Source organism: Mytilus galloprovincialis, chromosome 13 (assembly GCF_965363235.1).
Source record: "Mytilus galloprovincialis chromosome 13, xbMytGall1.hap1.1, whole genome shotgun sequence".
Classification (NCBI taxonomy): Eukaryota; Metazoa; Mollusca; class Bivalvia; order Mytilida; family Mytilidae; genus Mytilus; species Mytilus galloprovincialis.
Window position 1 is genome coordinate 57,036,946 of NC_134850.1, and position 144,179 is coordinate 57,181,124.

Here is a 144,179-nt window from a genome sequence, read left to right on the forward strand (position 1 = left end):
TTCTATTCGATATTGTTGTTTATTTTCGATATTGTTTATTATTGTATCAAATAATGAGAGTATCCGATCATATTGTGACGTCTTCTAAATGATAAACATTTTTTTTTGTTCCACGAACCACTGAATATTTTAATTTTAAGTTTAACAAATAACAATTTTAGACCACTTGATGTATATTGGGGTTTTTTTTAAATATTTTTCTTTTGGTTGTTTGTATATATTTAACTCATTATAAAGCTAATAATATAAGCAACACGACGGGTGCCACAGGTGGGACAGGATCTGCTTACCCTTCTGGAGCACCTAAGTTTTTGTTGGGTGTTGCTTAGTCTTTAGTTTTCTATGATGTGTCATGTGAACTTTTATTTATCTTTTTAGACATGGCGTTGTTATAAATAATTAGATAATTTTGCACCGGGCTTGTTAAACTGATCAGCAAGTTTCAATGCGTTTTAGTATATATTATTATGAATGACGGCATGATAATCAATTAAAATGAGGAATGGAGATGATGACATCTACCTACTACTAGTAATGAAACAAGTCCACAAAAAAATGTTTTTTTATAGTGACAAACGTTTTAGAAAAATAACAAATCATAAGGTAACTATTATAAATTGACACGTCTTGAGACCTATGAAGGTTAAAAGGAATGTATTATTTAATACGCGTAGTCTTTGATCTTTTTTATTTCGAGAATCAAAAGTAAAATCACAAAAATAACAAACGTCACGAAGATGACAAACGGAAAGTCCCTAATCAAATGAAAAAATCCAAAGCTCAAACATATCAGATATGGATAGCAACTTTCATATTCCTGACTTGATACAGGTATTTTCTTATGTAAAAAATGGTAGATCTGGTATTATAGCTAGCTGAATCTCGCACTTGTATCACAGTCGCATTAAATTTCATCATATTGACAACGATATGTGAACAAAACTAACATACATTAAAGGTAAACATGTCAAAATTCGAATAAAGCATTCAAAATTGTGTAATTAACTTTATTACTATAAAAACAAACAAATATGTAACAAAAACATAAAAAAAGGCATTCAGACAAAGCACATTATTTAAAATGAAAGACAAGAAAACTAGCGTCACAAATGAGTGGTTAGTAGATGAATCGTGCGTTTGAGGCTGGAATCTAATATGAATTTAATTGCATACTATGATCAGAAAAAAGGTATTATGATTGCTATTTCTATCATACAGTATTTTGTTAAGATGTCTCCATTACCATGATTACTGATTGGTTGCGATTTTCGATAGTGTTCTTTAACCTGAGATTTTTTATCTCGCTTATTTTTTCACGTGCCTCCATATAAAAAATGGTTTTGAAATGACCACAGATTTAACAATTTCCACGAAATATGGATTCATTTTGAAGATTGATTCGCGCATTGTTTTACAGTTTGGTTTTGTTTTTTTGTTTTTTTGTTTTTTTTTTGCTTGTGTGAGTGCTATGTCACTTGTGAGGAGTAGTCTCATTGACAATTACAACACATTTTGTCTTCTTTCCTATATGTTTTAGCTCAATACATGGAATTGATAGACGAAGTTGTCTTTCAAGAGTAAACCAAAACAAACTGCATTGTTTTAAAGTACAATAAGGGCATGGAAGAATCTTTTTTTAATATTGATTTGCAATTTATTTCCCAGTGTATTTCAAAAAGACTAAGTCTTGACAAACTTGATTTCTTTTAAATTAGATTTTGAAAATCTACAGTTAGCTTTCAGACATATATATCTTAGTTTGAAACCATAATTTATTTGTCTCGATATAATTCAAGACATAAATGAAGTTGTTTAACATGTAGAAAATTTGATTAAAATTTGATTTTGATCAAATTGAAATTTTTGAATTCCTTTAATCGTTAATATGAAATAATTTGAGTATTTAATTTAAGTTAACCTTTTAGTCTTTATTAAATTGAAAATGTGTATACGCCAAGAATCTAGCTCATGTAATATGTATGTCAAAAACCACTTTTCTTTCAATGATGAAGTTATGTACTACATAATGTACGTTGATACTATTGAAATACGATGTAACAATAAAACAAAATCATATGAAGCTTGTTCTCGTTAGATTTATAAGGTGATGGTCTTATTGTTTTATTAAAGAGTTGGATTTTTATATTAATTCATTGAATAGTTGTAGTTTTGGTTCTGGTGCCTTAGTGTTTAAAAGAGTTGTGTTGTTTGCGAATATATGTTTTAAATGTCTCAACTGACGATAGTCTTGTTTACCATTTCAAATTTGAGTTCGAGGGCAATTGTTCACTATAATATTGTATGTCCTAAGGCATTTCGATTTTTATATGCTTTCCTGGTATTACATTTTGTATATTTTTTATTATAATCATTCGTTTTAATTATTACATTAAAGGCATTATTTATGTGGAATGTTTTATTGTCAAATTTAAGGTATTGTGGTAATTAACTCGATTAGAAACAAATGCTGTTTTTCTCATTGCTTCGAATTCTGAATGTTTTATCTATATCAATTCTTACACTTGTGGATTTTGACTTGACGATAATTTTAGAGGCAAGTGATAGAATATGAGAATTTTTTGTCTTACATAAATTAAACACTGGAAATTGATCATAAGTGCTAGACAAAATGTCTTTCTTACAATATGTATTGCTATTCTTCCGAATTAAATACGAGTGGGACGTTAGTTTGTTTCCGGTAGTATTTGCCAAAAGATGTAATTTCATATCATTGGTAATCTGACGAATATATTTATAAAAAGAATGTCCTTATGAATTTTGTTTGACCATCAATTTCACATACGGAAAGAAACCGAATACAATGTTTCGTGTTACATACACTACATACGATACATACTTACGATACACCCATAAAACATCAATACATGATTATAGAAAATAACACAAAATAAAAGCTCCGTTTCTTTAAATGCAAAAAAAAATCACATTGATTAATCAGAAACAAAAAGTTGATCTACCGTGCATGGGTATTCAAATATTCTCCTTATGCATTCTTTGGAGAAAAAGCAGCAGGTTTTTTTGTTGTTTTCGAGAGGGCATATAAGTTATGGGTGCGGTTTTTTTTTTTTTTTTTTTACATTAGTGCAACGGAATAGATGTTTTTAGAATAAGCAAATTTTATTTTCAATTATTCCATGAAGAAATTACTACGGTAAAATTCAGATTTGCATAAAAAAAAAGAAAGATACTAAGGACATGAAAACTTAAAATCGAAAAAGGAAACTGACATAATTTTAACAAACAAAAATAGCAGACAAACAATAACACACGAAACACGGCATAGAAAATTGAACAAAAAGAACCCAACAAAAACCTATGGTGATATCATGTGCTCCGGAAAGGTAAGTAGACACTGATCCTTATGTGGTACCCGTCGTGTTGCTTTGTAATAAGTCTTATTTGGAAGGCCACATTCGGCAGAAAAGGTACGGATTGTAGTTACATTAGGAACATATTCGTTATCACCCTCGAAACGGATATTCGATAACACTCATACAACTCGTAATGGTGTCTGTAAAACTTACGAAAGAATGATTTTAAATTCACATCTTGGACTTGGTTTAATAGCTTCCTTGTAAGCCTTAAACTTCTATCTAGGAAATCAAGATAGGAAATACAAGCTTTAAAATACGATACCAACATGGAGACATATAATTTTTATACCTTAATACATAGAAATGTAAAACTCACAATTGGAAAGCTAAACACATCTCTTTTGTCGTCTTGTTTTGTTTTCAACCGACCCTCAATGTCCATTTTTAGATTTAAAGAGAATATGCGTCAAAATGGACTGGACCTTTAGTATCCTTTATCTCAAATTTGGACGGAGAGATGCGTTCAACATAGTCACTGATTTGTTTTAATTATTTAGTGATAGATCTTTATGTACACCTATATCATATCATAATAAGTTACAAACTTGTAGGTGCTAGACATAATGACATCACAACATTTACAAAATTATTTGGATTTTATGATTCTCCTCATGGTTCAATTTTAGTTATTTGATTGTACGGGACATGTTTATTGTGAACCTTTAATAGTTGGTTACATTCACATCATTCTGTTTCTGAATGAAAGTAATCTAATTGGCAATCATATCACGTCTGTTTATTTCTAAATAAGTAAAATGATTTCTTTTCATATCAATGTTTATATGATGTACGCAGTAATAAATATAATGTGATAATTCACTTTATTCTACCACCAATGTAACCGAAAAAGTAGGGTCAACCACTATAATTAAGAGTATTGGGCGCCCGTTTAAATGTTTATTCACCACATTATGTTTTTCATATCCAACGTCAGAAGCCGGTAATTACGCGGCTTTAGCTAGTACCTGGATCAAGCCACCATTTTCTACATTTACAAATGCCTGTACCAAGTCAGATATATGACAGTTGTTGTCCATTTGTTTGATGTGTTTTATCATTTGATTTTGCCATTTGATTCAAGACTTTCCGTTTTGAATTTTCCGCGGAGTTCAGTATTTATGTGATTTTAATTTTTTGTATGTTGCTAAATATTATATTGTTTTGTACATTTATATGGCCTTTTATTTCCTATCAATTGTTTTTCCTTTGTCTTGTCGGACCATTTCCTAGCTCACTATGCGGTTCCGATTTTGCTCACTTTAGGGGATATAGTTGCTGTTTTAATGTTATTTGTGTCTCTTTGCATTCATCCCACATCTTAAATAACTGTAAACGATTAAATTCAGTAACTACGATGCTGTAATTTCCTCAGAAGAAAATGATATCTCGTTGAATTTCTTCTAAATTGTGTATCTGTTTTTGCCTTAGCCATATATATAATCTAGAATATTCTAGAGGCCCGTAATGTGCTCACTGATAAACGTCTGTATAAGATAATATTGGAACATTTAGTCTTTTGTCAAAAAATGATTAAAGATACCAGGAGGGACACAAGTCGGAAAATAAACTGACAACGCCATGGCTATTTGAATAAATTCCAATTCAGGAGCCTGTAATAAAGCAACTTTTGTTTATTGCTTAATACTGTGTTCGTTATTTGTTATTTGTTTTGTACACCAATATGGCCTTTAATTTTCTATTTATTGTTTGTTCTTTGTCATGTCGGACCCTTTACTAGCTCACTATGTGGTATGGATTTTGCTATTTTTAAACAAAATTAAGAAGATAAAAAGTAGAATAAAACATGTTCAGTTTCAAGACTGTTTTAAGTATGTTTGCACTATTTTTTTTTAAACTAATACATACATCAAATTAACATTGTTAAAAACCTGACTACATTTCATCATTTTCTATTTTATGTCTCGCCCTTGCGATTGAAAATCAAGAAAAAAAACGCAGAACAATTTTGGGACATAGTTATTGAGCCTTTCATGCATTTGACACATATTTCCAACGACACAAGAAACGCAAGGAGAAGATATCGTCTGGCATTTCTTTCCAGATATGTATATTAAAGATTTTACTACTTTATGTAACAAATCATTTGCATCTACTATTCCGTAGGATGCATCTGATGTGACGTTTATTTCTAGCTAGGTCCTTATGTGGCGCATTACTTTGTAATTCTCTGTTTACACATAATTAAACAGACAGTTTTACAAAACACTTGAGAATTAAGACTTGATGCTTGTCGTAGACTCTCTTCCTCGATTGACCGTCACAAATATTAATCAGGTATTTAATTCCCAATTTTCTCCAAGAAATATTGTATTTTAAGCTTCTTCTATTATCCAGTTCAATCCCAAGATACTTCAATCATTAATCAAAATAGTGAAGCATGTGGACAGCATAAACGTCTTGTTATGAACGCTTTAACAGATAAAATTAAATCTCTTGATACTGCTTACATTAAACAAAAAGGAGTAAATTACATAGTAATAAATGTATTAGATTTGTAAAATGATCAATGATGCTGAATTTTCTTTCTGCCTGACTACATTATCAATCATATCTTTCCAATTATCAATTGACCCTGGTCTAAGGTGTTGTCGATAATCTTACAAGCGGACATGTATGAGATAATCAACATACGTAACGTTTACAGGTGATTTCAGCTAATTAGGTCCTGTAATAAGAAAATAAATGAGAATAAGTCACGTGGTTATTTTCAATATGAAAGCTGGAATTGAAACTGTGCTTTCATTTGGTGAGGACATCTGATCTGCAGACACTCTAAGTAAGTCATATCTTTATTTCTTTTACTATTATTACAATATTTGTATTTATCTTTCAATCCTTATTCAAAAGACAAAAACTATTTCTTATTCATTCAATTTAAAAGTTAAAAGTTGTTCCTCAATTAATCCTCTTAGTAACCTAAGTGATATCTTAATTTTACTTAAAATTCTAACAATACTTTTATTTATGTTTCAATCCTTATTTAAAAGGCAAAAATATACATTTCATTCAATTATAAAGTTTAAAGTTTTTACTTTATTTATCCTCCCAAAACCTTTTTAATAATAATATTTAATTAAGAGATGAAATCCGTTGATTTATATATTATTCAACATGTTTGCATATAGAAATTGTTAGTTGAATGAGCCTTAAGGCAGACAAACATATTAAATTATGCAAGATGATACAATATTTAGTTCACATTTCAATAAAAAAAAAACAGTAATGTTTAAAGCGTTTTTTATTGAAACTTTGCGTTTAAACAGAACATTGGCAGCAATGTCCACATTTTTGTTCCATAAGATAATTTAACTGTCCGAGAAATAAGTTTGCTCGTTAAATTTACTGACATACATTTGCTTAAAAAAAGACTTAATCAGTGAAAAGTGTAAGAATTGGGTAGTAGGGATTAGCCCTCAAATCTGTACATACAATTTAAGGGATATGCATTTGCGACCTTAAACACTGTTTTCAAACTATAATCCGTAAACATAGAAGAACAAAGATAATAAAACTAACATCTGAATTGGTGTGTATTATTAATTTTTAATAAATTTATAATCTTCTATCGAAGCAGCAACGTAAGCAATATTTTGAAATATATAACATTCAATATAACAATGGCAGTCACTCGTAAATATGTTTCAATGATGCCATTTTCTCAAATGCTAATACTGATTTACAAATGACATTGATTTCTGTGATACTCCTTAAATTTGTCACACTGCTGTTCTATATAATCTTGACTATAGTTTACAAAGAACTATATAGATATAGGAAGATGAAGTGTAACCAATTTCAACAGAAGTGGTTGTTGGTACATATTTTAGTTTCTGTAGCAGTAAACAACCAGAATGAAGCCCCCTTAATTGAAATGCTTCAAACTTTCGACTGTAATGTACGCATGCATTAGGTTACACCTCTTTTTGAACAAAGTAAAATCTGGTATTAATATCATATTACGATACAAGTCTACATTGGTATACAATAATATCAAAGGATATCACCAACCCAGTAGTCAGTACTTCATTGATATGGCCATAATTATAAATTATCTGTTTACAAACCTTGGATTTACGAAATAGTAAGGCTTTTTACCTCAGGAATACATTAACATACCTGTATTTTGCAAAACTTTTTTTTTTGTCCTCAAGGCTCTTGAACATCGTATCTTATTTCGCCTTTTAACTAATTTAAATTCGAGCGTCATTGGTGAGTCTTTTGTTGACAGAACGCGCGTCAGGCGCAAATACAAATATCAATCCTGGTATACATGATGAGTTTATTTACCGTATCTACAATTACTACAATTAAAGAACAATGACTTGGGCAGTGACAGTTTGATAGTCGTTGATGATAATAAATTGTTCTCGTTAACGCATTTAATTTGCACAATTTCCCGATATGATATGATGTGTTTGACACTTTTGATGAATGGGTTCAATATTTCGGTGATCGCATTGCTTATTAAAATTTCATATCTGCACTTTTCAAAAAGAGATATCCACAGTTTTATAAAAATGCTTATTTACGTCAATTAATTTTTTTAGATTACCGCTTTCGCAATCTTATATAAGTGACATCCATTCAAAACAAAGTCATTGTTTAACACATTGGTGCGTTTTACATGTATTGCACATCATGCTTCAGTTTAAAAGTTCAATTTTGTTTAAATGGAAACACGAAGGAACTTTATTATGAGACTACAAAAACAATCAAGAATAAAAAAAAACAATATGCTATAGGACGATCCAGTATCAATCTTGATTAAATTTATTTTAACTTCCAATGGATGAAACAAGGGGATATAAGATTGATAATTAATCTTCTGCAAAAAAAAGCAAGCTGATACAAATCTTCAAATTTAAAATAGTTTTACATGAAACGAGATGCATTCAATTATGTGAGGTAGTATAATCTATACAGCCACTTACGATTATGATAAACTACTGGGTCACACAATTGTAAATTAAATATAATGCACTATGTTTAGTAATATAGTATTGTAGTATTTGATGTATAAGGTAGCGAATGTTTTATCAATACCTGACACTGTTGTTCGGTTGATTTGTTATTTTACTTTATATAAGTTATAAATTGATAATTAAAGGTGTTTTATTGCTTCTCTAAAATATTTCTTTATTTAAGCTCATCATTATAAATCAAGGTAAATAGTGGGAGATATTATGAAAATAATTCTGCAAATCGTGAAACAAGCATAAAATTTGAATTAAAGGTTGTCTAAACTATAATTAAAAAATCAGCTGTTAGCCATAAAAAAAATCATTTTTTCAAGATGGCCACCGCTTATTTTGCAAATGGCATTATATCAAATTAGCTACATTTCTTAAATCCTTTGACAGCTATGTTATAGGTACATTCCAAAGTTAGTTTTGATAAAAGGTAAATTAAAGTTCCTAAAGTACGATAAAATAATACAAAAATGACGAAAAAGTTACTTCCGGTTCCAAAATGGCGGCACAAACGTTGAAAATGTTTACAAATTGTAAATCATTTGAAACAGTGTTTTAGGTATAATCCATAGTAAGTTTTGATAAAATGTAATTAACAGTTCCGAAAGTACGATGAAATAATACATAAATGACGAAAAAGTTACTTCAGGTTCCAAAATGGAGGCAAAACGTTGAAAATGGCTACATTTCGTAAATCCTTTGAAAGCTGTGTTGTAGGTATAATCCATTGTAAGTTTTCATGAAACGTATATAACTGTTTCGAAAGTACGATGACACAATACATACAATACGAAAAAGTTACTTCCGGTTCCAAAATGGCAGCAAAAATGTTGAAAACGTCATATTTTTGTCATTTGTTACGGTGAAATATCCAGTTTGGTTAGAAAAGACGGGTTGAACTTCTTATTATTATCTAACAGTTGGCAATACACAAATCCTTACATAGAAGATCAGAACGGTAGCGTTTACAGTTTACAGTTATAAATACCGCTGGTTTTTTTTTTCCATCAGCATTTCAAAAGTTCCTGCTATGAGGGTGCAACGGCAGCAAAAGAAGTTCATTAGGTTTTCAACTGTCATTGTACGCATTGTTCATGACTTCGTACGTGTAACTGTCGAATGCATACATCCGGTTGAATACATCTTGATATGCTTCTATTTTGATGTGCTCCAGAAGAGAACCTCTGGTAGGCGGAATATCATCATAAGTGAGTTGCTTCTCCTGAAAAATGATTCAAATCGTGCCTTGTCAACAGCAAATGTTGATGTTGCCGTACATAATGCAAGCAAATGCTTCTATGATGTTCATGGGTATGTCTTAATTAAAAATCAAAACGAATACCATCCGCTACATCTGGAAATACTTTCCATGACTGACAAGCTCACCTATTCATTTTCCCATCAAATGCTGACACATTGTCACATTCACAGAAGGCATGAAAGGAAAGAATAGCACGAGGACAAACACATTTGATATGTCATAAACATGAAGCCATCGAAAGTCTTTATTCCTTCAAAAACCTATCCACAATTTGTCAACACCTAATACTGCGAGAGCAGCAATCCCTAATACTACTAAGTATGTGTCAGTACTACTTAAAATTACTTTTATTAACCATTTTCAGCAGCAACTTTGTCATGGACAAACATACGTGTATCTGATTGTTCGTGGTTATAAAGGGATAGCTGGGAAGTATCCGTATTTACATTGCGAAGAATATCTCACCTTCAGTAACATAAGCATTTTATAAGTCTTTAACGAAGCAATTATGTAGGAAAGAAACTTGACCCAATCTGTTTTTTTTTGTCATCTTCACGGAGACTATTTCCACCGCTTAGCGTTCTACCAGAACCCATACATTTCCGTCTAGCATCAGTACCTTGCCTTTTCTCGGTCCAGCCCTTAAATCATACATTTAGAAAACATCACATACAATGTCTACTCTTATATACTTATTGGTGCAAGATTTTATGAAAGGAAGTATGACCCTTTTTTCTATAAATCATCAAACATATTTGCACATGTTGGCCTTGAATTAACCATTGCTGCCCCACCAACGATTAATGCGTTAGAATTTGGATCAGTTGATGGCAAATCGCACAGTGTTCAAGTATACCAATTTGCTGCGAACTAGTAGTTACATTCTTAGACAAAGACAGCGGAGTAATTTGGTTTTCGTGGATAGAGAAGTCTTTCAAGTAAAACTGACAAGAAATGAAAAGTATAAAATAAAGATCACAATCACTTTTCATGTTCTTCAGCTTTTTTTCCCAGTTTCATTTTACGGCTATATATTATAATAGGAAATAGTTCTGTTTTATCTGATTATAAAAATCAGATTCTCCATCGTTTTGCATTTGCTTTAAAAGATCTTTGTATTGTTTGGACCCAATGTCTTGGAGTTTATATACATATCTCACCTGCCTCGGAGTCAACAATTTCATTAAGAGTCAATTTTGTATAAATCTGACCACTGTTCTAGAAAAAAAAATGGATTTCCAAACTCCTTCATCACTTTAGAAAGCCTTTGATACTTTCAAAAGAGATCCTTTTGTGTTTCGTAGTCTTCATGATGTCGTTCATCGGTTTTAGAATGACTCAAACTACTAGATCTTTCAAATTCATCTACCAGTCTACTGACTTTCATCCATCGCCTCAAAGAGATTTCGGTGGCACCAACATCGCCCTTCACAACTTCGTTATTCTGTTTTTGTGCCTGATCATTTGTGATGTAAGAAAACAACGTGTTGGTATTACGTACAGTGCAATTACCATTTGCAAATTCCATTGCCAACTTGTGAAGGTAAGCCATATCTCGGACATGGACCAGAAACCATCGAGCATAATAAATATGATCTGGAAAAAAAAATTTACGGTGATGACTTAATCATGACTTATATTTTCTGCGTTTAGACTTTTGGATTGATCCAAGCAAAACAGACGCAATTATCTGATGCGCATTTCTAGTCCTAGGTACATTTGAATATACATGAAAATAATATGACGTTCTATTTGTTGCTATATCGGCTTCAGTGAGGGCTCAAGTCCATCCACTTTCATGCAATATATCACCAAAAATATTGAAACAAGCCATTTCAATGTATCCACCAAACATAACGATAAGCTTATGTTCCCCGTACAAATTTAGCCATTCCTACTGAATATGCTTAGCCAAAACCATAAGTGGTTCATCTGCAGCTACAATTGTATTTGTCCGGGCTTTAAACTTTACGACATTTTTCGCCTTATCCATTGAATGCTTGATCAATTCAACTGAATGGGCGTGTTTTCAAACAGTGGCATCAGAAAAGTAACACTTACTTCGATAGAAGAGCATAGGTTTTAGAGGAATTAAATGACGACAAAGATATGTTTACGAAATTCAAATTCTTGATAGATGAACTACGATTTACATCATTACATTTTGCCAAGGTAGTAGATACAAATCACTCTGTATGTCTATGAATAGTTTGCGCATGCGTAAAGTTGATAAACGCATTAGTTTCATTACTTTAAAAAATGTTATCAAACCAATTCATACTATCATTAAAAATCAAAAAGCACTAAGAAAATAGTAAATAGTTCAAATGTTTATGCGTGAATTTTGTTACATTTACGCGCATGCGCAAACCCTGATAAGTCAAATATTTATTTCTATCAAATACGCCAAAAGCAAGGAATGTTGCCACTAAACCTGATAATATTTTTTTACTAAAAGAAGGCCAAAGAAAAAGTTTTCTAGCAAAATAAGTATTTTCAAACTGGAAAACTCAGTCATTTTTGAAAAAAGTATATAATAATGATGCTTCGTGCTAATTTTCATGCTTGTATCATCATTTGCATGATTCTCTTGATTTTGCTAGCTAATATCTTTCACTATATTAGTAGTTCACCGATGTTCAGTTCTCAAATATCGATAAAAAAAAAACCAAGAACAAAAAAAATAAAGATTAAAAAAACGAAACACGGTGCAACACGGTGAAAACGCGTGCGTCGACAAGGCAGGTATGTCCTGTCATGTGTAAATCAACTTTCAAGTGATTCCCCACTAAGTCAATATCATGGTCGGGAATACGCAACAATATGGGTAATATTTACTTTATTTTTTCAAATTGTCGAAGAGGTTTAAATGCCTCAACTCTGTCCTAGATCTGACCTTCAAACTGTTACAATTGGAATGTAAATTTTCACTAATATAAAATAGCTTTTAAACATTAATGGATTAAAGAATTGAGAAGATGCAGTATGTCGCTGGTATGTTTTTTGGCGTGTTTCCTTCAGTTTTGGATTTTGATCCGGGTTTGTTTCAGTTAAATCGATTTATGACTTTTGAAAAGCGGTATATCATTATGTTATCTCAATAATAAAAGTATTATTTTGATATTAACGATTTCATTTTCACGTATGTTAAAATAATTAATTGTTCATGTATACACTATTCATGCAATTTGAATAGTTATAGTCTTAACGATATTTGTGTTAGTTTTATTTTGTAATGATACTCATTGACAGTCTGCATATAATGTGTCTCTCTTTGTGTCATCCAATACACGCAATTGCCTCCGAGAAAGCGGAGAAAATGTAATGGCAAAAATGTAGTCAAAACAACGTCTAGAGAATAGAACAAACAATACATCATTTATGAAAGAAATAAAAAAAAATGTTTAAGAAAACGCTAAATCATTAACCAAGAATCATCACATTATCAATATTTGCTAATAAATTGTTAATCAGAATTTTTGTAGAATAATGCAAAATTTGAGAGAAAGAATACAAAAAGAAAAGAAAAACATATAAGATTACAATAATATTAACTGTTTTCATAACAGTTACTAAAACAACTCTTTTGTTATATAAAGATAACAGAAAATTGAACAAAGCTGTGTTCTTGGATATATAATTGTTATAAAATTATTTGTCAAATAGATCAATTGTTTAAACCGTTCATCACATGAAAGGCTTTCACAAAAATGTACTTCTAAAGTTCAAAATAAACTGGGCACTTCTGTGTGAAACTTACACTGAAACTAAAGAAAAGAAGTGATTGGTTGTAAAGATTTAAGTGTTTCCGTGAACACACATGTTTGAAAAAAATTAAATTACAAATTGTAACTGATAGTCTTTCACAGACATTTAGTCATATCCAATGTAGTATTTTTAGCTATATAATGCATCGGACATGATTAGTTATTTCAATGTTAACAACACGAATCAAACATTAAATGTACGGATTTTTATCTTTTTGTTCCATACATGGTACATGAAAATTTATAATGTAATGAAGGATAAAAAACATTACAAAAAGTGTTAATCAATTTACTTTGATTTGAAATAGTCTACTTTTTCACATTAAACTTTATCTCTGTTAAATCTTCCGTTCATTTATCCTTTGTTATTGTAAGCTTGCTTTGTTTACGTTGTAATAGGTATGCCATCAAAAGTCCAATACTAAAAACATGTCAATGACGAAGGGAAGCGATAGAGGAAACGATGTATCTTCCGTTGTGACATTTCATCGTTGGTCGTTTTCTATTATATATTTCAGTCAGAACAGAAAAAAATAATCTATAAAAAGAGCGTAATACAATAAACACAGTATATATTTTAAATTTATATATTTGTTTTTGTGATAAGGGCAATATTGGAATGATTTTTAAAAATAAAATTGAAATATATATGAATATAATATATAGTCTTAAATGCTAAAAGCGAGCCGTTAAGTGATTCTTGTGATTTAGATATGTAAACCTAAATAAATGTGTAACGATAATTATATATGATGAAGACAAATAACACCAAAGTTTCTAAATAACATCAATCGGTCAATGTGACATTGAATGAAACGTTTCATTCAAGTTTAATCAGTTTTTAAGACGAACTTGTAATATACATACACCCACGAAATTAATAAACTTTGGGGAAATAAAGCAAGTCAAACCTTCTTCTAAGTTTCCATGCATAGTTTTCTTCTACTGTAATCGTCTCGTTACTATTTTAGCCGTCTGTAATATTTAGTTTCATTAAGGGGACGTTATTTTGAATGCTTTACTAAATCAAACATCTGTCAAGTAAAATTGAATGTCAACATTTTGCAAGAAAAATATAGATGAAAATGAATCTTGTAAATTACACAAGATAACATTGAGGTTTGATAAATCTTGTCCTAATGAAAACATAATGTCCCGGATTGACGGAACTACGCTTCATTTGTTTTCATTTTAATTCCACTAACAAATGCGAACCAGGAAAGTTGTTATGTTAACAATTGCGATATCTGTTGATTGTTTTTACTTTTCAATAATTTTACATTATTAATCCATTATTTATATAATATTTATTTCTACATGGATGAACATTATGATTGAAAATTTAATTTCTTTACATTTTGTTTTGAACATTTTTACTATTCTAGGGGTCACATTTTTTAATGCAATTCCGATTTTAATATCCTTTTGATGTAGATTTTCATTTGAGATTATGTCAATGATTCTGGCCAAATTTTCTTTAAATTACACAATTGTTTAACCTAGGCACACTCTAATCGCCTTACCTTAATGCTATTAGTATTGTTCATTTCAACAATTTACGTTGCTTGAAATAAAACGTCATTAATACAACTATGGATAACGCCATTCTGCTCTGACTTTTCAGAAGCACATAAGAAACATTGATGTATGCATTGTTTTAAACATGTTCAACCCCGATGAAACAGGTGACAAACAGTAAACATCTGGAATGCCTCACCTATATGAGTTAGCATCTCAAAGATAGTTATAAAACACCATCAATTATATTTCTTACGTGAAATTCATAATAGGATTAGCTTGACATTAGTTTTAATAATAATTAAATTTCATAAGAAATATCGGCGCTGAAAATCTATTTTCACTTAATTCTGTTATTATCGTTATAGGACGTAAATGACGTGTGTGTATTGTCAAAATTAATCAAAGTATTTCTTAATTAAATTATTTGTTGTCACATATTGTCATCATACTCAATTGATGTCGATACTTTTGTAATAATAGATCAAATGTTTTACACATTGACGCATGTATATCATGAGACATTGACTGTTCTCGCTCTTTCCAGACTTCCTCTGATTCCCTCAATTTTGTTTTGTTTTTTTTTTTAAATTTACTTCTGTTTTTGAAGCAATAAGTATTACGAAACATAAAGTTTTCCGCCCCCTGTGTATCTATGATTAGAACTAGATTTTCTAAATTTCTTGTATTTTGTTCCTCACATGGTATGTATTTACATAATTGAGTTGGTCTTCAAAAGTTTTGATTGGAGCACCACTGATGAGTCTTGTGTAGACCAAACTTGCGTAATTAATTATAAGTCTTCTGTTATAAATTTTGGTAGAGATATCATCCTCGATGGTATGACAAGCAAAACATTCACCACTCCATGAAATATCATTGAACATCATTGTATTTAAATGAAACTTTTAAATGGTTCGGAACACCAAGTTTTTTTTCAAGACATGATAAGAAAAACTGTTATCAGATTTTGCAATTATTTATAGTGTTTATTCATGGTCCTTAAATAAAGGCAACAGTAGTATACCGCTGTTCAAACTCATAAATCCATGGACAAAAAACAAAATCGGGGTAACAAACTAAAACTGACGGAAACGCATAAATATAAGAGGAGAACAACGACACAACACTACAATGTAACAAACACACACAGAAACGGACCAAGCATCAGACAAAATCCCACGAAAATAACAAATATAACATCAAAACCAAATACATGAATTTGGGATAGACAAGTACCGTGGCACGTCTTATCGCAATGTCAATTTACACTCAAAAATAAGAGAAAACAAACGACGCAACGTTAAACTGTAACAAACACAGAAACGAACTATAATATAACAATGGCCATATTTCTGACTTGGTACAGGACATTTTTAAAAAGGAAAAAATGGTGGGTTGAACCTGGTGGTAACTTTGTAATTGAAAACGCTTTCAAAATGCTTTGATTTGAGCGCCATTGGTGAGTCTTAAACAGCTTAAACGTACGTCTGTCGTATTATATCATTAGCCTTGTATCTGAGATGTTTTCATAAACCACTGCAATGTGAATCCCGATGATATAACGGCTTATTAGTCATGGCGTTCTATTTTATCATCCTTTTGTTATCTGATTTACTTGTTTCCTTTATTAAGATTACCTTGATATTTTAAAACAAATGATGAACTTGCCGTTTCTTGATTATTTAATATGTTATTCTAAGAGTCAAAGGTGTTTTCATCTCTAACATATCTAGACGATTGAAGTTATGCTAATTTTTACCGAGAGACACAATGGTGCACTCACAGTTATCGAATTATATCATCTGACCATACTTATAGACAAAGGCTGTTCATTAATTAGCAAGTAAACAACTGTCACTGACAACGTTGACCTTCAGTTGCGCCACACAGCAAAACTTTTACATTTTTGACGCCAGACAGTAACCTTACAGTACGAAACACAAAAGATATATGATGTTTAAGTCTGAGTTAAATGCTGTGCAATAAAGTTTACATAACACGACAACCTGAATCTGGTAGCACACACAAGAGGAATATACGACTTTTCTGAAATCTTCAAATATTGGCAACTAATGCGTATGTGTGCAAAGTTTTAAGTTGTAAACTTATAATTGAAAAATAGCGCTGTGATTATTCTGGTCCAAATTGTGATTTTCCTTTTGAATATGTTTACATGACATGTAGTAAACATATATCTATGATATACGGAATAAAGGAATACAACAATGCAACGAGAGTAATCAGTACATGTTTTCTATATGTTCTTTCAGTCAACGATGCAAATTTAGAAATTTGTTATTTAATTGACACCCTTCCGAATCTGCAGGTGTCTTGGATTATATTGATTCAAACATTGAAAAGTGTACATTGTTTAAGTTAGCATACATTACCTAATAAAACTATGACTTCCTACTTGAATGACCCTGTCTGGCTACAAAGATTTCTGTCATTGTGTTAATAATGAACTCAATGGCATTATTGTTGCCAGGGATATTTTAAAAGTGATGCGCCTTAAGTTGGATCACAAACAAATTGTGATGCATTCTCAAACTTGAATGAAAAATGACATCTACTACAAGGTTCTTGTCGTGTTTTATTTCGTGTCATATTTTATAAATACAGTACACGAACATTCACTGATTCTTAATTAATCATCGTGCTGAGCGATATATAGTTGAACTTGGAATGCACTTTAGTTTGAACAATACTCCTAAGTTATCCCTAGCTCACATTAGTATTCTGTAAGCAAGATAATCAGTCAGATTCCTCTAAAGTTTGTGAGAATGTCGTGCGTTACATTGTTGAATTGTCTGGCCAGTTCTTCTGTATTGCTAGTTGATTAGGTATAAACATTATTGTTTCAGACTTAATCAGCATTTTTATTTGATTTTAAAACGTGAATGTCCTTTTCTTATGTTACCTACTTTTGCCATTTACGTCACTTTAGAATAATTATCGTAATAGTATGTAAGTTTGAAATTTCATTAGAATATACTTTCTAAAGACAAACTCTCGGTAGTGAAAAAATTAAACACGTAAAAGTTTTAGTACTCTTTACTAAGTCTGTATTGTCAGTTCAAAACAATGCATGCAGTGACTAAGCTAAAATAATGTCAGATTAACATGAAAAAATCAAATACCAATAAAGTGCTCATTTAGTTAATATTACCATATTTAGATATAATTCGCTTAAGTGAAAGGGTACTTTTTGCAATATTAATAGTTCATGCGCACTTGAACTTGTAAATCAGCGGAAACATCTTTGGTTAGAAGGATCAATGAGGGACTCGTTATGTCTTATAAGAAAGTAAATAAGATCTGTCATCTGTTCGTTTTATACTAATTATAATTAACTAGACCATGCAGTGGTAACGAATTACTTTTGAAGAATTGCATGCTACCTGGATATATTTGTAATAAAATCATGTGTATACTTGTTGATATTACTATCCAATCTTATGAAAATTACATCTTTCCCTTGAAGCAAGTTTCCTTACCAATTCATCAAACCTTGAAAGCGCGTAATAAACTCAATAACATGGCTGAAAGGTATCAGAACAGAGCACGTCCTTTCTTGTGGCTTTTGGAAATCAAACATTAGAACGGATTGAAATTAGAATAACATATTCGATCATGTTATATTCAAAGGTGCGGCTCCAATGAACAACAATATATTACACCGTGGGCAACGATAGAAAATGGGTATTAGTACACTGTGTTAAATGAAATTAATTGGCTTTACATTTAGTATCAACAAAATCCATTATTGATGTACGTGTTTGAATGTGCAAACTACATGACAGAAGTTAGAACGGTTGCAGTTAATGGTACTATATTACTAAATGTGGTTGACCTTTTTGATTTCTGTTCAGGTGTCAACACATTGCTTGTTTTTAAAATTACTTTTCATTAAATTTGATTTTTGTGTCTCTAGTATTAAAACATTTTTAACATTGGATGTTGAAGCAGAGGAAGCATTTGACATAACTATAAGTTAATTGCTATGATTACTATACAACATAAGTGAAAGTAGCATTTTTAAACGAAAGGTTGCGTTAAAAAAGCGCATGACTTAAATGGGAATGATAGAGAAGTGTTAGGTGACATTATAGCGTAATCATTATATCTCATTTTTAGAGCGCCAAATAAATCTGTTCATTTGTATTTTCGAAACAACCGATCAAGAGATCATTTGAGCATTGAGAACTATGCAATATTTAAAGTTTGTAAGAGAACTATGATCCCTTTCTTCTTGGTAAGGAATCGCAATCATGAAGAAAGGAATTATTATCACTTTCATTATTAAGTGTATTCAAAACAAAAGAGTTATAAAAGTGCCGTGTTACTATCTTTTACATTTTCTTTCAACTACAAAAAATAAAATGTAATAAAACATGAATCTGCACCTAAATTTAAACACGGAAAAGAAAATGAAAATAATTATTGGCAGTTAAGTTTATAAACAGTACTGTACAATAGATGATAAAAAACGTAAACAGTTGCTGCATTTTACTGAACATGCATTTAGGTCGCTTTGGATAAATTTCACTTTTTGTCAAACTCCACTCCTTCGTATGTTAATTTGTCTTTTTTAGTTTGATCTTTTATTTCAATTTTAGCGAATATTTATTTTTACTACGAAATAATACATACTAACTTTTTAACTACTTTCAATGATTAATAAATTGGTCGAAATTCGATTGTACATGGAAAATCTTTAAAACCATATTACAACCCACGTACACATTGAATGATGGTCAAAATTTTTATTTACGCATAGTTTCTCATGAGTATCGTTAACATAGAAGGTTGTCTCCAATCTTGCTTTCAAGAAGATCTATTTACATATTTATTGTATAAGTCTGTCTTGTAACACAAGTTTTATTTCATTAAGTGTAAAGAAACCAGTAAAATAGTTGTAAATATGAATTATAAAATCGTTCATGAGACTCTAATTATATTTCTTAGATATATTTCAATATGAAATCATCCATTATTTATATTCTTGCATTATGTTTCACGTAAAACACCTTTAAACAAGATTGGTACGTCAAATACGTTGGTGGTGTCCACATATTTTCCCTTATCGATTGATTATTTAGAAGTTAAAGAACTACAAAATAAATGTAACCATTTGGAAATCCATAAAACAAAAGTTGTAATAAGATCTTCAAGACAGTGTCAAATAAAGGTTGTTACATCTGACTGACCCCTTGATGCCTTCTGTATTTACTGTATGGAGTCGGTATCTTAATAAAGTAAACCCCTCATTGACTGGTATTGGTTTAACATTATAAACCGTATTAGTTAAAATATATATACACTGTTTATTTTTGGTATCAGCTGTGTCTCTTTTGTTGATTATCACATACAAGTATTTAACAAAGTCTAATGACTTCTCCTTTCATAAATTCTGATTTTATATTTCAACTAATAGATTAGACCAGATTTATCATCTTATAAAAATAATTAACCTTTTGTCATTTATTTAGATATAGGAGGATGTGGTGTGAGTGCCAATGAGACAACTCTCCATCCAAATAACAATTTAAAAAAGTAAAATATTAAAGGTCAATGTACGGCCTTCAACACGGAGCCTTGGCGCACAACGAACAACAAGCTATAAAGGGCCCCAAAATTACTAGTGTAAAAAAGCCAGAAACGAGAAACACGTATAAATTACATAAACAAACTACAACTACTGTACATCAGATTCCTTTTTTTACTTTCCATGTATACAGAGTATATTTCTTTTGAGTTTTTTGGTAAATAAGATTATTTTCATGACATTAAACATCATTTTTTGTCAAAAATTTAAAATATAATGGAAATCAGGTTACTCGCATTAACTAGTAAATGACGTCACAAAACCGTCTGTAATAGTTTTCGGCGACAAATCCGTTGGACTTGTAACGGTAACAAGAATCATTGCTACTGATACAAGAACTTAAGCATGTGACTGTACTGAATATATGGAAACTATTTATGAATTATTATCATAAGAGATATTAAGCGTAAATTCAGTCCTGGTCTGTTCTATTTGTCATACAAATTAATATCAATCATCAGTGGTTGCCTAATGTCATGGCTTGTTTTGTTGTGGGGTTTTTCCTCAAGAATCAGGGAAATCTTTGATTGATTCTTTTTTTTTTTAATAATTTTTTTTTCACAACCGCTTGGGACAATTTAAAGCTTACACAATTAAAATCCTTTATGAGTTTTGACATATTGTATGATATACCAGTATTTTGAAGAAATTTGCCCTGTGGGAAAAATGAAAAATAGTAAAAGAAAGTAATACAACATATCTCCATACTACATCAAAAAAGATGTCATAGTTAAAACCTTGTAAGATGACCATAATCAATCTTAATGATGGGTGAAGGATATATATGCCACATGATAATTTAGGCGGGAATCTAAAGAGTCATATGATGAAAAAATACTTGATTGCTCGCTTTTTTAATTATGAGACTCATTTACCTGATATTGACCAAAATAATAGTGTATGGAATATATAGTCTTGTCATAAATTAGGCAGGAATATAAAGCGTCATATTATGAAAAAATTCACGATTTCTCGCATTAATATGAGACTAATTTACCTGATATTGACCAAAGAACAATGTATGGATAAATAGTTTTTAGTTTTGTCATATTTAGTTAAAAGAAGACTGCTGTATTTAGCAAACTTTAGTGTTTGGCAATGATCAGTCCTATTAAGTTTGTACATGGAGTTGCGAACGTAGGTCATTTTATTGGAAATCTCTATCACATGTCATTATAGAAGTTCAATAAATCAACAAATACTTTACAAAATTACAATTTAAAAATTATTCGATATCTTTTACTTAAACGATTTTACTGTCTTATAACGTACTATTTTGAAATACTAAAAACAGGTCAATGAATTACAAATGCTGTAAGTAAATGCCTACAGAAGTCAAATTAACAGCCTTTTACGTAACGTAGAATTGTTGCATAACTGAGATGCGGTAATATTCATTATATTATATATATCAGCCATATTTGGCACAACTTTTTGGAATTTTGGATCCTCAATGCTCTTCAACTTTGTACTTGTTTGGCTTTATAACTATTTTGATATGAGCGTCACTGATGAGTCTTATGTAGACGAAACGCGCGTCTGGCGTACTAAATTATAATCCTGGTACTTTTGATAACTATTTACACCACTGGTGTCATTGCTGGTGGATATTTCGTCCCCGAGGGTATCACCAGCCCAGTAGTCAGCACTTCGGTGTTGACATGAATATCAATTATGTGGTCATTTTTATAAATTTCCTGATACAAAACTTTGAATTTTTCGTAAAACTAAGGATTTTCTTGTCCTAGGAATAGATTACCTTATCCGTATTTGGCACAACTTTTTGGAATTTTGGATCCTCAATGCTCTTCAACTGTGTACTTGTTTGGCTTTATAACTATTTTGATATGAGCGTCACTGATGAGTCTTATGTAGACGAAACGCGCGTCTGGCGTACTAAATTATAGTCCTGGTACTTTTATAACTATATGACCTGTATGTTACTGAAACAAGTTATCAAATTTTATATCTTAGATAAACGTTGAAATTAACATTAATTAACGTCACGAAAACAGATTTTCCAAAATTGACTATTTGCTTTTTATTCCATTAATCTATTATTTATCTGACAGAAAGGAAGACCAATTACATTTGTACCGTCAAAACCAATTTCATACCTTTCAAAGAACATTTGATGTATATAATATTGATAGTGTCTCAGACAAATGCAGGGCTAATGTCATTTTATCGACATGCAAATGCAGCATTCTTTATTATCTTATATGACAAACAGAGGCAACACATAGGTCAGGGTCCTGAGTAATACATCTTTACTCAATACAAGAAATTCAATTATAAATATTCGAAAACCAAAAGATCAGATTTGCTGCACTTTAATTATTGTGTTGCTCATGTCATTGCAAACACGTAGTCTAAATAGTCTAATTCGATAGGTCACATTCGTTAAAAGCGGACGGGATAGTAGTGACGACATAAGGAACATATCAGATCTTATCTGTGAAACGGTATTCATTAATGGTCAACCGACTCGTGATGGCGTCCGTAAAATTTAGGAACAGATGTTTTTAACTTATTATTGCATGTTATAGATATTTTGCACGAACCATTCAAACTATATGATACTAACATTCATACCATTAAAGAGTGATGTGATTAATAGTAGTTACAGTCTAGGGGTCAATATTATATGTATATTCAAGAGGAAAAAGATATGTGATTAAATGCTGAGAAGACTTTGACAGAAAACAGGAGGTAAATGTCTTTAAAAAGGAGGCAAAAGAACCAAAGGGACATTCAAACTCATAGGTCGAAAATAAATAAAAAACGTTATGTCTAAAAAGTCGAAAAAAGACAAACATACAAACAGACAATAACTCACAACACTCAGAATTGAAAACTTAAGATATAATAAGATTCTTTGAATTGTCCATTTCTACAGACGATGTAACAAAATAAGAACATAATATCTCTTTTTTTATGTTCGTGTTGTCCAAATGATCCTTTGGTTCTGAGAGAATAAACACAAGATCAGACTCCTAAGCCTTCCATCTTAATTTTATCCATAAAATAGATGGCCTCTAACTATATAAATCAATTTGATCATAAAAGTCGGTTGAAAGCAAAACGTTACGATATAACAGATGATTTCAGCTTTCTCAATTGAAAATTTTCCGTTTCTATGTAGGAACATTTCAGAAGCTCCTGCATAGGGCACACATATATATATCCCTCGTAATGCGATATTCAAGGGCTTGCATTTTCTATCATGATTTATTTGAGTTATCAGATAAAGAATTCCATGTGATGACGTTGAATAGTATCTCTTCGTAAATTTCACTGCCATAAGGAGTTAGTTGACAGTTATAGATTATCTGTTTCACAGATGAAGAAGATTATTTTAAACCACATTCCCGTTCCCTTTCCATCGAATGGGACCTACCGAATTAGGCTTTTCACCAAATTTAAGTTGGGGTTCTTGCTTCTTAGTCTTTTGTTTTTTCTGTAATTTATTTGTGTGTAATGTTGTTCGTTTTTCTGTGTGTTTATTTTCCACTTATAAGTTTGAATGTTCTTATGGATTGTATTTCGCTATGCTCTAGGGAAAACTGCGTCCGTATAAAGCTGTATAAGTTGTGTTATTAATATTAATAACATAACAACATTATTACAACCAGAGTTTAACTCCTATTTCACCCATGTTTAAAACATGCTGGGAACAGAATCGTATACATCTCGAAAACAATGAAAAATTGATAGTCATTGTTGATCTATATAACCTCCACTCTGGTTATGGTAAAACAATTTATAAACACTGCTTTTCTTAAAATAGGGGCAACAATAGATTATTCGCCATGGGTATACTTTCTTAGATCGTATTCAATAAACTTGTCTTTTCTCAAAGTCTTGTTTTTCTTGTAAGTATGAATATCTACTTAACACACCCATTATGAAGATATAACTATATTAGTATGCTTTCAATAACTGCCTTTGAAATTCTATGAAAGAGTACTCCTTCGGTTGCTTACACAAACTTATCAGACAATAAAAGATAAAACGACAAATCAATTGTTTTAAACGATCATACGGTCCTACCTAATCTGTTTTTCTTTCTTTCTTGTTTTGTTTTTTGATCAAATACAATTTCCTAACCTTATACCGCCTATGGCTTTAAACGAAAATAATATCAAACTTGATAAATCACTTATTCATAACTAAAAGGAACAATTATTTTACATTTTGTGTACATGGACATATAACTAAAAAAGCTAAAGCTCAAGAGCAATGCGGTTTCGTGTTTACATTCAATAGTTTACAATGTGTTTCTGTCTAAGTAATGAATTTTTTCTGTGGTTGTTTTATGCATAACATTAATATATTTTTGTCTTCAAGAAATTCTGAACCTATTTAAAGATTAACATATCTTTTAAAATGACACCTATCACATGCACAAGACTGTGTCTTGACATATTTTTCATTTATTGTTTTCTGCTATTTCCTAGTTGGTGTTTTATTTAAGTTAACCTCTTTCATTCATATTAAAAAAAAATATTTAGAATTGACGTTGGTACTGCCTAATAATTCGTCAAAATCAATTCAAGTGTAGCAAGAGAGAATTCAATGATTTAGCAAATTGTAGGTAATTGAATAAATGTCAACAACTCTATGTTTAGGTCTACCAAATTCTTACAATGTAATCAATCACGTAATCATGATTGTTAAATACAAATCGTAAATTATCTCAATAACGGTTGCACCATTGGCGGAAATGGACACATTTTTTGGCGCAATACTAAATCCTAACTTAATTTCCATTTTACAAAGGATGGCATTAGGAATTTGCAATAAAATAAACCCATTTTGATAGTATCGTTTATGATTTATCAGTATTCTTTGTGTACAAATTAATTAAAACTATTATGGCTTTGATCCATTGTAATTAGGCTACTGTGTCATGATTATTATGTTAAAAGAACGAAGCAACAAACGTTCAGTTTTTATTTTAACATCATCATTCACAAGTAAAAGTAAATCAAACATTAGAACAGAAAATTGCTAACGAGACAACTTTCGGGTAATGATTGGATCGTCAGAAATTAAACAAAGTATACGTGAAAGCCTTATAGTGGGTTTCTACGATATGCAAATGTTGCTTCTTTTTGGTGAAATATACCATAAAATCATAGAGTTAATAAGTATACATGAAAGGTATAATAGCTAATGACCCATAACAATGATTGCAATTTACTTGACGACTATTATTTTTAAAGCATTATTTTGTCCTCTCTGATAACTATGAGTTATATACAAGATGCTGGTTAAATCCTCTAAAAAAAAGACTTCAGTTTGTAGTTGTTTAATTGTTTATTTATGATCAATTGTGAAATGAATGTATTTATTGACCCTCTAAGCAATGTAAAGATGAATAAGAGTTTATAAAGAAAAAAAATAGCAGCTAACTCATAATAGCTCAACTCTTCATCAGTCTTTTTTGTGGGTTGTCTTCCATTTATAGATATATAAGATGATTACTTATACTTAAAGCAAACTGCTAGTTTTGTCTACTCACGAGACTCTATGTACAAAAAAAGTAAGACTGTTAAATAAGAAAACATAAGTCTCTCTTACAATGGATTGCATGTTTCTAGTCTACTAATATCTTCTGTCAGTACAATGATAATTACAGACTTTTCAGACTATAATAATACTATCCCCAGACAATTATTAACTTTCAGTGTTAGTAATTATAGAATATAGAATGACAGTATGTACAATTAGCAGGTCGCTAAACATCTAAAGTTCTTAAGTAATTACGTAAGTCAATGTCTGCGACAAATTGATGTTGTGAAATAATCAACCAATCGGCAATCATCGGGTGAATTCGCTACTCCTCTTCTATACTTCGACAAATTGATGTTGTGAAATAATCAACCAATCGGCAATCATCGGGTGAATTCGCTACTCTTCGTCTATACTTCGACAAATTGATGTTGTGATAAGATTAACATGCCGACATTGTACCATAGTTAATGATGACAACACTTGGTTTCCTGTTTACTTCTATACAAGGAGTATTTACTGCATCAATTCATCATGTTGTATTCCCGATTATCTTTATATCATAACAATTTTAACAATTTTTCAAAAATAATAAATCATGTTAGTTACCATCGTTTTCATAATACGATGAACACATATAATTTCTAATATATTTTAATCAGACGTTTATGAATAAACAAATTATTTTTCTTATTGATATTCCTGGGGAACATGTGTATGTAGGAGTTTGTAAAGGGGGAAGGGGTTGCCTTCAGATGTTACGAAAATCTAAAGTATATTTGAAAGAACTTTGAGGCTTGTGATAACAATTACGCGTACGGGTCGAGTCAATATCAACTATTTAAACTTATTAATTTTTGAAAGAAAACGTATCACTTTGAAACATAGCCTTTGCAACAGGTCAAATCAACAAAACGGATATCGGTATTGTAACCTACCTTAAAAAATAATAAGCCTTATTTTCTGTAAAAACTATACTTCGTCTCTGTCTGTGACAGTGATAACGCGTTTAATTCACTTTCTGTAATCATCTAATTATTTTGTATTCAAAGTGATACTTCAAAACATATCTCTAAATTCTTTTGCAATCCATTGCACTTTTCAATAAATACAGTCTGCACACAGCTAAATTATAGAAGAAAATTGATATGCTGTAAATGGGAAAGATGTTTTGGTAGTTAATTTATTGAATGAAAAATCCATTCAATATGGCTTGATGTTTTTATTACTTTAATCGCAATACTTAAAATAAATGTTCATTAATGTTAAAGAAGATGCGAAGTTGTGATCACTCGATACTGTTCAATTAGCTTTTCAATCTTTAACAAGTATTGCATTGATTTCTTTAATTTAAGGTTTTGTAAGTAGTTGTAGGTCAAATTATCGCCATTTCTGCTGATAAATAAATATGATTTTACAGGTCGTTCACCTTTGCACAAAGCTTGTGTTCCTATATTACTCCCATGAACTTATAAAAGGTATTTAATAACTTTGATCTGTCATTTCGTGTTCAATTATATATCGTAAGTAAATGGCAAGGAATCCGCTTACGTTAATGGATACCGCGCTGCTTTGTATACAACTAGGTATTTGTAATTATATTATAACGATTAAAATCAGTAAATGATACTGATACATGTATTAAAGCAGCTATTTACAAGACTCAGTATAACTAAATTGTATTTTTAATAAGTTAACATTTCTGTTATTTTTTATTAATGCTGTGTTGATGCCACTACAGTTGGACTGGAAATCTTAGAAAAAAGTAAAATCACAAAAATTCTGAACTCAGAGGAAAATCCAATCGGAATGTCCTAGTCACATGGCAAATTTAAATGACAAAACACATCAAAAACAAATGGACCAGAACTGTCATATTTCTGACTTGGTACAGGCATTTTCAAATGTAGAAAATGGTGGCTTAAACCTGGTTTTATGTCACAAAACCGATAATCCTTGCTCAATCGCTGCATGGTAATATTTTTCTTAAATTAGATTAGTCTAAATCTCCAGATTAACTAATTTGGAGAGTCCCATAAACTACTCAATATTCCATAAATAGGTTGCATAATAACCTTATATTTGAAAAAGTATTTCTCATAAAATCAAGGCTCCGATTAATATGGACACTTCTTCAATTGAAATTAAATTAAATTCTTAAAAATCGAAACAAATAGTTGATATTTGCTGCGACACATGATTTTCCATGTATCACGTTTTCTTTTAGAAACTATAAATATTTGAACTAGATCTTACAAAAAGATTTTATTAAAATAATTGTTTCTCCAATAGCTCTTTACAACCATGACAGCTGTTTATTCGGGACAATTATATAATTTTTAATGTAAACTTTGTTGTACGAACGTACATGACTTTTAGAACGCACTTACGCATGTGAGATTTCCGCGGGGTTTTGGTGAATGTAAACAGAAAGATACGAGGACCGAGAATACCGAACACAAATAGAGAAAACGTTAGTTTAATGTAAACATTAGTAAATGTATATTTGTTTCTTGTTATTTGCACTGGATTTTTTGACAAATAAATTTTTTAGGTATCATCACAATATTCTTATATATTATTCCCTTAATATAACCAGACTTATAGTAAAGATTTTCTTGTAGTCACATTCAGATGCAGATTTAAGTCATTGTGCTTCTGAAGGTTATCGAAATGATAGTTTTAAACATATACTCAAATTTAAATACGTCGGATATCTTTTTTAAAGATAGTTCTTGTTAAAGGTTTATTCCTATGTCCGTCAGTTACGTCTGGGGTTTCAATATGTTCACAAATTAATAGATAAGCCTCCTTCTGTTATAGTTAATCAACACTCATAGTTTTTATGATAAAAGTACATCAAGGTCAATTGACAGATAGTGAACTTATTGTTCAAATATGCAAATGAAGCAAAATTATTTGCTTTTCGTTTTGAGGTTAGCTCATTGTTTAAGACCGAACGTTGAACTATAGTTGATAACTTCTACGTCATTGGATATCGGTTTTTTGAAGAGAGTTGTCTCATATGCACAATAGTTTATATTTTCTCTACACTTTCAATCAAAACGTTCATCGAGGTGTGGTTCAATGAATGAGTAGGAGGCTGGATTTTCATCCCTTTTGGAGTCAATGAACGGTTTACTCTCTAATGGCTTGGACTAGATCATTGTGCAAATAACTAAAATTTATAATCGAATCTACATGAATATTAGAAATTTTTAACTTCTCTTGTGTATTCTTATAAGAATTAAATTGCTTATTCCTGCATATCAATTGCATGTTAGTTTTTCTTATTACTGGTTAAATTTTTGAAGCTGCTATATGATCTTTATTAAGAACGTGACAATTCTGTACAACCTAATTCTTTGCAGAGACGGTTGATGATAATAACTAAATTTACATAACTTTTAAATGGCTTAAACGCAAATGCAAATGTACTTTATCACTACCGTTACTAATTAGTTACGAATTAAAGACATGTGGTGCTGAAAATTGATACAAATGATTTCAAAATCAAAAGTTGATTTTCCATAATTGAAATAAATTATGATGCATTTTTAACAATAATCAAATGCTGCAAAAAATGTTTAATGCATATTTTAAGTCAAACGTTAAAATCCATGATGGAATGTAACTCCTTGTTATAAAAGATAATTACAGCAATTCTTATGTTTATACATATTTACGTTACACTTTTCCGGATCAGCTGTTCAGAACTTGCTTTCAATTGATAAAAAATATCATTAGAAGGTAGTAGCATAGTGAACTTAACCTTAAACTGAAGAAACAGGATTAAACCTGTAAATGAATGTTCGTTCAATCTACAAAGAGTTATTTCATGTTTACAAATATGTAAATTCCAATGTTGTCATCATGGGTCGAGACAATTGTATTCTGAAGGGTAAACAGAAATTTTAGAACTGCAGAATTTCAATATTTAGAGCAGTGTGCCTGATTTATTCCTGTGCTAACGAGAATCAATTGAACGATTTAAATGAGATGTAAAAATAAAATAAAACGTTACATACACTTTTTAAGATCAGCAATTAAGAATAAATAATCAAAATCAGAGAAACAGTAAGATATGACAAAAATACACGTAAGGTTCTGACCGTGAAAACCGCAAAAAAGACTAAAAATAAAGAATCGAACATCTCCTTTGACTTCATTATTGTGTTTTTTACTAAATAATGCATATTTCATAAGTGTGGACATTTAATTTATCCCAGTACATGTGGACTTGAAATTAAGGTCAGCAGCATATAATATTTTGTTGACTTTGACGTACAAATATGGTTGCTTCGAAAATGTCTTTTATAGTTGAAATCATTTCAGTTCTCCTATTTTCAAAGCAATACGTTTGAATAATTTTATTTACACCAACAAAAGGGTTAAATATCGAAATATATAGGATGATATGATATGATAGGATAGGATAGAGTATGGTATATACGTCATTGAGAATCCAACCTTACGAAACAATATTAAAAAGCATTTATAATGGTAGTAGAAAGAAAGATCATATTTATATCTGTTGTTATTACTACAAGTAAATGTATCATCCATCTAATAGTATTTTAGGGTCTCATATTTACTCTAAAAAAGATATTTTTTATTACATAAACGTCCGGTAAGAATGTCATACAGGTGAAAGGTTTAACTAGCTATAAACCAGATTTAATCCACTATTTTCTAAATGAAGAAATGTCTGTACCAAGTTAGGAAAATGCATATGACAGTTATTTTCCATTCTTTCTATATGTTTTATGTTACCTTTTGCTACAGAACTTTCCTTTTTTTTTCTCTTGGGAGGAATTTTTTTTTTTGTTATGTTACTTTTTTTACATCAAAAAAAGGAATGTGTGTACCAAGATATATAACATTTGTTCTGATACTAACATACATCCTTTATATATAAAAAAAATAAGAGTGAGAGCTTATCTTTCGTTCACCTTTAGACGGGATCTAACATATTCTTGAACAATTAGGAAATTGATAGTGATCAGAGCTTCTGAAATGTAATTAAACTTCTTGTAACCGTTAAGTTTTAACAAGTTTATCGTAGACTTAACTAAGGTAATGTTAATTGATGATCGGATATAACTTGATTTCAGTCAAGCAGTTTGGTAAACAAACAGGTTCGTAATGTGATCTACCGATTTTTATGGTTGTTGCTTAGATGCTTTCATGTGACAAGCCAATGAATGTACGTGGCTATTCACGCAATGTTAGCCAATAAAATAGGTCTTTGGTATGATCTTTTGCAAAATTTAATTACAGTCTACAAAGTACTTCCGTCTTAAGCTATTTGTCTTAATTTGAACACGAATGACTTTCACAGACTAATGTTTTTTTTAATATTATCTACAGTAAACGTTTACCTTTTTTCAGGAAGATAGAATAGTGAAGAAGGACCATTTTCTTAAATACATTATCTACAGTTGACGTTTACCTTTTTTCAGGAAGATAAAATAGTTTAGAGAGGCCACGCTAAGAATGGATACAAGGACATATACAACTGCATTGGTATTTCTGTTCTGCTTTCATCACATAAGTTCCGAGGTACGTTGGAAGTATATGCAGATAATCAATATTCATAATTTAACATTTTGATAACTTAAAAGAAAAATATGCCACCATTTCCTTTTTTTGTCATTTATTCAACATTTTCAATCGATATATTACTTTGGAATTTTATTTATGTATGTAAATGATTTCCGCATTTTATAATTTAAAGACATTGTAACAAGCAACACTGTGTGAATCATTCCACTTAACAGAAAGAGTGTCTAGTAAAAATTGATTTAAAATCAAAATTGATAATTTCAATATATTAACTGCATTTTTTTATTTTTCGCAATATGTGAATAAACACCAGATGAAGTGCTCCTTTGTCTTTTTCTTGCGTCATATTTTAAGGAATTGCAAAATGTTGAATTTAGCTTAAGATATCCATACAATTGATTAGAGGAAAATAAGATATTGAAAACACATTCCATATTTTATTGTCAATGAATTTTATTTTCTATATATACATATTTTTATTATATACTTAGTAGTAAATAAAGATAAATCGTATGTGTAATACAATCATTTGCAAGCGTGTTGTATCAGCCACCCGTGAAGATATCGATATCAGCACGGTTGCAAAGGCTTTATCACACCCCTTATCTGTATGACGTCATATCAAACCTATAATTTGTATGACGTCATTTCAAACCTCCTTATCTGTATGACGTCATGTCACATAAAAAAATTACGTGAAGTATATGTATATAATAAAGTGTATATGATTTGGCTTTTACAATATCGCACACCGTATCAACCATCAACCAATATAATCCCTCGATCTGTTCTTATTTGGTGTTTCACGTTCATTTATATAATCGGTTCTATGTGAAACCGACTTTTTTTACTTGTTGTTTTTATTTTTATGTTGTTTTTTTTTTAAATTGTGTTTTGACTTCGTTCAAGCAATGATTGGCAGCTTCAGAGTAAATGGCTATTTACAAGACTATTTATAGAATGTCCAATGACAGTGTTGGCGATTATATACAAAACGACCCTCAACCTATTATTTGATAGGATTGGTGAATATTCAAACTGATTAATGATAGGGTTGGCGATTATTTTTAAAATGTGCTTACATTCGATGATAAATACAAAATAAAAGAGGGACGAAAGATACCAGAGGGAAAGTCAAACTCATAAATCGAAAATAAACTGACAAGGTCATGGCTAAAAATGAAAAAGACAAACAGACAAACAATAAAACACATGACACAACATAGAAAACTATAGAACACATGACACAACATAGAAAACTATAGAACACATGACACAACATAGAAAACTATAGAATAAATAACAATAAAATTCGGTATAATTGTTAAAGAGACAACTCTTCACGAAAGACCAAATGACACAGAAATTAACAACTTTATGTCAAAATACGGCATTCAACAATGAGCAAAGCCCATACAGCATTGTTAGTTTTAAATGATTGTAGGCTATAAAATGAAAAAAAAATAATGTCTTCAGACTGTTACTCCTGCCTTGTTTTTATGAAACGTATTTTCTGTTTTGAAATAATTGCCTCATGTATCTGATGTTCATTTAAATTATGTTTTATAAATTGACTGTTATATATTTTAAGTATAAATATGTTTTTAAGTGTGTTTTATAGACGATAGTTTACTATTTTTACATTTTGTTGACCTCTAAAAGTCATTTTGAGATTTTTTGGTTCAATTTGTTTCCTTTCATTAGCATATACCTTACACATATATATATATATATACGTAAAAGATATGTGGTAGGTTTTCCCACGACAACTTAATCAATCAAAGACAAAAGAACAAGGATGTGAAAAAATTGCAGGTCATACGGCCTTCAACAATGATTCAAACATCTCGTGTGTATGTGTGTTGCTATTTTTGTAGAGATTTTTATCCAAATAGACTTCTTTTTATATTTAATGAGTATTTGTCAACCATTGTGTAGAATTTAAAAAAAAATATTTTTGATATCAAATTTCCTTATTTGACATCATTTATTTGAACTATATGACACACCAATGTTTGAAACGTAAATGAATTTGTCTAATATTTTTCCGTATTTCCGTTACAAACAATCCGTTATCTATCAGAACTTAATGTGTTTTTTAGTGTCTATATCATGCTATTTAATGATTCATGATGTTGGCAATGTCAGGAAATGAAATAAAAATAATATTCAACGTTATGCGTTAATGCTCTTTTAAAATACTGTTCCTTCTGTGTTGAAGTTATTGTGTATAGTCGATGAATAATATCGATTTTGCATTATCGATATAGTGAACTGACTGCGAATGATCGATACAGTGTTCAGATTGCTTATTATCGATCGATATAGCATATATACAAATTGCTTAATATAGACAAAGGATACCTAAAGTGTATTATCAATATGAGATACCGATTTTAAGGTGAACTACACCAGAGACCAATTGCCGGAGACACGCATCTAGGTACATGATTTTAAATACTAAATTGGCCTACATTGGACACGATATATGTAAATAAAGGCGACAGTAGCTTATACCGCTGTTCAAAACTCATAAATCCATGGACAAAAAACAAAATCGGGGTAACAAACTAAAACCGAGGGAAACGCATTAAATATAAGAGAACAACGACACAACACTAAAATGTAACACACACAGAAACGGACAAAGCATCAGACAAAATCCCACGAGAATAACAAAAAACCAACCTAATACATGAATTTGGGATAGACAAGTACCGTGACACGTCTTATCGCAATGTGAAATTACACTAAAAAATAAGAGAAAACAAACGACGCAACGTTAAAATGTAACACACACAGAAACGAACAATAATACTTTATTCATAAATACAATTATATATTTGCTATATTATAGGAACCAAATAGAATAAGACGAGATACAGATAAAAGAACAGATGAAATTGTGGAAGAAAAAAGAAAATTTGACTCAATCGGTAGACATGGAATGTCTGGTTTTGTGAAAAGACGATTTGACTCGATAGGGAATGCCGGTGGATTCTCTAGCTTTGTAAAGAAAAATGATGAAGATGATGGTGAAACGAAACGTGGATTTGATCGAATAGGATCTGCTGGATTAAGTGGATTTGTAAAGCGAAAATTTGATTCTATAGGCGGGGGTAGAATGAGTGGATTCGTGAAAAAAGACGACGACTTACAAAAACGTCGGTTTGATTCTATATACGGTGGTGGCATGAGCGGCTTTGTCAAAAAGGACGACGAGGATAAGGAAAAACGACGATTCGATTCTATAAGCGGAGGTGGCATGAGTGGCTTTGTCAAAAAGGACGACGAGGACATGGAAAAACGACGATTCGATTCAATAAGCGGAGGAGGCATGAGTGGCTTCGTTAAAAAGGACGACGATGATGTGGACAAACGGCGATTCGATTCTATAAGCGGAGGAGGCATGAGCGGATTTGTAAAAAAGGACGACGATGACATGGAAAAACGGCGATTTGATTCCATAAGCGGAGGTGGCATGAGCGGATTTGTTAAAAAGGACATGGATAAAAGAAGATTTGATTCAATTAGTGGAGGTGGTATGAGTGGATTTGTTAAAAAGGACATGGATAAAAGAAGATTTGATTCAATAAGCGGAGGTGGAATGAGTGGATTTGTGAAAAAGGACACAGATAAGCGCCGATTTGATTCAATCAACGGAGGCGGAATGAGTGGATTTGTTAAAAAGGATACAGACAAGCGCCGATTTGATTCAATCAGCGGAGGCGGAATGAGTGGATTTGTTAAAAAGGATGCAGAAAAACGACGATTCGATTCAATCAGTGGAGGTGGTATGAGTGGGTTTGTCAAAAAGGATGTAGAAAAACGACGGTTCGATTCAATCAGTGGAGGGGGTATGAGTGGGTTTGTAAAAAAAGACGCAGAAAAACGACGATTCGATTCAATCAGTGGAGGGGGGATGAGCGGGTTTGTAAAGAAGGACGACGAAGATATGGAAAAACGCCATTTTGATTCAATATCAGGCGGCAGAATGAACGGGTTTGTTAAAAGGGGCAATTCAGAAAATACCAATATGGAAAAACGACGATTTGATAGAATTGGTCACGGTTTTAGTAGTTTTTCAAAACGACGATTTGATCCGATATCTCGTGGGTCTGGCTTAAACAGCTTTGTTAAGCGCCCCTTTGACGGAATATCTAGAGGAGCAGGATTTACTAGTTTTGCAAAGCGACATTTCGATTCTATACATAGCGGATATGGTTTAAGTAGCTTTGCAAAAAGAAAGTTCGATTCAATAAATCATGGTCGCCTTGCGTCATTTAACAAAAAAAGTTTTGACTCAATACAGAGAGGTGGAATGCGAGGGTTTGTCAAGAAAGACTCACTTGAAATTTAAACAAGTAAATTTATATGCATACACAATACATTCATTGAACATCATCTGTGTTTTTGTTTTAGCAGTATAATGATGATTAATTAACTGTGATACAACTATGTTTATTCTAAAAGGTTGTTTAGATTAAAATCTATGATATTGTTGGAGGAATGTGATTATGAAGGAGGCCGTTATATACATGTAGACCATATGTATTATGAAATATTTGAATTAACAACGAATTATTTAGGTCACTTCAAATAAATGTAAGAGCGGTTTAGAACATGGTATGATATTAATTTAATAGAATAAATTATTAAAATATATAAGATAAAAAGTAAAAATAGATAGGAAAAATATATAAATTAAACACACACAGATAGATTTGGGTCTTATTGACCCTTTGACAAGTCACTGTATGAAACACCTTTTCTTATTTCTGTGACCTAACACCTACTTTAAGTATTTAGGTATGCAATAGGGCAGGGGTGTTGGAATTATATTGAAAATGTAATAATATTGATAACATATGTATGTACAAATATACTGACATAACATTACTTGTTTATAATATTTTGTTGTTATCTTGAGGATTTATTTACAGATTTACTTTTACATTGCAATATTGTTTACTATTTTTGATCAAGTAAAACAGACAATAAAAATATGTCATCCTAGGTTTTGTTTCATTTTGTTTTGCTGTAACCTCGCCATATTGTGAATTGCGATTTTGAACCTTTTTTCCTATTGTGAAATTAAGAGTTGTGGAAAATGTGTTTGCCAGAATGCTTACCTTATCAGGATTTCCTGTCTCGTCCCTTTTTGAGGTTTCCCTGAGGGTTGTTCGTACTTGGTCTTTGTTTGGATTCTAAATAGATTCAGTGGTGGATCAAGAGAAAGTTCCGGAGGGTTGGACCCTTCAACTTTTGTCACGACCAACGCTTTTGATTGAGGACATATGGTTGAATCCCTTTTGTCCTGGGTTTAATCCCCTATTTAGATATAGCTAGATTCGTTATTTAATCATCTACATATTTGTCAATTTGTCTTGCCGTCTTAATGACCATTTCGCCACATGACCATGTTTCTGTACATGGAATATGATAATAATCTTTGAAATATTTTTTTATGCATGTGACATGTCTGTAATTGGTGTACTACTTTTAACCTCAAATCCCATGCAAACTTGTAAAAACCTGCTCAACCATTAGTTCAGATAGGGTGATTACATTTTTCGTATATCGTATATGCATGGAAAGATTGATATTTCAGTTGATAATGATTGAAATACAGATCAATATTACATTAGAATATTGATATTGCAACTCAAGGCAAAATTCACATACAGGGATGCGTCCGAACATGCCTAAATGTATATCAGGGATCAGTGGTAAACCATAAATTGACAAATTTTAACATATAAATAGGAAGATGTTGTATGATTGCCGATGAGACAACTTTCTACCTGAACCCAAATACCACTGTAGATTACACCAAGTTCTTTAAACATGATAGCCCACATGTCGTAGTATAAAAAACAAGGGACTTAAAAACGACTTGTTTCCCTGTAGTACTAACAGGAATCAGAAAAACTCAGTGTATGTGTGATATCTAGAAAAACATACAAATTTAAATACAATATTTTTTTCTCGTAAAACAAAGTGACAATAAAACGAGAGTGGATATAACAAATGTTTGACCCTTAAGAAAACGGAAATTTTCGTTCTATATAAAAATGAATAGATGTGCTAATGAGGCATATATGTTAAGTTTATTCGGATAACCTTTGTAAAAATAATGGTATACAGAAAACAATAGCAAAAAAGTTACCCTCTGACACCGAAATGGCGAAACATGAAATTTTCATAGAAATATTAAATCATGTCTCTTATATCTAGTATCCAAAGATGGAGGCAATTAAATGTCCCCATACGGCCTTCTTCATCCGTAAAGACCTCTACATTATATTTTGATCTTCCCAACTTCCCGTTTTTTCATTATTTTTATTATATACTATAACTATACATAGCTTTATACCATGTAACGTTAGTATTTCACACAAAAACGATGGTGCACATTATTTGAAAAGAGATAAAAGAGGGACAAAAGATACAAAAGTGAAATTCAAACTCATAAATCAAAAATAACTGACATGGCCATTCCTTAAAAAAAAGAAGAAAATCAAATAAATAATAATACACAAGATAAAACATAGAAAACTAAAGACTACACAAACTGGGGGTGATATCATGAGGTTCTCCTGAAGGGTAATCAGATCATGTTTCATGTGTGGCACCCATCGTGTTGTTTGTGTTCTTACAAAAAAGGTAAATAGTCATAAAAGTAAAATCACAAAAATACTGAGCTCCGAGGAAAATTTAAAACAGAAATTCTGTAATCAAATAGCAAACTTAAATGATAAAACACATCAAACGAATGGACAACAACTGTTTTATTGATAACTTGGTACAGGCATTTTCAAATGTAGAAAAATGGTACATTGTACCTTGTTTTATAGCGCTAAACCTCTTACTGACAGTCGCATCAAATTCCATTATATATAATATCTAATTCGGTAGGTCATATTAGTGAAAAAAGGACGGGATTGTAGTTGGGCGTTTTTCAATAAAAGCGTATATTTCAGACCTAAAAAAAAATGGAAAATCAACTTGTCTAAAATTTAATTTCAAGAGTTATTTTGAATACCTCTATTATAGACCTGTTTGTAAACAAAACGTGCAATCTTAAATACTCCTTAAAATGATATTTTTTTCATAATTTGAGTACTGTTTCGTAGGGGACTTTTGTCCCCTACGAAACTGCTTCTAAACACACATATATGTTTGCAATTTTAAATGTTTCCTATAGACATTCAAGTTTGTTTACTTTATATACTAGGAAAATCTATTTTTTTCTGAATTGGAGAACCATTTTTTATCGATAAAGATTAGACAGTACTTCACATATGAAGGTACAACTCGTGTTACGTAGTGGACATTTTGATGCGTTTCGTAGGTGACAAATCCGTTTCGTAGTGGACAAAAAGTTTTGTAGTTGACATCAACCCTATTCTATGTTAATAAAAACATAATAAAAATTACATGAAACTAACCCTTGGTATTTGCTTTGCACGAATATAATTGAAAAAACAGTAAAAAAAGACTGCATGGTAGTGGTAGTGTCCCCTACGAAACGTTTTTCTCCCATACTTGTTTCGAATTCGTAGGTGACTGTTTCGTAGGGGACGTATTCACATGTTTTATTTTTTTCCCACAATCCCTTTTTTGCAAAAGTAACAAGACTGATTGTATTCATCAAAGCATGTATTAAGCTGTACACTGATATTTTTTTCATAATTTTAAATCCAGATGCTGATGGAGATTTGACCCGTTTCGTAGTGGACATTTACAAAAACACGGTATCACTCTGGTCCATTTGATGTGCTCAATTTTTTTTACCAACAATTTAATTGCCGTTATAAAAGCATCACTTCTTTTGTAAGACCCTAATGTTTATATCTCTTGCAAACAAAAATTACATTGCTTTTATAAAACGGTTTATTAGCAAATTTTAATGACTTCGTTTCGTAGTGGACACATCTTCTGAAATTAAAAATCCTATGTTAAAAGCTGTTTATTATAATATGTTGGCTCTAAACATACTTTTGAATTATTAAAGAACTTATATTAAGTAAAAATAACATTTATTTCTACATTTTTTAACGATATTTTAGAGTATAAATGTTGAACAGGCGGTCTAGGGACATACCATTTTGGTTGTTTTGGACCATTCAGGAATCAATAAATTAGCAATCCCTTTAAAAAATTAACTGTTTCTTTGCTTAAAAATGTTAAATCTAATTCAATGTACTGACTGCACAAAAAAATTACTTGCAAAGACCAAACACATTTTTTTAAAGTGGCTAGGACAAGAAAATACGTTTTTATTGAAAAACGCCCAGTTACGACATAAGGAAGATATCTGGTATAATCTGTAAAACGGATATTCCATAATGGTCAACCAACTCGTGATTGCGTCCTTAAAATTACAAACGAAAGGGACAAGTTGATCAGTTGTGCTTAATGACCTAATTTTTAACATTTAAGGAAAGCCAACGACCATTTATAAATTTTTGAAATCGTTAGTTTCCTTGTTTAGATTTTTTCCCAAATTTATCAAGTCGGTGCTATTTACAGCAGACTATGGGCTTTGTTATCGCTAATGCCGTAGGGTGACAAATTTGATCGTGGTTTAAATCATGATTAAAACATGCGCAGGCAAGAAGTCAGTAAAAGTGAGAATATGTCATGTATCCTTAAGCTTTATCTATATTTATGGCTGATCTTTGACTTTTGTATGCTATCAACCAAATCACTGAAGGAATTGCAATTGGGAATAAGCATTTCTTAGTCTGTGTTACACTGACAGAAAACAATTACTTATTGTCTTAAACAATGTTTATGGATGTCTGGCTTGTCTTAACCTTGTTATTTCGGCGACAGTATCATCTTGTAAAGACAAGGCTTTTCTATTTTATTCTTTAATTCCTAAATGATAACATGTTCTGTACAAAAGTCGATTTCAAATCTGTGACAGCATTTAGTGTCATTTAACAATAAAAACTATGGAATGAAGGTCAAACGGATTACTTGACATTTTCAGTATTTTTGTGATTTTACTTTTGTTTTAAATACATTTAGAATTAATATCATTGTTACATATTTCTTTTTTTAAAGCAGCCCTTACAAACAATATAGGCGATGGAACAAACAATGTTTCAGAAAAGTTTAAAGATTTTAAAATTACAATACAACATATAAACACAAAAGTCAGACAAACTATTTAAGGAAAAGATAAAACAATGGTCGAAAAATATCACACATCAAAATATATCATGAAATGCTCAAAAAGGCCATAGTATTACATATCAGCTACTCCACCATGCTCCACTATACAAATAAAAACTGACAGCAAAGATTTGAATTTTACAACCATTGAGAGAAATCAATATGTATATAAGTTATCTGTTCTGACATCGGACTCTGACTTCTCTTAAACTGATTTTTACCGTGTGTATTGCAGTTTCTTTTCTTCGTTTGCTATAGTTAAAGGAGGGATTGAAATCTCACAAAACATGTTCAAACCAGTCGCATTTTTATGCCACTCCTAAGTCGGGAGCCGATGAAAGTCTTGTATGTTGGTGTTTCTAAACTTTACAGATTGTAGTGTGACGTCCGTTTCGGTTGAACTTGTACACATTTTTGATAAGTTGCGAGATGTGGCTCGCCCACTGGTTCGGTTTTTTTCTTCCTGTGTTGTGGTGGTTTTGGACTGTTTTCTGCATTTTTTGTCGGGTTCTAGTCTCTTTTATACATTCCCTATTTCCGTTCTTAATTCTATAGATAGTTTGAAATAATGCCTGAGGAGGATAACTGGCATACAAAAATAACGTTAAAAAGTATAAAGGCCCACTGAATAATAGACATAAAATCATATACCAATAGTATATGGTATCTTTAGCCTGGATCGGTGCAGGCTTAAGAAACACAACGTGTGTCACGTATGGACCAGGATTACGTATCGTCCGGAGCACCTGAGAACGCCCCTAGTGTTTTAGAGATTCGTCTTGCTTAGTCTTTAGGGTCTTTTTATGTTGTGGTCTTGTGTACCAATATTTGTCTGTTTGGTTTTTCTAGCAATGATATTGTCAGTTTATTATTTATCTTTGAGTTTGAATGTCCCTCTGTTATCATTTGTCCCTCTTTTTTCTTAAACTATTGTTTAAGTTCGCACTTTCCTTACTGGACGCTTGATGTAGGAATTTGTATTGTTGGGTTTACATAATTAGCGTTGCGGTCTCATTAAAAAATACCGAACACTTCCATTTTCCAAAGAATCGTTCAAACAATAGAATTTCAATTCTGTGCTGTTAATGATTTCTCACGGAGGAAATGTACATCAGAAACAATGTAATAAGAGAGCTATTTAGTTGTATTGTTCAATTATTAGGTCTATATGTATTCGGTGGATGTCAATACTTTAGCAAACCAATGTAAATGACAATACAAACCACGATAAACAAAGGCAATAGGGCAATAAATGCTGATGCTTGCGACCCCTTAGCAATTATGAGCAAATAAATAATGTTCACATTAGGACTTTTATCACATTATTTATATATGTGAAGCTAAATATAAAATAAAAACGTTTATTATTTATTTGTTGATTATGATTAACTTTCAAACAAACAAAAAACAGTCTGGAGCTGGCATCATCAAGATGCTTGATTTTGTATTACCACTCATTTATTAGAGAGTGGTCGTTTTTCAACAAAGAGTTTTAATTGCTATGCTCGTATTCTTTTGATTTTTTTTTTATTCGTATTAGACAGACTTTGCGCTAAAGCTTCTCATGAACAATAAAAGGAAGCTAGCATTTCAGTTACTATATAAAGATGATAGTGTCTGTATAAGTAATTCAAAATTATGAAATAGCATCTGAATATGTAATATTTGTCTTCCAGTAATATCATGAATTAGACTCATCCCCGAATTGGAACTTATCCTGAGTAACATGACATAGTATCACAAAAGAGCAGGGTGCGCTAACCTATCTTGATATCATCCTTAATTTTTGTGGGGTATGCCATTCTCAATCTTTAGTTTTCTATTTAGTGTTTGGGAGCATGCTGTGTGTATGTTCGTAGTTTTTAAATGTCATTGTTTTGTCTATTTCTCTTCGACTGTTTTATTTTGATTGTCTCTTTGACAGATCACGACGAGTAAAAGCTCGGAACCACGACATTAATGAAGTTTTGTTTCTACAGTGTGTCTGCAGTCTTTGTTGTTAACATTGGTTGTCAAGGAAATGTTCTATATGTGGAGCAGGATCTGTGTACCCTTCCGGAGCACCTAAGATCACTTCCAATTTGTAGGGGTTCGTGTTACCTAGTCTTAAGTTTTCTATGTTGTGTACTATTATTTTCTGTTAGTCTTTTTCTTTTTTATGATGTTGTCAGTTTTTTTTTTTTTCGATATATGAGTTTGATTGTCTCTCTGGTATCTTTCGCCCCTTATTTTTTCTACCCAAGTTTAATTTGACTAAAACTAGTTTGACTAAAAATAGTTATCAAAGGTACCAGGATTATAATTAAATACGAATGTGGTACAATATAACATGAAAAATTTATTCTAAACGTTCCTAATGACTATATAAAAGTTATCAAAGGTACCAGGATTATAATTTAGTACGCCAGACGCGCGTTTCGTCTACATAAGACTCATCAGTGACGCTCATATCAAAATATTTATAAAGCCAAACAAATAGAAAGTTGAAGAGCATTGAGGATCCAAAATTCCAAAAAGTTGGAATATAACCAGAATAACACACTAAAGCCAACTTTAAAAGTTTTAATTAGTTTGATAACTTAATCTCACAGATAGACCTCCGCAATTTCTGACAGTCATTATCTAGCCATTTGAATCTTAGCGAACTAAATAATGTTAAACAGTCTTCAATAGTGGCGTCGTCAATATTTGGTTCTCCAGGCCACCAATCAGTAAAGGTTACAGGTGTTCCACTGTTTTCCCATACCCATTGACCTTCAGTTTTCATATCACGAGCGCCTAACCAGTAGTACTCCTGCAAAACATAATACAAACTAGTAAAAGGCAATGTCATGTTGATATCTATTTTATTTTATATCATTATTCTAAACAATGTAATTCTCCCTCGAGAAATCACCATTTATCCTAATAAACTAAATGCAGATTTAAATACGTTTTATAGTTTATTATTGACACGGACAAAGTTATTAAACTGCTTTATATTGACTGGACACTGCTGTATTGATCTTTAAGCGTCGTTAACCCATTAATTGTGTGTAATTTAAAAGGTAGAACAATCCTCTAAGCCAAAGTGATCTCAACCATACAGTGCAGTCAACAAAAAAGGAGCTGGTAACTTATATTTTCCATTTACCGCTAAAACTCTATTTGCTGCTGCGATACTTGTCGAAACTGTTAAGAAATTAAAGATTGCTCTTTTATAACTTTCTCAATTATTATTCTTTGTGAAATTTATAAATAAAGAGATGAGGTATGAATACCAAAGAGACAAGTATCCTTCATAGTCAAAAGGGCAATCTTAGTTCTTTTATGTATATTCATTCATTAAGAAAATGCCTGTACCAAGTCAGGAATATGACAGTTATTATCTGTTCGTTTGGTGCGTTTGAGCTTTTGACTTTGCCATTTGATTAGGGACTTTTTGTTCTGAATTTTCCTTGGAGTTCAGTTTTTTTGTGATTTTACTTTTTATTAGATGAAGTTTCCAGTTTTGTCTTGCAAGATATATTACATAGATATAGGAAGATGTGGTTTGAGTGCTAATGAGACAACTCTTCATTCAAGTCACAATTTGTAAAAGTAAACTATTATATGTCAATATACGGTCTTCAACACGGAGCCAGGCTTACATCGAACAACAAGATATGAAGGACCCCAAAACGTCTAGTGAAAAAAACATTCAATCGGGACAACTAACAGTCTGTAAGTTTAGATATTAATTATACATTAGCAATCATTTAATTTTGTATATAAATTTTTACTGATAGTCATGGTGGTGATGAGGGTATACTTTGAATGTAATTTAACTAATACTTACATATCCGATGTGTGTGACACTTGGCTGCAAGAAAAATAAAAATACAGATACGCAGAAAACCCGAATTCAAATGGAAGAAATAACAACAATCTTGGCAAGTCAACCAACATTTGAAGTAAGACGGATTAAAGATGATAAGTGTCCACACGTAAGAAAGAATTGGTGAAAAAATAGATTATGTAGAACATCGTTTTCAGTGCAAATTTATTCTTAAATCAATATTGTGTTATTGGTTATACTTTCCTTTGTGACACATTAGATATTTTACACATGTTCACAAATGAACTGATGTGTAGGAATAACATCACACCAAACATAAACAATAACTAAACTTAGACTTCAGTTAACGATCAAAATAGGATAATCTGCGATGGACAAGTTTTCACTTGAAAGCAGACATAAGAATACCACAGATACCTGGTGTCGAATAGATGCCAAATGTTGTATTTGCTCGTTTTCTTCCTTATTATTCAATTCAGCTAGATAACCACCTTTTGACTTGCACCATTCCTTAAAAAAATATATCATTTTGAAAACTGTAACAAATAAAATAAAATGTTTATTCCAATGAAGTTTTACGACATAACACATTCAGAAGGCAGATAATTGAGAAAAAAAAATCGTCTACATTTTTTTTTTTTTTTTTTGTAAATACATAATTATGAAGAGTTGGAAGAACTTCTTGATGATAATGAAGCTCTTGAAAGTTCCGCAATAGTATAAAAGAAAACAAGTTTTGATTGATCTTTACTTATTTTGCTAAAGAGAACACTATGAGTTCGATCGACACGCGATGTTCGGAGAAGATTACCGAATAAAAAGACATGTGTACGTCACACGTGATTAAAAAAATAATAATAGAAATCAGGCTAGCACTAGGTTCTTGATGAAAGGTTCCCAAAAATATCTCCAGTCCTAATCGGTGTCAATCAAGTTATAATGCATATGATAGTAATTTAAAAAAATATACGTCCTCCGCAAGAAACAATGCCTTCCAAAAAAAGAAAGATAAAACAACTAGTAATAAATCAAAAGAAATATATATAAAATATAGATAAATATTCTCAGGTTCCAAATTGTTTGCTTAGAATTTAAACTCAATCTTTGCAAACCCGTATCAGTATATTTAATTATTAGTATATTTAGAATAACCTTGAGATAGTTACCATAGCTTCAGACCACGACATTTTCTCCCAGTTGAAAAAGTAGCAAGAATCACCAACGTGTGTCCACCCTGTTGTTGGACATAGCGCTCTGATGAATTCTTAATATAACAGAAAAATTTCAGTTGTATCACTATACTCGATGTATTTAGACTGCTATCAGCGAGTTTTCTTTACTATAAAAGGTTAGTCAATTTTTCTGATACAAAATCATTCGACGCTTTTTTCTTTTGTTAATATGGACATGCAAGACTTTATTTATTGCCTAGCATCGTTGTATCGCGCTCCTTACACATTATGCCAAACAAATATCACAGGCTTGTAATTTATTAGAACAAAATCACTGACAAGTTCTGTTAAAAATAAGCCAAAATAAATTCAAACTCTCATAAATGTTACGAATTATCTTACTAGATTAAGTCATGAGCCAGCCTGCAAGTCAGTTGTGGTCGTGTTTTGTTGTGTCGGGGCCTTATGTAGCCGACTATGTAATTTTGGTTTTGCTGAATGTTGAGGCCGCTATGTAACATATAGTTGTAAATTTTTTGGTCATTTTGTGTCTTGTGGAAAGTTTGCCAACCATATCACATCTTCTTGTTCTTACATTAATTTGACATGACGTTTATAGTACTATTAGGTTTTCAAACTTATATTTTGAGTCTACTATATATTTTATGTATTTCGGAGATGTATAGCAATTAAAATTGAGAATGTAAAATGGGAATGTTTAAAAGAGACAACAACGTAACCGAGTAACAAGGAGTATTAGAATTGGCATGCATACAATTGAGACTGTGAATTATCTTGAAGTCGTATAATGTATATTGAAAACACTTCAAGTTTTCGAATTCCTTGTATACTTTAGGAAAATTCAATTTCAAAAGTTAACTTTTATATACGTATTTTTAACTGTTCTGACCATAACGCCTGATGAGACTCGTAGAGACGATACGCGCACCAGACATACTTAAAACTTGGTCTAGTTGATCAGTTTTCTTTACATACTCGTAGATATATTAACTTTGGACAATTTAATTTAAACTTTATTCAAGGTATGGAATTTTGTGGATTCAAATGGGAATATGTCACTTAATCCAAACACTCCGTAGTATAATTGCTTACCTGATTAAAAATTCTTAGACAAGATTACTTAGACAAATCCGCTTACTAGATCACTTTAAAAAGAAAATAATAGGTTATTAACGAAATGAACATTATCTCCCTTGAGAAATCAGCATTCTTTCTACATAATAAACTTGTACTTTACCTATAAATCCCAGAATTAGAAATATACCAAAGTACATGCTGTATATTGTCATTAGTAATTCATTCCTTGGTGTGAAGATTGCACTATATGTGGGTTTCTATTTCACGGCTTTGTACGTTTAAATCATTAAGATAAGCTGATAACGTAAATTGTTCTGGTTTATATGTACAAGTTATAGGATTCATTTTAACACTGGCAATTCATTCAATTAGACTATAAGCAAAATGACAACAGACATCGTTGGTTGTGTACATAACAAGCAACAAAGTTTGTTCTAGACAACAACTTTGTAATAATAAAAAGCATAAACCTGTAGAACAGCTGTTGTTGTCTCGCTGATTAGTTGGAATGTGCGTATTAAAACAAATACACAGATCAATCCTAATCCATGTTTAAAACATTTAAATTAAATCATTGTTTGGTTTGCCGAGTATTTCTTAGTTTGAAAAACAAGCCTTTCTATTTAAACTGATTTTCATAGGAATCATTATAGAAATGCATACTATTTCTTTTGGTTGGTTTATGCAAATTGGAAGCAACTGACCTTCCCATGTTGTATGAAGTGCCTTTTGCTCAAAATAAAGTTGTCACTTGTTTTCCTTTTGTATTTAGAAGAATATCATTATAATTTTCTCATCAATTCAGCGGCTATTTGTTGTTTTTTGTATTATTTTTTTTTTGTATTCACGAATGTTCAACCTATTGTTCCATAGTTCACTTTGAGACTCACTTGATCATCCAGTCATTAATCATTTTCACTATAGGATATACTTGGTATTTTCTCCCTCATTTTGCTGCAAAGCTCATATGAGTCTTAGTATATGTGAACTGGTGCAGTAGAGAGTTATGCCAATATCTGCCTCTGTTTCCATGGCCATCCAGAAGTATAGCTTTGTAAAGACATTCGACCATTTATAATTTGTTTTGATTATGTGATATACTTGGTACCACGGTGCATTTCTCAGTTCAACTAAGACATTAATTTCTTATTTACTTTTGTTTTCAATCTGCAGACATCGTAAACGACTTCTATTGTCGCAAGATTTTATCGTTATTTATCAGCCATTATCATTGTGAATGTAAACAAAAGTTAAATATAAATTCATCAAATCAATCGTTAAATGCCAACAATTACATTTCATCGAACGGATGCCTTTTATAGGTGCCTAATGGATATAAACGGCAGCTTGCTCCTAATGTAATACAGCTGTGATCACCGACTAGCTTACTCATTAGTAAAGGCGATTTTACCATTAATACTTGTCAATACCTTCATGAGTTATTTTACAACATAATTATATTATGATTTTTTTTAATAAACTTCATCACGGAGAGTCTCTCTCATTAATATCCCTGGGTATGACTGTTACCGTGTTTTCATGATAACTGAGGGACTATGAACATTCTTTGTGAACGCATTTGTTAGTATTTTCGAAATCAGTCTTTACCGAAAGACATCTGGATTTTTATTCAGATATTATTTAATTTGCAAGTATAAAAATCACTCTTATAACAATGTTTCTCAGAGTGAAATATGAACTTTAAAAAATCTATATAGAACTGAGAGCAGAATAAAAAAGGAAAAAACCAATTTTCCTCTTTTTTCACTCTAATGTCTGACAAGTGCAATTAGAGGCTAAATTTGGACCAGAACGTAATAAATTTATTCTATAACCCATGTATTTGAGAAAAAATCATAAAAAACAAAGACAGTTCTGTTATATTAGACTTTATTTGTTACATTTCAAAATAAATTTATACTGAATTCTACACTTAGCTGTCCATTTTTAGTCAACTCTCTGTAAAGGATGCAACATAGAATATATTTATTCTAAATGCATGGTGCTTTATGTATATGATCATTTATAAAATAAATTTATTATATAGAGCCTTAATATCTATTATTAGTTCTAGAAAATCATAGAATACATTTATTCTACATTTAATGTGATTTATGATTATAATAATATATAAAATAAATTTATTTTGAAAGTAAAGTAATCTGTATGGTGAGGTTGAGACACAGAATAAAATTATTCTATGTTCAATGTGATGTTTGTCTTGTATAATAATATATAAAATAAATTTATTCTGAAAGTACAGTTATTATATTAAGGTGGAGACACAGAATAAACTTATTCTACATTCAATGTGGATTAAAAGTATTATGATCTATATAATAAATTTATTTTGATAGTCCAGTAATAGACCAGTTTCACATAAGCTACTAATCAACGCTGATCTCGAAATCTTCTGCGCGTTTGAGTTTAAATCTCGCGATAATTAACGATATCATACGTGACAGGGGGCTACTGATATTTAGCAACACAATAATAAATCAACCGCTTATAATTACTGCGTTATGTACATTGCTGTATGTCAGTTTGATTTTTCGTGAAAAGAGAAAAATATTTTGATAAAGAGAAAACAGCCTAAACATCAGAAATTCATTTAATTTCAGTTCTGTTCCAGTTTTTCTTAAATATTTTTTACATCTTCTTCACATGCATGTAAAGGGTTTTTACGGTCTACATATAGGTTTAGTATCATAGACTCGAACTTTTAATTTTCTTTTAAAAAAATACAGGTTACTGTTATGGTGACTATTGCATGAAATTTTATGGGTACAAGGACATGATACCGGCACTGCTAAATAATCGAAATTTCCAATAATGGTAGTACAATGTAGGGGAGTATATAATATATAATGTTCAACGAAAATTGATAGAATTTTTCCTTACATACTCTTGTCAAAGATGTAGTACATAATTATTGTGATATGCTAACAATATGAAAAACACAATGATAGGTCACCGAGTGTTTTCAAGCTATACGCTGTGAAAATATGAAGCATTTTGTATGGATTAAACAGAGGCATTTTTAAGGTAAAAGTATCATTATATGAATATTTGAAGGTAAAACAAATGATAGAATTCCAAAGTAAAATGTGAGAAAATAGCTCTTATAAAATGCGTTCAGAAAACAACAGAAAAAATGGAGTCACCATGCGTTTTATCCTGTTTAGCGTACATGGCATATAACATTAATAGATATAGGAAGATGTGGTGTGAGTGCCAATGAGACAACTCTCCATACAAATAACAATTTAAAAAGTAAACCATTATAGGTTAAAGTACGGCCTTCAACACGGAGCCTTAGCTCACACCGAACAACAAGCTATAAAGGGCCCCAAAATTACTAGTGTAAAACCATTCAAACGGGAAAACCAACGGTCTAATCTATATTAACAAAACGAGAAACGAGAAACACGTATATATTACATAAACAAACGACAACTACTGTACATCAGATTCCTGACTTAGGACAGGTGCAAACATTTGCAGCGGGATTAAACGTTTTAATGGATCCAAACCTTCTCCCTTTTTCTGAAACAATAGCATAACATCACAACAAAGAAAAACATATAGAACACTTTCCTATTGATTGTAATAGACACGTAGTAGACAGGGCCCTGGTACCGTGTTGAAGACCGTACATTGACCTATAGTTGTTAAACTTTTGATACATTGTGACATGGACTGATCGACAGTTGAATCATTGGCACTCATACCACATCTGCTTATTTGTATGTACATTTGTTTCAAATATTTCTGCGTCAATGATGTTTTAGACGGCCATGATATAAATGAAGTGAGATATAAGGCAGTTTTAAAATACGTATCAGAAATACAGGTTCATCTTCAATTTTCAAAGATCGGACTATAATACAATGCATTCAATATCATTTTAATTTCTAAGCTATGTTCATGATCGATTTCGTCTAAGCAGAGGTTCAGTGCCAGCGGGGCGAGTAATTTTCTACATATTGTCAACTTTATCATTTTTCGTGCCATTAAAAGTAATTGAATATCCTGTATTTACAACAAGCGATGTATGCCTTAAATTAAGATCAAATGCTGAATGACCCCCTCCTAAATTATTAAAATATTCCCAGTGGCATTAACCACACTGGCCATGATATATCAGTGTTAATAAGGTACCAGGGTTAACATTTTAAACATCTGTACTAGGGGATGACCATTTGATTTTCAGAAGGGGGGGGGGGGTAGAAAAATAATATTCTTAGACTAATTTCCTAATAAATAATTATGACCTAGGCAGGATGGAAAAGAATGATCTGCAACACAAACTACAGGAAATAATTGTGTACAAAAGTTAAATGAATTATCAAACGGTCGCCCTTTTTCAGTAACTGTTTATACAGAAAAGGGTACGTTTTATCAATTTTCACCTGGTGAGATTATACAAGGTGAAACGAGGATTCCACATGGCCAAGGTGTTAATTGCCTTCTTAATTTATGACCTTATACTATGTATATGAAGTGAGCCCCGCTTATTTATCTAATTTATTCTTCCCGTTAGGTGAACGATCTCAGCGTGAATTCGTGACATTTAAAGGTACAATTAATATAAAGCCAGGCGGCATATCAGATCGTATATAATACTTCAATCAACAACACAGCAGTAGTCCGTTTTAAAATCTTTTATTGTGTCAATTGTTAATAATTAAAGTTGTCTGGTCAATATAAATTTTATATTTTGATTCAAATGATGCTCATGTTGTTAGAAATGACCCAAATGTAAACGCAAACACTCAATCAGATGCTTGTTTTTCCAAGTCTTAATGGTCACTGCTTACAACCGTTAGCCCCCAGTTGATAAACTCTCGAGAATTATCGCGTGATTTCATAGTTTTGCTAATTAGATTAGACATGCGCAGTTAAATGTGAAACTGGTGTATTATGTTAAGGTTGAGACACAGAATAAATTTATTCTGGTTATAAAAATATATAAAATTTGTTTATGAAAAAATACACCGATCTGTATGATTTGTTTAGGCTACATAGAATAATTTTATTTTAAACCAGCGGTGTTTTTGATAATATTTGATATGTTCACATAATTTTACCTTGAAAAACATTTAGGTCAGAAAAAAATGTGTTCCTATATAATTTTCTATCTTTCATGTCTATTTACATGTAAGATTCATAAAAATGTATTTTATTTGAAGTTGCGATGTGACTGTTTATAAACCCAACTTAAGACAATGCATATATCTGCTATCAACAATGCAAAAGGACACTCCCTTGAAATATAAAAACACCAATTTCTTCAGCTGATTTTGTTATGTGGGACTGAATAGAAATACTGTGCAGCAATTTAGAAAAAAAAAATATCAATATATAAATGTAAAATAAACAGATAAGAAATAGTAAAAGTTCAACAGGTTTTTCTTAAATTGAAAATGTATCTGTTTTTTAAAACATGTCTCTCTCTGTAGATGCACGTGCTAAAAATTGTCTTTTTTCTTGCTTCTGGATAGGCCTGATCTGAAAGAAATAACGACAAATTCAAAACAATTTCAAAAAAAACCATACCAAAATTTATAATCTTTGATAAAGAAATTGTCTGTCTTTCTTTTAATCTTACTTAAGATGTCCATTTTGCTTATATAATATTATTCACTCTCTTTATTGTAATTAATAATAGTCTTCCTCTGTGTTGAAGTCCGTACTTTGACCTATAATGATTTACTCTTATAAATTGTGACTTGGATGGAGAGTTGTCTCATTGGCACCTATACCACATCTTCTTATATCTATTGCCTCTGGATACAGCAAGATAAAGATGGCTATGCTATGCACTTGAACAGTAATTATTGAATTTTAATTTATACAATAAATGGATTAACTTACAGTAACTCATTAAACTTTTACAATTTAAAAGTCAACAATCTATCAAATTAAAACCTCATTATTACATACCTAATCTTCATCTTCAGAGAAACTGAATAAGTCAGGACTGAATAACAATCTAGTCTTTTTTGCTGGTGTTTCATAACAGTTTTCTCACTCTACAAGAAATATTTGAAGTTTAAAATACAGGAACACTTACTCTGTTATTGTTTTTCTTCAGGCATATTTCTTTTTTTTTTATCAGGATTGGCATGTATCATTCCCAACTTCCTGAATATGCATGTAATATTTGCCATTGGACATTCAGCCAGTCATGATCAATCAATCAATCAATCAATCAATCATAGAGTCTTAAAACAGATGAGTGGTTCATGCCTAGGAGACAACGAACTGAATACACAAATAACAATTAAAATCAGGTTTCATTAAGTCTCAAACAAAACACAGGACTGGTGTTAACAATACTTTTACCTATCTCATTTAACATACCAGAAAACAAGTAAGACATGTTCCAAAAGGAACAGCAGCTTCCTCAGGTAAAAATGTGAGTAATGTACCCAACACATTCTCCCTTCAACAAAATATTCATTTTCCTCTCAAAACGTTAAAGATGCGCGTTCAGCACTCTGATACAAAAATATATTGAAAATAAGGTACATGTAGTTTAGTCAACACTTTACACATTTTATTACCAAAATATGAGTGCAAATGTCTCGCTTTTGTCTTACTTATCATTGAAATCATATTGAAAGTCTTTAGTACAATTATCAGGTATACTTAACTTTATCAATGCACAACTACAATGTATGACACAACTAAAAATTGTCCAATGAACCATAAAAATGAAGTCGAAGTCAATTGAGACCTGTCAGACGGACATTTCCAGCTGACAATGATTCCATACATGATACACCCTATATAGTGGTCCTACTGCTTAAAGTATCTGAGAAATAGACCAAACCACAAACACTATACATTGGCCAATGAACCATGAAATTGCGGCCAAGGTCAGACGGAACCTGTCGGGTGGATATGTACACCTTACAATCATTTCAATAATCCATACACCAAATATAGATGACTTACTACAATGTAGTTATAGTATCTACAATGTAGATACGGTCTTGCTTAAGTTACTTTATTTTTGATAACTGATCCATGGAATAAGGTCGAGGTCAGGTTAACCCTACATGTACCTAGCTGACGAACATGTAAATGTTGCTAGGAACCCATATACCAAACAAAGTTATCATATTACTCATAATAAGTGAGTTTTTCATTTAACAAAACAAAATGTATCAAGCAGATACTGAACCATGAAAATGAGGTTGCCGGGACAATGACATATGACAGACGGAAATTTCGAAACATAAGGTATGAAGCATTTAGATTGTCTACATGTAACTTATAAAATATAATGCTTCAAACAAATAGTGTACACCATCGTCGCCGCCGTTGCTTGGTTGCAATACCTACCATGCCATGTCTCGCATACAGGCAAAAAAAAAACAAATCACTGCACAACAGACATCAACGTTTCATATAAACCTCTGAAGAAAGAGATACCTTTCTGAGAATTTTTTTTTCCTGAAAGGACCCTTTAATTTGTATTCATGCTGGACTATATTTCTTCCAGTCTGAGAGTTTAATCGTTAATACACATGCTATATATGCTACACTTTTACTATTTTATATAATATTTATGAAAAATTTACTGTTGTTAAAGTGTGTACATTTCCCTCGAGATACAATGTATATTATTTACCATTTAAAATTCCTTGCAGTCAGAATTAATACATTTTTTTTTAAAAATTATTCGAAAATGCCTGCCCATAACAAGTATTAATTTGATGACCATTCGGGCATTCATTTGAGAAGAAAGATTCGACTGAGGTGTGTTTTTTCAGGGAGGTTCTTTTAGTTCGAAAAGGACATCTGTGGTCTACTAAAACAGTGCATAGTTATGAAAATTTGTCAACAGAAGACATGAAAGGCTTATAATATCTATGTTAATATATAAATACATAAAATAAATACTTACAAACTTCTGTTGTCTATCCTGATATGTTCCTGGTGCCGTTTCAACCACGACAAATACAATACACAAACGGACATTGAATCGTCGCTCCTAATCTTTGAATAACATTCGAAACAGACCTTTCCTCCATGTACTAACTCGAATAATTCAGCGCCCCCTATCCACTACTTTTCACGAGGAAATGGTTCATGGAGTGATCGAAGTGAACGTAATATAAAGACGTGATTATTCGGGTTATCTATGTACTGACAAATATATTAAGATAGAGTCAAATGCACACGCTGTGAATTTATTATGTAATTTCCGTCGTTTGTTTGTCATCTATCGTGCGAAATTTTACATTCGGATGTTTATAATTTATTAGGTTTATATGATCACGATGGCTACAGTATGTGGTCATTAAAATATGATATGGGTAATTAGCATATGATAACAAATCGTGTTTGAAGAAAGAATCGTAAGATTTTATATTACAATTATCTTTTTCGTTTAGTTCTCAAAATTAAAAATCATTTACGTTATTAAAAAAAATCGAAGTTTTGAATATACCAATATTTTTTTTTTTGTATAGGAACATTTATTCCATAGAAAAACAAAAGAATATTGGGTATCGATCCGTGACACAAAATGAATATAAGCATATTATAAAACACGTACACAAAATAAGCAAAGGAACGCGCTTTAGTTGCTCAAAGTCATATTAAACCTTCAACATGCAACAAAAAGGATCTCACCACACTGCAAATGTAAGACGACCACTAGCAACAGCCAGAGTGAAATAGTTTGCAAAAACAATTTGAATAGACTTCGTAAGATGTTACACCACCATTTTGGGCACGCAAAAAAAAGGAAAGAAGTACGTATTTAAAACAAAGTAGTTCTTACGTATTTAAATCAAACTTTATTATATGCAGAATAATTTTTTGTAAGTTATATAGATATCAAATGAAAGGGTAAGGACTGCTGATCCTTGTAGAACACACACATTTGACAGATGAATATAAATGATACAAATAGTTATGAACTAATTTTATAAAATTGAGGGCGTATATTGCCTGTTACTCAGATATGAAGTACCTAGTTTGGTGTATCCAAAGTTATAATATAATTAGTACAGTCTGATGTGTAAATAATGGTATTCTTATCCCCCATATATATATTTGCATGCTGTTTTTTTTTTTTTTGTGTTGACGTCCGAAATACTGCACTGTAAACTTACAGTTAGGGTTTTTTTACTTGTGAGAGAAACATGTTTAACCCCGCCACATTATTTATGTATGTGCCTGTCCCAAGTCAGGAGCCTGTAATTCAGTGGTTGTCGTTTGTTTATGTGTTACATATTTTTCGTTCATTTTTTAAAAATAAATAAGGCCGTTAGTTTTCTCGTTTGAATTGTTTTACATTGTCTTATCGGGGCCTATTATAACTGACTGTGCGGTGTGGGCTTTGCTCATTGTTGAAGGCCGTACGGTGACCTATGTTGTTGATGTCTGTGTCATTTTGGTCTTTTGTAGATAGTTGTCTCATTGGCAATCATACCACATCTTCTTTTTTATATTAGCTTATTGTTCCTGCTTTCCGTAAAAAAAGAATAGCTTTTCCATGATATTATATGTTACATTGCTCCTACCAAACAAATAATGAAGGTTAAGAAAACATTCGTTTATATGTAATGAAAGCATTTGAAGACTGGTACGATTGAAGTTAGAATAATGTGTCTTGGCAGAGTGGCATGTCTTCTTACAAAGTTATTTGTATCTTCTGAAAAAACGCGTCAAAAAATCTGACGCAGTTTGTCTAGTACAAAACGTGAAAATAACATAAAGCATGTTGTCATTCTGGGTGTATGTATGTAAAAGCTACCACTGGACATCAGACATCGTTATTATCGTCATCCTCGTCATTCTTTATATAAATAATGACCGGAGTCTCTTATGGTAAAAAGGGACATAAAAAAGTGGTTAAAACTTTGCTCCATCATGGTTATCAATCTAAATAATATAATTCTCTAATTTCGTTATTCTCTTATAAAATACAAGCACTATCATGGTTCTGGAATGATTTATCCGGGTTATTGTTTCATATGTAAATTTTAAAATAATAAATGGCGAATTAACTAAAAAAAAATATAAACTATGAAAGAACGAAGCACTTACAAATGTACTTCAAAGTTGATTAAACCCGCGGGGATTTCAAGAAAGCTTTTTACACAAGACAAAGTCAATGAAGAGATTTCATTACGAACCTATCTACTGGATTTATTGTTAATTTGTTCAAGTCCTGAATATGCACGTAATTTTAGCCACATCACGTTCAGCAAACTTAAAAATCGTCTCCTTAATTTTTTTTTATCTGAAAACGATGAAAGCTCATTTAGTCGAGGGTTTCGTTGTATAATTAATCAACCCCCCCCCCCCCCGTAGTATCTTTGTCCGCACTGATGCCGTTTCCTCCTCGACTCACTAAAAATCGAGGTATATTAGTCAAGTTACCGCCACTGGATATGAAGCATATACAATGTACAGATTTATCATTAGCTTTGAAGAGAATGGGATACCAAACAACATATCCATATTTTTGTTTCGCCTATATATTTTTTAGCCTTAAAGTTCTTTTACATATTTTTAAATTGTTGAAATTTCTATTACAATTAACACGATTAATGCACTTTTGATTATAAGTTGAAACAATATATAATTAATTATATATAATATTACCTTAAAAACACATGCACGCGATTTTTTGTTTCTTGATCTTTTCGTTTTTAGGGGCCTGAGGTTGTGATGGTTCAAACCTCGCACATGGCAGTTGCGTACAAATGCAATCTTAAAAAATAAAGTTGAGAATGGAAATGGGGAATGAGTCAAAAAGACAACAACCCGACCATAGCACAAACAACAGCAGAAGGTCACCAACAGGTCTTCAATGCAACGAGAAATTCCCGCACCCGGAGTCGTCCTTCAGCTGGCCCCCAAAAAATATTTACTAGTTCAGTGATAATGAACGCCATACTAAACTTCAATTTGTACACAAGAAACTAAAATTAAAAATAATACAAGACTAGCAAAGGCCAGAGGCTCCTGACTTGGGACAGGCGCAAAAATGCGGTGGGGTTAAACATGTTTATGGGATCTCAACCCTCCCCTATACCTCTAGCCAATGTAGAAAAGTAAACGCATAACAACAGGCACATTAAAATTCAGTTCAACAGAAGTCCGAGTCTGATGTCAGAAGATGTAAACAAAGAAAATAAACAAAATGACAATAATATACAAATAACAACAGACTACTAGCAGTTAACTGACATGCAAGCTCCAGACTTCAATTAAACTGATTGAAAGATTATGTCTTCATCATATGAATATCAGGCACAATCATTCCCGTTAGTGGTTTAGTATCATTTATTAAGTAATGATTCTTTATGTCGTAACTACAATTCCGTTCCCTTTTCAGGAATGTGACCCGCCGAATTATTACCGAGTTTGTAATAACATGACCAATACGACGGGTGCCTCACGTGAAATTCTTCCCGTTAGGGGTTTAGTATATTGATTGAATATAATTATCAGTTTTCACGACAAAAATCTTAGATTCTCTCTTGGCATTCCGTCTTTCTCCACCATTACAGTTTGATAACCACGAGATGAACAATATTGTGCTGAAAGTTACGTTGAACACTAATAAATCGATATTTCGGTTTTAGCACCCAGACTCAAGGCATAGGGTTTGAAGATCGATTGGAAAAAAGCAACCGTTTCTAATCACAATGTTTCATAATCAAAATAATGCTTTACTTTGAATACATGGAGGGCAAGGCCTCAACCTATATATACATTCTCACAGGTACGAGGGTCAGGATGGGGTCAAATTTAAACCGTTTTTCTCTTACTATTCTTTCTATTTTTTTGTTCATTATTCTCTATTCTGTAAACCCCCATCCACAGCCTCAGGTATAGACGAAGTGTCATATATGTGGTCTAGTAATGTCAGCAGTGTGATCTGCACATTTATCATTTTGTAGAAAAAGATGAACGGGTGGTGTTTATACATTGTTTTGATGTAAGATATGATACATCTTTTCTATAAAATCGATTGATTGACAGATTGTTGGTTGCTTAACGTGCAGTGTCAAATAGTTCATGCATGCATGCACGGAACGAGAAGCTATTTTAAAACAAGTGTACATACCATGGGGAATACCTGTAATAAGGGTAGACCGGGATGAAGTGCGGTAAGCTTTTTATAAATCTTTAAAAACAAATAAAAGAAAGGATAAGACAAAATAGTACACATTCTCAAACGCCTATTTATCGGTAATAATACTTGAGGGTCTTGTTGGAGTTGATAGAATATCGAATCACGGGACTGGGAAACGCAGAATAAAGGACAAAACATATAGAATATTCAAAAAAAAATATAAAGAATAGAAAATAAAAGGATGATCAAATAGAGAATAATGAGCAAAATTATAAAGAATAGAAATAATGTTTTAAAAATTAAAAGAATACAAAATCGATGGACCATCCATCCAGACCATTATACTTTTGTAGTTGTCCATTTTTGATTAACATATTATTTTATTAGAATGATATAAAATGACCACACATTAATAACCTCTATGAAATGACACAGATTCAAATAATTTACAATCTTCGATTTGTTTAATTCATGTTAGCAAACAAATGCCGCATATCTATCTGAAGTTGTTAAAATAATTATTGCTAATTATAACAAACGCGGCTTAACAGCCTTATCATTTTATGTAATGCACGCGTACGTTGATTGTAGGCCCTATAGTGTTACCACATGCCGAGAAGACTTCAAATGGAAAAACAAGATAATTAATGACAAGACGTAGGACACTGATCTGTAATTTTGTATGATATGATCACTTGGTATTCTCTCTATGTACGTGCAATGAAGATGACAGACAAGTGGAAATTAAAAGGAGGGAAGACAAGTTGAACATAGACGGGATAGTTTTCCAGTTTCGTTTATGAAACATTCATCACAGTTCAAGAAATTGGAGGTTAGTTTTGCTCAGTATACTAGAGGTGGGATTAGGGGTGGGGTCAAGGATACTGGGATCCCCTCATAGATCCCCGACATATATACTCAATGCATACTAGACGTTTTAAAAGTCTCTGCGTATGCCCCTTTTCAAATCCTCGATCGATCTGCATCTGCGAATATCAATTTGAATATTTTTCTACGATATTACTATTACTAGATTTATTTCACTTGACTGGGCGGAGTTTAAGAAGTTCGCTTATTTAAGACCAGTCCATCTATAGACAGGAGTTTTGGGATAAGATCATCATTGAAGTGTCCAGTTATTCGTCTCATATCATACACTCAGTTCCTCAGTTCTTTTGTATATGCGTTTGGTGACACTGATTAGTGATTAGAATTCAATAATAATTATAAACGACAATCATCCTTATCACACACATCTTCAAATAGACTGTCCTTATGCGAATTAAAACATAAGCTCCGCCCGATCAGTTGAAAAAAACGTAGGTAAATGTACATCAGAATATCGATCATTCCATAATAAACAAGAACAATTTGGAATATAACATTTATGGAACGCCACAACTGGGTCCGTGTAACACTTATCAATTCAAAGTTTTAAAAAGTTTTGAAACTTTAGATTTTTGGAATTTTGATCAAAGTTTTAAAATATCAAAATTTCAAATTGTGTAAATGTTTTGAAATTTTGAAATTTTAACCAAATTATTAAAATATTAAAATTCTTAATATCGTTTATAAATTTGATAGTTTAGGAATTTGATCAAACTTTAAAATACTAAACCTAACATGCAATTTTGATTATTTCACTTTTTGAAAGTTTGATTTTTTAAATTTTTGATTAAAATATCAAAAATAGTAAAGGGGCGAAAAGAGGGGTATCTGTAAACAGTGATGTAAACACGGCTCTGATAACAATCATTCTTAGCAGGGGCGGATGCAGGAATTTTCGAAAGGGGGGGTGCTAACCCAGGGCACCCAGGGCAAAGGGGGGTGCAAAACATATGTCCCGATACAAATGCATTGATCGGCAAAAATAAAGGGGGGGTGCGCACCCCCGGAACCCCCCCCCCCCCTGGATCCGCCACTGCTTAGTTATAAATAAATAGCACGAAATATATCAAATCATTTTTAATTACAAAATAAATTATGGAAAGAAGAAGCCTTTTTTTTTTTATATAAAACATATTAGACATCACATGGGATAACAGTATCCTGAAATTTTAAGGTTGTGCATCTATAAAAAAAAATTGTTAAACCTATTTAAACCGGAACTAAATAAGTTGATTTAAATCTCTCATATAAGGTTAGCGTTTGAGATAAATAATTCAGAGCTATTTGGTGTTCCCAGTGCCCAACATTTAGAAGTAACAGTGAAAACTGACCAACTCGCAGTAAACCAAATAGTATTATTCACCTTTTTGACGTTCCTGATGAAGGTAGATCCAAAAAATCGCATCGGTCGCATGCAACTTTAAACGTTTTGTTTTCTTTTTTATCGATTGCATGACAATAATAAATTGCCTTTTATGATTTATTTCAGTTCCAAGAAATAACACGGAAGGAATATTTAATGTATATATATGCGTCACAATGAACGTTGTACTAGGCGCGCTTCAGCTGGCCCCTAGACAAAAAAGTGTACTGGTTCAGTGATTATAGATGTCATACTAAACTTCGAAATATAACAATGAACCAAAATTAAAATCATACAAGACTTAAAAGGACAAAGGCTCCTGAATGGGGACAGGCGCACAAATGCGACGGGGTTAAACATGTTTCGTGAGATCACAACCCTACTCTATACCTCTAGCCAATAAAGAATGAAAAACACACAGAAATACGAACAGTAAAACGCACTTTAATAGGAAATACAAGTCCTATGTCAGAATAGGAGACAAACGAAACTAATCAAAATGACAATGATAATAAATTAACAAAGGACTACTATATATAAAGCTAGCAGTTACTGCCATACGCCAGCTCCAGACCTCAATTCACGAAACTGATTGAAAGGTTGTGTCTTCATTATGCACACTCTCTCCCTGTTGTATTTATTGCTAATTTGTTTCGGAACATTCATGAAATATGCGTCACTGGCAACAAAAAATCGATAATTTAAAATATTTTGTTTACGTACAAATTACGAAGAAATTTAGGATTAAACTCCCTCGGACAAAGTAGCCTTCATAGATGGATTTTGATATGTTTTAACTTCACTTTGGCCAAACACCTCTTCATTTTTTTATATTTTTTTTTCGGTTCTTATTTTTCTTGACTTTCAAATTTCAGTTTTCAGCGTTCCGTTGTTGAATTCTTTACTTAAAATTCAGCGTTTTACATTGTACTGGTTATTCCAGAGCAATGGTGTATGGCCAAATATGGAAAAATCCATCATGCAGCTGACACTGTGGCTTCTCTTTACACGCCCTATTCTGACTGGATGTACCTGTGTTCTTTTAGTTTGCTAAAAGTCGATTGTCGTACGATAACTTAAATGTTCAAATACCAAAATGCAAATACGGAACAATAATATCCCTTAATACAAAAAAAAAATTCCTTTCCGTTTATTTACTATTTAAAAACAGTGGTTGACCTAGGACCCATAATGGAGCTACATGTACGTATATGATAACCAGTCCAAACGTTGTCCAGAAGGGAGCAACCATTTAACTTTAAAAGTAGGGTGTTGTTGTTTTGTCGAAGCGCTAACAATTTTATTAAGTATATCGCTGATATAAACTTTTATTTGAAAAAAATTTTCAATTTTCAAAATGCCGACACCTACAAATAGATAGATGGACGCTTAATGTAGTACAGCGGCAACTATTACATAGTTACATATGAATGCTGAAAATAATGTTTATGGTATACGTTTATATATGACATGAATGGTTTCAACTTTTACAAAACCAGAGCTAGAAGTTTGATATAAACGTTAAATTTATTTGGCCTTTTTAATTTTATTTGACTTTATTTGCCTTTTTAACTTGATTTGAATCGAGCGTCACTGATAAGTCTTTTGTAGACGAAACGCGTGTCTGGCGCAAAAACCGGCAAAATGTATATCCCGGTATCCATCTATGATGAGTTTATGTAGATACCTTGTAACAGTATCTCGGTTCCAATCTATTAATATTTGGTCTTAGTACTCTTAATTTCAGCGTAAATAAGATATAAATATATTAAAAACCTCCCACATTGTAGACTAGCACAACCTTAATTGGGACACCATGCATTCAGTATTCCTACCGTACCAAAAAAAAAATATTAACTAAAATCATTGATACAAGGCAATATAATTATGATCGTCATACAACCGAAGTGCTTTTCTGAATCGACCTTCTTAGGGAACGCTCAAAGCTGAATATTTAGGGCCAACAACTTACAAAGAACAGATTAAATGATATATTCTTTAGCCAACATGGTTGCAGAAAGTAAGAAGTCGTCGAGCAAAACAGAAAAAAATGAAATCAAAAGAGATACACCGTGTATTGAGCCTTTCTATTGCTTAGAGTTCAGTAGAAAATATACATACATGCTCAACCTAAACATACTATTTGACCTACTGCGAGTTGTTCAGTTTTTACTGTTACTCCTGTTTCTTCTTAAATATGGGTGCTAGAAAAACCAGCAAGTAAAATGGCCAATATCAGATCCGTACGTCTTGTTTTGAAATGAATTCTCTTCTTTTGAGAAATATTTATTTTGCCATTCATTTTTTCATCGCTTACAACTGTCTGCCTGTGGTTTTTATTTCATACATTAACTTTTAAGTATCAGTATGTTTTCAATTTTTATTGTTTCCAGGTACCCCTCTTTTTGCCCCTTTTCTATTTTTGATATTTTAATCAAATATTTAAAAAATCAAACTTTCAAAAAGTGAAATAATCAAAATTGCACGTAAGGTTTAATATTTTAGAAGTTTGATCAAAATCCTAAACTATCAAATTTAAAAACAATATTTAGAATTTTAATATTTTAATAATTTGGTTAAAATTTCAAAATTTCAAAACTTTTACACAATTTGAAATTTTGATATTTTAAAACTTTGATCAAAATTCCAAAAATCCAAAATTTCAAAACTTTTTAAAACTTTGAATTGATAAGTGTTACACGGACCCAACTGCCTATGATAACGATTATCACATCATTAAGGAAAGAGGTATATCATAAAGCAAATTAAATTAAATGTTCATTCTATAACTAAATTTGACTATACTACTCTGACAATTTGTTATATCACTAAGATAAATTAATATACTACAAGTGTGGACACAGATCAGTGTGGATAGTATGTTTGGATGTTTGACAGTGTTTTGTATGACAAAAGAAGTTCTATGTTTTTCCCATTGGTTTCTATATTATTAACTATGTTGCATAATATGACAACCAACCTGAGCATTGGGAGAGTTGTTTATTTTATATTTAGTTTTTTATGTTCAAAACAGGCATACAAGAGACACTAATTGCATCAATTACCAAATGATTATGTCAGATAGAGTATGTTTCACACTCTTGATTTTGGATATATTTTGAAGCTAGTAGAAGAGGAACACATAACAAGTTAATTTTTTCATGATGTGATTTTTTTTTATATTGAAGATGGTATCTGAAAACATGTATTTGCTTACTATTTGTATGGTTCTATTTATATTACTTTGTGGAGAATCAACATTATCATAAGTAAAAGATTTCGTTTAAATGTCGAAATTGTTTCTCAGATAAGAAGACATTTAATAGTGTTTAGTAATTAATTTACTCAGATTAGAAGACATTAGTAATGACAATGCCTGACATGATGCTTGGGGCTAGATGAGACTGAGTTTTTGTCGAGCCTGCAACTTTTGTTGCAGAAAGCTCGACATAGGGATAGTGATCCGGCGGCGTTAGCTCACTTCTTAAAAGCTTTATATTTAGAAGGTGGAAGACATGGATGCTTCATACTTTGTATATAGATGCTTCATGTTACGAAGTTTCCGTCAGTCACATGTCCAATGTCCTTGACCTCATTTTCATGGTTCAGTGACCACTTGAAAAAAAAGTTCAAATTTTTTGTAATGTTGAATTCTCTCTTATTATAAGTAATAGGATAACTATATTTGATATGTGCGTACCTTGCAAGGTCCTCGTGTCTGTCAGACAGTTTTCACTTGACCTCGACCTCATTTCATGGATCAGTGAACAAGGTTAAGTTTTGGTGGTCAAGTCCATATCTCAGATACTATAAGCAATAGGGCTAGTACATTCGGTGTATGGAAGGACTGTAAGGTGTACATGTCCAACTGGCAGGTGTCATCTGACCTTGACCCCATTTTCATCGTTCAGTGGTTATAGTTAAATTTTTGTGTTTTGGTCTGTTTTTCTCATACCATATGCAATAGGTCTACTATATTTGTTGTATGGAATGATTGTTAAGTGTACATGTCTAGCGGGCAGATGTCATGTGACCTTGACCTCATTTTCATGGTTCAGTGGTCAAAGTTAAGTTTTTGAGTTTTGGTCTTTTTATCTAATGCTATATGCCATAGGTCAACTATATTTGGTGTATGGAAATATTTTATGATCTTTATGTCAGTCGAGCAGGTTTTATTTAACCGTGACCTCATTTTCACGGTTCATTGCACAGTGTTACGTTTTTGTGTTTTGGTCTATTTTTCTTAAACTATAAGTAATGTGTCAACTATATATGTTGTATAGAAGCATTGTTACATGTAGCTGTACCTGTCTGCCTGGCATGGTTCATCTAACCTGGACCTCTTTTTCAAGGTTCATTGATCTTTGTTTAGTTATCTTGGTTAATGTTAAGTTTATGTGACAGTTGTAATAAAGCTTAGCTTTATACTTAGGACTATCAACATAATATCAATGATTAGTATAGAAGGCGAGACATTTCAGCGTGTGCACTCTTGTATTGTTAATTACCACCCCCCCCCTTTTTAAACATCCCTGGATCCGACTCTGAAGACTATGCCTTAAAGCAAGGAATTGTATATTTAAATAAAATGATTCCATGCTTAAAGTGAAGAATATATATAAAAGATTGGGTACATGTTTTCTCTTTTTAATTCATAAGTTTGAACGTAAATTTATTAGATAAATATTATTTATTATCTTTTAATTATTATGATAGTAATAATGTTTCTAATTGGTAATCTCATTATTATTTACTACGGGTGAGAGTTGAAGTAATCTTTAAACATTAAAAAATTAAATGTTCACTTTCTTCACGCTTAGTCTTAGAACAGGTGTTAGGACACACTAGCTATGAAATTGTTGCATAGAAAGATGGAACATGTACCTATTATTTGAGCAAAATGTGAAAGATACCCAGGGGCGGGACCAGCCATTTTTAATAGAGGGTTCTAAACATTTGTTCCAATTTAAAACCATTGATCGTCAAAAAGGGGGGCATTCAAAGCACGGAACCCTAACTGGCTCCGCCACTGAATCCAAATGATATTTATACTCATAAGTCTATGAAACAATAAAACATCATTGCGAAAAACAAATAAACGACCAATAGACTATTTTATGTAAAAAAACTAGCTTTGAACATTTTCATAAGTACCTAAAGAACTGTACTCACACTCTCATGCAATCTGTTTGGCACACAGAACAATTGACAAAAAGTTTCCATCTTCATGGATAATATGACCATTTCAGTCAATATATAATACGCTGTTCTTTATAGGTCACCAGACACTTCTATCAAAAGGAGTTTATAAAGAAACACAAAAGTTTAGAAGGCAGACAAAATGACAGAAGTTACTACAACCACAGAGAACATTAGTGAAGGATACATTTTGAGAAAAATCTACAGAGGTAATTTAAAAGATTAAACTTTTAACTGGTTTGCAAGAAATATCTTAGAATGCTGAAATTAAGAATCATAATTGTTGTTTTATAAAAAGTGTTCTTTCTTATCTCATCGCAAAAGTTTTTGAAAGTGCTAATTTAATTCATATTTTGACAATTGTAGTTCGGCCGGAATTGTTATTAGTGAATTAAAAGTCATTATTTTAAAAATGCGTGCAATGTATCGGTTACTCTATGAAAAGGAATATATTATGAATTTTAGAGCGAGGGCCTGATATGTGATGTGCAGTTGTACAATCATTTGCATGTCTTATTTATACGGCGATCAGATCCGGCTGCTCCTTTAGTCCTTGTACATCTCTCTGAAACATTTGCTTACTTTACAAGTTACAGTTCGTTTTTGACAAGGTTAGCGTAAGATGTTGCATGGGTGGCATAACTTTTACCATCTTGAGTTATGCCCATTTATAAACATAAAAATTGCTGGATTTTTCGCTTCTGTTCTCTAACTTTAGTTTGCCTCAAGCAAATGTAATAAATCGTACACACAATGCATACTACCATAAAACACAGATCAAGGTTTAAATTGAGTGGCATCAATTCTACCGTTCTTGAGTTAAGGCCATTTATAAACATAAAAAATGCTGAAATTTTCGTTTCCGTTCACTAACTTTAGTTTGCCTCAACCGAATGTTAAAATCACAAATCAGTCTTAACTACTTTAATCGTGTTCATGTATCTGACTGTGGAAGTTGACTCGTGTATATTTACGAGCGGGGGCATTTGTAGCCCATAGACACATTTTCCAATTTTTTTTTATATGCACTGTATTTTTTATTTGATCTTTCAGATAGTTTTGGTTGAACGGAATAATGGAAACATGTATTTGGGAATATTAGAAGATAAAATGTTGACATTTACAAAGATAATTGTTCGAAAAGTTAAGAAGAGTTTGAAGATGAATAATTCCAACTACAGATCTGTATGTCAATAAAAGATCAGATTACTTAACGATTAGTACCAGTTGCATTATAACGAAGCTTGTCTCTTGTGTGAAAAAAAACCCCAAAATTATTCTAACAGATGACCAGTGACAAAACATTGAACAAAATCTTCAGGATTATATAAGCAAACAAAAAAGACTTGGATGTATTTTTGAACTGTTTGTATGCCATCACATGACAAATCGAAACGATAAGGAAATTGATTTTTGGCCATATAGCAATTCTATTGTTTTACATCCATTCTGAACTGTTCCGCTAGAATATTTGTGATAAGATAAACTGGATAGAAATTTTGTGGGGGGGGGGGGAGGGGATAATTTTCACTCATTATACAGATTTCAGAAATTGAAAAAGAAAATTTCAAATATCATGTTGCCAAAAAAAAAGAGGGACAAGGGTATATTTTTTGGGGGTGAGGGTTCAAATAGCAACAGCATAGTGTATTGCACAAAAGCATAAAAAAGAGGTAAATTTATTTATTTATTTTTATTTATTTTTTTTTGGGGGGGGGAGGTGGCAATTCGCAACAGCATAGTGTATTGCACAAAAGCCAAAAATTAAATATAAATTCAACTGATATAACCAATTCTAAGTTTTTTGGCTACCGTTATTCTGTGTCAGAAACCTATATTGCATCAAGTATTTAATTACAATCCAAATTAAGACCTGTATCATGCACGAACATTGTGTCTATTTTTGTCCCAAATATTCAGGATTTGACCTCTGCGGTCGCATCCAGCTGCGCTTGGCGAAGCAATTTATTGTATCAGTTTGTCTGTAATAAATAAGACCGATGGAATTTTCTTTTAAATTATTTTAATTTTTTATCATGAGATATTTTTAAGATTATTTTTATATAGAACAAAATTTATATTGAATGTAGAATAAATTAATTCTGTGTCTCAGCCATACAGATTACTTTACTTCAAAATAAATTTATTTTATATTTTATCATAATCCGAAATCGCATTGAAACTAGAATAAATTTATTCTGTGTCACAGCTTCACCATAAAGATAACTTTACTTCAAAATAAATTTATTTTATATATTCTTATAATCCGAAATCGTATTGAATGTAGAATAAATTTATTCTGTGTCTCAGCCTCACCATACAGATAACTTTACTTCAAAATAAATTTATTTTATATTTTATTATAATCCGAAATCGCATTGAAACAAGAATAAATTTATTCTGTGTCACAGCCTCACCATACAGATAACTTTACTTCAAAATAAATTTATTTTATATATTATTATAATCCAAAATCGCATTGAATGTAGAATAAATTTATTCTGTGTCTCAGCCTCACCATACAGATAAATATTATCATAATCATAAATGACATTGAATGAAGAATAAATTTATTCTATGATTTTCTCGAACTAATAATAGATATTATGGCTCTATATAATAAATTTATTTTATACATGATCATATACAGTAAGCACCATGCATTTAGAATAAATTTATTCTATGTTGTATCCTTTACAGAGAGTTGACTAAAAATGGACAGCTAAGTGTAGAATTCAGTATATTAAATTTATTTTGAAAATAAATACTAATATAACAGAATTGGCTAAATGTTTTTCATGATTTTTTCTCAAATACATGGGTTATAGAATAAATTTATTACGTTCTGGTCCGAATTTGGCCTTTAATTGCACTTGTCAGAATTAAGAGTGCTCTCAGTTATAGACAATCGAGTCTTTTCATGTAATATTCTTATAGAAAAGAACCTTCGTGAATAGCCCGCTAGCAGGCCGTCCACGTACCTTTACCCGTGGTAGCCCGCTAACAGGCCGACCGCGTACCTTCCCCGCCGTCGAGACCCGCGGGAAGTAATTTGTTAAATATTGTATGAGATAATAAAAATACTGCTAATTATAATGTAATATTCCCCCTTTATTGCTACACAAAAAGAATAAATAAATAAAAATATGTTGATATTTGAAAATTCCCAGATTAATTAAAAACTTAACATTTGTTTTGAAATTTTTGTTTACCTTCTTTGCACTCAGTATTAAGAATGGAAACAACAATAAGACCATAAAGGGTATAAAACAACCCAATGTCACCCATGGGTGATTAACACAGCAAGAACGTACTGCATCGAAGACAGTCTTCAGCTGCCTCCCTAGTAATAATTAATACATGTACTAGTTTAGCGAAATGGACACTTATATGGGTGAGAAGGGAATTTTATAAAACATATTTCAGATGTATATTTCGTATTGATTGAACTGTTTTTGTTTATATATACATATTGCTCAATAGAGCTTATTTTAATTGTAATTAACTATAAGTGTACCTGAATTCATATGAAAATGTCTGTTGAATGCATTGATAAATTTTATCTATTACCACTATCTTTATTAGCGTCAAAATTACATAAAATACCACAAAAAAACTTTCTATAATTATTAATTATATGTACAACTCTCAACATCTTCAAAAGTTTTTGCATACGATGGTTAACTGATAAAATATAAATGCCAGGAAAGCAGAGATGGCATGGATAGTGATATATGACACATGTTTTAAGCACTCAAGACTGGAAATATTGAAAAACGTTCAGATTCAAAGTAGTTAAATACAATTCACATCGTCTCTACAACTTTTATGGATAAAATTCGGAACGATCTGCTCTCAAAACCTCAAATTAAGGCCTGTAATTTAAGCTAATTCATTTAACTATAATAATGGTTTCAGAAATTGTGAAATGGAATAAGATCTAATTATTGCTCATCGTGCATGGAGTTTCTAATGACATTTTACAAATACAGAGTATTTCATGAATATAAAGATTAATTTGCATAGAATTGACAGGAAACGAGTAATTATAAACTTCCTTCAAGTATTATAAGTACTATCTTGCATTATAAGCGTTTAATGTATTCATAAGTTGCATGCGCGTTTAGTTGTCGTACAGTTATGGTACGTTCTAACCTCTACACGGCGTTATCAGAATTATCTTTCGTAGAACTGTCCCCTTTGTGGTAAAGTTTGGATCAGTTCAAATCTATATTCGGTACTGTCAAAATAATCTGTCATAGAACTGTTCTTGCATGTTGTCTTACAGTTTGGATTAGTTCTAAGTTCTAATATGTCTTCGGTACTCTTCAATAATCTGTCACATAAGTGTTCTACCCGTTTGAACATTAAATAAGTTTACCCATTTTCACAATGGCACAAACGTTAAAACAGTTTTAAGATAGAACTTACAGAATATGTTTTAGGAAAGGACTGTTTTAAAAAAAATATGCTAGAAAACCACGAACATTGATACCCCACGAATAAAAGTACTTTCACCTGTTCTAAAGGTATCAAGAAAAATGTTATTTCGGGGCCTGTTATAGCTGACTATGCGGTATGGGCTTTGCTCATTGTTGAAGGTCGTACGGTGACCTAAAGTGTCATTTGGTCTCTTGTGGAGAGTTTTCTAATTGACAATCATACCACATCTTCTTTTTTATATATACAGACAGTACTCGAACAACACTCGTGACTGTTCCTGGTGTAAATTAAAAGAATCTAGAACTGATTCCACAAGTAGTTTATAGCTGCTATCTAAAAGTGTGCTTATTGTCATACGCCAGTATGAATGTCTTCTAAGACTATGTTTAATTTGACAAACCACCAAAGATAAACGTATATTCTCAACTTCTTATTTTCATTTTTTACAAGTTTTCTTTATCGATAAACTCAATGGAATTGTTATGGCTTCCTAAGGTAGCATTACACAAAAATTAAATTGAATAAAACAGAATTGAAAATCAGCACTGAAGTGCTGGTAGTATACATATACAAATCTCCTAAATATCCCTTCTACCCGTCATATTAAGAAAAATATCCTTTCTACCCGTCATATCAAGAAAAAAAAATATCCCTTCTACCCGTCATATTAAGAAAAAAAGGTTGCAGAAAGATTTTAACGAAAAGGTTTGAAGATATTAAGGTAGAATTCTGTAAAACATTGCTTCAGAACTGAGTCAAACTGTTAACATGATGGAGATTGCAAAACTTAAAAATAGAGCGAACCACCCATACAAATAGCCTATTCTCACATAAAAGTATACACATTTTATTTTTATTTAAAACGATGCATTTTAAATCAAAACGTGTACCCTTCATCTTACTTTTATCTGTATCAATACATACTTTAATTGCAGTGCGGTATAGTGTGAATGTAAGTTTTGTGAAATGCATTGATAACCATAAACTAGTGATACACGTACGTACTTATAATAAGACAGAGCAACACATTTTTTTAAATTGCAAAACAATTGTTCATATTGTGTAAGTAGACAGAAACACAATTTGCCAACGCATTCATTTAATTTTTGATCCAAACCGACACTTTCTCCTTTCTCCTAAACTTTACAAACACAGAATAAAAATTTCTAATAAAAGAAATCGTCGGTTAAACACAAGCTTCAAACATTTTACAGAAAAAAGGGAAAACACAAAAATACTAAACTCCGAGGAAAATTAAAAACGGAAAGTACTTAATCAAATGGCAAAATCAAACACCCAAGAACATCAAACGAATGGACACCAAATGTCATAATCCTGACTTGTTACAGGCAATTTCTTGTGTAGCAAATTGTGGGTTCAACCTAGTTTTATAGCTAGCGAAACATCTCAATTGTATGACAGTCGTATTGACAACGATGTGTGACCGGAACAAAGAGATATAATAGGTAACAATGTCAAAAATAGGGGAACATCAGTCAACCTTGTGTTATTATCTTAATCACTATAAAAAAAAAGATATATGAGCAAGTATTTACCATGTTACAATAACACAATTACGGGATGTATTAGTACAGAGCCACGCCAGGCGCAAAAAAGAAACACATAAAGGCACACAGACAAAGTACTAGTATATTTGCAAAAGCGAAAGACAAGAATACCGAAATTATAGAACAATTACACAATGACAGGCTGTAATGTATAGGTACAGAGCACGTCATATATATTGCGAGATTCATTGTGATGTTTTAATTAGATGAAAAAATAAATCAACTTGAAAAACATATGTATTTGCTTTTATTAAGTCATGTAGGTTTAGTGATTTGTTTCATGACGTTAAATATTTTTCATATTCTTTTAAGAGTTGGCTTCTCGCGTTGTTTTGTGGCTGTAAAAATAAGTTTCCCCATGTTATAAATGTATGCTCTTGTATTGTTGCGTTTGTTTTGTTTTGTTTTTTTTGTTTTTTTTGGGGGGGGGGTGTTTATTAAGGCGCATTTATCCTTTATACAACTTATCTTTAAATATATATTATAAAAAGAGTGCCAATGAAACAGCTCTTCATTCAAGGGACAATTAGTAACATAAACCATTATAGGTCAAAGTACCGCCTTCAACAATGAGCATAGCTCATACCTCTTAGTCATTTATAAAAGGCCCCGAAATGACAATTGTTAAACAATTCAAACGAGAAAATTAATGGCTTAATGTATTATCAAATAATGAACGACAAGCAAATATGTTACACAGAGACACATGACTACCACTCAATAACAGATTCCTGACTTGAGACATGCACATACCGAATGTTGCAGAATTAGACGAGTTTGAAGGCGCCAACCCTCCCCTAACATAAGATAGTGGTGTAACTGTACAACATAAGAACAATAATGTTCATGGGCGCGTCATGATTTTCATCAGGAATTGCTAAACCATATCTTTTCTTTTGTCATAACATTAATTTAGATTGTATTCATATATAAAGTTGTTACTTTGAAATAATTGTAATTACCACAAAGAACAATAATCTGGAATTTTCCCAATTATCACAAAGGACATTACTCCTCCAGTACACAACCACCTGCATCACAAACATCTGCTAATTGCCTAACTTAATGGTTTAAGTGAATGTAACATTGAATTAAATGTAATGTTCATTGAATATCTTTACAGCTCCTAATAGTATTCCACAAATGTTGCGACTTTGTTGTCGGTATAGAAATCGATTTGCTTTCTGATTGGACAGGAAACAGAATTGAACAAATCCAATTCAAAACAACACGAGGAACAAAAACAATAGTCATTACAAATCCACCGTGAATATGTAATGTCCTCTAATGTCCCATTTTGGTTATAGTTTTTAATGTTTTGTTAACCTATTGATATATCCGTTTATTTGTCTATTAACTGATTTACATTTCTTTATCCCTCAGTTATTGCTGCGTGGGTGATCAATAACCTTGTCTTCGCACGATCGGTGCTCATTTTTTGTGTATTATTTGCTTGAATGCACATGTTCGTCGGTTATCAGCATTTTCATTTAAGAATTTTTATATTGAAAATTCTATTGGTTACAAATATCTAAATGCAGGGTTAATAGACTAAAATACGGAAATACCAAATAAAGATATAACCTAACAAGAACCCGGAAACGAAATACAGAGAAAATTAATATAAATGGGAATTATATTCAAACAGTCTCTTAATTGTTTTAAGGTCATGTTAGGAAATAAAAGAATTGAATGAAAATGGCGACATAATGATATGTCATAGCTTGATGCAGATGAACGGATTAAATTTATAGAAATATTTTATTTACAAAAAATGTATTATGCATCGGAAATTCTAATGTTAACTAATCCATTTTTTTTTTTTTTTTTTTTTTTACATTTGTTCCATTTTGATAATGAAAAATTTTCAAAACTGTTTTGGAAGATATATTGGAAAAACTACGGTGTATTAATGAAAATTCATCAAACTATTATACCACTGAAGGGACACTAGCTATCAAATTCATGTTCACATGATTAAAAGGGCATGTGCTCGATAAAAAGTAGCTTCGTTTCGTGTGTATTTTAGTCTTGATGTCATCTAATTAACTATTGCGTTGACCATAGAAGACCTCTGATGGTCATATGAGCGATATGAACATAAATATACATTTAAATAGAAAGAGAACTCGTGCATTAGATTTTTCTAGGTCTGTTTAATTTCATTAAAAAAATTCAATCATGGTTTTTATCTGTATAAGAATGATGTTTTTTTTTTTTGTGGATCGAATCAGTCAATCATGATTTAATTTTATTTCAATTTCAATGTTGACATTCTTTTCCTTCGAATAACCGATCACGCACACTTCATGCGTTATCCATCTCTAGATGAATAATTCATCATCAGTTGCTTAGATTAATTTGACAAAAAAACCTTACTGGCTGCCATATAAAATATACATATGGCCAGGGCCGTGATATTAAGAAAAAGGAAAATCACAAAAATACTGAACTATGAGGAAAACTCAAAACAGAACGTTCCCAATCAAATGGAAAAATCAAATGATAAAACACATTAAACGAATGGACAACAACTGTCATATTCCTGACGTGGTACAGGCATTTTCAAATGTAGAAAATGATGGATAGAACCTGGTTTTATAGCGAACCATCCACTTGTATGGCAGTCGAATCAAATTCCAATATATTTACAGGGGTATAGCAGTCATCACCGTGTTAGAAACTCAATTTATCCTGAGCGTTTTACATTTTATATTATGATACCGTACATATAACACAATAATTCTTAAATCATTTGCATATCTATAAATACTTGAATTGGATTGGTCAATTACAATTTTTCGCTTGGTTTACACTTCGATAAACCATGTTTCCGAACCTACTTTCGTAATCTATTCATGCGCGATACACATTATTGCAGGGATACTGGGATTTTCAGCAAATTGAGATTATACAATAATTGCATAACAGTTGTTTCTATTCGAATGTATATATAACAAAAAAAGAAATAAAATAAATGCACAAAAGCTTCGAAAATATAAGAAAATCATTTTTAAATAAAATTCCGCGAAATTTCATGAAGGATTTGGCGAATTTACGTCATGGCAAAACACGGCGTCATACGAATGAAAATGTTCCAGTGAAAGACTATTTCGTTACGTGTACTCTTCAAATTCGGATAATATTTAATTAAAATGAAGTTTTTTGAGGTAGGTGCTATTTCATTTTAGATTCTGTTGCATTTGTCGGACATTTATTGTTTTAAGAAAGTCAAGATGGCGGCGTACTCCTTAGTTACGACATGCCATTGTGCTTTTGATGGTAAATATAGCAGCCATCAAACAAATAATTTGAATTAATAATCGTGTATGTTTGGCTAAAGAATTATAAGGATTAAACCTTCGGACTTTTATTCAGTTTGTGAGTTAATCGCCCCGGTTTACACATCAACAACCTCTAGAAAAAATGTGTTTAATCCTATAAACAATTCTATTTGGAAACACGTTATCATGTGACATAGAATAATATAGGAAGGATGGATATCCCTTAAAAGGGACCTAGCTGCCAAATTCGAGTTCATCTGTCACCGGAAAAAACTCGTCAAATATATGCGCCTATGCGAATAATTCGTGCAAAATAGCTTTTATAGTTTTTCAACCACTCGCTCAACATGGAAACGGAAGTGACGACGCACCTAAACGCACGAGAGACGTTCACTAAAACCAAAGTTTTGGTCGGAAATGCATCGAACTCGAAAGTTGTCTATTCATAGTCACTGATTTTACTTAAATCCTGATATTCTATTTATAACAATGTAAAACATTTTTCCAAACTATCAAAAGTATAAAATAAACAATTTACAAGAGGTCTCAATAAGCTTTGTTTTGTGTGAATTTTAGCCATGACGCCATCTAATTAACTATCGAGTTGACTGTATATGACCACATAAGCGATGTAAACATAAACATGGATATAAATAGAGTAAGCAACGCGTGCGATTAGATTTTTAAAGGTCTTTTTAATTTTATATTATAGATCAAAAAAATTATGGTTATCATCGTTTTTATCTTTATGAGAATGATTTGTGTAGATCGAATCAGTTAATCAAATTATTTACCTTTGTTTCACTTTCACTGTTTACATTCCTTTAAACACCCATACACGGACAATGCATGCGTTATTCTATCTCTTTCTACCTGGTTAAATTGGAGTTCACATGAAAACGGATTTAATGAGGTCGAGTTATTCACTTGCAAGTGAATAATTCAATATTAATATTTATTAGCTTAATTTGACAAAATTGATTCATTTGAGCTGATAAATGCAAATTATCATTTCACTATTTTACTTTCATTAATGATTGAACAAAAAAATCATACTTTTGATTTTTTATATATCTCGTAGCTAGTGCCTCTTTAAAAGAGAGACGAAAGATACCAGAGGGACAGTCAAACTCATAAATCGAAAATAAACTGACAATGCCATGGCTAAAAATGAAAAGGACAAACAGACAAACAATAGTACACATGACACAACATAAAAAACTAAAGAATAAACAACACGAACCCCAATGATGTACCAGCAGGGATTAATCCTAGTCTATTATCCTATTTTTCACCAGCAAATAACCTTTTTAAATATCTCTATTTGTAAGCGAGTTATCTCCCATGAAAATGATGCACAAGCGTAAATAAACAAGAAGGCAACGTTCACGTTTCATGAAGCCCATCGAGAGACGAGGAAATAAGGATTTGGAAATGCATTTAGTGCCGATGATATCTCGTATATATGTACATACGAAATATTCTAAGACACAAATGAAAAATGATTTGTTTAATGTCAACTTGTGTTTGCTACTTAAGTAAAATAAGCGCTTTCTTAAATTATCAAAATGACACCAAAAATACGATGAATATACAAAATTGTCAACCCTAAGAAATATTTCATCCCCCTTATGCACCCTCAGTGCAATAAGCTTCTCGAGTTGGCAATTAGTATATTTACCTTATCTACGTGCCATAATTGTATATTATCAACAGTGGAATGATTGCGATTATGATTGTATATTTTGGACGTTTCAAGACAATTATGCAACCAAAATTATCTATCAAGTTAATCTTAATTCTATATCATTATTTTTTTAAGTAGGTAGGGAAAAACAATATAGACAGGTTCGGGTGGTGTTGGGGTGTGGGTGATGTTGGGGGTAAATTAAGACAAAGTTTATTTAATAAGTCGCGTACATATTAAAATTGCTGGTAAGTCGCTTCCTCAGACGATCCATTTTATAATTTTTCGAACAGCGATATACATGTACTACTGTTTTCTTTATTTATGTAGTGAGAAGAGTATGCTTTTGGTTTACTTATGCATTTACGTATGTCCATACATATTTCTTATTGTTATGAAATTGTGTGCGCATTTACAACTCTTAATATCGATGACGTTTACTATTACCTTTATGGTCAAAATGACAATACCATTGAAATAGTAAAAGTTGAACACTTGACTACTACATTGTATGTTTTGACGTCGTTATTACTACATAAGTACAAAACATCTATCTTCAGAGATTGATTTTCAAAGTACTTTAAAGAATTCTGAAAAACTTTTACACTTTTTGATTTTAATTTTAGAAATCTGTTGAATTATACCATATCATTTAAATCTGAAAGTGCTTTGTTATTTATAACAAGATACGTCATATCACTGGTATAAAAGGATTAGAAAATCAAAGCACACAGAATGATGATATATTCTTTTAGAATTCAAAGGTAAGACATTCCTAAAAAAAAATCCAAACAACACTTAATTAATTGTCTTTTTCTGCATTTACCTTGATAAGGAATGCATAAAGCCAAACAAAAAAAACCAAGAAAGAATAAGAACCGGTACAGTTAATGATCTTTTTTACATATAAAAAAAGACTTTTTAACCGGATTTTTGTGTCAAAAATGTCGGTTATTGATTGGGGATGTACGGCGGGCGGCCGGGCGGGCGGCAACCAAATGTTGTCCGTGCATTTACTCATGAAGCGTTCAACCAAACCTTTTAAAATTTTAATATGTTGTTACTGACAACAAAATGAAGGTCAAGTTCAATAATGACGATTTTGACTTTTACCGTTCAGGAGTTACGGTTCTTGAAAGTTTAAAAAATGTTGTGTCCGTGCATTTACTCATGAACCGTTCAACCAAACCTTTTAAAATTTTAATATGTTGTTACTGACAACATAACGGAGGTCAAGTTCAATAATGACAATTTTTACTTCTACCGTTCAGGAGTTACGGTTCTTGAAAGTTTAAAAAATGTCGTGTCCGTGCATTTACTCATGAACCAGTCAACCAAACCTTTTAAAATTTTTATATGTTGTTACTGACAACAAAATGGAGGTCAAGTTAAATAATGACGATTTTGACTTTTACCGTTCAGGAGTTACGGTTCTTGAAAGTTTAAAATGGTCAAACAGGTCAAGCTTGATTTTTGCCTTTCCATTTGAAAACCATACAATTCATTCATTTTTTTAGATATTTTCAAAATCCTAGGTAGGTGGACTTAGTAATTTTTTCTTACTTTATGCATTAAGGGCTCACAATTTGTCCTGCTAGAGGGTCATTTTCTATCTAGTTTATATGTTGTTATTGTTGACAACATGGAAGTCAAGTTTGATATTGATAATCATAAATTTTACCTATTAGGAGTTTTGGTCCTTGTAATATTGATAAATGCCAGAACACAAATAAATGTTAAAGAATCCGGGTTACTGTCATTTTGACAGCTCTTGTTTATTATTCGTGTTCAAGAATCAATTGATCAAAATAGCACGGTCAAGTAAATATGTATTGAATTTTCTCAAAATTCTTCGGAAATTTATAAATATTAATACCGGGATACCTTGAGAGAATTGAGATGCACAAACGAGACACAACGATAAAAGTCTCAGACATACGTATAGAGAGCGTATATAGTCTGTAACAGTCGCATATTACTCCTATTCTTGAAGACGAGCATTTTTATTTGTTCATATTTAAACATTAACTGTGTGTAATAAATGATTGGGACGGCAATTATCAAGGATTTGCTATCTTGATAAAGACAGTGTCAATAATCGCCATTTTGAGACCGCAATTGTTAGCAGTCGGCTACACCATTCGTTTTTGATGCGTTTTGTTATTTGATTTTGCCATGTGATTATGGACTTTCCCAATTGATCTTCCTCTAAGTTCAGTATTTTTGTGATTTTACTTTCTACACCAAATGTGACTAAACTACGTTTTAAATGTTCAATACAAAAATTCTCAGAAACTGCAATCGTTTTCATCTTAAACCTATAAAAGTGATTAAATCCAACACGTTTCTAGCATGTACACTTACAGACTTAAGATCTTTGAATGTTCATCTTGCATGACGCTTTCTTTCACTTTTATATTATGGGAGATCTTTCATCCGATCATTTGATACGTTAATTTCAAAGAAAATTTAATGTTTCAAGAAAATAACAAGTTCATTAACAAGATTGAACAACGTGTGTTTCCGGTCACGTTACTGACAGAAAACGTCACGAAACCTTTCACGACAATTGAACTTCGTTATACCGTATAACCATCGACGGAGCTGTTATTGAAATATTGGCTTTTTAACTGGGTAGCGCTTGGTAAATTGAAATTAAATGTCTTATAAGTAGTTTATTTTATAAAGACATATTTTTCAATGATAAACATTGATTAAAAAGTTGATGTTTATAAAAGGTGAGCAGGTACGTTTGATTTTAAATCGTGCGAATATTGCTTTTTGCACTGTATTACTCTTTCTAATGTAATGCATTTGTGTTCATTCGGTTTTGAGTATGAGGGAAATGCTATTTTCAATGTCATATGATAGAACTGAGATACTTTAAACGATCCATTTCATAGTCTATCGTAAATAACGTACATGACGTGACGACATAATTTAAACGGACAAATGATAATATATCATCTATTGATTAAGTGTTTGATTTGTCTGACACAACAATCTATACTGCTCGTTGCTGAAACGGAAACTAGTGCCTATATCAACCAATCCCACTACACATCACATATAACATCGGATTTTATCTAATGCTTAGTCCGTTTCTGTTTGTGTTACATTTTAATGTCGTGTCGTTGTTCTCCTCTTAAATTTAATGCGTTTCCCTGAGTTTTGGTTTGTTACCCCGATTTTGTTTTTTGTCTATAGATTTACGAGTTTTAAACAGCGGTATACTACTGTTGCCTTTATGTATAAGCACACAAAAAAGTATTATAAAACACAAATGAATTCTACAGATGACTATTCCAATGAATTGATTTTTAATTTGAAAAGAACTTTAAATTGAATATTTCAAATACATTTGTACACGTATTTATAGTTTTATATACGTACCGATCCTAAGAACTGATACAGTTGGAATACAATGTACATTAAATATTTGATCTTTTAAATACAGTTTTGAAAAGGAATTAGCTTCAGTTTTGTTTTGAGTTATAATAAATTTAAATAAAGCTTTCAAAATTCATCATCATTATTGTCAAAATCATTTGTTGTCAACATAACACTAGTTCATTGTGTAATCAGTTATCTGATTGTATTTATTGATACAAATAATATAAAAAGATTACAAGAATTGGTTTGATGTATATCAATGCAAACGGTTACAAAAAAGACTTTTTGATCTTAGTATTATCAAAACATGTCCTAAATTGGTTGAATTCAGCCGTTTGAATTGTTTTACATTGTCATATCAGGGCCGTTTATAGCTGACTATGCGGTATGGGTTTTGCTCATTGTTGAAGGCCGTACGGTGACCTATAGTTGTTAATGTCTGTATCATTTTGGTCTCTCGTGGACAGTTGTCTCATTGGCAATCAAACCACATCTTCTTTTTTATACTGAATATGATAGTTGTGTTTTTATTCATTTGATGTGTTTATGGTGGTATGGGAGTCTAAAATAAAAACTATAGAATTTGTTCATACTTTGGCAAAACGTTGTATCTATTGATATATGTTCAAAAATATAATAAAAATGATAGGTCACCGAGCTTTTTTTTCAAGCTACAGGTTTGTGACAAAATGACACATTTTGTTTGAATTATACAGGAAAAACAACATAAGGTGATTAGACACTAAACAAAATGATAGAATTTAAAAAAAAAAATTAGGAAAAAATTGCTTTCAGACAATGCTTTGGGAATATCAAAAGAAAAGATACAGTATAGGGTCACCTACAAAATAGGAAAATTACATGTAGAATCCTTGAGAAAATGCACTGTTTTAGAGATACCTTCCCTTAAAACTCCAATTCAAAAACATCTAAAAACAACCAAAAATAATCAACACCTGTAAAACTAAAATATTTATAAGTCATATTCTTATAATTTGACTCTTTTAAAATAAAAATGCACATAAAATATCTGCATTCTTGTATCACATTTTGCTCACTTGATAGAAAATGTGGACCTTAGGTTCTCTGTTTTTTTACAATCGAAGATGGCGGAAGACACCCAAACCACCTTAGCTTTTTATTATGCCATTTGAGAAGGGAGTTTCTGTTTTGAATTTTCCTTAGAGTTCCGTTATTTTTCCTTTTTCTTTTTTTTTTTTTTTCTTTTTTTACTTTTTCATAAATTTCTATATTGGTTAAAATGTTAAATTATATAAAAAAAAAAAAAAAACAGCGTTGAAGTTCAAACATCGCAAGGTATGGGTTACAAAATACAGAAAAGATAGCAAAAAAGGCATACCTTGTCGACGCCCTATATTTCTGCATTGCAGTTCACAATATTTTGTTTATTATTACAAGGTGTCTCTTCCTTACATAAAATGTGAGATTTTTAAACAATAGTATCTGTATTTCTAAGTAGTAATTGCTTTTAACTTTTTAAAAATCGTGTTTTGCATATCGTTTTAAAAGATGCAATTGTACTCAACTAAAGGCTACGGCTACTAGTATTAAGACAAAGCTGTACAAATCAGAAATATGAGAATTGTTATCCATTCGTTTGATGTGTTTCAGCTTTTGATTTCGCCCTTTTTGTAGGGACTTTCCGTTTTGAAATTTCCTCGGAGTTCTGTATTTTTGTAATTTTACTTTTGACCCTTAACGGGTTTGCAATTGATGAGTATGATGCTTTCAACTATTAGGTATCTAGTTTATTCATTAGGCCTCCGGCATCTTGCAGAAAGACAATTCCAACGCACTGGTGACAGTATTGATGTTTATAGAGTATCAGTTGCCAGGGTATATTTAAGCTAGTATCAAGGGTTTTTGTTCCTGGCACGATTTATTTTCAGATTTTAAATGAAATTTCACAGGCTTTATGTGGTAATCGTATTAGTACTAAGAATATTCCTAAAATCTACAACCGTGCTCAAATTTACGGTTTTGATACTCTTCAGATTGATTTATTTGGTGGTAATCGTTATAAATCTTGAGCATTCAAGCAATTTACTAAAATTATACTTTAAACACTTTTTTCATGCAATGTAATCACCATTATATTTTGTTTTACTTTTATATTTACTTTTTATACAGAGGCATGTAATTATTTTTCAAATTGAGATGAAGAAGTGGTGATTTATTATTTAACCTACACATTAATTTAATTTTTCTTTTAAATTGAACAAATAAATATTATTTATGTATTTATCAAGGCAAAAATACTAATATTTGACTCATTTTTACTGAACCAAATCTGAAGATATTTTATTTCTAATCAGAAATAAAAATGATTGCATTCAGTTGAAACAACAATTGCATTATATTGATATGAAAATCGATAAATAATGTATTCCTTCAGAAAGTTTGTATATAATTGTTTGTTTCAAAATGCGTTATCTGATTTAGTATACAAATGTTTGCTGTTGAGATATTCTTATTACAAAATTAGAAGTGTACAAAGAACATTTCTCTGTGTTCTTGTTGATAAAATGACGAAACGTTAAAAAAACACATATATGGTATGTACCATATATGAGTAATAAGATAAAACATGCGAATTTTAAAAATGTATTTCTTGTCCGTCTTGCTTAAATGAAACTAACTGCAAAAATACACATAACAGTGCAACCTGTAAGACGTAAGGTTTAATTTGAAATATTTATATTATGACACTGACATCAATTTTTTTACCGTGTATCAAATATTGAATAAATAGATATGATAAGTCTTATGATAAAATAAAAGTATTTGTTCATGTTTAATTTCATCTCAAACAAAAATCTTTGATCGACCAATCTTGCTTCATGGTAAGTTTGTATTATTATATATTATTTTAGATATGATTGTTAATGATCATTTTTAAAAAAAATATAGCAATTGTATGTTTTCAGCGAAATGTTGGATGAATGAACAACAGGAACCAAAAGGAAAAAAACGATTGTTCGATTAAAGACAATTGTAAGACTTTAGAGTTTGGTTTCTATTGTCTTCATTTTTTTAAAGTTAAATACTGTATAATTGTCAACATTTTAATATTATATGTATATTAAGACAATTATTACTAGTTCCTATCAACTTATTTTATCTTAATAGGCTACATAATGACAACCCAAATGTATATTTTTTAAACAACTTTATTCAATAAATACATACGTTAAATAAATATATCCAATAAATAAATGAGACAGAATAATCACTAGAGTAAGTTTGAAAGTCATGGCTAGAATGAACACAGACGGTAACAGAAAATTGCAATCAGTTATCTCTGTCCTTGGTGAAGAATTGGATATAGTACCTCTAAACCATTTGGAAGTTGTGGTCGATTTGTACTTGTTAAAACTCTCCGCTGATGTAGTGCTGCTAATTCACGCAATCGCCGTAAAATCGGATTTTCTGTTAATTGTGCAGTGCTAAATCCACCAGTTGAATGCGATATTGAATCAAAAGATCGTCTATTACGGTCCATACGTAGATTCCGTTTTCTTGATCTCCGTGTTTGTTTTGTATTTCTTGACAGTTGGTCATTAAGTAAGCCAGATAGTATGTCATTTTCCATTTGTAATGTATCTATAGTTTCCAAATATTGTTGTAAAATTTCAGCATTGTACATGTCATTTTCTAAATCAAGAAGTGAAATATTATCTTGCATGTCCGAGTGTATCAATGTGTCGTCTTCTACATTTAAATCTCTCTGAAATTTAAAAAAAGGCAATGTATAACTAATACAGTAAATTGTAGATAACCACAAGAGGTGTTGCAAATTTGTGATATTTGTCATAATAACATAATGATCGTACTTTGGAAAATCATTTATAATAATTATTATTATCATTTATTTATTGTTTTAAGTTATGCCCTTATTCATTCATTACAATAAAATTCATTTATCAAAGTTATAATTATTTAAAATTACTTGCATTATTGTTACTGTTATTGTTGCTGTTGTTTTGTTATGATAATTCTTATATCAGTGTCAATATTTCACGTTTTATTCTATTTTATGTTGTAAAGAACAAGTGATTTAAATTGATGCACATAACAATAGTAGTAATAATAATAATAAGAAGAAGAAGAAGAAGAAGAAGAAGAAGAAGAAGAAGAAGAAGAAGAAGAAGAAGAAGAAGAAGACGAAGAAGAAGAAGAAGAATGTTTTATAAATCTTACAAAAATAGTAGAATTAATGCAAAATTCTTTTTACCAAATATACACGTTAGAGTGTAACGCAAAAGGCTTTCAAACAAAAGAGTGTTTTTCTTATCTTTATCTTTTCTATTATTATTTTTTTAATAATATATTCGAATCGGAAATCATCTATAATAATTATTTGTCTAAATAATGTATAGAAATTATGATCTTAGAATATGAGTACAATATTAAATACTATTTAAATTAACAAAATTTTTATGAAAATACGCCATACATACCTTCCGTACAGGAATAGCTTGCACTGCAGATATAAAACAAAGTGTCCAACATATTTTTGAAATCATATTTCTGTCCATCATTGTTTTCTAATATTATGTTTATTTAATTTTTGTTTCAGACGTTTCATCTTATATACCATTTACAAATTAAATAGTCATCTCTGATGCATCTAGGTTGGGGGTAATCATGGGGAGCGCCGCCCACAAAAACTTAAAAAAGCGACCACCTCACCGCCTCAATGTATTATTTGTTGTACTTTTTAAAGCATAAACATAGGGTGAGATGGCGAAACGATAATGAGACCTCACCTATATGTGAATTTAAAATTCATTCAACACTTCAATTTTATAACTGGATGAGCTTCCTATATGAAACACAGATCATATTTCTTCCATTTTGACCATGCGTGAACATTGTAAATTTTGTAAAATTATTATTTACATTAACATGATTGTTTCTGATATAACTATCTGGTAATTAATTACTTGTAATGAATACTATACCTCTGTTCCCGTTTACGGTTGAAGCCGTGGTATTGCGGTTACTGGTACTTTAGGTCATGTAAGGCATTTCCGGAGAGCTAAGCACGTGAATGCTGTCGTTAGGCACGTATATAACTGTATTGCGTACGTTTGATAGTAATATTAAGTTTCTTCTTTATTTTAGGAGTTGTTCCCGTCATATCTTTAAACAAAGCACTTTTAAATTATGTAATTATGTAAATGTTTGACCGATTAAGCTTGGTCAATTACATTATTTGTACTAAAGATGAGGACACCACTAATAGTAAACAGTCCTTTCAATAATAAGCAGGTGTCTGTACAATAGGTTAAGATATAAATTGCATTTTGTGAATACATTAAACAGACATTATCAAATTCGGACATCAATCTTCAATTCCACAAATTACAAGACCTTATAATATGTTATTAGAAAACTACTGACTCTTAAAAGAAGATTATAATTCATGCTTTTCGCATTTGACTATAATCTGCTTAGGCAAAATTATTTCTAAGTATAAGAGATGAAAACTCTTGGAAATCAGGCTAATTTAATCAAATAAAAAAGAAATATACGACAAATACTTGATGATTTTAAAGTACAAAAAAACAGATATTACTTTGAAGTTAAAACTTAATTCCACCCATTCGTGTATCACCATTTACCATTGACTATTTGAAAGCAATTAATTCATTAAAGCATGCACAATCATAAGAATGTTTAATCAAGTCATTCGACCTTCTTCAAAATGACTATTCAAACCGTGTATGCAGATTACGGAATCATAATTTATGATATGCATTGTATCAATATTATTCATCTTAATCATGCGATTGAGTCGTAAATATTTCTTGTAGCGCGTTATATGAGATCTATTATACATGGTGAAGTTATTCGTTTCATCATCTAATGGGTCAGGATATGAGTGTTGATGTCATTAGGTTCAGTGCAGTGGGGTAAAGGATATCATCCTTGTATCATTTTTTATGTTGAAATCTATATACACGTACGTTTGATAGGTTGAACAGGAAATGCTTACCCTTCCAGTTCACCTGGTTATGCTCCGGATAATTTATAGCCAATTATTTGACTGTCTATGTAATGTATTTGCTATCGTTTTTGGTTGGGGGAAATCGTTGTTTTGGGTTGGTTTTGTTTTTTGCCACAGGATTGACTTACTTTATTTGACTTTTCGAATGTCCCACCTGGTATTGTGTCTCTCTTTTATTTTATATCGACAAATTGTTGAAAGTGGACTTTTTGGTAGCTCTTGTAGTACAAGTTTAGAAACGATTGCAATTGACCAGCAACGTATACTCATAAAGAGCTAGACATCAAATGTAGAGTACATATACAACCATCCATATGCGACTCAAAAAAACTGGGGACATCGCTACTTACGATGTCAAATACCAGTTAATGGTAGTGCATCATCAAGTGTTTTTTCATGGACTGTCAGTATATTCAGGCAATTGTATAGTTGACACAAAATGTCCAGGTTCTTCAAAAAGGGTTTGTAGCAGTTGAACATTTTGAATATAGAAACCAACTAAAAGACACGAGGTAATCAAATAAACTTTGAACACAGCGACACTGGATGTATAGGTATAGGAATTTTAAACATTTTCATCAAGAATTATTTGATTTTGCCATGTGATTATGGACTTTCCGAATTGATTTTCCTCTGAGTTCAGTATTTTTGTGATTTTACTTTTTTTATAATTATTTCTTTGATGTTTATTTCTTTTAAATTAGGTTGACTATAATATAATTTAATAAACTTAATGTCACAGTTACAAGATTTTACAAATCTATTATTCAAAATGGGGGACTAATGCAAAATTTACCAGTTTGTTTGGTATATGACTTTTCGGTATAGGCGTTCAAGAACGAATTTATTTTTGAAAAAAAGTAAAAGGTGAGCTAAACAAATAAATAACACTTCTGAATACATTATTTTTAAAACAAACTTTCAACTTGTTGCTTCCAAGTTTTAAATCACAAAAGAGTTTTTGAAAAATCCAGCTTTTTAACCTTTTCTCCAGTCAACTAGAATAATACAAAAATAGGAAAACTAGCAAAAATACCGATCACCGACATATAGCTTTTGCAGAATTTCTGCTTTCAGTGTGTTCAAACATTATTAACGTATCATCTTAAAATCGTAACTATTAACTTTTCATAAAATGAAAAATTGAAATTGTAATATGTTAATTTTATTATATATCAGCTTTATACTTATAAATTGTGTTAGTTATTTCTTGACCAAAAACGTGAAAACACGAAAAATAATAAGATCTATTACTTTACATAGCTTTAACGTTTCGGCATTAATTTAACAAATTTAAAATGTATATACAGTCATACTAGATGAAGACCACACGAAATGACATACAGTTTTTTTTTTCACTTTATTTTTCCATAATTGATTAGTTAACACATAAGTACCAAATTCATAATGAATCATCAAAAGTACGTTTCTATTTAATCCAATGTTTTTATTTATTTAAATCTATGTGAAAGTTGAGACTTGACCTGGCAATTTTGTTGTTTTACAAACATTGTCATTGTGAGTAATACCCCCTATACAAGGTACTATGTAAATACGTATCAGCAGTATCTATCTATGATCTCTCATGTAGATTAATGTTTATAATGTACTTTAAATATTAAAAGTATTTCATTCATAAAAATCAACGCCATGCCTCCATGTGAACAAAACTTATTGATATGGTTCAGTTTAACAATTTCTGTTTTATTCAACATCATCCATTTGTCCCCGTCATATATCAGATACCGTCCTTTCAACAATTATTGAAACATTAATCCAGGGGTTCAAATAGCAAAAATTAGTTACAATTGGTATTATTGGATTAGTTTATATTATAATTATTACACTATATTAATGCAATTAACCAACAATTCAGTTTATTAAAATAAAGCGTACTTACACTAAATCATTTTTAATATAATCAATGTACTTGAGCTTGGAAACTCTTACATACATTATTTAAAAAGGGGCACAATAACAAATTGAAGTATTTCCCATATGTATCATTGTTTTCATTCCTAAATGATGCTAAATAGAAATCTTGGTTTTTATACAAACAGTAGAAAGTCGCAAACTGTATTTGACTTGAACTTGCAAATGGTAAATCTCTGAGTTATGAAATTTTGTCTTTAGGTAGCAAATATGTATAAATTTTGAGTTTTTAGCAACGTAACATCGTATAAAATAGGAAATCATCTTATTGTTTAAACATTTTATTTATTTAAGGTTGACAGATGTGTGACCATCAAGCCTATTTTATGCGTGCGTTTTAGCATAAAAAAAATAATTTTAATCCATAAAGTTTGAATTCCATTTGAACTATCCTGTAAAATGTGCGTTTATTGCAGACTTATAATTGAAGGAATCATAAAGGAGTGAGTAAAGAAAGATGCAATTTCAGATTAAAATGGTAATAACATGATTTATGCTTTCCTCCTTCAACCCAAACAAACAACGAGAGGTTTACCTTTCACTTGAATGAAACGGCGAGTATCTCATGTATTTAACATTTATTGGACCATTTGGGCAATGCATAAATGAAAAGAGAAACAAGAAGTTGAATTGCAATATTTTTACTTATTCAGAGTAAAAATGTTTCTCATACAAAAATAAACAATATATAATATATACATATACATTTTCCAACAAGATAATAACAGAGACATATAATGTATTATATGTCTCTGATAATAATGAATGCAAAACATAAAACGATAATAAAATAATACAGAATACAATAGCTTGGCCTAGGAAGGGGTCAACTAAGCCAAGCCATATAAAGATATAAAATGATAAATGTAACACATGCTACATAAGCATACAAAAATGAAGATGGTAGCCAACAAACTTAATAAACTGGCGTTATTACCAAAATACATTTGTAATCGACCAAAAATATATATGAACATCTAACCAATATCTTAAATAAAAAGCTAAAGGTGTTGAAAAGGGGAAGGAGGGTGGGAAAGTTTATAAAATCGCAAAATAAAAATCTTGTTTACAAAACTATCGATCTGTAGATAAGCAAGAAAGTGTAATAAGATACATAGTGAAGAAACTAACCAATGGGCATCCAGTCAAAAGAGCGTAATGCAGGGGTTCCCCAAAGGATTATGAAAATAATCAAAAAGAAATGAATTAATGGTTTTCGTCGTTTGCATAAAATAAGTTATTAACATAACTTGCCTTTATGCTTTCCTCCTTCAACCCAAACAAACAACGAGAGGTTTACCTTTCACTTGAATGAAACGGCGAGTATCTCATGTATTTAACATTTATTGGACCATTTGGGCAATGCATAAATGAAAAGAGAAACAAGAAGTTGAATTGCAATATTTTTACTTATTCAGAGTAAAAATGTTTCTCATACAAAAATAAACAATATATAATATATACATATACATTTTCCAACAAGATAATAACAGAGACATATAATGTATTATATGTCTCTGATAATAATGAATGCAAAACATAAAACGATAATAAAATAATACAGAATACAATAGCTTGGCCTAGGAAGGGGTCAACTAAGCCACCAGGAAAGATGCAATAAAATAAATCTTTCCTACCCCACAAAGGCCAAGCACTTGGCAAAATTCAGAACTGTTCGTCATATTTGATGTTTAACAAGTTATTAATGCCTTCACAAGATGTTCAATTTCTCATATTAGCTATATTAGTTCAAGCTCAATCTATGTTTGTAACTAACAGTGAAAATACTGAATGTGATTAAGAATATTTGAAAAACCTATAAATAAGTTGCAATACAGTACCAGCCCAAGCAAGTTCTGCAAAATAACAATGAGACAATGTCCTTGTCAACAATCTTTTCAGTGATTATATATATATTACAATATGAAACTTCAATAAAAGGCTGTTTTCACCTAAACAAAACAACTAAATGAGCAAGACATATAAGCAAATATCTGAATGAGAGATTAAATCAAGCATTCATTTTGTAATAATGACTTAACGGCCCAAGCAGTTAAGTTTAGTTAAACTAGCATGATATCCTACTGCTATGACACATTCATATTTTGTGCATAAAAATAATTTTTATGAAAGGCTTACTTTAAGTAGAACTTTTGAAAACAAAAACAAAAAGTTCTAAAACTAACTACCGGCCCATGCAGGTAATTATATTAGAAATGTCAAAACATTGTCTATTGGAATCTCTTTTAAAGCATTGTATCATTGCAGCATAACTGTAACTCAGACCAGCATCTCTCAGCTGTACAAATTTTTAAAGCTATATTCCTTATATTTTGATCTATTGTCCATATGAAACATGTATGATCAAATATATGTGTTATGTATATCTGAAAATGAAATTCTACTAACCAAAAATATGGTTTATAAGAAAAGGTTCATTTTAAAAAATGTATTCAAACATCAAATTCTGTTGACCAAATACAGGGTTTATATTGAATGCATAACTGAGCATCAACTTTATTTGACCAAATACATGTTCTATGAAAAGTAAAGTCTATCAATAAATATATGGTATTTTATTGTAGTTCATCTATTAACTAAATACATGGTCTAAAAACAACATCTATTGAACAAAATCAACAAATACATGGTTTACATCAAATGTATATGTACAATGTATATTATTACTATATATCTAAAAATCATATTGTATTGATGTTTACATATAAAATATAAATACTATTTAACAAATACATTGTCTACATAAATTGTACACTCTTTAAATAAAAAAAATGGTTTACATAAAATGTATAGATATCTTAAATTCATTTTCTATTAAACAAAACATGATTCACATAAAAAGGTCATGCTTGTATCTAAACATCATACTATATTGAACAAATGCAATGTCTACCTAAAATGTATATATCTAAAAATCATATTCTAATGAACAATACCAGGTTAAAGTAAACTGGTCATGTTTGATTTTAAAAATCATATTCTATACACAAATGTTAGGTCACATAAACTTAATATACATTTAATCATATTCTATTGAACAAAAAATACATACACATAATTTATATAACTTAAAATTATATTCTATTGACCAAAATAAGGTCTAAAAGTTATATATATATTGACCAAATTAAGGGTCTGTTATTAACTCTATTGACCAAATACATGGTCTTAAAGTAATATACATGATATATATTGACCAAAATCATGGTTTGTTACCAACAGCTTTTGACCAATTACATGGTCTGTAAATAATATATAAACCAAATACATGATCTGTTATCAACATCTATTAACCAAATACATGATCTCTGTAACACATACTTAATGACCAAATACATGGTCTGTTACAAATATCTTATGACCAAAACCATGGTCGTATGTGACATATTATGACCTAAATCATGGTTTGTTACATCATTCAAATGACCAAAAGCATGGTCTATACATAACACATGTAACTTATAATGACCAAATACATTGTATGTTACTAAAATTTATTGACCAAAACCATGTTCTACGTAACATACATGTATAATGACCAAAATCATGGTCTGTTACTATAATATATAATATAAATGACCAAAACCATGGTCTAAACTAAACAATTAATGACCAAAACCATGGTCTGTTACTTATATCTATTGACCAAATACATGGTCTAAAAGTAATATCTATTGATCAAATACATGGTCTAAAAGTAATATCTATTGACCAAAACCATGGTCTACGTAACATATAATGACCAAATACATAGTCTGTTACTATAATAATATCAAACGACCAAAACCATGGTCTCTACGTAACATATAATGACCAAATACATGGTCTGTTACTATAATAATATCAAATGACCAAAACCATGGTCTACGTAACATATAATGACCAAATACATGGTCTGTTACTATAATAATATCAAATGACCAAAACCATGGTCAACGTAACATATAATGACCAAATACATGGTCTGTTACTATAATATATAATACCAATTGACCAAAACCATGGTCTACGTAACATATAATGACAAAAATAAAAAACATGGTCTGTTACTATAATAATATCAAACGACCAAAACCATGGTCTCTAAGTAACCTATAATGACCAAATACATGATCTGTTACAATAATATATAATATCAAATGACCAAAACCATGGTCTCTACATAACATATAATGACCAAATACATGGTCTGTTACTATAATGATATCAAATGACCAAAACCATGGTCTACGTAACATATAATGACCAAATACATGGTCTGTTACTATAATATATAATATAAAACGACCAAAACCATGGTCTACGTCACATATAATGACCAAATACATGGTCTGTTACTATAATAATATCAAATTACCAAAACCATGGTCTACGTAACATATAATGACCAAATACATGGTCTGTTACTATAATAATATCAAATGACCAAAACCATGGTCTACGTAACATATAATGACCAAATACATGGTCTGTTACTATAATAATATCAAATGACCAAAACCATGGTCTACGTAACATATAATGACCAAATACATGGTCTGTTACTATAATATATAATACCAAACGACCAAAACCATGGTCTACGTCACATATAATGACCAAATACATGGTCTGTTACTAATATCTATTGACCAAAACCATGGTCTACGTAATATATAATGACCAAATACATGGTCTGTTACTATAATATAATATCAAACGACCAAAAACTATGGTCTCATGTAACATATAATGACCAAATACATGGTCTGTTACTATAATATACATGTATAATATCAAACGACCAAAACCATGGTCTCTACGTAACATATAATGACCAATTACATGGTCTGTTACTAATATAATATCAAACGACCAAAACCATGTCTATGTAACATATAATGATAAAAACTATGGTCTTTTACTAATATCTATTGACCAAAACTATGGTCTATGTAACATATAATGACCATATACATGGTCTTTTACTATAATATACAATGTATAATATAAAATGACCAAAAACGAAACATACATGTATAATAACAAAATTAAAACACACACAGTATTAAATGTATGTATCAAATAAACAAAAAACAAAAAAAACAAAAAATTCTATTTAATAAAAATAGATTCTGTTCATAAAAAGTACATATCTTTATAAATCAATTCATATTCTTTTGAACAAATACATATCATACATAACAATCTTATTCTATTAAACAAAACATAGTGGGTTACCAACCTCAGGGACCTAATACATGGTTAATATACCGTATTATAATATACATATACATGTATTGACCAAAACCGTGGTCTGTTACTAACATCTATTGACCAAATACATGGTTTAAAAGTAATATAAATTGGTCTTTTACCAACATGCAACATTGTATTTAGTTTACATAAATTGTATGTATCTAAAAATCAAATTTAAATGAACAAATACATGTATAATGTGTACATCAAATATATATATATCTCTAATAATAAATAAAATTCATATTCTATTGAATAAATGAGCTAAATAAAAAGTATATACATATTGTATTTATAAAAAAATGTTCTTTGAGAATAAATACATTAAATTAAATTGAATAAAATGTATAAATATCAAAATCACATTCTATTGAAAATAAACATGTTCAACCTAATCTACAATGTATATGCATTATATATATCTAACATGCAAAACTAGAATATTCTATTGACATTGTAGTACATGTAAATATAAATTGATTATATCTAAAAATTCTATTCCATCTAGCGATATGTATATGTACATGTATATTACCAACAGTGGGATGAAACACCTATCAATCAATCTTTTGTGAACATCAATTTACAAATACAGTGTACATACGCTATATAAATCTATTATGTCTATGGAACAAGTATCATGAGTATATAATATTTAACCAACAAATATTGAACAAGTGCATGTACATGAGCTTTAATTAATATACAATGTTTAACTAAATTAAATATATATGCCAATTTATGTTCTATAAAGGAATATATATATATGATAAATAGATACAGTGTTTAATTAAACATCAACTGATTAACTAAATATTTTGTTTTTAAAAAATTATGTTTTTTTAGTTTTTTTTTTTTAAATTCAAATATATAAACCTTATTAAACAAATACATTTAACATGTTTAACATAACAACACATGTATGAACCATTGATGCTTCTTCAATAAAATAACCCAAATATACAGTAAGTGTCCCTGTAGTTTTATTCATTCTTTTAACCAAATATATTGTATGACAATACATGTACATGTACATGTATATACATTTTGTATAGTTAAATTGTATTCTTTTCTCTCTGACTTTTCAATCTGTACTGAATCAAGGGTTGTTCATGAAAATAGTTTTCACACAAACAAAATTTACAAAATTATAATTTATTTTATAAATCTCACATCAAATCTACATGCTTATGCATGTATGTGGTTTTAAGATTGCATCGCACATGCCATTACTTTCATTTTCAAATTGATCACTGATGGTTTAAACTGTATAATGTAGGCTGCATTATTTTGCAACTTGTCCACTGTGCCTCCACCAATACCAGTACATTCCCACTAAGTTGCACTGAATTAAAGCCAGGTTTAACATTCAATTATTGGTTAAAGCTTGATGATGAGAACGAACAAACGAAACGTCCTCTGGATAAAGTTTGTACATGTTTAAAATCTACCAATGTCATTACACACTCATCTACATATACATGTATGTGACGCATAATTCCGGTTAGGTTGTAACTTCAAGTCATTTGTTAAAGCTTGAGTGAGACAGGTAATAAAGCTGTTATTTAGTATCAATACATTCGATAAAACGCCAATTTATAGGACGATGAGAAACGAACAGACAACACTCTTTCAAAATAAAGTTGGAATAAATCCACCAATGCCATTTCACACTATATATCTACCACTACGTTGTGCTGAATTAAAGCAAATGTTGAAGCTTTGGGTAATTTGTTAAAGCTTTAGTGAGACGTAAAATCATATTTTTTGTTTCTTGTATTATCAATACCTTACAAAAAATGTCGGTTAATAGAACGACTACTGTAGAGCGAACCAACGAAACATCTTCTGACTACAGTTTGTATAAAATCCACCAATGCCATTACATATTATAGCTACGTGACGCGTAATTAAACACAGGTTGTAACTTTGGTTCATTTGAAAAAGCTTGAGTGAGACGTGAAATAAAACTGTGTATTAGTATCAAAACATTAGGTACGATGTCAATATTTAGGACGACGAGAACGAACATACAAATCAACTTCCGCATAAAGCTTGAATAAATTCCGACTTACAACAATAGTGGTAAAAGTTCAAAAACTCAAGTGCTTAAAAGATTTATCGTATATATCATCATGATCATTGTTGTGGAATACACTATTACATAATGTTCCTATAATGTGTACGATATGTTTACATATTCATAATCTATGTTCGTGCACATAAAATATCCAAGATGGCGATCGAGAGAGCTGCATCATCACTACATTCGTGCATTCATCAGTTCAAAAGGAATAATATGCACGAACGAATGCTTAAATAAAATTTACCTAGTTCCTTGCTTACACATATTCAAACATTGTATCGGTATAAAAGTCCGAATATCTAATAAAAAGTTTATAAAATCGCAAAATAAAAATCTTGTTTACAAAACTATCGATCTGTAGATAAGCAAGAAAGTGTAATAAGATACATAGTGAAGAAACTAACCAATGGGCATCCAGTCAAAAGAGCGTAATGCAGGGGTTCCCCAAAGGATTATGAAAATAATCAAAAAGAAATGAATTAATGGTTTTCGTCGTTTGCATAAAATAAGTTATTAACATAACTTGCCTATATTCAAGACTAATTGAATAACTAAATTCTTATACAAAGAAAGATTTTGAAGCTACTGTTTACAAAAGCACTGGGAAATAAATGTGTTAATATGAAAAGGGAAATATCATCGTTTCTTTTGTCATTTATTAAAAACATTTTATTCTGTAATTACAATTTGTATTTAAAAAAAATTAATGTCATATTTAAACTAGTAGTAACACATTCATGATGATGTTTAAAATAAGCGTCAAAATTACTCAAAAAATTTATAGAAACGTGTTCAAAACACTGATTCACTGTTCAGAACTATTAGGAAGCCTAGACTTTATGTGAAATAAAAGTAAACCCGGTCTCTATAATCATTTGGAAATCTCTATTATGGTATTTTTGAGTGCTTATTAAAATACGAAGAATACCTGTGTTAAAACATCAGCTAATATATTGAATTTGTAGTAGTTGTAATCCCGTCATAGTTTCTTGTCCATGAAATATCTTCAACAATAAATAATACCTGTACCAAGACAGCATTTTCCGTTGGTTAACACCTTTCATCGTTTTAATAAATTGTATTGTATAAATTTATGGTAGGAATATCTCCCACAATTATACATGTTTTACTTTGTAAAAGACAATTTCTTAATTTTTAAAATGTAATTTCTTAGTTTGTAAGATGTTTTGTCAACCGTTACATGCATTTCGACATTATTGATTTGTGCAATGCTACTTTTTAATGTGTAAATGCAATTTCTTTATTGTTAAACGTATTTTCTTCGTTCTCTACACATGTTGCATGACATTCTGCATGATTTGATATGTGAAATGCATTTTTTTTTTAATCACTTTTATACATAATACATTACAGTACAACTTTATTGATAAGTAATCTGATGCATATGGTTTTCAACTCAGATATGTTTCAAGTTTGTCATTAATTTTTACACGTAAGTGATCATAACGAATTGTGTGAACGAATTTTTTTTTTTTTTTGCATTTACATGTGAAATGGTTATAATCATGCACTTTTCTAATCATTAATCATTGACAACTAATGTTTTTGTGTTGGGACATATGGATTGAATTCCCCTTTTTATATGATATGACTTGCGTCTGTTGAACCCTCTTTTACAAATGGCTTAATCCGCGCCTGCTTAGTGGAGAAGGGTCTCAGACCTACAAAAAATATATAGGGTTGTTAACATGAAAACTAAACATCGAAGGAATTATGTAAACACAGATTTCGGAATAAATCTTCACAAATAAGAAATGCAGAGTTTTGTGGACCGAACGAAGAAAATACGTTAAAAAAGGGGAAAAAAAGAAGAACACAAATAGAAGTTACATTTCACAAATCAAGACATGGCGAAATTCACGTACCGGATAGAAGACTTTATTGTTACAAATGAAGAAATTACATTTTATAAATTAAGAAATTGCATGTTACAAGTTTTGCAAGTTGAAATGTATAATTATGATGGATATTCCCTTTCATATAAATAAGGCTTTTTATTTTCTCCGTTAGTTGTTTTTACATTTTCCATGTGAACCTTTAAACGCGAACTATTAGGTATGGGCTTTTCCCCTAGATAAAGGACTTACGGTGATTTTAACTGATTCTATTCTCGTTATTTAAACTTAAGTGTATAGTTAGTAACCATATCACATCTCAATCATTATTAATAAGAATAGTTGTGATCATATAAAAAGAAGTGAGAAACAGTCTAAACCTGTAAACAGTGTAATATAATGTAAAGAGGAATAATCCATATAAATTACTAGTCGACTTCGTGTAACAATAATTGTGCTTTACAGCATCTTTGATAATACAGGTATTAATGTTGTCGCTTTGACACATTTCCCATTTCCTTTCTCAATTTTTTTAAGATGGGATGATGCACGTGGAAACAAATGACACAAAGAAAAATCTTTTGTTCTATTTCATAAAATTTATTATTGTTATTTTCCAATCTAGTTCGAAACCAAAACAAAGAGTTCAATCAAAGAAATCATATCGATAAAGTAATTGTACACAGATAAATCATAAACACCCACCTAGAATATTAACACCTACTGGCGATTATTGCATTTTCATTTAATGTTAATTTTTCAAATGATTTAAAGAAAATGTGTGGTACGTGGTATTCATCAATGACATGCCATTTAAGAGGCAATTTAAACAAATTCATGTTTTATAATTCTTAATTTTCCATCTTTTGAAAAATAAACAGATAAAATACTTCATAGAAAGTTTTTCTAATCTATTTTAATATGTTATGCAATTAATTATTCTGAAACTAAGCTCTTGGAAAAAATTCTCTTTTGAAATTGATATTCAATAAATTCAGAAATGGCTTTTTAAAACAATTTTCTATATTAATATTTGTTGAATATTCTTAAAAGGTTTACAATATCAAATATGAATAAATTTGGTAAAATAAACAAAGGCGTTTTAATGTACAATTTTCAAAATATATTACTTTATTTGTATTTTCTTTTAAAAGTAATTATAACATTTAACGGTTTTATACAAAAAAGGGACGAACGATACTAGAGGGACAATCAAACTCATAAATCGAAAATAATCTGACAACGGCATGGCTAAAAATGAAAAATACAAACAGACAAACAAAAGTACACTTGACACAACATATAAAACTAAAAAATAAGTAACACGAACCCCACCAAAAACTAATGTGATCTTAGGTCCTACGGAAGGGTAAGCAGATCCTGCTCCACATGTGGCACCCGTCGTGTTGCTCATGTGATAACAAGTCCGGTAAATAGTCTAATTCGGTAGGTCACATTCATGAAAGGGAAGGAGATTGTAGTAACGATGTAAGGAGCATATCTGATATCATCTGTGAAACGGTTTTTCCATAACAGTCAACCAACTCGTGTATGCAATACTGAACTCTGAGGAAAATTCAAAACGGCAAGTCTCTAATCAAACAAAGGCAGTAGAGGTAACAGGTTAAGCCTATAGTATGAAATACGAGTATTTCCTCTTCATAAGACTAATCAACGGTGCTCTTTTTTCAAAGGAAATTCTGTTTTATGCTTTTGTATGGTGTACTGGTGTACTTTCGTAATGTCATGGCAGGAAGTGTCCATTGTTATTCTGTGGTTTACATGGTGTAATGTACTTTCATATTATTCATCGTTGATATGGTCATATGTTTAAATTAACTATTTACAAAACGTTTGAATTTTTTAAACTAACGCTTTCATACCTCAGGAATAGATTACCTTAGCTGTATTTAGCACAACGTTTAGGAATTTCTGTCTTCAATGCTATTCAACTTCGTACTTTATTTGGATTCGAGCGTCACCGATGAGTCTTATGTAGACGTAACACGCGTCTGGCGTAAATACAAAATCTAATCCTGGTATCTATAAAGTTTGTTTATAACGTTTTTGTCACATCAAATAAAGTACCCGCGCTAAATTTTGGTTATGTGTTATGTATAGAAAAGTCATACATTATATCCAACTTATGGAAATTATTGCCTGTCATTTTAATAATCAGCAAATACACATCCATACTGGAATGGACAATTTTTTCTCACTAGAACAATGCATCTTAAAATCATTTTAATTTCGTCTTCCATTTCCACCTTTAAAAAAAACAGAAATGAACCAGAAAGACAGAGAACAAAGGTAAAGAAAGAAGACACTATAAACAAAGAAAACCGGGGTCATTGATTGTGATCGTGGGCCACCTAGCCCCTCTGCAATGAGGCATACACTGTTATGTGAAGCAGTTGATGTATATGTAAACATGCTGTTCTATACCGATTTGTTTGAAATGAAAAATTATTCGTTATGTTTTATTAGTTTTGTGTTTCCTCGCGATCGAGTCATTGGTTTGATGTCTAATCGTACCCATTTGTTTGTGTTTAGGCTACCAAGTTCTTTGAAATAGTAATTTAGCCTTTAGGACTGTTTTTGGATTATAACCTATAGGGCTTATGCAATTACATGTTATTAGTTAAACTTGTTAACAAAAGAGACAGCGGCTAGCGAAACGAAAATAGATTTTTACTTCACTTTTCAGTCATATAATGTACCGATGGAAGTGTGCCATCTGAAAAACGATATAGAGATCTTAGGGACGACATCAAAAGATCAATGTAAGATAAAAAAAACTTAATTCAAATAGTTTGGGGTGGGGGGGTTGAACTGCTGCAAGATTTGGTTATCCGACATTGATTTTTACATATATCCATATGGGTCAATCAATTTTTCCCAAATTAAGTTAATAGGGGGGTAGGGGGGTCAGTGAAAAAACTATTTGAATTAAGTTTTTTATCCTTCATTGAACTTTTGATGTCGTCCCTTAGATATTTAAGATTATCTGCAAAATCTGAGTTACAAATGTCGAAGGAGAATAATCAAAGATCGAAACATTTAAACGAACAATACGGAAGTGGTTCACCCAAACCATCGTTCTGCAGCATAACTGTAGACTGTAAAATTTGCATGGGCGTTTAATTCAAATGCCTGCAAGTAGGAATTATATTACAGTTATCACTTGAGATCTCGACAAATAAATAGGTTAACCTATCGTTCAAAACTGTATATGTCTTTTATTTCTAACCTTTTACAACTTCATACATGTTGCCACAAATTTACCATGCAACAGGTGCTCGAGAATTAGACAACTTCATTAAATCATATTTACCGTGGCAAAATAAATCTTATTAACAGCTAATAATTGCATTTACAGGTAAAATTTTGCTTCCGAATCATGTCAAAAGGATAATAAAAAGACGGAATATAACACTTAATGTCACATCAAAACGTTACGTTATTCTCCTCTTTTTTATATCTATCCCACGAGAGATTCTTCTTGCTAAACATTTGTTACGATAAATCAAATAAGGTCGCATACTCAATTTACTCTAAAACATGTCATTAACACCCCTTTAACATTTTTTCTATAAAATATTTACCTCTATCTTCAGGATACCGTTTGTCGTGTATAGCAAAATGCATTCAAGACCTTCTTAAAGAATGAAAATAACGCATCTTACAAATGAATGTTCAGTATTTTCACTTCAGATCATTACTGATTCTGTCGCTCATTTAACAATACTTTCAATGATTATCAAAATTCCATTTCTTGTTAGTAACATATCATATTCTCCATTTGATGGCCTGTACATAACTCAGATAATATTGTATGCTCTTTCTAAGTCACATTATAGAAGTGATATAGATACAATGGAGGGCGAATGGTTTGTTTTTCAAGAATTAACGCTTATCCATTCTATCTATAACTTAAACTATTGGGTTAATACCTTTTAAGGATTAACGCCTATTCTTAATTAGAAGGCAGTGTAAGTGAATTTAAATAACCATGTAATCGTGTCAAACGATCCATTACAATTAATTAAATATCACAATCAAATGGTTAAAACATGTAAATATATTATAACACAACACAACTTCCCTTAAAGATCTTTATACTATAAGGCATCTGAATGTTAGCTGATTTTACAAAATATGACATATTCGAACTTATTTCTATAAAAATTGAAAATTGAAATGGAGCATGTGTCAAAGGGAAAACAACCCGAAAAAGAACATATATATAGTGCATATAATAAGTATGTTTCCGAAATTTCTAACTAAAAGCCTAGGAACATTACGATTTTCTAGCATAGAAATTTGTGAATTGACAGAACTGTTGTAAATTTATGTAGTAAAACAGATGAAATCATATTATATGTATTTATAAAACAAATGGACAAATAGAATGTAGTAATTTTTGTTTCAAACATGTGGAATAGCATAAAACAATTCGATAATAAACGACCAAACTCGCTATTATTACACAAAATATCCACAATAACATTCAAAACAAGAACAAAAACTGGAAAACTAGACAAAAGGGAAAACAAAGAGAATTCAGGGATTCGATCTTAAAAAGACAAGTCCGTACCTTAAATCAGTTTTCTAAACCATGAAACCGCGTGGCTACCAATTCATACTATACATTTGCCTATTATGTATATATAAAGGTACAAGCCCTGTGTGTCTGTTTTACCGATGTATATTATATTATTCATTTATATGTATAAATTATACATTTAAATCGTAACCGATTGGTAGCCTAGAGATTTCGTCGATATGTTGATGTCAGTAACACGTTAAAGAATTCAGAATTCATGGACGGGTTCGATTTCCAGTGAAGGCATATAAAAATTACAAAAACTAAAGGTAAGTTTTTAAAACAATTTCATTAGTGAACAGAAATCAGTAAATAAGTCAATTCAAACTTAATGTAATTAGGCACACAAAGGAAACAAAAGAATATAATATGATGAGTCCATTTCAGCGAAATATTTAGAAAGCGTTGATTCTAGAAAAAGAATCCAAGGTAAATGAATAGGCTGATGTCACCACAATGGTTTAATCTCGTCAATATGTTGCTCACAAAATTAAACTTCTCCAATAGAGTTGTTAGGGAGAACAGTTAAAATCGGCACTCCATTTGTTTTCCAGTAACCCTGTCAATGTACCCTGTCTTACTCATAATGACGTATAATGTGATTCCTTCAGTTTCTTGTCGTTACCTTACTTTGTATCTCTACAACCAATTTACGAGATTGGAAGATCGGTAAACTACTGTCTTCCTTATTTACTACTCTTGGATTTTATATCTTGAACAAGTCGGGCTGTTTTGACTATCTGGGTTTTTTTGTAAGTCTATTATGTTTTGTTTTTTTTTTTTTAATTGGCAATTTCTTTATGGTCTTTTGTATTGCCGAGAACGCTTTTCTGGTTCGGTTTTGTTTTAATATTGTATTCAGCTCTCATTCGTCACTTTGTCCGTAAATACAAACTGTGATGCTTTTGTAATAATTATGTCACCCGATCGACAATGTCGGGTGACATATTGCTTTTCCTCTGTTTCTTTTTATGGCACCCTCAACGGAGTTGGGGTGACATATTGTTATTCTACGTTTCTTTTTTTTCTTATTATTATTTTTCTTCTTGCAACAAATTTTGTCCAGGGGATTTCTTGAAATCCAATGGACCAATGTCGATGAAACTCTAGTATAATAAGGACCCCCACGTGCAGAGTTGCAGTAAGCATGGAATGGTTCAAGATGGCTACCGTTTCCATGGAAACAGAACAAATGTGAAAAAATCTAGTTTTTGGTTTTGGTGAACTGTTTGGATATGCTTACACTCAGAATCATCATATTTTGATACAATGTAGGTGCCCACTATATACAGGTGTTGGATGATTTTGGGACTCATTGGACCTACTATGTTGCCATGGAAACTACACCAAAAATTTCTAAAATATCAAAATGCTCCAAACTAAATGAAACTTCACAGTAACGATGAGCAACATTGGAAGATGTGGCATTTGGCGTTGGAATTTCCAAAATATCTGTTGTTACCATGGAAACAATGCAAAAAGGTCAAAACTTTGAATTTTCACAGAACATTCCAGAACATCAATGTTAAATTTATTCTAGAGACATTAAATGCTATATGATTATGGAGGGCAAAAATTGCAGCGGGGGTTTGACTTTGGAATATTCAAAATGGCCGCCGTTACCATGGGAACAGCAAAATTATGAAAAACTTCAAAATGCTTTAAATTTAATGAAACTTATAACAAATGTTACCTAGCTTATGAAGACTTAACTTTTGAGTTTCGAATTTTCAAAATGGCCGTCGTTGCCATGGAAACAGCAAAAATTTTCTATCTGGCTGCCGCTGGCCTGGCAATTGGGAAAGGGTGCCATCCGCTATTGCTTGCAATGGCAAATCTAGTTCTGTATTATTATTATTCTTCCACCTATTTTGTCCGGCAGTTTTCTCGGAGCCAATGGAACCAATCTTAATGAAAGTTAACTATAATGAGGAACACAAAATTTCGGGTTGCAGTAGGTCTTAAGAACATAAGAATGGCTACCGTTACCATGGAAACGGAACAAATGTGAAAAAATGTGTGGCAATCATTGAAACTACTATGTTGCCATGGAAACTACACCAAAAATTTCAAAAATATCAAAATGTTCCAATTTTTTTTGAAACTCCATAGTAACGATGAGCAACATTGGTAGATGTGGAATTTGCGTTGGAATTTTGAAAATGTCTTCCGTTACTATGGAAACAATGCAAAACAGGTCAAAATGATCCAAACACCTTAAAGTGGCATTTACTTTCTTAAAATGGTAGGTCAAATTGATCGAAACTTTGATGGTATGGTCCCTCCCATGTACCAATGTGGTATATGCCATTAAATTTTGGGAATGGTCTCTGTTGCCAAAGGAACCATCACAAATGTCAAAAATTTCAAAAATTTCAAAATGCTCCAAAGATGATGAAACTTTATATGATTGTAGACTGGTAAGTCTGGATGAGACTTTTGATGTTGGAATTTCCAAAAAGACCACCGTTGCCATGGAAACTGCAAAAATGTTAAAAATTTTCATAATGCTTTGAACTTTATGAAACTTGATATTATTGTTAACTGGCAAGTATAGATGAGACTTGTGACTTTGAAAATTTCAAAATGGCTGCCGTTGCCATGGAAACGGCAGAAATGAGATTTGTTTTAAAATACTCTAAATGAACTAAAAAATTTACAGAAAGATGTATAGCCATGTATATTTGTGCATTCACTGCTTAACATTTTTTTAAATGGCTGCCGCTTAGTGGCAATAGGGGGAAGGGTGACATCCGCTATTGCTTGCAATGGCAATTCTAGTGCTATTTATGTTTTATACTAATGGTTTCTTTAGAAAGTACTATAGATGACCAAGATGTTTGTTTACATTGATAATATACTGGTTTGTCTTATTTCTTTTGCTGACATGTCTCCATAGCGGTTTTATTTTTCGATTTTTAACTACATTTCTGTTAAAGTATTGTGATATTACCATAAAGAAAACGATTCGTTATGAATGCTAATAAGACAAGAGACCAAATGATCATCACAAGTCTAATGTATGGTCTGAGTATACGTTTATCAGTTTATTAAAACACATGCATACAATTGTCGGAAACAGTATAATGTATGTGTACTCCCTTCACATTGAATATGGCCTACCATGGCAATCCTTTCCTTTTGTTTTTTTAACTCTATTCATTGATATTTCTACATTGACCTACAAAACACCTATAAAACGGATGTAGAAAATATTACATCACACAATAAAAAATATTTATATATGTGTACACATTTTCGATATAAAAAGATAACAAATAAATGAACAGAACTTAACCATTTCCCTGTCTATTAAAGTTCCGTCACCATGCCGGATATTAGATACCATCGAGTCCAAACATGTTTTGCCGGTGTGGTTTAGACACAGTGTAGATGTACGCGTGCAATGAAATAAGGTCGATTTCTATCCGACACAGCTGACCTCTTATTCCATTACTTTACATGTATTTTTTGTTTATTTTGTTCGGGTTTTGTTTTGATTGCAAAAACATGAAATGCCAGACTATTTCCAAATTGAAGAAGGATATTGGAATTCAGTTTTCTTGAGGTTTAGCTAAAAGTTAACTATTCACGTTCAGAATGTTCTCGCTCTGGTTCTATTGTTTTCAGAAAAACAAATGACTCCTTTTGCCATTCTGGTGAAGTCTTTAATAAATTCAAGTTAACCGTTAAAATGTTTCCAGATTCGACTTCTTGATAAGTATAAATCAGCAATATTCAATGCGAAAAAAGGTTTTACTTTTTAATATTGATGACATCATTAAATTGAAGTCTCGTTTTCATGAAACTTTTTTTTTGTCACACTATGCCAATCTTTCAGCAATTTATATCGATAGCAGTTTACTGTATGTTTTATTGTAATCTTACATTAGAAGATTTTCTGCTGATTGATATAGTTTATATATATCAAATAGACTTCAGTGTTAGTACTACAATACGTGTTGATTATATTGATAAAAAAAAGTCTTTTCGCTAATTTGATACTTATAATCTTCAGGTTTGGCTGGTCTTGAAGGTCTTACAGGTCTTATAAGGCGAATATGTTTTCGTTAATGATATGTCTCGTACATTATATGTTCATGCAATATGCACGAAAGTTTGAAAATACTTAAGAATTGATATATACGAAAATTTGGAATGAGTGTCAAAGAGGCAACTCTCGATCCTAGATATACTTGAATAATAGATTTACACCAATGTATGTAATTTCGTTATAAAAGCACTATTACCATTGCATAGGATTTAAAGTTCTAAATATAAATTACTTAATGGCTCATCTAATAACGCTTTTAGAAGAATTTAAAATATAACAAAGGGCCTTATAAAGTGTTATATATTGCAAGTGAAAAAATATTTTATTTCAGTCATTTTAATGCTTCTTCATCATCGTTTTCGTCCGAACCCTCCGAATCGTCCTCGGTATGATATGGAATCGAAAGGCCTTTTGCGAAATGATGTGAAGGATCCGCGGCTATGTGGTTGTCGCCTGTAATTAACAAATAAATCATAAAGTGTCATGGATGGTCGATTCAATCCTAGAAATGATGGCCGTTTATACGCTCTCTTCGTTGTTGGAACGTTATTGCTACGACTTTCTCCTATGCTATAATTGTTATCAAAGTCTTCTTGTATATTAAACTGTTGGTCTACGGATAATTCTAATAGTTCGTCCATTTTCGATTTGGGTATATTGTAATATTTCTCTGTTTCTGTATTGTAACAGGTGTAAATGTCATCATTCGATACACAGGACAGTAGACCTTCCTGAAATCAAAAATGCAATATTTTATTTATAGGTATACCCATTTGATATACTGGACAGGAGTCGATCCTGAAATTAAAAATACAACATTTCATTTGTAAGTATAGCCATTTGATATACTGGGCAGGAGTTCATCCTGAAATTATAAATTACAGCATTTCATTTGTAGATATATGTTTAGTCAATTGATACACAGGAAAGAAGTCTATCATTAGATTAAAACTGTAATGTTCCAATTGTAGATGTATGTGTTGTCATTTGATACACAGTACAGAAGGATAATACTGAAATTAGAGATGCACTGCCTTATCTCATTTGTAGTTGTAAATCATTTTATAAACAAAACAGAGACGCATTAGTTCACATCTTGTTAGAAGTCAGAAGTTCAAACGGAATCCATATAAATTTCACAAGATTTATAATTTTGTATATTTCACTTATACAGTAACGATCCTTAATTTAAAATCACAATACTTTATCTATAGATAAGTATCTTCATTTTTATCATCAGTATATACAAGGACATCAGTTGGTAATAATTATCCACTGGCAGATTTTGAATTAAGTTCAATGAGCTAAAGTCGTATGAAAAATTTAACCAAAATCTGTGGCAAAGTCCATTTACTGGAATTGGTGACTTTGAATAATATGAACATTTTGCCTCATTGTTGTCTCATTGGCACTCATAACACATCTTTTATATCTATTTTCAAAAAATGTACTTATATCAACTAATCGAAAATGTAATGCACGGCTTGCTGCAAATGAAGGATTGGCTTTCCAATCAAAAAGTTCAATTCGTCATAAACCAATAACAGACAAAAACTCATATGTTTTACAAGCATCAAACATATAACCTCAAAAGACCCAATACGTTATCTTAAGTGTTATGTAAAAGTAATACCACTAGTTCTATCAAAGTATTTAATTGAATTTCGCAGTTGAAGCATCCCAGACATAACACCTTTGTTAACGTGTTCTCTTTCTATATTGCGATATTTTTTTAAAAGTCCATAATAGTGCGCAGTGCCATTGTGGTTAATATCGATCATAGACTAAATAAGAGTGGTTTAATATCTTATTTTTCAATCCTTCTGTTGTATACAAAAAAAGGAAAAACTATTTTAAGAGCAATAAGCGTGGTATGAAGTAATGATAACTACTCCTTTCAAGAGTAAAAATGGGTTCAACTTGGTTCATGTATATGTCAATATAATAATACAGGGAGACGGAAATTGCTACAAAAAAATCCAACAACAGACTATATCGAGAAAAACATCTTACACTTCCGAACAAAAATATATAAACAAAAATTTAAAAAAAACACATTGCCTTAACGGTTTAGTTTGATATATATAAAATATGAGTTAAACTAGTTTTGCATGCAAACAACTCCCTTCTTTCGTTTAAGGCTAAAGTGTCGTAAAAGTAAATCACACAATAAAACAAATCTTTAACATTACAGCGTCCAACAGGATGGCCATTAACCCGAACAAGGAAATAAATAATGGCATATAATGTGGAAGGCAGGGTGAACAAGTGCTCGTTTCTGAAGGAATTATATGAAATAAAACGTGAAATGCATGTATTTGCATAAGTTGTATGGTTAAATTTAAATTATTCCACCACTGAGACAGAGTCTATGTCAATACTGAAGACTATGCACATGTATGAAGGAATGTAGGGTAACTACTAATTACAAAGGAACTGAATCAAATTTATTTACTTATGAGAACAAAGAAAATTACGTAATTCATTTCGAAGGAATAATTTTTGCCATTATTTCAAAGTCAACGCACTCGATCATACAACATATTATTTATGGATGTTGAAATCTGCAAGAAGAACTGAAATATTGAACAAACATGTTTCTTTTCAAATAAAATCCATTAAGTAAAGAAATAAGCGTTTGACACATAAGTGGTCGTAATTAAAATAGATGGTGATATTAATGTGATTTCTTAAAGTGAGCAATAGTTAATTATGTTACTGCAGTCTTCATAATAACTAATATGATTGCCCATTCCTTATGTTATTTTGTTTAAACATGGTTCAGCTGGAATATTCAGAATAGTGTTAGCAGCAGTCAGTTATATTTTACAGCGGTGCAATACTGCATCTCCTTATTTTGATGATATAATTTGGTCTTTTTAAGATCTTCGACATGTTAGAACATATGAACACCTGGAAAAACACGACAGAAAGACTGGGCCAAAAGCATATTATGATACATTTATGTCTATAGAAATAAGATCATATGTACTCCACCATACAAAATGCAGCAAAAAATACCAAATTTTGAAAAATCAAGTTTTGCATGCGTACAATTCCCTCCTTTCGTTTAAGGTGGAAGTGCCTTAAACGAATACGCGTAGTAGGAAGTAATGATAACGACTCCTTTTAAGAGTAAAAATTTTCAACATGCAAACCTTGCATGTTGAAAACGATTATCATAAATATTTGAGACACCATCACATAAACTGCGTATAGATTGCAATTCTTCCCATAAAAAAGTGTGTTGTCTACAAAATAGAGACAAAGGCAAAAGATACCAAAGGAACATTCGAACTATATAGAGAGAGAGAAAACCAAGGACTGAGTAAAATAAACAAAAAAAACGGTAAAACATTCATTACATCAGGTTTTTTGTGAGAGTATAACAAACAATCATCGTTTTGATCACATAGAAAGAGACTTCCTTGAAAGTTCAAGCAATAAGTTGATCCTTAAATGTCACAAATTCACTATTTTTATGTTGTATTTGGTCTTATAATCTCTCTTTTTGTTATAATAGTGCGCAAATGACAACACACACCAAAGGAAAACCTCTAAACTTTAAACTGTAAATTCTGTTTAATCATGTATTGCTTTAATATACATTTGTTTCCTAAATTTGTTTATGTTTTAGGTATGTTTCATGATCGCCAGGATTTCTGAGTCCATCTTTTCCACCTTTTATCAGTTTCTCAAAGCATTAAAAGGAGTTCAATTAACTATAGTGCAGTCTGGAATAATGGAATCTTATTTCAATATTTGAAACCCATACGATAAGTCATTACATTATCATGTTAACCTTTGAAAGACTATTATTGAAGTACAAAGTTATCGAGTAAAAAGTAATGATTATGCTAACCATGAGATTCAAATGATTTTTTGTCTATTTATTATTAATATTTATCGTCATCCTGTCTTGCTCACACTGTTGTAGCTACTATTATAGCCCTGTATAAAGGGAATTATCTTTTAGTTAACAGATAAAGGTATTCTCACGGGTTCATTATTATATAATAATAACATAACATGGTAATCAATTATTAACGTGTTAAACTAAATGTCAAAATTGCAATTATTTATTGACATATAACAAAATATGATACTAAAAAGACATAAATCAGTACTGGAGTGTTAGGTTATTTATCTATTCGAAGTATTGTTTTAATGTTCTTATTTGTATTATGAAAACATTTATGTACCTTTTCTTATTAAGACAATACACTTCTCGGTTACAATATTATTTATAAGGTAATGATATTTGTCAGTAAAACATTATTATTAAAAGGCAATATCTGTCGGTTAACATATATTATTTATAAGGTAATGGTGTTTGACAGTTAAAATATTATTTATAAGGTAATGGTATTTGTCGGACACAAAATCATAGTCCTGTTCAAACACATATACACAAATTCATTGAACACATCGATGTGTGTTAAGAAAATTGTTATCCTTAATAAAATTTAAATCAACACAATATTGAACTCCGAGGAAAATTGAAAACCGTAAGTCAATAATGAAATGGCAAAATCAAAAGCTCAAACACATCAAACAAATGGACAACAACTGACAGATAATAAAACTAGAATAAAAGAATACAAATCGACAGACATATCTGGCTTTCATGTATTTGCTGCATTTTCGTCACATTTTAAAACTTCAGGTCAGAGATTAAAATATTCAAAAGAAAAGTCCAACCTAACTGCTTGTGCCTGTTCTAAGTTAGAAATCTCGACTGTTGACACATCAACTTCAGCATTGATAGACTATATATATAATGTTCCACATCAATGGTGCATGCAGGGATGGTTTAGAGCGGGACATATAGAATGTCCATTGGTAATGGTCGTATGCTGCCATATAGATATTTTTGTATAGTTAAAGCTGTATCATTTAAGTATTAAAAAATTAGGCAATAGTAGCATACCGCTTTTCACAAATCATAAGTCGATTTAACTAGAACAGATCCGGGTAACAAACACATTTCTGTCATTACATATATGTAGTAGAAAGTTATATATCAAAATGATTAAAATTCAAAACCCTAATCAAATGGCAAAATCAAAAGCACAAACACATCAAAAGAATGGACGACAAATGTCATATTCCTGACTTGGTACAATCACTTCCTTGTGTAGAAAATAGTGGATTAAACCTGGTTTTCTAGCTAGCTACACCTCTCTCCTGTATGACAGTCGCAAACAATTCCTTTTTTGTAGTATTGAAAAACATCTCTTTCAATAGATTATACTACGGAACATCTGAGATCACCTCCAGTTTTTGGCGGGCTCATTCTTTGGTTTTCTATATTGTATTTTATGTACTGGCTTTATCTGTTTATTTTCGACATGTGCGTTTGAATATCACTCTGGGATGTTTCACCCCTCGTTTACTACGTAGATACAACCGATATCTAGAATTCATGAGACCAAACCAAATGAGCATGCATAACAGTTTTGGATCAGTGGTTTGAATGACGTTTTTAGGAATGTTATCAAACTTGATTTTTTATTACATTTGTACTTTTCAGATAAAATAGCCCTTATACCCTTTCGCCAATGGACGTTAAGCTACCAACAACTAATCAATCATTCCCTATTGAAATCCGCGAAGGGGTTATATACCGAACAAATTCTGATAATTTAACAAAGATAATTACATTGTATAGTTTACAATTGAATGCATTGTAACTTATTAACGTATATTGTCTTATTACCTACTCGATGATTTTCTTAATACAATTCAGTTAGATTTAACTGGTGAGGCGATATCATTCATTTTACTGTCCTCAGATTGACTTTCCATAACATTTACAAATGACCGCTGTATGTAACAGTTAAAGCCTAACTTATTGCCTTAAATTACAATTAATTGTACATATACGCTACAAAACAGACTGTTATACGGATGCTTTTGAAGTAAGAATGCTCAAAGTATACGGAAAATATTCAAGTAGAAAGGACGTTTTTGCATTAAGGAAGATGATCAAGAGGTACAGAATATACTAAAGAGGTTATGAAGATTTAAATGACAAAAAGTAGTTGCTTCTGTGGTTAAAAAATGATGCATGTAGTTATGTTAGGAGGATAGTCACCACGTTATGAGAATGTCATAAGCATACGGAAGAGATGTAGAGAGGATGGTCATGTTGTTATAAATATGCCCACGAGGGTAGGCGATTGGTTGCAAAAAAAAGAGGATGACCACTTGGGTATGAGAATGCTCGTAAGATGAAGAAGATGCCCATGTTATTCTATACTGATAGAAAATGAATAGATTAACCATTAACCTAATGTAAAATATCAACCGAAGAATTGAATTGAAACAAATGTGGTGTAAAATCAACAAGAATGGCAAAGCAACCAAATGTAAAAAGTAATATTACTAAAATATCAATAGCATGAAAACTAAACAAAGATGAAACACAGAAGATGACATAACAATATTCAACCAAAGTGGAATTCAAATCTCAATAGTCAAATAAAGATCGACAAAAAATGGTAAAAACGAGAAACAACGTGTAGACAAAAAAAATTGAGAATGGAAATGGGGAATATGTCAAAGAGACAACAACCCGACCATAGAGCAGACAACAGCCGAAGCCCACCGATAGTTATTCAATGAAGCGAGAAATTTCTGCACCCTGGAGGCGTCCTTTAGCTGGCCCCTTAACAAACATGTATACTAGTGCAGTAAAAATGGACGTCATATAAAAACTCCGAGATATACAAAAGAAACTAAAATCAAAAATTATACAATACTAACAAAGGCCAGAGGCTCCTGATTAGGGACAGGCGAAAAAATGCGTCGGGGTTGAACATGTTTTTGAGATCTCAACCCTTCCACTATACCTCTGGCCATGTAGGAGAAACAAACACACAACAATACGCACACAGTAAAACTCAGTTTAATAGAAGTCCGAGTCCGATGTCAGAATAGGTAACAAAAGAAACTAAATAAAATGACAATAATACATGAATTAACAAAGGACTACTAGCAGTTACTGACATGCCAGCTCCAGACCTCAATTAAACTGATTGAAAGATTATGTCTTCATCATATGAATGTCAAGCACAATCCCTCCCGTTAGGGGTTTACTATAATACCATCCTAAAATATATGAGAAAAACATAACCCGTGTCATGCCAACAACTGTTTTTATAATAAATGTGTTTGAAACCATATATTTCAAAACACTAAATAAAAATAAATTGAGCACCACATACCTTATAAGGTTATGGCAGTTGTTTACACATTTAAAAAGAATTCATGGTTTGTCGAATTCTTGTCATTGTATGAGAACTAAATTTGCTTATCATCTCGATATTTTTAGTTATTAAGAAGAAAAAAAGTAATATAGTAACTTTACTTTAACAGGCAGCTACTATGTACAGTACATAATGACCAATCAAAATATGAATTCTGATAACCTCTGTAGCCGGTTAACAGATAAAATCACATAGATTCATGCAAAGCTAACAAAACAGGGCATGTGTAAGGCAACACTATCACACTTGAGGTCTGAACTCCACAGGTAATGTGCATGTGACAATCACCTGTCAATGGACTGTCAAATGGGACCAGCAACCAGTGAAGTATAATAGAAATACTAACAAACGAAATAAATTATACATTAAGATTATTAAGGTAGATAGGGTGTCTTCCTCCATTTTGGATTTTGAAATACCAGAAAACAAGGTCTAAATTTTTGATAAAATGTGCAAATTTTGAGATTAGTAGGTAATTCATGTGTAAGATTTTTCATTATAATGTAGAAAATGCCATGTTGTATCATATTTAGGGTTGTATTTTACCAAATAAACAATTACTTTTGTTTGAATCATTTTTTTCCAACTTTCCAAAATAAGGGGAGACAACTCAAATGCAAGGGCAGATAATTCAGATCGTGTTACTTTTACAATAGAATGTGTTAGGAATTTACCCATTTTATTATGTAGCAAGAAAACGAGTCCGGTGACACCATTTTTTCTTCTTATTATTTGAAAGAATATTATTGGAGCTATCTTTTCATAATTTATCTCAAAATTCTATGGTGTAGTTTTCGTTTATGACCGAAAATTTGGTTTTCCATGCATAATCTATACAAAATCTGACAATTTTGCGTGAAAATAAGTCCGGTGACCCATTCTTTTTATTAATGTTCTCAAACAAGCAGGATATAAAGTACATTTTGGCAAATGATTAAGAAATTCTATGGATTATAATTAAGACACCAAATCTACCTTAAGCTTTTCAATGGCATTCAAAAACCAGATATATAGTGGTATGCGATATAGTTGAGTAAAAAGTCACACATTCAGCTATGGAATAGCCCAAAATAGAGGCAACACAAACTGTAAATGCACAATAGGTGGTATTTCTATAGGGTTGTTTTAAAATCAAGTTTAAGAATGCATATTTCTTGCCAGCGTTTTGTGATACATTACGTACATGTAAGTACCATAAGCAATGTGTATATGCTTTATTGATGTTTCAGTTTTTTTTTTTATATGTGAAATGTTTGATATAAATGTTTTTTATTGTTCTACTAAGCGTCGACTTTTGTATAGTATCGCCAAGTGCAAGGTCGGGATTAAATGTGGTTTTTTTTTAAACAAAACATCAGGAAGTTGTCAGTTCGCATCTTTTATTATATTTTGCACTTTTATATTTCAAAGTAAACACATAAGTCTTGCTTGCATCATACTTGTCAGTTGGTTGGTGTTCATCCTGTTGTGAATTAAATTAGTTCCTTACTCAAGCCCAGAACTATTATAGACGTTTTCAAATTAGAGAGAAGTTTGATTGTTTATGTGGACATAAGTTAAATATAATTGTACCTATAATAAAACTGTCTTTGGATTCGTGTTAGCTTAAAAGACAGTTCCGCCAACTACTGTCTTTACCTTTGAGTACATATTAGATTTTTTTTAATGTAATGCAAAATTGCGTCAAAATTGTATTGTTAGGCGAACATTTTCAGAAAAAAAAAAGCAAAGCAAAACGATTTTTGATAGACATTAATTAGTAGGCAGATGACACGATTTTGCTGTACTACTATTTTTTTGTTTTTTTATTTAAATTCTCTTTGAATGGAAATACAGCCGGTCATGCAATGGACCTATATGGGCACATAACTCGAACAATTGTACGAATGTTGAATTTTTTTAGAGGGTTGACGCAGCGTTCGTATTGCTGTTCATACATTGTATATCAAATTGCACTATTCATCTTTAATTGACAACTTAGGGAATTATAATGAGGCTTTTGTTCGCCAGTAAATATTACAATTATTTGTGCATTAACTGCATACTGCTCAGAACTAAAACATTCATATAACACATGGCTAAAACACGTTAGATACTAATTGATTACCCCGTTTATTTCATAGCAATTTATCAACTGTAATTATATATTTAGTCAATGCATGCTTTTATAAATGAATTGGCAATTAAACTACTGTGTATTTTCCACCATCTTTGATTTGAATAGTCACATAAATGCTAGAAACAGATTGTAATCGTCGAACAATTTTGTTTAAAACGACGATGCATGCGAAACTACGACCATATAATAGTCTGAATATTGTTAATAAAACAATGTCTTGAAATCTTAAGAATGAAATCGTGCTCATAGTCTCATGTATAAGTAAGAAGATGACAGTATCACATACATATATATATATTAAGGAAAGACGATTATTGGTATAGTTTCCGCAACGAAGAAAAAAGTACATGGTATGCATGGACAAAATGTGAATTTAATATATAAAAAAGAAAGATGTGGTATGATTGCCAAAAAGACAACTATCCTCAAAAGACCAAAATGACACAGCCATTAACAACTATAGGTCACCGTACGGCCTTCAACAATGATCAAAGGCTATATATTAAATCCAAAGATAGATAATATAAACTATATCACGTAAATTGCCTACAAACAATGATATTTTTTACGAAGATCTAGAATGTTACCAATGAGACAAGTTGCCCTCTTTATGTATTTCACTTTTTAAAACTTCAGACTTGAAACATATATTTTTAAACTATCTGAAAAATTACTATCATACCAATAACAGTCTAATCTAATTCCGTAATATCTAAGGCTGTTTTATAGTATTTATGATGGTATAGTAATTCTTTGATTACAGATTGCTTATTCTGGGATAATCAATGTCCTATGAATACAAATAAATTAGTTATAAAGAAAAGGCCAGCAACTTAAGATGCCAGTCTCGATCTTGATAATTTGTAGCATTATAAACACATAAAACATTCTATAAAATATGGAATAATTGGATTGTCGAGCAATGATGTGTTGTTACATCAATGCTTTGATTGTTGTTCTTTAGAAGTCTGTGTTATCCATTTTAACTTGATTAGTTAAATTACTGAGAGCCTTTTCATGGCACAAATGATTGAACGTTAGAACTAAAAGGCTATTTGTTCGCATCGTGATTTCTCTGCGGTCATTGGTACCTGTAATCATATATTAGTTTTAATTTCAAACTACTTGCTTGATAGACAATTAAAATGCCTGTGGCCTAATTTTTTCAATCTTGTTTAATAACTTAATCTCATCATACTTTTGATGTGTCATAATTTTTAATCATCACCCATCCCGTTGACTCGTATTGTTGAGTTATAACGTGATTTTTTATACGTTAACCAGTTCATCGTTTAGAATACTATAAATCAATCAAAAATAATACTTCAAACTTCCGTCTTAAAACACAACCTTGTACAATGGTCAATACATTAGATTTTAATGTTCAAAAACTCTTAGTTCAATAAAGAAATACTCGATATTAACAGTAAGTTTTGTTGAAAGAATCGGCCCACAAATATTTGTATACATGTTAAATGATGATTTACGTTTTCTTGCTAATCTATGATGTACGTCAAGTACAACAAAAACAAATGAGAAATTCGTCATTCTGATATTGTACGTGCTGGTACATAATTATTTTAATAACGAGTTGTATGACCATATGCAGTCTTCAAATGGTATACCAATGGTAAATTAGATGGCGTCGTGTCACACACAATGCTGATACATAGAGAATAATACATGGCAAAATCCGTATCATATGTCGTATCATCCCGAGACATCAATATCAGCCCAAGGGCCTTTAGGCCCGAGGGATGATATTGGTCGAGGGTGATACGGCATGTGATACGGATTTTGCCATGTATTATACGCTTTATCATATATTTCAACAGAAGAGTATTACATGTATATTATATGAACTGTTTTCTGATCCATAGCACTGGGTTACCTTCAGTTCTGCTTTTGTCTTGTTTCAAAGCCTTAAAATAACTGCTCAATTATTTATACGAAGCACCTGGGTAACCTTACAATCTGTTGCTTTAAAAATATTTTGTTTATTATTGTATTTATTTGAGTGTTTTGTATTTTTTATAGTTGCATTTAGTGTGCCAAAAAATATGTTGTGAAAACTTGATGTTCGTGACGTCACATACAACATAAAAACTTGACGTTCGTGACGTTACATACCAAATAATGACGTCATTCAAAAAATTGACCTATTTTGAGGAAATTTTTTCTTAAGCAAAAAAAAAACCAAACAACTGACTTTATGTAAAAAAAAAAAAAAAAAAAAAAGGTATGCGATACGGGTTTTACCATGCGATACGGGGTATGCGATACGGGTTTAGCTATGCGATACGGGGTATGCGATACAGGGTAGGTGATACAGACTGAAAAAACGAACCTTTATTAGATATACAAAATAGCTGTATTTTGTACTAAATATATGATAAATTATAATATTACATGCATTGCTTTATTCTTTAAATTGCACTTTTTTTAATTTGGATATTTATAACACGTTATAATTAAGATATGAGAGTTTGTGTCAAATTGTTTAAAATAAATTTGACAGCTAACATTACAACCTTTAAAGACTTGAATGCAAAAGAATACTAGAATGGCATGGCTTATACATGTATAATGAGAAAAGTTTTTATTTCTAAAAAAAATATCAATAAAAAGACTTTTTCATTGTTTGCATTTTTGGTATCGTAAGACAAAACTGAATATACATACTAGTGCAGTGTAACTTGCCTAATCCGACACACTAGGGGACCAGAAAAAAAATGTTGGATTAAGCATGGTTTTTTTCTGCAAGGGTAGGTATATTTTGGGATTAGAAAATGTGTCGGTTAGAGCAGGATGTTGGAATACTCCGATGTCGGATTAGGCATGTTACACTATACATCAATCACATTGAACTACCGTTGTATTCCTTATAACGGTCAAACCCCAATTATAGATTCGAGGTTTGCATAAGCAGCCTTGGAAAATATTTTATACACGTCTTCATGGCTATATGGCTATATGGCTTTACACATTTTTCTTGGACGATCTTCAAATGTGATGTCTACTACAATAACAAATAACACAAGAAACACATCACTCGGTCAGAACATAGACAGTTATTCTAAAGAGAGAAAGGAAAAATAAACACGTTATCTGTCCATTCTACAGTAAACAAAGTCATAAACCAACATTTGTTTTGATAGGTTTTGACGCGAACGCAAGACTAGTCACAATTCTTAAATTCCCTTGCTTGAAACTGTTGCGGTCATTGTTTATGGAAACATTTACAACTAAAACACATTTCCCATGAGATATTACTTTCCAAAAGCGTTTCACGTGTTACTTGGCTTTAAAATTAAAAACTTGACCTGACCATCAAGTCGGATTGACTAAGCATAAGTGTTTACACGTTATATGCGACAATAGGACAAATCAGGTAATAATATGATAAAATATTCGCCTTTGAACGTTCATAACGACGATAAATATAGAGAACCGTTGCTGACGTATACAATTTATTACGTGTTGTTTTCATTTTTCATAAAAAATATTATTTAGCATTTTTAGTAATTTACACTCGTTTTAATTTTTTTACATTTGATAAATAGATTTATCAAAATACGTATAAAGCACCTACAGTCACCATTCAGCAGTGATATCGTTGTCTCAACATAACTTTTGGCTCCAAACGGTCAATCAGCTAAAGCAGAAAGCAAAACATTAGGTAATCTAAGTTCATGAGCCAAAAAAACATGATTGGTGAGAGCCAAGTCTCCGTGTTGAAGACTGTACTTTGACTATAATGGTTTTTCTTTTACAAATTGTGCCTTGGGTGGGGAGTTGTCTCATTGGTACTCGTACCACATCTTCGTATGTTTATAAGCTAGGTGGTCTTATTAAAACTCAATTAAATTATGCATTTCGGATCAAGACTGACTGTTAAAAAAACTTAAAAGTTTTTAATGACTAAGTTATCAAATTCCATATGACTGCTATTTTTGAATTACACTTCATATATTATTATAGTCGGTTATTAGAAAAGAGGCGGACATTCAGATTGCAATAAACAATCAATTTTCCTAAAGGCTACAATGATTTCCTGTTTCGAGATAAAGACTTTAAAAAGTGGGTTTTTTTTTTTTTTTTTTACGAAAACTTGCTAGATTCAAAGAATATTATTAGGACAGTATTTTTGGTCAACAATATAGGTTTCCGTTACATTTCTTATCGTAATTTATACTTATCTCCCTTGCTTATCAATTTTTCACTAAAAAAAACACATGTCTCATCCTAGCATTCATAAGACATCTCAGTTCCGTTAGGGCTAAGGAAAATGTACTGTCTGGTCATTGGCAGAAAGTTGTTATCGACATTCTAATCATCAAAGACAACGATAAGACAAACAAGTTCACAAAGCATGCACTTTTTACAGAGACAACTAACAATTGAGCGACACATTCTCAACTAAAACCGGAGATGAACTATATGTCCAAATACAGGGATAACTTGTATTCAGTGATATCACAAATGAAGAAAATAGGACAGAATTGTACTTCTGTAAGACAATAGGAACATATTTGTAGTTATGTGCGACAGAGGTTTTCCGTGAAACATGGTGGGAGAAACCTGGTTTAATAGCTAGCTTAACCACAAATTGGTAAAGATCCTCTATCATTACAAGGATATCACTAAAGAAACCACAAGCTCTGACATATCTTATCAACTGCAGTCTGGATGATAGATACACACTCCTAAGGTGAAGGAAAAAATAACCACAATTCTTATATGACGTTCTTCAAACGCTTTGAGTACATACCCGTCGTAAAATATGAATATATTGCTTTTAGCTGTTCCAATCATACTCCCACGTCATATGGGGTTTTTTTCATGAATGGGCTACTTGACGTCATTGAACGATGACGTAAGAATATAAGCATTTTAAGCTATCGCTCGTTGCAAAATATTTAGCATCAAGGGCCAACCCGTGGTAAAATCAGTATAAATTAATTTCTTAATCAAATAACTTGTTCTAATAACTCTTACATTTTTATTTCTGCTGAGTATACAAGTATGACTGACATTTCGAAGACAGTGTTACTCGAACCATTAGTTTTGAGAATTGTTGAAAATTCGAGGTATGTGTTTTCCTTTTTACAATCACAAATTAGCGAACAAATCTAACATGAACCAATTTAACAACATAGCAACACCAAATATCTTTGATTGAACTATGTTCCATGAATCAATTAACTTATTATCATGTCTTCTGATCTATCAATAAGGAGTTTAATTGATGTTGACTTTATGTATGCGTTTCAATCATGGATCTGTTATTGTTTAACAATATTGAGAAATTAATAAAAATGTAGGAAACCGTTAATGACACTGCTATAATACAACATATGCTAAACAAATATATCGATATAGAGGTTACTACAGTGTTCTTAATGCCGAGCAGGTGCGTCCTTAATACACAACAAATTTTAAATGAGCTTGGGCAAGATTTCAGCACATAAAACCTTGGAATTATCTATTAAAGCTTAGAGACTAAAAGGTTGATAAGTCAAGTTTGTAATTGTGTGTACGAATGTCAAAATTATGTAACAACAATAACACTATACTGATTAAATAAAAATTCCCACAGACAATATTAAAAAGAAGATGTTGTATGATTGCCGATGAGACAACTCTCCAAAAGAGACCGATTGACACAGAAATTAACAACTATAGGTCACCGTACGTCCTTCAACAATGGGAAAAGCCGATATCGCATAGTCAGCTATAAAAGGCCCCGAAATGACAATGTAAAACAATTCAAACGAGAAAACGAACGGCCTATAATTCATATAAAAAAATGAAAAACAAATATGTTAACATTAACATTAACAAACGACAATCACTGAATTACAGGCTCATGGCTTGGGAGAGGCACAAATCTAAAACAAATGTAGCGGGGTTAAGCTTGTTAGCGGAATCTCAACTCTTCCCTAACGTGGGACAATGGTGTAACAGTACAACATAAAAACGAATTAAAGTTAGTCGAATATTGATGTAAATGATACGATAGTCACATGGGAGGAAACATATTTGGGAGATTTTGGATTTTCTATAAATGTTTTTTTTTTTTTTTTGTATTCTTTCCAAAAACAATGTTATGAAATTTCATGAGCTGCAAGACGATTATGAGTGCATGTATTGGTATTAGCAAAACAAGTGGTAATTGCAATCTCGTGAAATGTTACCATTTTCTCATCTGTTCGATTTGGGGTTTTCTTTAATAACTTCAATAGGTGGCTGTTTATTAGGTTTTTTGTCCTTCGATCTTTCTAAATTTATTTTATAAATTAAAGTAGATATGGGGTTTCCGCCAATTAAACACCCAAAGCTCAAAAAGCACGAAAAGACGTCTAAAGGTCAACATGCATTTATTTCACGAATAAACATTTAATTTCTTTTCAGTGTGTCAAGTTGTGAATTGTGCCTATAGTCTAGAAATGAAATGAATAAAATAAAATCGAGTAAAGAAATAGGGAATATGTCAAAGAGACATCAACCCGACCAAAGAGGGGATAACAGTCGAATGCCACCAATGGGTCTTCAACGCAGCGAGAAAATCACGCACTCGGAGGTGAAATTCAGCTGGCCCTTATACTAGTTTGGTGAAAATGGACGTCATACTAAACTCCAAAACATATAACTGAACTACAATTTTAAAACATACGTCATACTAAACTCCAAAACATATAACTGAACTACAATTTTAAAACATACAAGACTAACAAAGACCAGAGGCTCCTGTCTTGGGACAGTCCTAAAAAAGCGGTGGCGTTAAACATGTTTTGTGAGATCTCAACCTTCCCCTATACCAATGTAGACTACAGATACAAACAGCAAGACTATCTTGACTGCAAGAATATTTAGAAATGGGAACGTGCGTTCAAATCGCTTTTCTTAATCAACCTTCATCGATTAGATACGTAGAAACTTTAAAACCAGTATGTCTTGGGAAAGGTAAATCAAATTTTGCAGCATTAAATTAACTTTTTTAATCTCAATTATTAACAACACAGGATTGCAGCTACATTTTTGTACTTATTGTAAAACACTAAGACTAAACCTGATTTTGTAAATTCGAATCGTCCTCTTTAATATTGAGCCTTTGCTACAAGGAAAGTTTCATGCAGTAACTTAAGAAAACGAGGAGGAAGATGCGACTTCCCAAAACATTAAATGGTTTAAACTAAACTAAAATATGTTTTTAATGTAAGGGTGAAAATTGAATTTTCAAATTCTCAAACACTGGTCGAACTATAAAAGAGCAAAATCTCCATTTTGGGTGAAAAACAAAGAGGCCAGCTATCAATCAGGCTGTAAATCGTATTCTGTAAACTTAAATATATTTCAAAATGGTAGCATACATATTTGGTAAAAACAGGATTTTAAAATGTACGCCTCATTTCATTTAATGGCAGGTAGGATTTGAAAATCAAAGTTAATGTATCCGTTTAATGGAATAACGACAGCAACTTCATTTAAATAAGATGGTTGTTTTAAAACTTGTTTCTCATATTTCAAAGATAATATACACAGAATAAGTTAAAACCTGCAAGTTAATAAAATGCTACATAACAAATTCAGATCACATAAATGTAGCTTTCAAACTGAACGGAAACTTTATAATTATTGCATTTCCAATTTTTATGGCAAATTTCTTAAAACTATAATAATAAATCGTGTGATTTTAGAAAAATCTTTTCATATTTTATACCAAAGATTTGTTTAGTCTAACTATACAAATCCTTGTCTATACCCAATTAGCCATTCTCTAGAAATACTTTTCTTAATTTTTCAAAAACGAAACATTTCATGAACAGTAAATTTTAACAAATATTTGTAATAGTTAGAAATAAATATATTTACCTGCTGATTACTAAAGGTAATTGCTGCAAAACTGTCAATTAATACAATAACATATACACAAGTTATAAAATACAACTTCATATCCATATTTAGCGTTAAAGTCTAATCCATAAGCACCTTTCTATTAACAATAACTTTTATAGCCAAAGTCTCTTTTGTCTCCTTAATTAATCTTAATAAGTTTGCTGCTGGTTCCCTGTACGACTATTAGCTTCTGTTCCAATTCACTGTGTTATTGGATATCGTTGGATCACGTTTTATGTTTTATAGGCGCTAGATCTTTTCCCCGCCTTCGTTGTTGTGGTAAAATAAAGCATCAAATTGATCAAATGTAAATACTATGTATATACTTAGCTTTTCTTTTGAAATTTGTCGTATGACCAACATGTAGGAGTATGTGATGAATTTATTATTATTTTTGACTCTAACACTCATTTCATAAAAGCCATTCCAAACATGAAGGCAATGGGATAGTAATTAGTGAAATGAATAATACCAAAACCGGTGCGCAATACGTATTTGAATCCTACAATTATTTACTTCTTGAACTGATGAATAAATGTCCTACAAATTAATTTATTAAAGTTCTTGTCTTGTTTCTTTTCTTTTCCTTTTAAGTTGATGATGTAACAGCTAACAACACCAAGTGCAATACGTGTATTTGAAGTTTTGTATGTTGTAGATCGACATCAAGTGAAATTAAGAATGGAAATGGGGAATGGGTTAAAGAGACAACAACCCGACCATAAAGCAGACAGCAGCCGAAGGGTTTCGTTTTTAATTAGATTGAATAATACTACTGCAGAAATAATAAAAAAAATAACATCAAGAAAAAAACACTAAATTGTCAGCAGATAAAATCACAACGAGGCAGTGAACAAATAATTTGAGGGTGACAAAGCACATAAAAGAGGGATGAAATGATTTGCATTCAAAAACTTTGAAGTGGAACATTTATTTCATTTAACAATACGGTTCCAATAGTTTTGTCATCTTAGCGCCATATCTTCTCTTTTAACACTGCTCTTTTTATTTACACTAGAACACACCCGCGAAATCGCGGGCATTTAGAGCTTGCTTGAAAGTATGCCGGTAAACTGTCTTTTGTATTAATTAAGATATCAAAAGTCATAGGTACTTGGAGACATGACAACTATTTTAAGCCCTCTCCCTTTTTTCCAAAGTCCGTTAATTTTTTTCTGTTAAATTCCATGATTTTCGCGTTTCTGTATACCATGAACAAACTAATATAATTATAAATAAAGTGTATTTGCTATTAACTATCAATTCCAAGTTTCTTATTATAGGAGAATAATCATAGTATACATGCATGATAACGCGAAAATAAGTGTCCTGTCCCCGAGTAATTATGAAAACTGTTTTTAAAAGTTTAAAACCGGAAGTCTTGTCTATGACTTAAAAGTCGGTCTGATGACAGAAACAATGTCCGGACGACTTTTTTTCGTTTATCTCCAAAAATAACCGAAACTGAATAATCATAAGAATGGATGACAAATGCGAATAGCCTTGGTGCCTATAGGACATTGAGGCTTGATGATTAATTTATTGTGGAAGGAAGAGAAGCGACACACAAAATCAGGTCTTCTCGTTAAATAGAAATAGATGCTGCATGTAATTTAGTAGCTCTTTTATCTATACTAAGATAAAAACATCAACAATTGTCTGCCCTTTATTTGGTCTGGTTGTTGTCTCTGATGCATTCCCCGTTTACATTTTCGGTTTCAGTTTTTATTAAGTAATTATGTGTAGGCCATATCATTCATTTTCTTTTATTCTAAATCAAAATTAAATGTATTTTGCATAATTAGCCGTTTCAGAATCTAAAGAATCATGGGTAATTTCATTGTTCGTACCCCAAAATGGAAATAACGCCACGTCATTGGTTAAATTTCCATTGTTTATGACATTTTTAACCAATCAGGACGTTGTGGTGTACACTTTTGAAAATATTACCCAGGATGCATTAGATTCTGAAACGGCGAATTACATATTAGAATATGTCGATGAATCAAAATAAAATAGATCACCTATGGTTTTTTTACTTCAACTGCAGAAATTATTGAATGTCTGGTATTTATATATTATCTTTATAAAAAAAAATCCAAGATCTCATAATTTTTGGACACCTGCATATTTCAAACTAGCCAGGAGCATCGCATTTTGGCGCATACCATCGCATATTAGCGTTACCATTGCATTATGCGTACTCATCGCATCCCCGAGTCTTACATATATTATAAAACATGAAACAAAATATCACTTTGTGAACAGGGTACGATATCTAAATATTTACAGTACTGTGTTAATCATAATTAAAAAAAATATATACATAACTCATTGTACCACACTCTTAACAATGATGAAGAATACAATAAATTACTTCTCAGAATTTTATTAACAAAATAATTTTTAGATATTTTCCAGCGATTTGACAAATTAAAGATTATTAACTGGGTTTTCCAAAAGTTATTAAATTGTTGAAGAATGGCGGACGTGCTGCTGCCAATTGTTTCTGTGCAATAATTTAAGAACCGTATAACCAATTATTTTCAAATTTTTGTTTTAAAACTAATGACAAAATTGAGGTCAAGTTCGATTTTGACGATTTTCATCTTTACCATTCAGGAGTTATGTGCCTTGATAAATATTGGAAAATAGCTCGTTATGTCGTTTTCGTTCAATAGCTTGTTAACAATTGTTAACTGATTTCTGATGCTTGGTCCGTTTCTGTGTGTGTTACATTGTAGTGTTGTGTCGTTGTTCTCCTCTTATATTTAATACGTTTTCCTCAGTTTTAGTTTGTTACCCCGATTTTGTTTTTTGTCCATGGATTTATGAGTTTGAACAGCGGTATACTACTGTTGCCTTTATTTATCTACCAATGTTTTTCGAAATATAATACTAAAAAAAATATGTTAATTCTAATGTGTTGAAAGTGTTTTGTCTATCAGCACAAATACTTGTGACCGTCACGTTATCTACGTTTATTTTCATGATTTTCTCCTTAAAAATAGAATTTAGAATAAAATCATAAAGAACGACTGTAATATTGTTTCTGTCTATTCGAAATAACATAAAAAATGAAGTGCACACTTTTGACTAAACATCTACGCGGTTATTTGAAGTGTGCACCACTTTTGATGTTATTTCTTCATAGATGTAGTAAACACATTGTAGTAATTTCTCAAACTAAGCGTGTTGGCATTGATACCAAAATAAGAAAACAGAAAAAGTAAAGAACCGTAATCGCGGATTTGAATTCAACAGCATGTAACAATATGTTTTTCATTGGCTACAATGTAATATTGACAGTCAAGTCCACAAATGACATGTTGCAACTAAGGAGTGATCCGCCTTATTGACTTTCGGATCTCATCATAAATGTTCGATTAGTATGAAGGAAACTACACATGAAAAAAAAACAATCGAATGCCATTACCAACGGGTTTCAATATGAAAACAAAATGAGTGACATACCAAAATTGCTAATACACTGTTTTTTTAACTTTCTTCTCACATAATTCAATTTACTAAAAAGACTTAAGAATTGATGGGAAATAAGATCTTTATTTAGAAAGCTTGACGCATTAGACAACAATAAATGTATTTTTTTTTTTCTTTAAAGTAATAAATTAAAACATCGATTAGAACTTAGGGACTTTACAATTCTATTAAAGGCTGCTCCTTCTTGCAGTTATCTTAATTTGTACATGTTCAACGAGAAAATTGCGTACTTTTTCAAGGATTTCCATTGTCTCAACATAGCGGTTATTAAATTATTTTTTCTAATTCAATACTGCGTTTACGGTATGGTGCTGATTCTGGGTTTTTCTTGAGTGTAAGTGTTATGCTCAACCTTTTGTTTTCGCGGATGACATGTTACTAAATATATTGTACAAAAATCATTAAACAAATCTACAGAGTTAACCAGACTGTTAGTACTTACATGAATATCTCATTACGTAATTATTAAACATACCTTTAATAAACTAGGGCACCGATATTTCATCTATCTGATAATGTGTTTTCATCCTGATTATGCATGAAATATTTGCCACTGGACTTTATGCTTACAACAACAAGCAATCAATGAAATAGATTAAAAGCTCTAACATCAATTTTGAGATACTTTTTTTTTCAAGTTATAATTAATCAAAAATTTCATTTTTCGTAATTTTAATAGGGTCAGTTTTATTCAGTTATTCCACTTAATTTAATGTATAATAAATGTATAAATTAGCACCAATCAATTGAAAAAGAGAAAAAAAAAGTTTGTTTTTGTTTACCTGAACTTAAGCATAAACAAGATTTGTTTTCATCTTTTTAGAAAAAAATTTCGATTGAACTCTAAATGGCAGTATAATTAATTTTAATTATGAATTAACTTCCAATTTAATAACGTCTTTGATTTTCTGACAAATTGTAGTGAATCGGGATATAAAAAAAAAACAGAAAGTTAATATAAAGTTATAATTAGAACAAGAAAATCAAACGAATACATTTTTACAATATTGTCTTTTTTATTTCTATTGGCTTTAGAAAAAATAATTTCTCATTAATAATAATTGGAAATATCTATTAAATTTGACACTTCAACACAAAAGTTGTTGAAAATGTATGTGATTGTTGACCCTTTGTATAGAATTGCTCTACTATTTATAAAATATTCTAATGTGAAAAAATAAGAATATTAATTTCATTCACTAAAATACTGATCAAACGTTTTCTACTTCAATAGGCATAGAACATTTGTCAATTTTCCTAGACAAATGTTCAAGTATGAGTTCGTTGTCTATTGCGGAGACATATAAATTAAAATATATATTGCTTCGGTTGGCTACTTCTCGTTCCCACGAGACTATGGTTTCATGTTTATCGTTTCTAAAGTTATACATATGTATAGAACTCCAAAATGGACTTATTTGTATTGAACAAATTTATCAATATAATAGAATAAGAAGCTTATGAGGCGCCGCACCTCTTTTTGGAATGTTTTTTTTTTTTCTCAAGGTAGTAGTCAATTTGATCTGAAATAAATAGGTCGAATTTGGTCAATATTTTATCTTCTGCAAGGGGGGGGGGTGAAAATATTTGATGCATATTCCAGAAAGTTTAAATGTCAGTGCAGCTATACATCAGTCAACCGAGGGTGGTTTTAACTAATCGGCTTCTTTGTAAGAAAACCCTGCGTAAAGTCTGACTTATTTTCGCATACCTCTACTGTACGACGATGAATAGTGCTAAGTCGTTAAAATATAACAACTTAGCTATAAATCGGTTAAACAAGTTAGCTAAGTCGTTAAACGACTTCAAACTAAAACTCTACCCTGACACTAACCAGCTTCCGTACATATCTGTTTGAGACTTGGTCCCCTGTTTGAAAAAAAACTAATGATTCGCTTACAACTATATAGCTACATGTACATGTGTACAATAATTATGATTTGGTATATATTAAACTAAAGTTAATGTATTGAAGCTGTTTGGGGTTTTTATTCTATAATTGTCTTTATTATGTATTTATTTCTAAATTCTTATTTTCACATAGAATTTGACTGTATTTATCATTTCCTGCCGAGTTTTATGTAGGACAAAAACGTTACGATATATCACGTGTATTTACCCCTTATTTCATTGACAATTCTAAACTTATTCATAATTCAACAAAATTTAGGTATTCTAATTCTATTTATAAAACATTGGAATAAATTCTCATAATTTGATTGTAGTCTTCAGTAAGGAGGTCAAAATCCAATTTATTGCGTCTGATCTTTTAACTTAATTTCAAGCCAATAACCCTGATTAAAAACTTGGACTGAAAGAGCAGTGACAGTCTTGTTATTATTGATTCATTGTTTTGCTTTCACTGTAAATTTTAAACGAAAGCTTTTTAGGGTCACAAAAACAGACAACATACTTAAAGTACGAAAGCCTATTACGAGATAAATATTTTTTTGTGTGACCCTAACAGACGTGATTTTATGATGTTTGCAGGAATTAGGTTGAATATAAAGTAGACTATCTACCATCTGCCTTTACCATTGTCTCGCATACAGAGATAGGGTGTACGTGTCGTAATCTTGATCTTACTTTAATTATTACAGTTGGTACGTGTACACATTGTGTGCTTTTCTGTTTGTTTTTACATGGATCGTTCAGCATTTTAGCTTGCTCTTATCTCGGTTGGTTCCTCCATTATCTTTCGATTTCAATTTTGTTCTCCCTTCTCCATAATAGGTAAGTTATGATCTATACATGAACCTGTATAACTAATTGCCAGTTTTCACAAACACAACAACCATGAAAGTCCTTAACACAACAGCTTTGAAAGTCCACACAAAAAACAGTTAAGAAATTCCTTATATGATCAAAGAAAATCCTTAACACAACAACCACAGAAGTCCACACTAAAACAACTGAGAAAGTCTTGAAACTTGAACTTGAATTTCGGCTTTTCTCTGTTCTTTGGTCGGATTGTTGTCTCTTTGACATATTTCTCATAGTCTAAATTCAACAGTCTCAATTTTACTGAACAGAAAAACCATAAAAAGACTTAAAAATTGAAATTGGTAATTTTTGTAGGAGGGAGTTGTCATATCAATATTCATATAATTATACAGCAATAAGTTTAAAATAGAATATTTGTTAATGGAAATTATGTCCTACTCTAGACCGGTTGGTGCCTAAAATACCAGCAGTTCTCTATTTGGAGGGGTTTTATTCTTCATCTTAGTATCACCCATGTTTTCCTTTGTTGTATATTCGTCTTGCATTATTAACGCACTTAGTTCATTGTTCGACTACTTTTTGAACAGATATATCATGTTAAGGAGGGGTATTTGCGAACAATTCCAGTCGAGAGAATGTTAAATTTCGCGAGCCGTAAGGCGACGGAAATTCATTCTCAAGACTGGTATTTTTCGCAAATACCCCTCAAGAACATGATATATCTGTTTAATTACACCGAATGTTAACGTTCAAACACGCATTGATGATCGTGACGTTATAAGCATCCAGTCGGATAGAGTATTTTTTGGCAAATACCACGGCGGAGGGGGTTAAAAAGGCATATCCTTTTTGCATATACCCCGGCAGCATTCAAAATGAACGATATTCATCTGATAACAGTAAATTGATGAAAAATACACTGGCTATCAACCAATCAAAACCCAGGATTCTCACATAAGGTGTAATTAGATATTAAATTTTGCAATTGCAAGCTATTATAGCTACTTTATCTTCAATTAAAGGGTCAGTCCTGTCATGTCAAAACTATGCCTTATGCTGTAAACTCCAATATACAAGAGCACACTGGGTCCCAAAAGTTTGCAAATACTAACACGGGTACGTTTACTGCAAGAAACAAGGCCTCTAAGCACTATTACCACGATTACCTGAGGGCACCAATTACCTCAGGGCATACGGCAGCGGACCTATCTTCCACCTGCTACAAGCATTGGCAGCGATCTGTTAACTAGTCGGCATGCCAAGTTCGTGTGCACTATAGTTTCATTGATTACATTATGAAATTACATTGCAATGCAGTGCTATGCCGTATAAATGCATAATATTTTTTTTAAATAGAACATAGCTGTTGACAAGGACTTAGGATGATACTTCCACAACCAACTATGAGTTTCACTTCATGACACAATTATTTCGTTCTAAAGTTTTCATATCAAACGTTTAGTGCATCTGTGATAAAGTTGAGAACGTAAAGATAATATTGTTTAACCGTTTGTATTTTAATTAGATTGCCAAGTATAATTCAGTACTCGTGTGTCAAATAAAAAAGAAGTCAATAGATCTTGCAAAATGGAAAATGTCAAAAGTCAAAATACATTGATATAAATGGGGCATTAGACATCCCAAAAGGTGACGAAGTCAGTATTGGAATGAAACCATGTCATTTACATTGTTCTATCCCTGCAGACTTTTCTTTGGTACATTTCTACATAGTGCTCAGTGAAATAAACAAAACTTAATAAATGAAAAGATATTGCAAGAGAAATATGAGAAAATAGCACGCAGGCGAGGAGAAAATTGTCAATGATCCTGCAGGTCATGCATATCTATACTATCAAACAATGTCGACAGATTTAAAACTTTTCCTGCCGATTTACATACCATAATGACATGCACATAGACATTAGACAATAGCTGAAAATGTGGATACGACATTATCTTACCTCCTATACATTTCTAGGAATATGATTGGTTAAAAGCGATCTCGTGGAGACCGTGTATATTCCATATTAGGTTAGTAGGGAGGCAAGCTTATTCAATACATGGTTAGTATTACTAGATTTACGACTTGGACATTGTTTGATTATTTAAAAGTATTGCAAGTTCTGTTTATTATTGTTATATCAAGGTTGTTGATAATAGATATTTATCGTTTACATTAGTTGTTTAGTGTAGACCAATTGAAGAAGGTTCTTAAAATTGAAACACTTGAACGCATTAATACAGAAATAAGAAGATGTGTTATGATAGCAAATAAGACAACTTTAGTCTAAATTCAACAAATAAAGATAGTCGGTAAGATAAATTCCTTACATAGTGTACATGTGCTAGTGACCTAATATGGAATTTACTGACCCTGTATACATCATATTAGGTCGCTTACACACTATGTAACTAATAATGTCATCCAGACTATCATGAGACATTTAAACGCAAATGCATCTTTGACAAAAAAAAACGTACATTCGAATAATCCCGGCGGATGCATTTTAAGTAATGTCCCACAGATGCAAGACAACATGAGCACAATAACACATAATACGAAGAGCTCATATAAACAAGACTGGTGTCAAAGTTAAATAATTGGGGCAAAATGTTACAGCCAAATGCAATAGTGTCAATTTTAACGAAAATAAACGAGAAGAAACTAACTTATATGTTTCGGTCAGCAACTTTTATGTTTCGGTCAGCAAAACTTTATGTCTCGGTCAGAAACCTTTATGTTTCGGTCAGCATTACAAAGAAGTTAAAATTGTATTGTCAATATTAAGTTAAAAAGAAATGAAATGTTTTACTAGATTTATTTTAAGTCTAGATCTTATGCAAACTGTGTACCAGGAGTACGAGATTAGATACCCTGTAACGACTGTAACGTCCAAGGTTACAGTTTCTGTTTAAGAAAAAACTTAGATGGCCATAACTGAACAGAATTCAAATGCAGAATTACACTATCAGAAAGCAGATAGCAAATAAATTTCTAAATATTTGTATTGCTTAAGCCGGCAATGGAAACGATGCATTTATACATTTAATTTATTCATGGGAGAACAATGACATTTTCCTCCCAGTCTGTTATCTGATTAATTAATCGCTAGTTATTCAGTTCAGCAGACAGTATTACACGTATGTAAAGCCTACGACAGCTTTGATAACTCAATTATTACGTCAAATAAATAAAAACCTTTGTCTGCGTCATGCTTTCAATTGTCATGCATTAACCTATTCCGAAACATCTATTCGCGGTATTTCCTCCAGGGATTGCAGATGAAATAGAATATTGCTCGTATATAGCAATTCAGATTGTTTTATACGGTGAATTTGGTACGGTGTTAATTCATTTTCTTTTTTTTTTAAAAACGAGAAACTTGCGTCACGAAAAGGAGTGACTTCCCTTGATGCAACAAAAAACAATGATGAAAGAAATATCTTAATGAAAATATATTTACGTATTTACGCCTTATTTTACTTTCAATACGTTTTTAGATTTGTTTTTTGCTGTTTTTGTTGGGTTTTTTTTTATTATTATTATTATTTGTTTCTTTCCATTGTACGATGTCCCTCTATTGCTTTGCTCGGTATGCTTATTTGTGGAAATCTTACATATATTATCATAATACAATTTTAATCTTAATAATCATATATATATATATATATATATATATATATATATATATATATAAGTACGTCTGAGTCAGTGACAACCCTACAACAGATGTATCCATCGGATCGCCATCAATGATGGTGATACATGGCTGTGTACATAATGTATATACAACTCGTCTAAACATCAACCCAACAATGTTAGATCTGTGCAGGCGATTTGGTGTCACGATATCACAGTAGCATGGGTTCGAATCCCGGCGAGGGAAGAACAAAAAATTTGCGAAAGCAAATTTACAGATCTAACATTGTTGGGTTGATGTTTAGACGAGTTGTATATATATATATATATATATATATATATATATATATATATATATATATATATAATTTATAAAGTAAAATATTGATTCGAATTGTTTTAACACAATATTGTAAATAACAGAGTTATAAAAAAAACTCTAAAGTTTAATCTAGTTATCTCCCCTTATTATCAATCGTTTTGTAAACTTGCGTACAAGAACATGATTTTAGGTTACAAGGAAGTAATTATTTACATAGGCGACAATGGTAGCCTTATTTGGTCCTGCCTTTTCACTATCAAAGATCCATTAAAAAAAATTTCGAATTCTGAATTATCAACACCTTTGGGTGTAATTGCAATGGTCAAACACATATGGTGCAACAGCTTTTTTGATAGAAAAATGGCATTTTTTAAGGGTACTCAACGGTTCCGGAATTTTCGAAATAGTATGAATGAAGAACACCCCTTGCTTAATTTGACACAGAAAATGTTGCTTGTCTTAGAGAGTTTTCTCTAAATTTCTCGCTATTTCTACACCAATGGCCAACACCCATTTCTCACTATTTCAATTTTAATTTCTAATTACCAAGGCAGCAGAAAATAAATTTACTTCTACCTATTATCTTGGATGTAAAATCTAGGTGGCGCCAGTCATCTTTATTTACTTCCTTTTAACCTTATTTGATTGTTGTAATTGTCTTAAAACTAGTATTTTCGGTATCTGTAATTGTTTTTAGATAAGTCTTTGGTTTTTATGCTCGTTGGGATTTTTATTCTTTTCATCAATTTCCTACTGACTGTTCTTATTTTGTGCAGTTACGCCCCACCGTCCCTAGTAAGGATAAGGTTGAACACTCACAAACAAGTTTAATCCAACCACATGCTTACGTCAGAAGCCATAAGTTTAGTTGTTATCGTTGGTTTCTCTCTGTCATATTGGTTTTACATTTATTGTTTTGTCACAAATTGTATGTTTTCTTGTTTAAATTGCTTTATTAGCAATCATCCAACATCATTTGCCTAAGGTAGATCATAGGTATATATTTCTTGAAATAGAATTTTCTTATGCTTTTCACTAATGAATATTTTACTATATGCTTTTTTCAAAAATATTATAAGAAGTATGGGTCACCGTGCTATTTTCCAAGCTACATATAAATGTATGAGTCGTTGAAAATTGCATAAAATTGTATGCATTGAAATAAATTGTGAGTTTATAGGTTTTATAACAGGTTTTCAGAAAATAAAAAGAAAAAAAGGTGTCACCGAACTTTTTTTCTTGGTAAAAAAAAAAATAAAAAAATATATGATGTAATCTACACACCCAACAAGTATGGCGCCCGATGCATGTGTTCAGTCCCGAATTCATTCAATATTCAACGTGTGACATGCTCACGTTTATTGGGGAAATGCCTGGAATTCAGTTTAAAAAATATTAAATAAAACGCTTGTGAGCATTGAGAACGGTTCCACATTGCATTGGGAAATACTTTGTATTCCTTTTTTACATAATAAGGCCGTTAGTTTTCGCGTTTGAATTGTTTTACATTGTCATTTCGAGGCCTTTAATAGCTAACTATGCGGTATGGGTTTTGCTCATTGTTGAAGGCCGTACGGTGAGCTATTATAGTTGTTAATTCGTGTGTCATTTTGGTCTCTTATGGAAAGTTGTCTCATTTGCAATCATACCACATCTTTTTTTTTTTTATATATTGCAACGGAACAAGTTAAGTCAATATTTTGAATTTGAATTATCTTCATTTATATCATTTGACGATTTGATTTCTTCCGTCTTTGGCATAGGCAACCATACCAAATCTCTTAATTTTCTTTATCTGATTGAGATGCATGTCAATAGACTAAAAAGATATATGAACGTCCGTAACAGTCATTATTTACATACCGTATAATCGTTATACGTGTAACATTCCCGTACTTTTATATAACTTTCTGGATATAAAAAGACATTTATACCATGTAAACTATCGTCTTTACATGTTGTATGTCAATGCAGTGACAATTTTACATATTCGACTGCACTTATGTATACATGTTTTTTAATTAACAATTAATACAACAAATATTGGCTTAGCTTATACCCATATGGGTACATACACCATTCAGTAAATTGCATTTACTTGTTTTTTCCAGGCAATATAATTATTCCTATATATACATATGTATTACCCATTGTATGTGGTTTCATTAACTACATTTTTTATCTCTCGTTACTAATATCTAACAATAATGTGAGAGAAGTACAAATCTGTATATAAGTCAATAGCATTAAAAATATCCCATTTACAAACTTTACCCTTTATTTTATTCTTATCTATATTTATATATATTTGCCAAAAGACAAAAAGGAAAAGTAATGTTTTGAGATATGAACTTTAGGTTAAACATATTTTATTTGCCGAAAGCAAAAAGAAACCCCAGGACACGAGTAAAAACATACTCGATAAAGTTTTCTATGCAATACAATACCTATAACAATACCAGTGACATATAATACTTATAAAATAATATCAATTGAATGTGAACATGCATTAAACAACACAAACAACATAAATATGAATAACCTAAACTGAAAAAATGGGAAAGGGGTGAGGACAGTACGATAAAAAATTAAGATTTAAAGTAGATTATGATAATTATGTGCATGCATTTTACCTACATGTATGTAAACAACGAGGAAGCGTTTTTTTATCTTTATAATTTAATACTTGTTTAACAATTTGCACATTTTTTTCCAAAAATCAATAGTTTTATGTATAAATTGCTAACTTTGGGAAGCCAGCAGTGACTATTAAACAGAGTAGCCCTTTCATTTACAAATGTAGATAAAAAGGAAAATCAAAGAAAATTGAAACAAAAAAAAGACACAAGCCTCAATACTAGTATCCAAACCACATTTACATGGTGTATCAGATATTATATAATCTCTAAACAAGTCACATTTCAAAAAAGATGTCAAACATCTAAATTGGGTTAATATATATAAAAAAAAAAGATATGGTACATGTATGAGCACCATGAGACAACTCTCCACAAGAGACAAAAATGACGCAGAAATTAACAACTATAGGTCTTGGACGGTCTTCGACAATAGACAAAGTCCATACCGCATAGTCAGCTATAAAAGTCCCCTAAAAAGTTATCAAAGATACCAGTATTATAATTTATTACGCCAGACGCGCGTTTCGTCTATATAAGACTCATCAGTGACGCTCAGATCAAAATAGTGATAAAGCCAAACATGTACAAAGTTGAAGAGCATTAAGGATCCAAAATTCCAAAAAGATGTGCCAAATACGGCTAAGGTAATCTCTTCCTGAGATAAGAAAATCCTCAGTTATTTGAAAAATTCTCAAAGTTTTGTTAACAGGAAATTTATAAAAATGACCTTATAATTGATATTCATGTCAACACCCAAGTGCTGACTACTGGGCTGGTGATACCCCTAAATGATATATGTTAAATAATTCAAACTAATGGTCTAAGTTATAATGTACAAAATAATAAATGAAATTGTAACACAGCAATAAATGACAACGACTGAATTACAAGACAGGCACATACAAAATGTGGCGGGTTAAAATAGTTTGAAGGCACCGACCCTCCTCTATCCTAGGACAGTGGTGTAACATTACAACACAAGAATAAACTATAAAAATCAGCTGAAAAATAATTTAACTCATCAGATCGATACAAATAAATAAACATCAGTCTACCAAAAACACAGAGTGGACGTGGACGGGTACTTATACATCCCGACAATGAAAAGACACTAAGTACAGTTGAGAAAGTACTCGTCGTTAAGATTTTATTGATTTTTTAGGACCATATAAATAATGTTTCTGATTGATTCTCATTTTAAAAGAGGAGAGAAAGATACCCGAGGAACAGTCAAACTCATAAATCGAAAACAAACCGACAACTTAATGGCATCAAATGAAAAGACAAACAGACAAAAAATAGTACACAAAAAAAAACAACATAAAAAACTAAAGACTGAGCAACACGAACCCCATCAAACACTGGGGGAATCTCAGGTGCTTCAGAAGTGTAAGCAGATCCTGCTCCACATGTGGCAAATGTCGTTGTTATTTTAATTCTATTTTTTATTTTGATAATGAGTCTACATCTCGCACCGCGGTGACATGTTCATGTTATTCCAAAGTTAAATTGTTTAGGGAATAAATGATTGGAAAGTCAGTGTCAACCTTCAAAATGGTAAGATAATATCTTGTCCATTCCACAAGGGATAAAGTGTTGTTCTTTGTATTTTAGGGTCACAAGGCTACATAAATAATTAATTGATATTTGAGTTTTCGCAATACATTCATTCATTACGGCTGTTCCATTTTGTAACACTTCTAAATGTAACCTATATGTTATGGGATCGCACAATTGGTATTTTTTTTTTTTTTTTTGTTAATTGTAAAATTCAGATCTTGTGTCTCATTATTTGACATAATTATTATTTCTGAAATAAGTCGAAATGTAAACACCCGAAAGTTTCGTATGGCGACAAAGAACAATATGGCTGCCTTATTGTAAGCATGATGTATACCTTAATTCTTTATTCTATATAAATAAAAATAGATATGAAATATGTTGAGATCTCTCAAAACATGTTTAACCCCGCCGCATTTTTGCGCCCCGACCTAAGCCAGGAGCCCCTTTGCAAGTCTTGTATGTATTTTATTTTAGTTCTTTATATGCTTTGGAGTTTAGTGTGAAGTCCATTTTCACTTAACTGGTCCACATTTTATTTAGACGCAAGCTGAGGACCACCTCCTGGCGTGGGATTTTCTCGCTGCGTTGAGGACCCACTGGTGGCCTTCAGCTGTTGTCTGCTATTTGGTAAGGTAGTTGTCTCTTTGACATATTCCCCGTTTAATTTCTCAACTTTATATGGTATCTAAGCCAATAAGACAGCATCCGATGAGACATTTGTAAACTGTAAAGATTGAAATGGTCATAAATTTGAGGGTCACTCCTCCTAGTTAGTCAGTAACTCAATACTTCACCTCTGTATTGTTCACCTGATCTTTGATATGCAATGGAAATGTATAGTTAATTACAAATAAAGTTCATTCACTTATAAAGTTCAATAAACGGTCTTCGAAAATAAATGAATGTCTTTGCAATTTGCAACAATTATCCCAATATAAATAACATCACATTAAGGTATGAAAAAGACCTAAAAATAAACAATTGTCGGGCTATTTTTTAGTTTGACATCATTAGCAAACTCTTTGAAGAATTTTTTTTATGTTTGGTTGAAATCAGATTTCGTACACATATATATTTCCATACAACCGATTTGTTTCATATCTGCATCTCAGCTATTATCGAAAGTATGACTGTTTCACATGTCATATTACATAATGGATCAAAGACTGACCATAACTAAGAGATATAATTCTTAAGAAATTTTTAAGATTTGATTAAAATCTCAATCCCGTGTTTGTTTCGCTGATTGTGAAGTCAGTAGCTCTTTGTGGAACAGGAGCTGATTTACCATTCCGGAATTCATACTTTACCCTGCCTGAGTTCATGATTTATTTTTTTTGCTGAGAGTTCGTCTTGGTTATTCATAGTTGTCTGTGTAATAATTCGCTTACAAATATTTTTCTGTCGGTTATTTTTGTTTCTTTTTTGTCAAAGTGTTGTCCGTTTTCTTTGAATTGTGATTGAGATCCCTTCATTAAAGTTGTCTCAATTACTATGGTTGTAGCTTAATCGAAGTCGCTGCTCGGCGATATAAGGGACATGTATGATATGAGATTCATAGCGATCTATTTCAGGCCCTATAGCAACTTTCAACACGAAGAACGGTAACTCTAGCGATGTTCATGAATATACCCAAGTGAATAATCGAGTCAGTTTATTCTGATTCTTATAAAATAACATTCTTATACGTGTTATTAAGAAGTTTTCGATAACTAAGTAAGAATTGTGAATATGACAAATGCTTTTATTTTATCCTGATTCTGACAACAAACAAAATACAATTCATGAACGAACAAATATATAATTCAATCTTTTTTCATTTTTAAATGCAACAACAAAATAGATGTAGCATAAAAACATTATTTGATATATAAAAAGATACACGCACGTATATTCTGAGCGTATATTTACAACAAAAAAGTCGTGCACTCAATTTACTATTCTAATACCTTTCGACTTTTTGCAAAATTACTAATTTCAAGCTTGATACAATCGATATTATTCAATTGACTACTACTCCTACTTTCATTTTTTCTACTTTATTTCTATTCATTTTTGTACACAATTTATTATCATTATTTCCTTCAGTTTTTAAAGATTGTATAATAAAAAAAAATATAGTCCATCGTCTGCATACTAGTATTGATTTTAAAATATTGTAATTATCTTCATTTCCACATTCATTTCAGATATAAACAAAAACAAAAATTCACATTCAAATTGACTCGGGTATTTTTTTTTTTTTTTTTATAGCTTTAATATGATAGTGAAACTATGTTATATCTTAGCATTCTTGTTGTCATTAAAACGCATTACTATAACTATTAAGTGTTCAATTCTGTCATCTTATCGAATATCCGCAAAGTCTAAGTTTCAATAAAAAATGAAGTTGTAGACCATAATGGATATTATAACCTCACATGCAAAAACAAAAATATTGTATTTTTTTTTAATTGATACATATCCGATGTTGATTATCAATTTGAAAAAGTCGAAACCTTTCATTGTTTATAGATACAAATCAAAAATTTAACACATAAGGGTAAAAAAGTTTTAAAAATGAATGAAATATCAAATTTCTAATCCTTCTGGTAGTTCTATCAAACAATTTTGAACCAATGCAAAGATCCCGCACTAAACACCGCAGTGGCGGAACAATTCAAGCAATCCTTGAAGTTATCAGGCTTCACACTTGTACATTTCTAGATACTTGCTCAAGTAGTTATATGTTAAATTAATCATAATCGCCATCATCATCGTAACCGTAGTAGGATGGGATACAGCATGTTGACAGTCCATATGACCATTGAAGTCCACAACGCCCTCTATATTCAGTTCCTGGGGGACACCAGGTCATGCAAGCACAATATTCATCCGCAGAATATAGTTCATTGCCAGATGGCTCGATTGGTTCTGGTGTTGTCGGTGCTTCTGTCTGTACTGCTTCTGTTGGTTCCACTGGTTCAGCTTTCGAGCTTCCTTCTGCTTTTTCCGTTTTTGGACCAGCTTTTGAGCTTCCTTCTACATTTTCCGTTTTTGGACCAGCTTTCGAGCTTCCTTCTACATTTTCCGTTTTTGGACCAGCTTTCGAGCTTCCTTCTACATTTTTCGTTTTTGGACCAGCTTTCGAGCTTCCTTCTACTTTTTCCGCTTTTTGATCAGCACTCTCTGGTGCTTTTTTTGACTTGGAAATTGTTTTTTCAATCTGCTTATTGATTTTTTTCGTTGTTCCTAGATCAGATTTAACCACATCTTTAACTGACTTTCCGGTAATTTTCACGTTCTTGACCACCGTATCTGTGTTTTTCGTGGTCTTTCCTAATTTGTTGATAACAGCTTCTTTATTTACAGTTTTTACTTTGACAATATTAGTAGTTTTCAAATTCTTCACTCCTTGAGTTTCTTGCTGTACAACATATGGTGTATCATTTATTTTACCAACGAATGGGCCATTATTTGCCTTTACGATGGTGGGACCATTACTTGTAATGCCGAGAGATGGTCCTTTATTTGTAATGTCAACAGATCGACTATTACTTGCAATGCCAACAAATTGACCATTATTCATGTTGCCAGCAGATGGACCATCAACTAAAGCATCTACAATTAACTGTTCAATTGATCCGACAAGGTCTTTATTTTTCCTCATTAAAGAATCAATAGGATCAGCAGATAACCCGGATGATGGCACTGACTTGGCAATATTCGTGTTTAGTTTCACAAGGTCGGAGAAAGGTAATGACTCAGCAATTTTCATGTCTGGTTTCAAAACGTTAGAAAATGGAGGAGCTTCGATGATTTTCATTTTCTGGTGAATAAATGATCGTGCGGCTGGTAGCGGAAACTCTCTATTAGTCTTTGCATATGAGAATCGATGTCTGATACCCGTTTTAAGTCCGGCATTCAAAGTCTTGGATTCAGTTAGTACATTTGGATTTCGATAAGAAAAAATATGCTTTCTTGTACGGGAACCAGTCATTGCTCCCTGTCCACCGTTGTACTGTAGTATTGATTGGTGTCCATTTGTGTGACGGTGTAAACCTGTCAAAGATACGAAATTAAAGGTATTATTTGTGTGACGGTGTAAATTAAATCTGTCAAAGATACGAAACTAAAAGTATTATTTGTGTGAAAGTGACCTGTTTTAGATACAAACTTATATTCTGATTTCGATCTGTTTTATGGATTAGTAAATACGATAGTCAATGTGACGTTGTAAACCAGTCAAAGATACGAAACTAAAGGTATTATTTGTTTGAAAGTGACCTGACCTAGATACAAAATTAAAAGTATGATTTTGATTGCTGTCTGTTTTATGGGTTAGTAAATACGATTGTCAATGTGACGATGGATCAATTGTCAACTGTAATTACGACAATCGAACAACAAATTTAACCACAAATTTCATTGGTGGATAGGAATCATATGACTTTGTTACAAATCAACATTTCTATGAGTTTGTATGCATTTCCCACTGGAGAATAATATTAGGTACTTCTTTCATAGGAAATTCAGCTTTAAAGCTTGTGGCATAAAATGAGAAATAATGAACATAATCTTTGGTGTTAAAAATCGAGGATGTTAAAAAAACTGGGTTTTTTTGTATTATTAGTGGGAATGGAAAGTTAAAAATTCTTGACGTTTCATAAATTACAAAAAGTAATCTCCTTTACGTTGCTTTTTCGATCTAATTCTAAGTTCACACGTTATTCGAACTCGATTCGCATTAAAACTAATTCGAATAAGTTTACTTCGCATTCGAAACGTCTTACGCGGTCCTAACGTCAAATCTTATACGAATTGCAATACGCGCCAAATTCGCTTTACTGTCCAAACGACGTTAACTTTTAATTCGTATTAACAAAAGCGTATTTCTAATGTGAATTCGAATTAAAAAAAAAGAAGAAGAATGTGTGAACTCGATTAGCGAATTCGATTCGCATTCGACTCGAATTCAATTCGAATTAAATGTACGTGTGAACGAGGCATTACTTTTGATTTTAAGATATCTTTTTGTTTCTTAATTGTTGTTTTTAACAAACTTCAGATATTGTATTACCCTAATTGAAAATTTTTAAAACAAATACAATTCGATCAGTTTATATACTTCCGGTTTTAATTCATTATTCTTGTTTCTTATTTTATTTGCCATTCCATCAATACATCTACAATTTGTAGTACTCCAAATAACATGTAAAACATATAAATATGACATGTATAATGACCACTTATCAATTAATAACAAACATATTATTGTTTACATGTTGTGTATTGCTGTTAGATGACAATGTAATCATTGTTTGACAAAGAGAACAATTGACAGGTTACAATCAAAGCTAACTAAAGACTAATGAACTATTAATGCGGAAGAAATAACTTTCGACACCATATAATTCTTTATATCAAAACTCGCTTAGTAATGGTAGATTATATAAGAAAAAACAATACAGTTAATTATTAAATGAGAAAGCAATGTAGTAAAAATATCAAAACTCACTAAAAAGTAGCAAAACATATCTTTAAAAAATGCATTTCGTTGTGAAAAAAAAATAATGTAGTATTAAATGTTTCTTTTTTTTCAATTTGCAATCAGATTTACATAATTTGATATATAATTGAATATTTTTATGAAAAGATAAGTTCTTACATACGACATTAAAAGCTTAATACAGATTTCGAGTATTTTTTTCGTGAAGAAAATTGCTAAATAAGAAGATTCCTTTTGTTGAAACGTTGCTTTAATATTTATAACTAACTTTGCTAAATGATATTCGAAGCTTTAAGGTCCAACAGCTTATTTCTTTTTCAATTTTAACTTTTATACACTGAATTGTAACCA

The 144,179-nt window shown here is 31.3% G+C and overlaps 4 protein-coding genes and 3 long non-coding RNA genes across 9 annotated transcripts in view; 2 read left to right on the plus strand and 5 right to left on the minus strand.

Annotated features, from left to right (window-relative positions):
* The first annotated feature begins 6,058 nt into the window (after positions 1 to 6,058).
* On the plus strand, positions 6,059 to 36,641 carry LOC143056334 (uncharacterized). Of its 3 annotated transcripts, none has more exons than XM_076229420.1 (3): positions 6,059 to 6,192; positions 31,452 to 31,622; positions 34,483 to 36,641. In XM_076229420.1, exons 2-3 carry the CDS (start codon positions 31,557 to 31,559, stop codon positions 35,983 to 35,985), a joined length of 1,569 nt encoding a protein of 522 aa, XP_076085535.1. In that variant the 5' UTR covers positions 6,059 to 6,192; positions 31,452 to 31,556; the 3' UTR covers positions 35,986 to 36,641. The 3 variants fall into 3 exon arrangements, with proteins under 3 accessions (XP_076085535.1, XP_076085537.1, XP_076085536.1); XM_076229422.1 differs by having other exon boundaries at positions 31,523 to 31,622; XM_076229421.1 differs by lacking the exon at positions 6,059 to 6,192 and adding an exon at positions 7,964 to 8,029.
* A 6,717-nt stretch (positions 36,642 to 43,358) lies between these two features.
* On the minus strand, positions 43,359 to 47,266 carry LOC143056730 (perlucin-like protein). The gene is made up of 5 exons (XM_076229882.1): positions 47,059 to 47,266; positions 45,795 to 45,892; positions 45,046 to 45,138; positions 44,629 to 44,652; positions 43,359 to 43,605 (listed from the first exon to the last, which is right to left on the minus strand). The coding sequence occupies exons 1-5, from the start codon at positions 47,108 to 47,110 to the stop codon at positions 43,378 to 43,380; spliced, it is 495 nt and encodes a 164-aa protein (XP_076085997.1). The 5' UTR covers positions 47,111 to 47,266; the 3' UTR covers positions 43,359 to 43,377.
* Positions 47,267 to 51,901: 4,635 nt separating this feature from the next.
* Positions 51,902 to 55,002, minus strand: LOC143056018 (uncharacterized). Its single transcript, XR_012972206.1, has 3 exons — positions 54,817 to 55,002; positions 52,845 to 52,933; positions 51,902 to 52,409 (listed from the first exon to the last, which is right to left on the minus strand). It is a non-coding gene; the product is annotated as an uncharacterized LOC143056018 (long non-coding RNA).
* A 4,594-nt stretch (positions 55,003 to 59,596) lies between these two features.
* Positions 59,597 to 67,542, plus strand: LOC143056475 (uncharacterized). Its single transcript, XR_012972365.1, has 3 exons — positions 59,597 to 59,842; positions 66,539 to 66,669; positions 67,514 to 67,542. It is a non-coding gene; the product is annotated as an uncharacterized LOC143056475 (long non-coding RNA).
* A 16,466-nt stretch (positions 67,543 to 84,008) lies between these two features.
* Positions 84,009 to 85,605, minus strand: LOC143056895 (uncharacterized). The gene is made up of 2 exons (XM_076230069.1): positions 85,317 to 85,605; positions 84,009 to 84,583 (listed from the first exon to the last, which is right to left on the minus strand). Exons 1-2 carry the CDS (start codon positions 85,395 to 85,397, stop codon positions 84,152 to 84,154), a joined length of 513 nt encoding a protein of 170 aa, XP_076086184.1. The 5' UTR covers positions 85,398 to 85,605; the 3' UTR covers positions 84,009 to 84,151.
* A 21,342-nt stretch (positions 85,606 to 106,947) lies between these two features.
* On the minus strand, positions 106,948 to 124,260 carry LOC143057044 (uncharacterized). Its single transcript, XR_012972613.1, has 2 exons — positions 123,928 to 124,260; positions 106,948 to 107,393 (listed from the first exon to the last, which is right to left on the minus strand). It is a non-coding gene; the product is annotated as an uncharacterized LOC143057044 (long non-coding RNA).
* Positions 124,261 to 140,070: 15,810 nt separating this feature from the next.
* LOC143056518 (uncharacterized) overlaps positions 140,071 to 144,179 on the minus strand; it is a 7,106-nt gene continuing 2,997 nt past the window's right edge. Inside the window, exon 2 of the mRNA XM_076229599.1 lies at positions 140,071 to 142,381. Coding sequence (XP_076085714.1) covers positions 141,075 to 142,381 — 1,307 coding nt within the window. The 3' untranslated portion in view covers positions 140,071 to 141,074. The remainder of the gene's footprint in view (positions 142,382 to 144,179) is intronic.

Bases quoted from the DNA above. Each gene is read 5' to 3' on its own strand.
- LOC143056895 (XM_076230069.1), bottom strand. From the start codon at position 85,397: ATGATGGACAGAAATATGATTTCAAAAATATGTTGGACACTTTGTTTT. The intron at 84,584-85,316 runs GTATGTATGGCG...TTTAAATTTCAG, and splicing joins AAGCTATTCCTGTACGGAAG to AGAGATTTAAATGTAGAAGA.
- LOC143056730 (XM_076229882.1), bottom strand. From the start codon at position 47,110: ATGACAATATACAGCATGTACTTTGGTATATTTCTAATTCTGGGATTT. The intron at 45,893-47,058 runs GTAAAGTACAAG...TGTTATATTAAG, and splicing joins TCTAATTCTGGGATTTATAG to AATTCATCAGAGCGCTATGT. The intron at 45,139-45,794 runs GTAACTATCTCA...TATTTTTTTAAG, and splicing joins TGTCGTGGTCTGAAGCTATG to GAATGGTGCAAGTCAAAAGG.
- LOC143056334 (XM_076229420.1), top strand. From the start codon at position 31,557: ATGGATACAAGGACATATACAACTGCATTGGTATTTCTGTTCTGCTTT. The intron at 31,623-34,482 runs GTACGTTGGAAG...GCTATATTATAG, and splicing joins TTCATCACATAAGTTCCGAG to GAACCAAATAGAATAAGACG.